General features: G+C 37.1%; 1 protein-coding gene across 2 annotated transcripts; it reads right to left on the bottom strand.

Annotated features, from left to right (window-relative positions):
* Positions 1–13,616: 13,616 nt before the first annotated feature.
* OLFM3 (olfactomedin 3) lies at positions 13,617–81,868 on the bottom strand. 2 transcript variants are annotated; one of them, XM_069862225.1, is made up of 6 exons: positions 81,605–81,868; positions 31,457–31,603; positions 28,785–28,940; positions 24,681–24,900; positions 16,405–16,511; positions 13,617–15,065 (listed from the first exon to the last, which is right to left on the bottom strand). In XM_069862225.1, exons 1-6 carry the CDS (start codon positions 81,671–81,673, stop codon positions 14,388–14,390), a joined length of 1,377 nt encoding a protein of 458 aa, XP_069718326.1. In that variant the 5' UTR covers positions 81,674–81,868; the 3' UTR covers positions 13,617–14,387. The 2 variants fall into 2 exon arrangements, with proteins under 2 accessions (XP_069718326.1, XP_069718325.1); XM_069862224.1 differs by lacking the exon at positions 81,605–81,868 and adding an exon at positions 36,279–36,422.
* Positions 81,869–144,179: the final 62,311 nt, after the last annotated feature.

Consider the following 144,179-nt stretch of genomic DNA (forward strand, 5'->3'; position numbering starts at 1 on the left):
GAAAAACACTCCAGACCAGGTAAATTAACTTCCTTTAAGAACTCTTTGGTGTTCTGATGGGCAATTTCTATGAAAGCACATAAAAATCTCAAATCTTAGTGAAACAAATGCAGTATTTCAAAATATATGTAAGTCTAGTGACACCTGAATACAGAGCCTACTCCCTCTTATTCTCAGAGACGACGAGCAAAACTCAGTCTGTTCTCTCTCTTCTACAGCCCACAAGGAATGTTTTCCTGGTTCAGGATCTATCCTGAGTGAATTTAGGTTTGGCTGGCTAAAGACAGAGAAATATGCCAGGGTTAGGCACACACTTCCCTTCAGCCTTTGAGGAAAGCTATGGAAATAGTAATAAATGTTGAAGTATCAAAGTAGGATGTGTAGGCTCAGAGACAGGACCCATGGGAAGATAATTTTTAAAGCACCCATGTGCTTTGAAGGCACTCTCAAGGACTTAACTTTCTCTTAGGATGAGCTATCATCAAGTTTGAGGAGCAAGGACAGATGGTAAACTAATCCATGTCTGGTCCCTGAAAGAGCGAGTGACATGAATGGGCTAAGACCTCCTGAAAGAAAGTGCTGGCAAATTGATTGTAAGAATGGGTATTAAGATTTTTTTACTAGAGATCCAGAAATGGACTGTTTCACTTACCTTGAGGGAAGAATCCCTGTAGAGGCTGAAGACAGTGACTTCTGCAGTTGGAAATACAGTGTCTTGCTGCTTATCAATGTGTGCCTCCCAGTTCCTCTGCAATTCCCAATATGCTTTTTGTGTTGCATCTGATTTCTGCCAAACAATGCAATTGTGGGATGAATGACATTCTTTCTAAGGTTAAGAACTCCCTTTCATTTAGAATGGCAAGACAAATCACTCTCCTTTACTTACATGAAGTGAAAGATGTTAGCTTTGCACTAGTATAATAGTTCAGAAGCAACCTGTCATTCAGGTGTATAATATTGTTCTGCAACTTATGTCTCTGTGTGCAAGAATGTTTGGGGTGAAAATGACTCTTCATGTTTGACATGTGTTTGTTTCAAAACTATTGAAATATTTCCAATATTACATCTGCTTTCCTCTCTTTTAAAAAAGTGTTTCAGAGCAAACCTCTCCCCACGTTGTGTGAGTTCATACAATCGAACAAAAAAAACCAGCAAACAATCCAAGTTCTTCTCAGACATCTTCCTACACGTTTATTGACAGCTTTAATTTTCCATCAATGTTCAGAGTATTTTGGGTCAAATCTGATATAATCCCTCATTTTGTATTCCTGACCATTATGCTACGGTTGTAGCAAGTTACAGTAAGAAAAGTTCTCGTCTCCAGGAGTTTTTCTCATGGTTTGATCTTGCTTAAGTTCTTAAAGGTACTTATGTGATTTAAAATAGTATTATTAGTAGCCTCTTAATTTAGGAAGATTAAAACCAATTTTTTTAAAGAATCATAATTATTTTGTTGCTAAAGAATGAGTCAAGAATGACAGCTGATAGTTCTTTCACAAATATAATCCCTTATACCATTCGTTCTATCTATTTATGAAGAGAGCTGATGCTAACTGAATGGAAATAGGATTTAGTGGGATTTAATAATATTCTCAGTAGAAAGGCTTAACTTAATGTGCAAGTTCTAGTGGGAATTTTCATTCCCAAGGATATTTTTATTAGCATTTACATATTTTAAAGTGTACAAAATAAAGATCCAACACTCAAGCAGAGAAAGCAAGTTGCATCAAAGTATCATTTTATTTAAACCTAGACCTTTATAGAAACTGTGTACTAAACTCTTGAAGATAAAATGTGGGCTTATTTCTTTTAAGGCTTTGAAGCGTCTGTTCTCTCTCTTATTATTGACTACATTTATTGCAGTCCTTGAATTTATGCTTGATATATTCCAGTAAAGTGGAATGAAGTTACCCACAACTGGTCAACAATAAAGAACCATGTACTTGTAACTAGTAACCATGAACTACAGGGCTCTCACTCTTACACAGCTGAAGCCTCCTCCATATGACATGAGTTTGTTAAGAGCAGTGATCTTGAGAACATCTTCCACTTCCCATAAGTGACAGATTTGATACAGCTGCTGCACCCTGGTGTGACAACTGTAGTGTTCCACGTTAAAGTGAGCTCTTCAGAATCACTAGCACAGTGTCAGTGTCACAGATCACTCAGGAGGATGGCGCAAACAATATTTTACTAAAACGTGCATGCCATAAAACACTGGGTTCAAACAATCAAATGACCTGTACACAAAAGAGCACAGACAATTTACATTCCAAAGACTCCATTCTCTTTAAGAAGGAGCTTGGCCAAGGCCAGTTGGTTTTCCAGGGACATCTTTGAGAGCTGTTGTACCTGTAAAATAAATTCTCTGAACACATACCTGGTCCAGTTATTCAAAATGTATACTTGACGTGATGTTTTCTAAAGCAAATTAGTGTTGCTTTACAACTCTGTAAGGAGCAAAGACACCTTCGAAAAACATGCTCACCAATTACCCAGTGGTATAGTAGTCTGGAAGTTGAATCTAGAGACTGCCCATTCTGGATGTTTGGTCGGTACATCTCGCTGGGTTTGCTTGTGTGGAACAGTGAAATTAAAAACTCGACTGGGGCATAGGGAAGAGATGCCCGCTGCATATTTTAGTCTGGCATGGTGTGTCAGTGTTAGATTGGCTCAAACCATGTTTTATCCAGGTTTGACTTTAAAGAAACATTTCAAGTCTCAAAGAGTAGAGGTCCCAGTACCACATTAACTTGACAATATATTGTTTGAATTTTGTCCCCCATCATCACCTCCCACTGATCACCTTAGAGGCTCCATGGCTAGCGCTGTTGTATTTGAATAGGTTGGGCCACTTCAGCATGAAGAATCTCAGGCCTGCTCAGGTAGTGGATCAGGTAACAAGTTGAGACACATAGTTCAGCATGTCTGCTTCTGTTACTTTCCCCTCAGTGGCTGGGATGCAGGGTTGTATCTCAGAATCACCTGCTTCGAGACACTTTAACCCTTGCCATGCTGGATCCATACAGACAACACTAATAGAAACTTAGCAGTAGAACTAAGTTATATTGGTTTATACTACCACAAGGTAGCTGTGAAGTTGATGCACCATCTTTTCCCCAAGAAAAGTGTCAGTGGTTTTGAACAATACAACTGACATTGCCCAGCAACTCCAGCTTCTGTAATGAATTAATAGCCTGAGGAAACCCATTTAGTACCTCTGGAAATTATAGCTGAATGCTAGGATAACATCTCAGACAGTATGGTTGCAAGTGATACTGATGGATGAGTTCTGTAAAATTGAAAGAACCGAAGAATTTTTAGAATATTAATGCAATAACAGGTATCTCTGTCAGCTGAGTCAGTGAAACAGCAACAATTGATTACTTAGTACAGGACTGGAGATTCTTGAAGACGGTTTACTGAGCCAGAAAATTGTTTAATAAAGTGACTTTTTGTATAGATATTTTGTGTAAATGCATGGTTATGTGATAAATTACATTCCATGTCATTTTGTAAAAGAGTTTGAATGGTATTTATTTCAGCCTTTTAGACTTAAATTAGATGTATGGGTTTGGATCAATTAATCAAGAAAGGAATGACAGCTATTTTAGAAAGCAGATAACTCAGCTCAGAAGTAATTAGAAAGGGAAGGCTGGTGTCTTTCTATGTTCTCTTAGACATTCTTTTGCCCGTGGTGTTTCAATATACTGACTTGGAAACTGAGTAGACAGAAATTATTCTCACAGCACTATTATGGTATTTTGAAGGATGAAAAGAAGTATAGTGACAATAACCGAACTTCTCTCTCTGATAATAAAATCATATGGAAATATAGAGATCCCCATTTCACACTCATTCACTTGTAAAAATATGTGGCGATTAGGAAAGCTGGCTGTTATTTACAAGCATCATTTATACGTACACCACAGTATTCACTGGAGTAAACAGCCAGTTCTTGACTCACAGATATGTAGAAGTAAAGGTCAGGTTATCTAGTTTTTAATATCTGTCAAAATTACCTGGCTTATTTTTTTCCAAAGTGTTTGAATTTCTTTAAGCTGTGCTGAAACAGGCTGAATCCCCTTAGTTTGCCTGAGGTTTGCCAGCCAGGAGAATCACCAGCATAGAGTACTGATGGAATTCAGACAATCCCTCTAATGCTTCTTTCCTTACCCAGAGAGGTTTACTCAGTCAAATCCATCAGCAGCTCACCATGATCATCTATGTAGCTATTGTTCATTTGTTTTAACCAAGGCAATTTTTAAACTTCATCTTAAATTTCTCCAAAACCAGGAAAGTCACTTTGCTGTATCCTGTTGTTTGTAGTTCATGCTTTTATATTTCTTGCTTTAACATTTATATTCTGTGTGCAATATTAACTGTACTGAAGTCAAGATAAAGGTCTGGAAGGCGCTGTATTTTGTTACAATTCAATATCCAGTTTTATAATAAACTAAATAGAATAAATAATTTTCTGTTTAACATGACTTCTAATTCAAATTGGTGAGCACTGGATTTTTCTACCTCATGAAACCCTTTTGGCCATTTTTCCCACTCCGTGTGGCAATATCTGCATAGTTATCTATTTCCCTTCTTTTTCTACTTCTTACCACAAAAGCAATTGTATCAGCTCAAACAGGCTGTGAGTTGCAGGAGAACAGTGGAAGCAGAGATAGGGAAAGAAACATGGGAAGCTCTTTAACTGGATTTACTGCTACTCAAAATGAAATGTAAAGCTAGTCTTTGCAGAAACTCATAATTGCAGTCTTGATTCATGCCAAGTCTGTAATAGTCATTGACAAAACAGATATCAGTCTACAGTTTTTCTAAGTAAATTCTTTATCCAGTACATCTCTAAAGTTAATGATATTTTGTGTTCTGGACAAATTACTAAAAATTGATTAAATGCTGTTGATACCTTATATGTAGTACCAAAAGGCAGACGAAAGTAACCGTTGTTTATTATTATCTGCTTTTGAAAAGCACAAAGTCATGAAAGGTTATTCATAATAGCTTTCATAAAGATGTGTGACTTTCTAGATCAGTAATTCAAAAAGTGCAGGAAAGTGATAATGGGACAGTATTTTAGTCTTGACTTTGTTTCTCAAAGCATTGCTATGTGTTTATTTAGTCTTTATAAATCTGAATAGAAGAATGCGCCTAAAAGTGCTGATAAATGCTTTAAATCTAAGTATGTTGGAGATGCGTGCAGTCAGAGTTTAAGGCTGTAATGAATAATGCATCACCTAACATGACCTTTCCCATTTCACAGACCATTACACTTGTCTAAGACTGACTCCAGTGCGGGCTTCTTGCGGAGTTTGATAGTTTGGGATTGACTGAAGCAAACCTGAGGTGTAGCTTACGACAATTCACACGTAGCCAGTGTGGCTGGGTACAGAAATCTGCTCAGTCAGTTCTTTTACAACTCTTTTCTGATTTTAAAATATTTTCTTTTTAGAAGTTGTTCCCTAATGCTCCTTTTAAAATTAATGGACAGTATTGCTTATGTGAGAATGGAAATGAAGAATAGAGTGTTCGCTAAACTGGTATCTAGTGATATCTAATTACATGAAATTCTAAAGCCACTTGTCTGTTAGCCCTTGTAATAAGTAACCCCTTGTTACAGCTGTTGGCCCTATAGGGTCAGTGAAAGATAATTCAGCTGATAATATCGGTAGGTGGATTCAGACAAGACCATATCCAAATGTGACAGTGGCCCCAGTTTGTGTGCCAATATATGTAAATATATGCTAATTTAAAGGGGTTATTTGGCAGGCCAGAGGAATCTCTATTTAGTAGCAGATGAGTAAGATATCCCAAAAGAATACAAATTAGAGGAAAGTTGTAAAAAATCCTGATTAGTTTTTCTAGGCTTGCTATAGCTGTCCTGCTCATTTTTCAAATCTTCTGTCATAAATCTTTCCCATCTCTCTCACCTAATTCCTGGGAGGCCAGGTGGCAAACAGGGAAATAAAGCCCTCTTTGTGGGTCTGTGCCACCAGGTGGACTAGCTAGGCAGGGGCACAAAACTGGCAAACAGGGCTTATTCTGTCAGATAGAAGCCATATACACTGAGATTGTTTGCTTACAAAGCTTGTTATACTGTACAATTCGCTTGGCTTTATTGACAGAGTTTCTTTGATTATTCAGGTGTACAAAGGAAAAGTGTTACGATTTCTCAGGAACACCTGCTGGGAGTTCTACAGTTTCCACAGGAGGAACATGTTGCTGTTTGCACCGCACAATGGTGTCCTTGGCTGTCCCACTGCTCTGGCAGGCTGCAGCCCTGCATGGCATGGCAAACTTTGTCTGCAAATCAAGCCTGCATCTTTTCTAAAGAAAAACAAAACTGAAATGTACGTAGCTCTTTCATCCAGATGTATATGATGCACTGTATATATTGATTTCTAACTTATATCTTTAGATTTAAATGTCACACTGTTGTGTAAAATAGATATATTTCTGTATGTTTTCTTACTCTCTTTTAATATGGCAATTAAACAGTGTTTTATGCTCATAATTATAGAACTTTCTTAATTTTTTGAGCCAATCTAGTTACGTAAATATCATTTTCATACGGAACATAAAAATACAATTCCATAATTATCTAGGCATATGTCATGTTTAATGACATTCAGTAAACACTAATAAAATCAACTGAATTGGTGTTTATTTAGTATATTTTATTGAGTAACTATAACAGTGCTATTAAGCAAGAGGATCTATTTTGAAACAGTCCCCTAGGGTAGTTTTATTTATTTTAGATGTTATATTTTGCTGTATTTATTGCCTTTCAGATTAGGAGCTCTGCCATTTCATGATACTGCTGTACTCTTAGAATAACAGCATATTAACCTTTGCCGTAAGAGTACAGTTTTGTCTTTCAGAATGAAATTCATACCTGGGCATAGGACCAAGGTGAGGCTGGTGATCTCCCAAGTCCTACTTAAGCTCTCAAATCAGTGTAAAAACATTTAAAATTGTCATGTTTTCCTCACTTATTTAGCCTGGTGAATGGAACTGCTTTTGTGGACACACTGATGAGGTTAGTGGTCTGAAGTGAAGAGAGCTAGTCCAGAGATGTAAGAGGCTAGATTATGTTTAGATAGGTATCCCCTGTTCTTCATGAACATATGTGTGCAGTGCTATGAGTCAGTGCAGAATTCTGCGAAGGGCTGTACATGAGGTTATCCCCTATCCCTTAAATTGGCCTGCTGTAGAAGCATCTTGGGTTAGATAAAATGCTCTGTATTGTGGCTTATCCTTTTTGTGTCCTAGATAAACTAATAAAGTCTAGCAGCATTGGAGTTACTGTAAATTAATCTGTAGCAAAGGTAGACCTTTGCAGATATGCAAAATACTGGCAGTGTAATTGTAGTCCTGTACAGCACCCTTTGGATCCCTTCACCATGGAAGAAAAAAAGTAACTCCTCATAGAAGTGACAGTTTTCCTCAGAAATCATTGGAGGTAGTTATCCATGAGAGTCATATGATAATTATGAATTAACCAGTCACCTCTGCAATACGTGAAGCTGAGTCTGAAGTTCTTAAATTAAAAATAGCACGTTACCAATAAGCAAAGGCTTCTGTACTTGGCTGAAAACAAAACAGGAAAAGCCATTAAAAAATCAGTGGAAGACTGTGGGAAGTTGACTTTTGGGCACAGATATTAGCACTAACAAATGATACACTGACTGGAGATACTGGAAATCGAATATCGGCTCCTGATGAGCCAAACACACCCTGCTAGGCTTAAGCTCAGCTGTTCTCTGTCCAGACTACTCAGACTGAAGAATGACATTTGTAAAAATTTCCTTTCTTTCCTGAGGGAGTGGGAAACTGTGTTAATTAATGTCTGCAAATTGCCTTGCAGTCCTGAGGTGGTGGCTTCTAAAGAAATGTCAAGTGATATGTGCTCTTTCTCCAGGGAAGAGCTACGGTTGGAGCTATAGTAATGAGTTAAAGCTCTTCTCCTGTGTGCTTTACTCAAAAAGGCACTTGTCTTTCCAAGTGCTACACTGGCAGTGATGGTCCTGAGCAACAATTAATCTATAATGTCCTTCAAGGTGACAGTAAAGCCAGTTTACCCAGATGAGAGAAGCCTAAATAAATGGCCTGTCTGCATGGTGTGACACAGACTTGGAGCTTCGCTCAAAAGGCATAAGCACCTTTGACAGGGTGTGCACTCAATTACAGTGATGCCTGATTTCCTAGAGAGGGAAGTGTTGCTGACCACCTTGAGGACGTGATCTAGAAGGCAGAAATGGATGTCTAAACCTGTTGTGGTGAAAGATGATACTAATTTAACTTCTCACCATTGCAGATGTGAAAAAAAATGTTTCCTTAAAATAAAAAAATAAAAGGGAAGGAAGCTATCTTGAAACTGTTTTAAATTATTTCTGTAGAGCAACTCATGATATACAATCAGTACTGCTTGTAGGCAGTTTTATGAGCACACTAGAGCTAAATTTTACATAACTGGGAAAATAAATTTAGGCCTTCTCCAGATGAAGTTTGGTGTGCTATAAATTTTCTGCGCAGTTCGAGTTTTGTCTGAACAGCCCTTCATTATACTTCATACTGCAAGGTGAGGGGGGTTGGGGCAGATTTAGGTGTGAAGATCAAGAAGATTAGAACAAACAAAAGAAGAGAAAATGCAAAGAAATATACTCTGGAACGGCTGATACTGTGTGAGGGAAATTAAAGGATTGACTCTAGAAGAGTCAAGAAAATCTAAGGAGTAATGCAATTTGGTAATATGGTATAGTACATCTCTTTTGTATTACTTTAAAACAATGGCTTTGCAGTATAGGTATTTTCTTCTCCAAATGTTTTTCATGCAGTTTCCTTTCAAAGCATCGTAACGTATGACTTCACATAAAGCATGCATAGCAACTGACACCTATTTGCACAAAAATCCATTTTCCTTATTTTCATAGAAAAGCACAGCAGTGAGACTCAAAGCCAACAGGTCTTTGAGGTAGAAGAGTTCTTGTCTATGTTCACATTGCCTTTCCTGGGAATGAATGGCTGCAGACTGACTGCACCTGCTTAAGCAGCACAGTTTGGACTTGGAGCTGTGTATCCTTTAGTTACCAATATGTAAGTACTCCTTTCCTTCTGGCTGTATATAGCTGCCCGGTATCCTATTCTGGATTCTTGTCTCTCTCTCTTCACCTCCTGATGCACTGGCTGGGATAGCAGCTCTCACCACAAACCTGAAATAAGCTATTCTCTCCACAGGGAGTGCCGGCTGAAGTAATAAAATGAGTATTTCTGACTCAATGGATTCTCACTGTTCATATTCACCATAAGAACTGTGAAAGTGTGAGTTTAATTTTCTGTATAAAAAGCACAATAAAATGGACAGTGTTTTGAGATGTCAATTCTGACCTGTTAGCTGTCATTTTCCTATCTTTCGTACCACAGCTATGGTTTATAAGTTGCACAGTTTTCAGGGAAAATGAACCTTCTGTACACTGGACTCAGAGGTGGGGGCAGAATGCAGCTGATCTAAATATTATCTGCATTTACAAGGGGCTGCATTTATAACTGCCATTTTTGAACTAAAATCTTGAAGAAGCTTTGTTTCGCTTGGACTACTGAAATGTTTCCGCAATGTACTTGTTTTAATTGAGCGTTCTGAAGTAACAGGCAACTCCACAGACATTGCTGCTGATGTGCAGCAGGCAAGCTGTGTATGAGTCTATCAGAAATTTATGATTTTAAAGAAAATGTGAATTTTCTTCTGTTCCTCCATTTCAGAGTTGCAGAAAATGTCCTTGATCTTTAAGAGGCTGAACACTTTAATGGGAAGCTTGTGCAACTCCTGTTGATCTAAAATCAATAAACATGATCTGTATTTTTAGAGTGAAGATTTTCCTCTGTGTGGTGGCTTCAGAGGACATACTGGGTTTTGATACCTGGGGCCAGTCATTACATTCATGAATAATCCCTGCTGTCTTGAATGAGAGCTGCAGACAGGATGTGTTTCTTGTGCTTGCGAACCTTGCGGTTTATCTGATACAACATGTGCTGGTTATGTGAGAGGCCTCTGAGGAAAAAAAGAGAGAAGTGGAAGGCTACAAGTTGCCCTGAAATGCTCACAAAATGCACTGACTGACAGCAGCTGAAAGTCTACAGGAGTTCACATATTGGTCATAATTCTGTCACATTGATGTAGTACATTTGTTTTCTAGAGCCCAGCAAAAGCCATACTGTACAAAACATTCATTTTTGTGTAGTCTCCATGGCTTGGTGCTGCCTCCTCAGTTTTTCTGGTAACTAAATGTAGGAACATCCCAGTAATAGCAATCTTTGCGTGACCTAAATGATCTATTTTCTGTGGGAGAAATAGCCTAGTTATTCTATAGTTCCATGAAAAGTTGGTAGTTAGTTTATTGGTTTGCATACTGGTGTGCATGTTTTGATATGCTTTTTGTATGGTCATGTGTGGGAGAATTACTGAGGAAAGCTCAGCTTAGAAAATGGGCTTTACTTTTTCTTTGTTTCGTTTTATGTGTTTGTTTTTCTCAGTATGATGATCTCTATTCTTGTCTGGGGAATGAGCTTCAGCACTTGGCTCTATGACCTATAGAATTTAGTCTTTGCATGCCAATCCTTTTGAGTGTGAACTTCTGGTGAGATGCAGTTATTGCGGGATGTTGTGGAGCAGGAGTCGGTCTTCTCAAAACTAGTGCAGTGGGGAGCTTGGCAGCACAGTGGGCTGAGATGCAGCTCTGCCCCAAAGCTGTGCAGCAGCAGCCCTCACAAGTCTCTTGTGGAAAAGATGCCCAAATGCTTAGCATTGCTTTCTGAGTGCCAGGGATGTAGAATAAGATTTGCAGCAGGGAATGCCTGGATGATTTGTAGGACAATACACGTTCATCCAAATGATTTCTAAACCCATTTTAAATAGCATAAAATTTAGTATGAATCAAGACTGTTCCCTGGCGATTCTTGAACTGGAAAAGGATGAAATTTACTGGATGAATGGTTTGATTTGAATGGTTTGTTAATCTCAGCTCCAGTGTTTTCTAAGCAGTTGTTTATTATGATAAATTAGCAGGTAACAGATTTATTCAGAAGTGGTTTGAAATCAAGATCCTATCTTCCTTTGCTGTGGATCCAGCCTGCTGAGCTGAGTGACAGCTAGTGCCCCTGAGCTTGTCTGGAAATGAATATTCCTAGATACAAGAAATCTGTGATTAAAACATTCTATCACACTGTCTCATTCAACTATTCTCTTTTATTTTTTTTAACCGAATACCATCTTTTGCTAGCAGTGGCGATGGTGCCAAGCAGGCTCCACAGAGTCACTTTTTCAGTGCACCCTGTGACATACAAGGCAGGCTGAGCAGCTTCTATGCATAACAACAGATTTGGTAGTTACTGTCAAGAAAAAATTGCCAGAAGGGACTATAAAAGACTATTGCTGCTCAGGAAGCTTTCTCTGGGGAGGCTTGCTCTACCTCTCATTGTGAGGAATGGTTCACCTATTCCAGGGAGAAAGCTGGGTGCTTTGCACTCTGCATTATTCATGTTCCTCAGGCTTCCCCAGGAGAGGCATGCCTGGCAGATTAGCAGATGTGTGTTCCTGTGCTGGATTTTTGGTTCTGTGCATCCCTCTCTGCCAGCAGCATAGCTTTGTGAAATTTAAGAATTCTGTTTTGGTTGTAGGAATTATGTGGTCTTTTTACTTGTTTATCCCTTGAACCAGGAGGTTGTGAACATATTAAAATAGGCTCTACAATTAATTTTCTCAAATTTAAGGAGAGATTTTTTTTTCCCTCTATAGTATAAGCACCTCCTCATAACAAAGAGCCTATGCTTCAGCTGTAAGAATAAAACTTTACTTGGCAATGTGTAGATTGCTCACATATTACAAAGTTTTTCTGCTTGCACTGCTCAGTTATGAAGCTAAAGCTTGTAACAAATTTGTTTATATTGAGGCATGATGTTTTCAGCCTTTTGGCAATATTACTTTGGAACCTGCAGTTTGGAAAAGACAGGTGATCAACACTGATTCACAGAAAAATGAATGCTCTTTACTGGGAAACAGTGCTACTTACTTGATAATTTCTCACCAGGTTTTGTTGTATTAATGCAGTGCAAGCTGTTGTTTCATGTTTAAAGATATTGGAATCCAACCTGTTACTAATTTAGAAGGGCAGGATTTATATAGGCACGGTTGCTATGCTTTAGCACAGTAGCTTCGTCACTAAGAAAAATCACCCCTCAAAGCTGCCTCTCCTACCCCTCTAATCCACACAACCCTAGCATCCTGTACTGTCTCTTTTTCCTTTGTCTAACAGAAGTTTGTTGGCTTTTAAATAGCTAACTAATTGGCATTAAAATCAGGTGTGATTATCGTTGCTCTAAGTACTGTTATCATCTTGTACTAATTATACAGTATGAAATTCTTATGAGAAGACATGGTAGTAACCACTTTTTTTCACACAAAAAGATTCTCATGCCATGATTATTAGTCTGGTTTGATAACACAGTAGGAAGAGGTTTAATTTCTCAATCTAATGACTAATGTTTTTAAGAATGCTGTATTTGTGAAGAATTTCTGTTTTGTAGAAGTTACTCTGTGCTGGGGAAAGGTCAGGGTTTGTTTTAGGGCTTTTGATAAAAATCTGAGCATCCTTCATTTTCGTAAAACATTCCTATATGACATAAAATACATTTTCTAATCAGCAGTTGTATACACTTAAATGTTCATAATCAGTGCAGGAAAACTGGTTACAGTTACTTTTCTTTGAGTCCAATTTCAAAGGCTCCAAAGAGGGGAATCTCAGATTTTGTGAAAAATGCAGCTTTCCCACAATTTTTTCAGATACCTGCCTTTTTGCATTAGATTATAGACCAGGTTAATGAGGAGTCTTATACTTGTTCTTAATGCCAGTTTTTTGCCATTTGTGCCAAAATAGATAAGTAGAATCTCATTCCTTTTTCTCAATAAAGTGTGCTCCTTCCCCCAAATTTCTAAGGAAATAGTGTGGAAAGCCACACAGATTTCAGAAATATTTGTTTCTGATAAGCATCAATTTTGATCATAAGTAATATTATTGCTACAAAACCCAGACCTCTTTGCAAGAGGTTCACCTGTGTTGTTGCTGTTTTCTAGCAAGGGCAAGGAATGTGGTGGCTACCAGGTGCTGCATGGATCATCTAGCTTTGAACCTTTTCCTTTGTGTTTTCTCCCTAATTATTGTCATCCCAGAGAACAGCTTTTTCAAAAGATGAAGGTTCTTCTATTATTAGTAAGAAGACAGGCAGATTAAGGAAAGTAATTCGACTTCTAACATTGCTTGTTGCTGCCCCAGACCAGTGCTAACATGGGATGCACTCACACACTTAAGCTGGAGGTGTTGGCAGAAGCCCATTTTCAGATTCTTTCTTGTAAAGACCAGACCAGGGAGTGGGCATAAAAATGGGAAATAAAGTAATGGAAGGAAAGAGAGTCGGTAAAATACAGATTGAGAGAGAGATAAAAATTGTACAGGGTAAATAATTGTAAAGCTCGGGCTGGTATGAGGCTTGAAAGTTGCAGATTTACCAGTAAGAACCAATGGTGAATAAGAAGGGGTCTGCAAAATAAAGAGAATAGGGATCACGCACCTGAGAAATATTAATCTTTCTCAGAAATAACAACCTTTTCTCAGATTTTTACCAATTTCAATTGACCCATAGCCAGAACTTCAATTAAGCTTCAATATATTTTATAAAAAATAGTACTTAGTTTACTTTCACATAAGTGAAGAGATACAATTGCACAATGGTGGTTACAATGGTAGAAATACATACTGTCGATAAAATGTTTGAAAGAGATTTAAAAACATACTGTACAGCACCACATCTGAAATTGGGTGATGGCAAAATGAATCATACTCCATGTTCAAGTAAATTAAATTCCTAAATCTTTCTTTTTGAATAAATAAAAAAATACAATGTGCAATATGTCTGACACTACCATAATATTTCCTGAAGTTAAGCAACAGATTAAAAACAAAAATGAGGTAAAAAAAGACATTCATGCATTTAAGCCACCATTAGTCTCTGACTCTAAAATAAGGCAGATCATAATCTTTTAAAAACTGTCTTTAGCCACTTAAATCCTCTTTAGTGCTTTTCAAAACAAGGTCTTCACTGACCTTGTAGAATCATGAGTTAAGATGCTTATATTTCCAACAGGTCATTTTTGACAGGTTCAGCCGTATTTGAAATGCATTATATGGTAGAAAATGTATCTTTTCCTTAATGAAAAAAAAGAAATGTAAATTAAAAGGAAATGAGAGAACTGGATGCGTTTTGAGTTTATCACAAATGACACTGCTTTGAGGGAGAGAGGTGAGGGAAAGGGAAGGGAAATAAAATTATGTGTCATCTTCAGTTTTAATGACGTGGAAAAGGGTGACATTAAATAGGACTTGATGTCCGTTATTCCAGGCATAGAGAGCTCTGTCTCTTGCATTGTAGTCAAGCATGGATATATGAAAATACTGATTATGGAAAGGAATGTCTGTGTACTCGTAAGTGGAGGTTTTTGTGGAATAAGAATAGTAGACCTTGGCTCCTGTTAAGTGAGAGTTAGTAACATACAAGGTGCCACAGATCATGAAGGATTCTCCAGCACTTCTCTTTGGGTAGCCTGTGCTCCAGCTCTTCAGCACCTCCAGTGTATCCTGGTTTAGCTGGCTGATGACAATATTGCCTGCATTCTGGTTGGTGGCATACACAGCCCACAGCCCAATTTCATCTGCCATCAGGTCAATATCAGAAAAGCCACCCCAGGTGTAAGGGTAGACATTGTGAAAGCCAGCATACTCAAGGCTACGCTGCGCAAGCACCCGCGCAGTGTCAAAGCTGTATTTGATGATGATGTTGCTCTGATACTTGTTGAAATAGAGGGAGCCATTGTAGACAACATGGTTGGTTCCTGCCCATTTGAATGGAAGGTTGTATGTCCTTGATTCAGCCCCACTGACAAAGTCTGCAATTGATTTATATTCACGGACAATTTTATTGTTAGTGTAACTATCCATGTACCAGACCTGGAAAGAAAACAAAGATTGGGAGTAAACACCTAGAACACAGTCTGTGGTACGTTATCATGATATGGTATAATGGATTCATTGCAGAAAAAGAAGGACAAAAGGTTTTAGGTATGCAGCAGGCTATCAGAGTACCATATTGTCCACATTCCTGTTACAAAAGCATGAAGAAGTCTCAAATTTCTGAACCCAAAACTTACCTACACAGGTGAACTCTCAAGAAGGCTGTTACTAATGATATTGTCTGTATTTTCACATAAATTGATTTTTGGATTATTCAGTGTTTGGGCCTTTATGTGGGGCTTGCTTAAAGATATTCCCAGAGACTAATAATCAAAGAGAGTTGGGGAATGACATGTGAGCTAAGCTTGAATTTATGCTTAGTAATAAATTTGGTTTAATTTTCTTCAGCTGAACCTCTCATCAGTGAAATATAGTGTATTTGTGTTGCTTTAAGAGGGTGGCAGAGGGGGAAATGTGGATGCTGTCTGGGGAGGGGGTTGCAGGGCTGCAGGGAATGGGCCACAGAGGGGAGCAGGTGCTGATGGAAGCAAGAACCCATGGAGGTGTGCCTTGAGCAGCCACTGGTGCTCTGAGGTGGCAGAAGCTTCCTCAGGACCAGGAGGGGCTGAGCAGAGTTTACCGCTCTCCGAAAGACAATTGAGATTCCTGGAGTCAGTAGTAAACCTGTATGGACACAGTGGGCAGGGAAGAGCTGTATGCAAATCTTTAGTTGTTACTATTTGTATGTTCCCTTTTTCTAATGCCTTTTTTTTCTGCATTAAAAAAGTGAACCTTCTGAATCTCGTACAAATGAAATATGGTGTTTTGACTCGAAAAGCCCTTTGATGGAAGGAACAGCTCATCAAAGCTGTGGCAAATTTGAGAACCTATTGCAGATCCAGACAATAACATAAGTTGGATCTGAGGTGGCAAATGGTCTGAATACAGCTTCTATGGGGCCTAATCCTGAGATTTTGACTGTGCTGTGTTACGGGTTATACTCTTGGGTAAAAGTATTGATTACTTAGGTTCTTAAAGATTCCAACTCAATTAAATATGGTAGGAAGAAAAAATTGTGTAATCAGTTTAGATAGGTGCATGTCACCCCTGAAACCGCTGAAGGAAATGGCACAAAGGTGCTTAGCTAACTTTTGTCTTTAGATACTTTGCACAAACACTGGTGTTTTTTCCTCTGAAGATGTTCAACAGTGAAAATGAAGTAAGTAGAAGCATGCTTGTGAGTGTAACCTCCTAGGGGGAAAATATCTTTTTAAAGATTAAAATAAAGGAAGTAAAACTCCAGAGGGACACAAAGATATTTGGTGCCTTAACGTACTCGGTTATTTTTCTCTGATGCTAATGGATCTGTCATCCAGGCTCCAAATCGGGTTCCGGATATCTTGACTGTAATGGGGCCTGTAATTTTCATCAACTTGCCACATGCTGAAATTAGAAAAACAAATGCATTAATGCAAATAATTACACGATTCTCCTTGACATCAGTCAAGACCAATTGTTCTAAACTAAATAGTGGCCCCAGGGGATTCATTCTTATGTTGAAGATGGATTGTTGTCTTCACTGTATATACTTTGAAATGCTGAGCAGTAATATAAATATGTGAAAATGTACAAATAAAAATTTATTGGTGTATATTTTTGGTTTCAGGTATTTTAAAGATCAGTTACATCTTCTCAGCATAAGGAAATGTACAACCTAGTAAAATATCTTCTAAGGGGAAGTGGGTAACATTTAATAAGAAATGAAAAGAAGGCATGTTACCCCCTCACTTTTGCCTTCAGATAGTTCAGTGGAAGAGTAGAATTGATGGATGTTTCAGTTTTCCTTTGACCCAGGGTAGCAAGGAGTTTAAGGGCAGGCATGATAAAATGAGCTTGTACACAAGTGCCTGTATCTGTCTGCCCTGTGGTTACACACATATAGCTGTTCCAGTACTGGGGGCCTGTCGATGCCAAGAAAGCGAATATGAGAATTATTGAGGAACCTCAGCTGTATTGGTTGGCTTCTAATCCATTAGGCTGTCTCATATTAGACTGTCTGGGAAGAAATAACGAGAGTCGATATGATTGTGTATGCCAACCTTCCTAACAATCCAAAAATCTATATTTCAGGGGACATTAATAACATACCTATTAGCAACAAGGCCCTGGTGGAATTTGTTTACCAAAAGGCTTAATATCACACAGTAGTGTGTAGGTGATTAGGTGAAGAAGCATGTTTTTGAAGAAAAGATGTTCTATAAGAAGTGACACATTTCCTTTTTTTTTTTTTGGCTTAAAAATAAGTGCTTCTCCATGATAAATGGTTGTGCTGTATTGTATAACCCTAACTGTCTAGGAAAGGTGGAAAACAAGCTGCATCTGCTGTTGAGATGAATTTATTCAGTTCAAAAGAAGGTCACATCGAGCCTGGATTCTCTACTTTATATGGCTGGCAAAGAATGTACTGTGCAAGGCTGTTACAGTCAATTAGAAGGGGGTTAATGCCATGGTGACAACTCGGGGGCTGCTCACGGGGATTTTGTTCACAGCCAGGGATGTGAGATATAGTGGGAATGTAGATAACGGAGTACATGGGCAAGTTAGGTTATGCCCATTTTCTGGGTCTGTTAAAAGGCATTATTATTTACATTTCTTAATCTCTGTATCTTATGATCTTGATGTTATTTTGGATTTTCCCTTTTTATAAGTCTTAGATTGTCTACAGTTGATTATGATAGTACATGATTTTTTATTTTGGGATTTTTTTTGTAGATAGGCTGCTAGTAGTACGTGATGAGTGCTGCTTTCCTACTGCAATGAACTATTAGCTTAGAAAGTAGAGGACTATATCCTGTCAAGGTGAAGGCTATTATTTTTAGGTGGTAATTTACTAAATAGTGTCATATAGCTGGGCATAAGGTAGACTCAAACCTTCAGAGGGTCTTAATTTGGAATATTTAATTTAGAATAAAATTTTCATCAAACTAATAATGAATAGAAAGAAATTTGGAAAAAAAAATAAACTCCTGAATTTGTTGCTTAATTAATTAATTAAAATGCAATGAATGTATGAATTTAAAGATATACTAATTGGTATACTTAAAACACAGTATTGGAATTAGTAGGAAAACATAAGCAAATAATTTTGAATTCCGAAACACCATTTCTTCTATTTAAATATATCCAGGAAGCTGAATTTGGAGTAAAAAATGACCTGTGAAATTTCACTTCTGAACTGTCAAAAGTTAAAGAGAGCCCATGGCTGAGATGTGAGAGTGCTCATAGAGCTGGGTAATGCTGTGTGTTGGGGTAGGCATGAGAGTGTGTACAGTGTGAGCTGAATTTGCAGAACTGCCTGCTGACACGATGACTTTTGTGGAGGCCAGGTAGAGCAGCCACCCCACCAGGTACCATGAGCAGCCTGTGCTCAGCGAGTGGGGAGTATGGGAGCAGCAAGCCAGGTCCCACAGGCAGGGCAGGTGCCTTTGGACTTACAGGCTTTCTCACGAGCATATGTTAGTGGATTGTGGGGAGCAGCGTGGGCACACATCAAGCTTGGGGCCCCACACTGCCAGCTGGAGAGGTGTAAAAGTAGGGGGTGTACTTGCAGCCTGTGCTGGCTGTTGGGGGTGGGCATGTAACTCCACGGGTTTTTGCATGCATGGTGCACCATGCATAACTAGAATTTTTCATGCTAGATAGAGGAGGTGCTCAGAGATTTGTAGGTTTATTAATGCTTCTTAAGGATCTATTACTGTGGTTCATCTGTTGTATTACTTGCATTGAGCCTGAATATATAGTTCACTGGTTGCCAGTTGATTACATGTAGTTAATAATTAATAAACCTCTTCACTCTCAATTTGGTTTAAACTGTATGAAATAAGCAGCTTTATGCTGTGGCAAGAGCCAGGTGCTTTTAAAGCATGGTCTTTCAAAGTGTACAGAGATATTATTCAGTTTGAAAAAAAGAGATGACATTGTACTTCAGCCACTAAATGATCAGTAGTCATGATTCAGGCTATATTTGTATGATCGAGTATTTATTCCCAGACAGCATATTGTGATATCAAGAAAGGAAGATACTTAGGAGAGTTGCTATATAGCTTTGGGGCAGCTGACTGAAAATTTGACAGTTTCTCTTTTCAGTGTGACAAAACAGAGCGTCTTATAAGAGCCATGAGGATTTTTTTTTCTTCCTGCCCTATAGTATGTCCCATCTTTTCTTTACCTTGTTCATTAAGCAGAAACCCATAAATCTACTTATTTGTGACACAATTTGATGAACTGGTATTTAAAACCAAGGAGTAATGCTACAAGTATTTTTTCAACACATGGTAAGCTATTCCCGTTGTAGTGATAATTCATATTCCATCAGCACATTTCTGCTGTAAACCTAGGCAGAATCTGAAGTCTATTGTCCTACTTGCTGACAACATAGGCAGTAAGAAGGAAGCAACAGAGCCTACTATTGCACACAACCTTTTTAGAAACTTTTTAAGATGATCTTTAAAAATGGGGAAATATTGTTTGCATTTGCCTACACTCACCCTTACTACAGCTGAAGAACATTTCAGAACATTACTCTTCTGTTAATTTGAAAAATATTCATGGCCAAGTACACGGGTATTAAGTCTTGTCTTTGAGCAGTCAGAACTCAAATTACTGCTTCCAGAAACATGTGAACTAGAATCCCTCTTCAGCAAGTCCTCTGAGTTCAGAAAGAACTGCTTGAAAGAACAGGACAAGGGCCCCAAACATGTTTTGGCTGAATGGTCAGCTTGATAAATCAGCTCATGCTGTTACAAACTGTTTAAGGCTGCACAAGTAATTTTGTAGAAGTTGTCCCAAGTATTCCACACATCAACTGACTTGCTAAATACTGGTCTTGTCAATACAGTGAACCTATTGCTGACTGATGGTGCCCAAGTCTGATCTTGCATTTGACACAGAAATGAGTGACAGTAAAGCTCTCTACATAACAGTTCCCTGACAAAGCAAGGTGAGTTTTCTGTGTGGTTGTAAACCCTTCCAACTTTAAATTGAGTGCAAGAAATTTTCCTCACTCCTCCTCCAGAGTTGCAAACAGCTTCTTCTTGTCTGCTTAAGTGTAAAATGTATTGAACTCATCCCAGCCAATATTTTTAGCTGCAGAATAAAGCTGCAGAGTTGTTCTTGTGTCTATGTTAAAATTGATCTTGCGTGCTGAGGTTTCTTGATAGGGCATGGTAATACTAATATACTGAAAAGCAGAATAATTTACTTAACATTTTTTGTGGCATGGCAAGCCTGAGAGTCTGAAATTTAAAAAAAAATCTGATTAGTTTCTAGGCAAGCCTTTTTTTAGCTCATTTTGTATGTAGGTAAATAGAACATAGACAAACATAATATGAAATGGGAAACATTTTTTAGCTATGAATTTTCTATAGCAGTGAGGTGGCTGAGAATTAAAACTGGCCTATGCATTTTTCAACACTGTCAAAACCTTCTCCCCCCTGCCTCCCCACCCCTTTCTTCTTTTTCTTTCTGGTAGGAGAGAACATATGAGGATGTGAAAGTTACATTTGTGATGGTGGGAAAGCTTAGTTTTTACTGGTTGAATAGTTTTGGTTTATAGCAAACCTCTGCTCTTTAATTCCCTGACAGGAGGATGACCAGATACTAGTGAGAAGGTAGGTCAAGTACATCTCCTTACCAGCAAATGTCAGGAAGTTCAGGAACATTAAGAAAAAAAGATTAAAAAAATTATATTCCTAGGCAGCTTTTCCACTTCTGAGAGTTTCTGGTGTGGTTACACAAAAAAAGGGTGGGATTTTTAGAAGGAACTCAGTGTTAGTCTAGTTTCCTTGAATTCGAAAGAAGCAGCTGCCTAAATTAGAAAATTCCAGCCGTAACTGATTGTAATAATTGGAAAATCAGGCTTCTGAGTGTTTATCCATCCTAAATTGAACATCACGTCATGCATGATTTGTGTGTTTGTGATTTGATTTATCCCTTGTAACAGTTGTGTACCTTGGACTCAAGTAAGTTTGTGTTTTCCTGTGTTTGTTCATATTAAGGAAGAAATTGAGCACAAAGTGACCATTAAAAAAGAAAGTAGGATGTACTGCCCCTTTAGGCTGGTAAAGTCTATGAGGGAAGAAAGCTGCACCAAAGGGAGCGGATACCAGGAGTAGGTTGTAATAGACGAATTGGACAGGAGCTGTTTTGAAGATAGCTAGGAATAGGTAGTTGATAGTCCCTGTCTCTGTGATGCAAATGAATAGTGGTAGCTTCTATATTTACCAAGCAAACCTATTATTTATAGAAGGGCTTGCAAGGGAAATAAAATCAAAACAATTTGTTGAAGTGTTCATAAGCATTTATTCTATTTATTGTAGGTAATAAATAGGGGAAAATGAAGTGAGTACTTTTTCAGTGGTTGCACAAATGACTTCCAAGTGTTTTACTACTTGCATTCTGCAGGTTACGATCAAATTTGTCTTAACATTACTTTGTAATGTGAGGGAATGAATAATTAGTTCTTACTTAATGGGTGTATGTCTGTTGTTCTACATAATAGAAATCCAGGAAGCATAATAGTCTAGTTACTAGATCTAGTTACTGAGAGGAAGCCTCTGGATCCTTCTGCATGTGTGCAATGTCTTGTCACATATCTTTGGGAAAATTCCTTATCCTCCTGGTCTGTTTGTTTCTTCATCTACAAAATGGGCATAACAATGTATATATCTATTGCACAGTTTTGTACTGAATGATATATGTAAAGTTCTTCAAATGCAAAAGGGAAGGATGCTTTGGAAGTACAAGTACTGCTGCAATTAATAAAGTAATCTCATGCCTGCACTAATACTTCTGCAGCTGTTGTAACAGCATTTCTTTGGACACATAAAATATTCTACTTTTGAATTTTTAACAAAAATGTTATTGTAAAATAGTGTCGGATTTTACATTATAACTAGATGTAGCTATAAATGAATCCAACATGTATCTGCTCTAATTTTTCGTATTTCATAAACAACATTTGGCAAAGTATTGGCTTCTATGAATGCCACCTATATATTTTTTTCCAATTTCATAAGCTGTTTCTTTTATGACAAGAATAGGAGGATCTCAAGCATACCGTGCAACCTGCATTCTCTTATAAATCCATATGCCTTACATGACTGCCAGCAAAGGACCCATATGTGCCTAAGCGTATGTGAATTTGTGGTGTGTGCAGTCATATGCACTCTATTCCTAAATGTTTACTTGCATGCAGCCTTTTAAAATTTTGTGGATAAATTTTGCACCAGCTTCAGCCTGATTTTCCTCTTATTCCAAAGAAAAGGAGCAAGTTTCAGTTATCACAACCGCTGTGGTAATCATTAAAATTCAGTGAAAATAAGACAACTGCTTGCTGTATGTTAATGAGTGTTGAAAATGTTGCTAGTGCAGATGGAAGAACCCTTTTAAGTGGCCAGGACAATGTAAATAATGCATTATATTGCTGAAAAACACCTGCTGGGAAGAAGAATGGAAGATAGCTATTACACACACTAGTTAGATAATTATGTTCTGAAACGCAACAGAAGAAGATTGAAGCCAGATCTTGTGGCACACGAGGAGCAGGCTACCTTCTGCTGCCATAGGCTTCTGGGCACCAGGTTGGCATGTACGGTCACAGCTGTATCATCTCCAGAGTGTGGTGAATGTGGCTGGGGGGAAGGTGTAGGCATGAAAGCTGTTTTCCCTTTATACTTGCTGATCTGAACACACAGTACCAGTTTTGAGGAGCTACTCATACTAAGCCTCGCTGAAGCTGGTTTATTTAAAAGGCACACAGGGTTAAGCCAGAAATACAGCCAGTCCATTAGCAGGCGAGCATGAAAGTCGTTTAAGCATCTAAGACCAGGTAATCATGCCAATAAGGATGAATGAGTTTGTATTACAGCTTGAGAAGGACAAACCCTTTTTAAAGGTTCATTAAAAAGACAGATGTGCTTAATAATTTATTTAATACAAAATTTTTCTCTCTATTGTTAATATATATAGTGGTAATAGGGTTTTTTTTACATTAGCACATCAAAAGAAATAATGTGTTGTAGGAATTCAGCATAGATATGCGGGGAAATGAGTAATAGCGAAATAGTAAATAACTTCTGAGAAGAGAGCCCTCTGTGAATACAGCTGGTCACACTGGGTAAGAAATGTATTTTATACTCTAGTCACTTCACTAATCACTGTTACATGAATATGCTGTAAAAGCAAAGGAAAACAAGGTACTCATTAAATATAAGCTGATGATATTTTGGTGACTAATAAAAGTACTGGAACACTCAGGAAATCAGAAAATACTGTCTATTTATATGAATTTTCTTGCTTGCTGTAGTGTTGTAATGCAGCTGTTTCTCCTGACTATCTTCTGTCAGTGCAGTAATGTGCTATTGAGTGTATGTACTGAAAGAAAATAGGATCATAAGAAATTTCTGTTTGAGGACTTTCATGTATTTTAGCCCATCATGACTGATATTTCTAGCGTACAACAAAGAAATAGAAAATGAATAATTTAAGATGCTAACCTAACCTAGATTTTTCGCATTCCATTTGCTCACAAAAATAGAGGCACTGCTTACCAAATTAATAAAATATTTCATGCCACGTGTAGCATTTAAAATAAACTTCCCATACTTGATAACTGAGATACTGATCACAGGACTCAACCTTGGAATTTCTAGTTTATTCATGTTTAGTGTTAACTCAGAAAGCATTTATTTATCTTTGGGGGGCAGGATTATAGGCTGTAAGAATCCATATTGCAATAGTGACCCATTCAGGAGTCTCACATGGACAGTTTGGGAGCCGGAAGACTTTGCACTGTGGTTGAGAAACTGGTTAGTACTAATTATTCCTCTTTGGATAATGGAAGTTAAGGCTGACCCTTGATAATGACACTTCAGGCTTTTAGTTTTGGTAGCTTATACTGATCTTGTTTTGATTTTCAGAGGTGTCAACTGACTTTTTCGAACTAGAGCCAGCATGTGAGTGTCCATCAGGCTGCCTGATGTAAATCTAGTGCAGTGCTCGCAACAGGCCGTTGCTATGCTTCCTACAGAAATCATGGTTTGTTCCCTTAAATTAAGTGTAATCTTTAATTATGCTGTATTGCAAATGATAGAATGGCACATCTCTCCTAATGCTAATGTTACAGGTCTAAAGACAGTAGAGCCAGAGAGGCCTCTGAGGTGTCAAAGAAAGATGGCAGCCTACGTTATATGACATTTTTTTCACACTGACTTCCTCAAGATGACCTAAGTAGCACTGCCTGTCTGAGCCATTTTAAAAGAGTATTTGTAGCTCTCTGTAAATCTTTGATTTTAAAGTCACTGTGTGTTATAATTTTCCATCTTAATTCCTTCTGTTTACATTAGGGGAGATCATTATATAAGATACAGCAGTGCAAACTTAGAATGTGAGTGACCTTAGGTTGAGTTACTCTTGACTTTTATTAGGGTAGCACAGATCAGAATATAAAGCAGTCTTTCATCAAACAAGAAAAAAGAAAACTTTGTATTTCTATAGAAACAACTATAAATACACAGCTAAGGGACCAAATTTGCCATGGAATTATTAACTTACTGAGCTTTTTCATGCAGTCTCGAAGCCTAGTTTCTAAACTGAGTACGCGCTGGTGTAGTTCCTCATAGTCATAAGCACCAATTTCTTCCTGAATCCCAGTGAGGACAGTAGACAGATTCCTAATTTCCTCCTTGAACTGGGTGATTAATTTGGCATCAGTTTTATATTGTTCCAGAACTGGGATCAGTGGCAGGAGCTCATCCATCTTTTCTTTCAACTCCTGTTAAGAGCAATCAAATGTGCATTAGAGCAGTTTAAAGGAGTTCAATCCCTTAATTCCCTTTAATGCAATATTTATGCCAAATTAAAATGACTTGAAAATAATTATTGATTTTTAGTTACAGATCTATTATTAGAGTATTGTGAAAGTCTTAGAAACCTCAGATTTAATGGTAGTAAGTGGCAGATAAAATTTATGAAAGAATAGTTTTTCTACTAAAAGTACACAATTACCTTCAAGTGATCTGTACCAAACCTGATGAAGGTCTGACTTTCCATCCAGAGGATATAAATCCCTGCTAAGTGTATCTTTCTTGAAAGATGGTGATTAGGCCTGAACACACAGTGATGTTTGAAGAGGTCATACCTGTTTTATAGCGCTGTCATGGCTGGTGAGCTGTTAATTTCTATTTCACTCCTTCAAAATACCAAATTCACTTTTTTCTTAACGGATGTTGAGTACTGTTTAGTTGTGTTCTGGCCACAGCAATATATACTTCTGAAGTAAAAAATTCATAGTTCTTAACTGCTCTTTATATTTGTCAACCTACTCTATCACTAAGTGTCTTTGAACTTCCTCAACTGATCTGTCTTCTGGAGTATCACTAACGTTTTTTGGTTTTGTTTGCCATGTGCAGTTGTTGCATTGCCAGTCCTATTCTTAAACATTGATTATCTATAATAAGGCTCTACTTAGGATCTTGGGTTGCTCCTTTCTCAAACTTTTGCTGTATCATGTACTTGGAGAATTTGTCTCAGTTTGTAGCCTATATTGGCTGCTCATCTTTAATTTCTTAATTATTATTTTAAATGCACTAAGCATAGAGGCTTTATTAAATTTAAACTAATTGTTGGAGGTTGTTTTTTGTTTGGTTATTATTCTGTAGAAATCCTCAAAGAATCCTTGCAGTCAAAAGTTTTTGCTCTATTGAAAAGCAGACAGGTTTGTACCAGATGTATATAGAGATTTGCACATCTTTTTATAATTTGAGGGAACAGCAGGACTTCCATAAAAAAATGCCAGAGAAACATAAGGAGATGCAAGCCTGGAGAAAATGAGGCAAAGAATGAGAAAAAAGATTTGTTACGCACTAGCATTAGGTGATAGTAGAGACTAGGAACAGATGAGGAAAGGCAGGGAGAGGCTTTTGAAGGTGTTAAAAAATCAAGTCCTGAAGAATAGTTGGAGTAGTCAACAGGTTAAAAGGGAAAGCTGAAGAGATCTAAATGGAAACCGAAGCACAAGAAAGAGGAGCAGAAGTGAATGTGGTTGGAGGTTAGTGTAGTCATTGAGGTGTGCAAAGACACATGTGGTTTGTTACATTACTTGAATTAACGGATGTAATAAACATGGTTGGACATTTCCAAAATAAATAATGATGGTGCAAAATAATGTTTTTGCTAAAGATATGTGAAAGAAGCTGATAGACAGGGTCAGGATTTAAGCTGCTTGAAGATCTGCCTCTGAATTCTTAGAAAGCCTGAGAGTTCTGCAGTGTGTCTTCATCACCTAGTTAATCATTTTAACAATTGCTTTCATACTGGACTTATTATTTACCCAAAATAAAGACTTATATATGTTGTTAGGAAGTATATTTTGCACAAAGGTCATCTTAATAGCTAGAAAATTTTATTTTAAATTATAAAAAGACATGCCATTATAAATGAATTTGAGAGTATTAGGATTTCTATTGCTTCCATTCTCAAGGAGTCTTCCAATTATATTAGAGTAGCAGAATTACTGAAATGGGCAGAAAGAAGCAGACAATCTTTGCCTACAGTTAAAGCTATTTTTATTTTACTGTTTTTATTTAAAACTGAACTTCAGAATACTTTAGGCCTGTTAAAATGTGCAATTGTTTCTTCCTTGATGACAAGGACAATAGACTTTGTGATGCAGAAAGCAAAGCTTCAGAAGACAAGGTTTTTGTTACTTCATTTTGAAATGATGAATTTAAGCTTTGGTTATGCGAGGAAGGGAACTACCGAAAGTCATGGGTAAACCATGACTGAAAAAAATCCAAAGCTTGAAAAACTCAGGATGATAAAATTTGTTTAAGAGAATCAGAGAAGGTGTCTTTTTCCTTATAGGGTTTATGACTGATCAGGTATCCTTTGAGAAAACTGCTTTAACTTTTTGTGGTGATTAGGCATCTCCTGCCTGACATAAAACAAAGTATCACAGTATGCTCAAGTGTGATCTGGATCAAATTTATATTCTTTGGTTCTTATCAATGTGGAACCAAAGCATTAGAATATCTCACTTCAGTAAATGATATAAGGATGGTTTTGATATTTTCATGATAAATAAAATAATTTTATTGGTTTCTGCTGACACTTGTAGCTTGTTGCTATGATGAGTGGTACAAGAACTAATTTGTATTGCAACATGCATAGGTGGTAGACATATTCTGGCACTTTGTGCCTTATGATGTGAGGGGTTATGCTATACCCAGAATCATTTGGGGTTTTTTTTTGGTTTTTTTTTTTTGCCCTGGGAAAGATAAAGCACTGGAATTTACTAGATCAGATTTCAGAAAGCCAGCAGCTTATTGTGTTATGTTGACCTTTTAAATTACTCTATAATTTGATTGGCTGGAAATCTGTTTTATACTCCCAGCAAACTGTCAAACTGAAGTTAAATAACTGGCCAAAACAAATATCAAATACTTAAAAGGTTAGAATACTGGAGAAATCTGCTACCTATGGCATCAAAAATCAGACATTCAAATTTTGATATTTTGTTCCCAAGAAAACTATAATGAGAATACAGAATATGTTAATGACATTGTACAAATGTAGTGTTACTTTAGCAATGAGCAATGGAGGGAAAAAAGGTGGAGACATTTCTTACTACCTGAAAACAACTGAAAGTATGTACTCAAATTCTAATCTAAACTAAGAATGGTGACATAAAAAATAAAGTTTGGTAGTCAGATCACTAGTGTACTTAATTCCTGATATTAAGACCAACTGGATATTCAGTGTCTTTGAAAAATATATTAGATGCCTTCACTATGTAATTGTACAAGTATCTAACTTTAGCACCAATTAAAATATTAAACCCATTTTATGTGAACGTTCATAAGCACTTATAAATATATATTTGATTAACATAATACAATCCTCAGAATATGTTTTCTAAATCCTATCTTGCTGTCTTGCAGTCTTGAAATATCGGTTTATCAGACTTGATATTTAAAGGACTTCAATATACTCTTGTAGCATTTTTTCCTTAAGAGTGCTTCAGAAAGCTTTCTCAGAAGGCACAATCCTGTTTTGTAATGCCTGCTACCCTCCTTTCTCACAAAGACTGGCTTGTGGTTTTTGTTGTCATTAAAATTCCTTAGAAGTCTTTTTTTTAATGAAATAAATGTGACTGGGAATGATTACCCTCCCTCCCTATACCAAATTCAAAATGCAAACCTTCAGACATGAAATTAGATCTTAATTGTACCGGATAAAAATCACAATAACCTGATTTATTATAGGCTTTCTTCCCTTCAGCTGCAGTAAATGTCAGGGAACAGTGAAAGTGCAGCAGTCTCTAGTTGTTTGCTATTAATTCCATTGGATCTCCCCATTTATCACTGGAGCTTGAATCAATATAAATTTCTCAGCATGACATGCACATTGATACAGAAAAAACAAGAATCTGTTTATAGTGACGTTTCTCTAATGACTTAATAATTAATGGTTACTCCCTATTACAATTAAATTGAACAGAGCAAAAGATTATCATTATAAAGGAAGATTTATTATGCTTTTCTTTTTAACGTTGCTCCTGTCTGAGCCTTTCAAGCTGAGATCTTAGCAGTCCATGCATTGCTGCTTAGTACATTGCTACGAGCAGGCTTACAAAGTTAGTGTTAAAATAAAACCTACTTGAAAATGCTTTGTCATTAATGTCTTCCGATCATCTTCAATTTGCCGAAACTTGGCCTTCAGCCCTTTCATTTGTGTTTCCATTTTTAAAACATACTGGAAATCCCTCTGAGTCCGTAGATTTAAAACTTCAATAGATTGGGACATATTCTGAACCTGTTAAAGAAGAACACTCTCTAAATGTACTTTTTGTTGCTTTACTTTTTTTCTAGTGTAGTTAAATGTCAGGAAATAAAATGTGCTTATGTCAATGCTTTCGTTGTGAGTCATTGAAACCACAGTATAGTTTTAAATTCCATAACTGCATGACAGTACAAAAATTGGGGAACGGGGTTAACAGATTATTATCAGTAGCATGACCTTGAAGCCATAAACAATTTTGACTAGCTGCTTTGAAGTAGAGAGATTGATCCTTTCAGCCACATTATCAATGGGCTCAAAAAAGGCTGTTAGGCACTGGAGTCTACTTTGTCACTTGTAGTAGATGCTGACTGTTCTTCAGAGCATTCTATGTAGCACACATTCCTCCTGAGCACTTCAGGAGAGGCAGGACTGAGATTTGGAGATCTTGATTAGTATGAAAAGCATGATTTTTATTGCATTTATATAATAATTCACTATAAGGAATTCATGAGACGTACTAGAGATAAGCTAGGGTGTGCCCATCACTGAATAGACATTTGCTCATGATTTTGCAAATAGATATATTATTAGAAATTTTATCCAGTTATCTCATTGGTAGAAACCCACATATTTTTACAGATGAGAAGTAGTGAATGTTCACATAACTTTGTAGAGCAAGTGACTTTGTAACTATAGTGACTGCTGTTACCACAATGAAGCAAGAATTACTGTCATCTACAGTAAAATATGTATGTTTTTAACAGCGTCTGTTATAAAAGGAATGCTTTTGCCAGTCATAAAAATGACACATTTTGCCAGTGTAGTTATTCTATGCCAATAAGTGTTTTGTTTTCCCCAAACTTAAAAAAAAGTAGAACATTGTAAATGTTTTTGGCATCATATTGAAGTTTTGGCTCAAGCAAGAAAACAAAAAAGGAATCTACCTTCCCAATAAAAGACAAACGCAGCAGTATTCCTGTTGTTTGCAAGAGTATGCAATGTTTGAACTGGTATTCATGTTTGAAACTAATACCTACAGAATGTATGGATTCAGGAAATATACTAGAAAACAATACAAATTATTTATTGCACAGTTACCGTTAGCAATTCTTAGAAAGTATATTGAGTGAAAAATTGTAATTTTTCTTTTTTTCCTTTGCTTTCTAATTGTTGAAAACAGACAAATAAAGTCCTTCAGGTCTTGGATGAACTTTTGAGTGTTTCCATTTGGCAGAACATGCATTCACATAGGGGCTCTGATTAAATGACTGTGGATGGTCTTAGTGAAGGAATAATATGACATTACATACCCATAATCACCACAGTTCTAATCACAAGAATATAATTTTTAGAGAGTGATGATTTAGTTTCTTTTCTATTTGAGCTCAAAAACTATGTTAAGATCTTAACACCCTTCCGGCTTCTATCCCAAGAGAAAGTAAGATTTTTTTTTCTTTACATTAATATTTCAGTGTTTGGGAAATATGCAAAGGCTCTGGGGATTGAATTCTTCCTCTGTGAAGGAAACAGATAGCGTGGTGGGAGGAAGGTAGCTCCTGCTCTGTGTGTGGTTCATCAGTGTCCTCTCCCTGCATCTCATGCTACAGGCTCTGTCAGAACCTGAAACTAAGTCCCTTCTGAAGTTTGTGGAGGTTTAGGGAGGGGAAAACTGCAGCTGTCTGGCAAATATAAACAGTGGAGTGACTTTTCTATAGCTAGTAAAATACTGAAAATTGCATGTTTTAGCACATATATTTTTGTAGGTATTTTTCAGTCTAAATTTTCTGTTGCTTTGTGCCACTGTTCAAAGACTGTCAGGCCTCAGGTTCTGTACCACTAGCTGTGATACAGTAATTATAACTTTGGTTACTTATACAGGCAATCCAGTATGATAGTTTGTGTATTCATGGTTGCAGCATTTTCTTCAGTTGTTAATGCAAAATAACACTTTGTGGATTTTACTGTACATGCAATAGTGAATAATGCTGGAAGTATGAATTGGGTTGTTTGGGCAAAATTTGTGCCACCAGAGAATAAATAAGTAGTATTATTTGAGGACAGAACAAATGAAAGAAAATTAGAATTGGTTTTCTTCTGTACAGTCTGCTTTGCAGCTGCTGTCATGTCTAGATCTTGTTATTTGTTGATAAGAGACAAGAAATGACCTTTGAGAGTCTCGTATGATTGAAGCAGAAGCTGTAGTTTAAATCCCACAGCAGCTAGCTACCGTGAGGTGGGATTTGTAATTTTTATTCCCCAGAAAAATCAGTCCTGTCTGTGTGTAAGGAGGAGTTTTGGGAGGACAGAACAAGAGAGAAGATGCAACTTCAGTTTGCTAAGTAAGTGTCTTGGGTTGGGAAAGGAGCGATATAAGGAAGACAGACAAATAATGATTAGTGGTGAGAACATAGGTAGTGGACATACCCTCAAGTAATATTTGTATTAGGTAACTCTTCAGTACTCCATCATGTACTAAGCTTAGAGGGAAAAGAGTGGATTTCCATGGGAAGTTTAGTGTTCAAAAGGAGGACTTTATTGGGAAGACTTACCTTCTCCAGCAGCTGTCGGAGTTGCCTGCTTTTGGCATCTCTGGAACATAGGTTTTGTTCAGGTGCAACAACAGTGCATATGCAACGGCCATCAGGATCCTGGGCTGAACTATATACTTGCCACCCTTCCTTGGGGCTAATCTGAGTCTGTAACAACAGAAAAACAAAAATAAAGGGAGCTCAACTGATTTTTTTCTTGTTAGAAAAAACACAACCTCAGAATCTTTTTGTTTATTTTTGCAGTATATGTGTGCAATAAAGTTTCTCCTAGTCCACACTTATTACTCTCTTAACTCATTAGATAGGTGGTTTTGCACAGTTTTGTCATATCCTATACCACTGTAGTGGTTCTCTAGAAGCATCCAGCACGTATTGTTTCCAGGGTGGATGGGAACTGTTTCCTGCTTGTGATTCAGCATGAGATAGTTGATTTAATTATTTGCAAAAGGATGTTACAGTTTTTCATCAGCAGGGAACAAAAACGTCCTTTCAGCCTGAATGACTTTTACTTTAGACTGATGGAAACAGCAAAGATAGAAAAGAACAAATATAAAACCAGAAAGAATGAGCACGATGTGTGTGACTCGTGCATTGGGAATTGGCTCAGAAGTGGTTTGGGATATGGGTTAGCAGGTTTGCTCTTAAAGATGCAGCACAGGGAAAACTGTTCTCCATTGACTTCTACTGCACAAACACCAAAGGGAAGAGAGGCTTGCTGCAGGGTAGTACTGAAAAGTATCTGGTTAGCTTAGGTGAATGGGGGTTATGGCAAGCGTAGCACAATGCAAATAAGACCTTGCATGGCATTCACTGGGACAGAATAATTCTGGAAATTCCTAACCTGTTCTTTTTAACAGCAACCACCACCAAGAAAGAAAAGTAAAAAATCATGTTTGCTTGCAGAGCAGGCTAACACTGCACTGCATTTAAAGTTTGTGTAATACCTTGTGAGAAAAGTAATCTGTTGGTTTATCGGCATGTATAGAAATATGCAACACAAGAATGAGAAAAAGTAATGTAATTAGATGATTAAAAAGATTCAGGTGATAGAATAAAAACTAATGAACACAAAAAGTATTTATTTTACTTTCCTTTTAATCTGTAATTTATAGTTAATAGTATGCATTATTCTTTTCTAATAATATAATATTGACTATTGAATTCCATGATACTGATGCTAGTAGATGTCATTAAAGTAATTTTAGTCTAGATGTAGTTGGAATAAATTATTAGTTATATTACAAATCTGTACTCAGTGTAAGCACGAAGAGGTGATTATTTAAGCTGGCAAGGTTTGTTATTGATGTTTTACTGACGGCTTTGTGCAGAGCTAAGTTGCAGAGTTCCTCACCTCAGAAGAGGTGCAATATCTCTGTAGAATGAGGTTAGAAAAGAGCACAGGCTTTTCATAACAGTGGCTCTTCTGAAGAAGTCATTGAAGACAGCAGTGACCTCTTCTACTGCAAAAGTAATTGAAAAATCCAGATTGTATTGCTCCCCTGTTTGCAAGGAAACCTGAAGTGTCATAATGTAGATGACTGTAGAAAGAGGATAGCTGAACCGGCCTTAGAGTTTGCTAGAAAGGCATATATGGTGCTAAATTATACTGCTTCTGTGATGTTCTCGTCACCTTAATTTTTAGGGCAAAGGGAATCTAGTGTAAGACATGGAGAACAATAAAAACTAAAATAAATTACATCTGCAAAGACTCTTTTAATTGTTTTTAGCAGCTACTAAAATTGTGAGCTTGAACAAGTGATGTCTATCAAGGCTGGTAACCCTTGCAGAGTGTAAGCTCCATCCACTCCAGCGTTTTCCATGATTCTCTGTAGAACTCATGCCTGGACAGTGTTGTCATGCAACAGCAAGGAAATGGAATTTTTCTTGAGTTTCAGGAACCTGGAGTCTGTGATTAGAATTCCTTTAGGACAGAAATACTTAAGACAAGTTTATGAAAAGTTGTGATGTTTGAGCCTTATATGTGCTACATTAGTTTGGTAGAAACTGGTTTTCAAGGAAGTTTCCTACAGTGGAGAATTTATGAGATACCAGGATCAGGCACAGTCTAGAGTAAAGCCGTTATAATCCAGTCTATGTTATCAAAGGTGCTTATAGATTCTAGTGGTGTCATAATTGTGTCTCTTGGCTTTATCTAGGAAAAGAAAACCAACTTTATGGATTAACTTAGCAGGTATTTTCTGTGTCGAACATATGACTTGATTGAAAAAACAACAGTTATTTGGGGAAATACTTCTCACGGTGGGAGACTGTCAGGCCCAGTATGAGTGCACAGCTATCAGCTGCCCATGCAGAAATAAGCACTCACATAGCACTCCTACAGTTTAGGCTACAGTTCTTCACAGCAATCTGTGGTTCCCTGTATGTATTCTGTAGGCTATTAGGGTTCCTTCATTAATTAGGATGGGTAACATATGTGATCACAGAGAAAAAGAATTGTGTGAATGTACGTGCACTTTGCCCTTTTTTTTCTCTGTTATTTTTTTAGTTTGACATTTAATCCCTACCTTAAGCAGGAACTGCTGTGCCATGCAGGGAAAGAGATATCATAAAAAGTATCAAAACCTTACAGAAGCTACTGAATCTGCTTTTCAAATGCAGGCTGACTGCTGACAGGGCTTAGCAAACAAACAAGGAAAGAAATAACGAGTGGAGAACAGTATGCTAGCTCTTGAAAACCAGGGGAAAACAGCAGAGTCTCTACAAAAGCCAGTATTAATCCTTGCCTTGGCAGGATGCTGTGATAAAGGCTTGCTTCTCTTATTTTCAAAAGATTTATTTTTTCACTTGTGCTTCTATATATTTTCTGATAAAACTGTTACAGTTACATCTATTGTTTTTAGTGACAGGGTAAATGATAGTACATCTAATTAATATGGTTGCTTAAATATAAAGAGTATTTTTCAGTTTGTCTTGCAATTTCAGTCCTGGGAGTGGAACAGAGTTGAAAAGCGGAGGCCTTTTCCTGACCCCACCTCCTTGTACAATTCTTCTAGCTGAAGGGAGGGAATTGGGAATTTTTGCTTTTTTTCCTGGTATGACATACAGAATTTATGAGCTGTGTGCGTGCTAGGAGAGAACCTCTGGAGAAGTGCCTGTGTTGCACTGTTAGCTGGACAAGCTGCCAGCAGATAACTGTTGATGGCAATTGAAAAGCAGGCAGTGATGGCCTCAGGGTTACTGCGCACTTGAGCCAGAAAGTCTCTTAGCCAACAACTAAAGTTTAGAAAAAGGTGGCAGCTTTGGCAAGCTGGGCTTCATGTAAAAAGAGCCCCACATGACTGACATTCTTAAAGTTTTTTTATTAGTCAGATGTTGCCAACACCTGATAATCAGGTTTTTATGATTGTGTCCCCAGCTCCACAAGCACTCCTGCTACGCCTCTTGAAACACAAAAAGTGTACGTAACTTCAGCTTGATGAGTGTAAAGAGCATTACTGAAATAATACTTAGGAGACATTTATATTGGCAGAGCTCTATTGTAGCCAGGGGAAGCATAGCAGTTCAAACTACTTGGAATCTGAACATGTAAATATATATAAACGTGTGTGTGTGTGTATAAATAGATATACATACGTGTGTGTTATAATAACTACTGTAAGAATCTTAGTTACTCGTTTGCAACTTTAAATATGGATATAGATGTGATAAGGAAGCTTATTACTCGTGTTATAATACTGGCACAAGAATTAGAAATATATATTGTCATTCAATGAACACAAGTTACATTTAAAGAAAATAAAATAGAGCTTTTCCTTGTTTTATCAGCTTCTTGATGCTCTAAACCACAAAGAATTTTCTTATGTAATTTAATTAATTTTAAAGTAGTAATACTTAAAGTCTAAATGCAGTGATTCTCTGCAGCAATGTTTTTCCTGTGTGCATATATTCAACTAAATAAATGTTTGTTAATGCAACATTTTTAGTTACAACTAAAGAACTAATTTCTGAGCATAGAGAACTACTATACAAATAGTTAAATTTACATTTTACATAACATTCAATTATGTAAACATCTTATTGCTGTTCCATAAAAAGATAGAGAGAAGAATATTTTACTAAATGTTTAGAGAAATGGTGTTCTAGTTTAATTTATGAATACTAGTATAGTCTTCTCTGTTATGCAGTTAAAGTATTACTTTAATTTTTAGGCTTTTCATGAGTAGTTAATCACATCTTTTTCTGTGGGTCTTCATTGACAGAGACTGCTGTATATGAGCATCAACTATACAAAATGATATTTGTGTCATTTGTATTATTCCCATATAAGCCTTTCTAAAATTCTGTTACCCAGCCTTCTATTGCCAATTTTATTTTATTTCGAACAACTATTTATTTGCTTAACTGTACTCTAATAAACAAAAATAGGAAATAATTGTACCCCTTGCATATTGTAGTGAATAGCTAGTATATAACATTATTCAGACAAAAAGAAGCCTACTGCCAGGTAGTTTCTTTTCTTAATAATGCAATACATTTTTCTGGAGCAGCAAACAGGAAAAAATGTCTAAACAAATGCAATGACATTGTTGTACTATTTTTAGCATTTCACACTCAAGATGAAGGCATATGTTCTTAAATATTTAAGGATGCTATTTTAAAATCTTTCCTTTCATAGTAAGACCACAACATGCTCACCAATGTGCAGTTTTATGATGTCCAAAGAGACGCATGCATTAAGTGATGGTAGGAAGATTAGTAGTTTAAAAAGAGGTTTACAAAGAGGCAACAAAGTAAAGCTTTTGCTGGCAGTTAAATACTACTTCAGCATTAAGATGGCTTACAATACATCACAGCTACTTACTAGAGTGTCTGAAGTGGTTATTCTGGTGGTATTTAGTCCTACCAGAGATGGGAGAGTTTGGGACATCCAGTTAGAGATCATTGCCATGGTACTAAGAACAGCACCAAGCTTCAGCAGTGGAGGACTCATTGCTGTGGAGCTAATGAGTTTTCATAGTGACTGATTATCATCCTGGTGCAGGCTGGCAGTGAGAGGCGTGACTGCAGCACACAACATCCACAGCATGAAAGGAGATCAAGCTACCCAGATTTAATCATCCATTAAAAACACTCATATCCTTATTTGCCCTCTGTCTTTCTGTGCCTGCTAACAAATACTTTTGATTATCTCATGTTGACCACTAAATAAGCAATCCTTTGTATGCTAATAATCATCACAATTTTCAGTGGGAGATGCCATGGGTGAATTACCTCTTTCTAGGTGTTAGAGAGCCAATTAGCACTTAATTAGTTCAGTTCCTGCTGAGTAGTCTGTGTTCCTGTCTGAAATGCAAAAGTCCAACCACTAACCCAAACCCAAATAACCCTCCACTCCCCACCACTGCTTTGGCAGAAATATGCTTGGATCTATTTCTAAAGATGACACTAGTCCAGGTGGATGGGGAAGGGGAGAACTCTCAGCCTGCCCATGAAAATGCCAGAAAGCTTTCTAAGCCTTCCTTGATTTGCCGATAAATTACAAACATCAGTGGCTTTACTATTTGCACAACTTTTTATTAAGGTTTTTGTTGCTCAGAAAAGGACATTGAAACAGCAAATATTCACATTTATCAGTGTTCTTGTTAATTTACAAGTTTTAATACCGAGTTATTTCATTACATCCAGGGCTTGTAGACTCAGTAGGTCTTCATTGTCTTCATTGCCATTTGGATGGGAACAAAAGACAAATTGTAGGTTGCTTATGTAGCATTTTGAGGCTTATTTTGGCTCTAATCTGCTGTTATAACTACTGTTCTCCAGTCTTGTGGAATAATCTTCAGGTTCAGTAACAATTTATCTTTTTAATAAATTTAGCAAGAGTGTGTGAAACCCAGAAAAAAAGAGTGTAGAAATCATTGTACTGTTAGGGTAGTTTTACTTACTTAGAATTATTTTGAAAAGAAGAAATGCTGAGCAAGAATTTCTAAGAGCAATTATTTTAGGGAGAACTTGCTTAAAAGTTTGCAGAAAGACAGTCTACTATATTTTTTCCAGAGGCAGTTATGGACTTGGTTTCTGAATTTCCTTTCAAATGACAATATTTTTCTTAAGGAATTTTGGCAGCTTTTATGAAGGAAACTTTTATGAAAAGCTTTTATGAAAGTGAGTGGGACCCTTGCTCGCAGAGCTCCACCAGGGGAGGTTTAGGCTGGACATTAAGAAAAAATTTTTCATGGAAAAGGTCACTGGGCACTGGCAGAGGCTGCCCAGGGCGGGGGTTGAGTCCCCTTCCCTGGAGGGGTTTAAGGGACGGGTGGATGAGGTGCTGAGGGACATGGTTTAGTGATTGATGAGAATGGTTGGACTCGATGATCCAGTGGGTCTTCTCCAACCTGGTGATTCTATGATTCTATGAAACCTCTAGTGAAGCTGAAGGAGTGCATTTTTACAGGAGTATGTGATGATGAACGCATTTGTTAAAATTGCTAAGCCCCTGCAAACAGTTGTCCAAATTCTCGAACTTGTACACTGAATTCAGACTAAGATTTTGCCTTCCAGCATTCATTCAGAACTATTTCAATAAATCTCTGCAGTTTAATGAAGACACATGGAAAATTAATTTTTTAAAAAGAAATAGAAAAAAATATTGAGAGCTATTTTATAGTCTTATAAGAAGTCTTTCAGCTATAGAATACAGGAACAAATTCTGTGTATCCAAACATTAAATGTTTTCTGGGAGTTACACAGAAAGGTGGGCTGTGAAATGTTTCAAATACTAAAAAAACCTGATTCACTGAAGAGATGCATTTGAAAACAGTTAAAGAATACGAGCTAACTTATAAACATAATCTGCACAGAAAAATAAGCTTTTTACTAGTTTCTCTGTATACACAGACTTTTCAGTAAAAGACGTAAATATGAAAATGATAAACAATTGAATACTAAACATGTTGTAGTTTTATTATTTACCTGTAGCATGTTGAAAGCACACACCATTTTGCATGTATTTTGACTTATTTCACATACTTTGTCTAGTTGATATCAAAACTCCTGGGACAAAATAACACACAAGGGCTGTTTTCTTCAGAGAACTTGGATTGCTTTCAAATATCACAGAATCACAGAATCTCTAGGTTGGAAAAGACCCACAGGATCATCGAGTCCAACCATTCCTATCAGTCACTAAACCATGTCCCTCAGCACCTCATCCACCTGTCCCTTAAACACCTCCAGGAATGGTGACTCAACCATCTCCCTGGGCAGCCTCTGCCAGTGCCCAATGACCCTTTCCATGAAAAATTTTTTCCTGATGTCAAGCCCAAACCTCCCCTGACAGAGCTTGAGGCCATTCCCTCTTGTCCTGTCCCCTGTCACTTGGGAGAAGAGGTCAGCACCCTCCTCTCTACAACCTCCTTTCAGGTAGTTATAGAGAGCAATGAGGTCTCCCCTCAGCCTCCTCTTCTCAAGGCTAACAACCCCAGCTGAACTGATATGAACAGATAGTTGATAATGCTGATGTCTGAATAAGAAAAAATAATTTTCCAAAGAAGAAAAGAAAAAAATACTGCACTGTATCTGTCTCCTTGATCCATTTGTCTTCTATCTCTAGTAAGGGCCAGCAATGGATGATTAAAAGAGGAGCCTAAGAAGCGAAAAAACATATAGTAATACTTTCCTTGCTGTAACCTTCCAGCAAAGTGCAGTACTTACTGGGCCAGAGGCTGAAACTTTGTGTTCAACAGTCTTTCATGCTGTTTTCTTTTATGAATTTCTCAAGTAACTTTTAAAATCATCTGCACTTTTAGGAGGCACAACATCCACTGGCATAGAGTTGCACAGTTTAATTTTGTCTTGTATGAAATACATTCTTACTAGAAGTCATGATTAGATTGCAAATTTTAGAAAGACTCTTCAATCCAAATTTGCAATTTTACATTGAAAATAATTATTTTGAAAATTATAATCTTCATCTACTTCCAAGAGACAGAATTGCTCTCAGCTACTTAACAGAAAAAAAACCTTCATCAAGGCATTTGGATACTGCAAATATGGTAATTGAGCCCATGAACAGCTCTGTTCTGTCAAATCTCATAGCGCTGCTGATACCTTTTCAGAGCTAGCAGTGACTGTACTTTCTGTTGTTACTATTGGCTCCAAAGGATTCAATAGCAGCATTAGGTTTCACAAATCAGCTTTTGTAGCAGTGTCTGTGCTTACCCTCTGGGGTTTGTTCTAGGGCCTTCGCCCCCTGCTTGTCTGCAATAAGCAACTGCTGCTATACACTGGCTCCAGCCAGGCACATGCGTTTCCTTACTGTGAAAACCAGAGTGCAAAGATGGCTCGTATGTGCTTGTGGTGGTATGGGGGTGTTCTGCTGTGGATCTAGAGCTTCAGAAGCTATTCTGCACTTCAGTTTTGCAATGGGAGTTGTTTTACTCAGCCTATTTTCTGTATTTTAGTAGAAAAAAACCATAATATGTGATGGTAGCAGTTACATATGTTTCTCCAAAGACAGAGACCCTGTGGTGAGACACCCTTGATATGTCTGGGGACTGAGAGGTCACATAGGCATTACCTCAGCCTGATGAAGGGCATAGTGAGTAGAGGAGGTGTTTTGGTCCTTGCAATAGAGTTCATGTTTCTGTGGATATAGGCTTAAAGCTGTCCATTGAACAGCTGTGCGTATGAAACCATCCAGAATGACTTCAAGAGTCAGGCTTTTTGCTGAACTCTTACACTTCATTGACAATTTATCAATTTCCCAAGTAAGTAAAATGTTTAATTCCACTATGGATAGGTAACATTTGGCAGAGTTGCATAATTTTTCTTTCGTCTTTTTTATTGGGTTCTCCTGATGTACCTCAGCAACCTCTCCAGTCTAAACACAAGAAAGATTATAATTAATTCACCAGTTTTATCACCTTTTTTTGTTCCTGTCTTCTTTCAGAAACTTAGTAAGTACATCAATTCCCCCAGTTCCAGCACATTTCCTTAAAGTCATGATAGTGGTTTTTTTTTGTTTACCACATTGAGCTGCAGCAGTTAATATTTTTGTTTTTCTTCTCTTAAGCATTTTCTGTCTCCTTTTGACTCTTTTAACCTTGGACAAAGTGTATTCAAAAGACAATAAAAGGCTTTTTCTGAAGTCCCGATAAATATTTACTGCTGATTATCCTTGATCCAGTATATTGATGACTCCTGCAAAGAATGCTGCTTATTTGGTTATTATTATTCCTAACAGATGACATACTGCTTGATTCTTGTGACAGAGCATTCATGAATGTAGTTTAGAACTTTATTTTTTTCCAACTAGTTTACCTGCTAAAGAGAAAACCTACTGACACGTGATTCATGACACTGCTGCTAGATACATCTTCAAAGAGCATAGCACGAAATAATCCTCCAGTACACTTGGCTGGCTATATAATTTAAAATTACCATATAGTTAGTATCTAGGTTCCCAATGGTGCTGAAATTAGATCCCCTGTAACTGCACAAGGTCTTTAAAGCGCATTTGCACTGCAGTGCAGGGATAATGGCAGGTTGTAGAGTCTGCTGATGCAGCCCTAGCCTAGGGGCTCACAGCAGAGCAGCTTACATAGGAAAGCTGCAAAACTGTAGTTTTAGGGCTGTAAGTATGTGACAGCTGTGTATTATACTCCTGCAAATTTAATGCTAAACTAGGATTAGTTTACATAGGCTGTATCGGTTCTCTAGAGAGAGGCATTACTTGTTCGGTGTTGTAGTCAATATTCTTTATATCCAATACTCCTCATTTCATGCAGTCATTTGTCATATAGTTGGTTCAGAGTAGTATTGCGAGAGAAGACATCGGTGGTAACAATGCGTCTCTGAAAAGGTTTCTTTCTTGAACAGTGGAAGTACTGACTATAGTTTGTACTCTTATCAGAATTGTAGAAAAGTCCAAAAGGTCTTTCTGTTAAGGAACTAAAACTTTAGCTGTATTTTGCCATAAATATTTGGATAAATTGAAAAATGGCAAGCAGATGGATTTTTTTTTGTGAGAAACACATCTGAAATCACATATACAAAGATGTTACCAGAAACCACACAATAACTGAAGAGTCATTCTCATCTCATTAGGGAGAAGAAACAAAACCTTATGATCTGTGTTTCACTTCAACTGTGTTTTGGTATTTTTTTCTCTAAATGTGCAATTTCACATTTCTGGTTTATAATAAACTGCTATGAAGCAGTTTTTGGAACAAATCCTAGAAAGCAGCAGTGGTTCTAAACTTCCTCACCCTTAAATTTGTACTAGTATGATAACTTCCTCTTTTCATAGCTTACTTCTCCTAGAGTCAGTAGAAGCTAAAATATTTATACAGAATGACTACAGGTGCCACATTTTGGTCTTACATAATAGTATGTGCATCTGTAACAATTTCAATGTTGTTAGCAGAGTTACTGTATACCTGTTCTGTACTATTACATTATTATATTATAAATTATCGGCGGTATTAAAAATACTATTCAGGTATGATATGAACACCCTTATTTATTGTTGTTATACAAGAAGAAGCTGGAGGATCTTCTAGTCTCTGATACTCTCACTTTGAGATCCTGTTACATTGTCATTTGGGTTAGACAAAGTCTACTGTAAATGAGAATACAGCCCAATGTTATATTATTGCAGCGGAGGAATATCAGTCACTATATGTCAGTATTAGGAATATCAACAAAGCAAATGTCCGAAGAGTCAGTAACATGTGAACACACACAGAGAGAAATGCACAAAATAAATGTCTACTTACCTCCTGACTGGAGGGAAAGTGATTGTGACAAAGCAGGAATGTTGAAGTTCGGCAATCACTTAACCTTGATGTCAGCTTATTTAATGTAAGTTAAAAAAAAAGGTTACCTTATTCCTAAATATTTCTTAAAATTCAAAATTGCTTTCATGGGTAAATGCTATAAAAGCTTTGCATAAGACCTTGCATTTTATGCAGACAGAGATCAAAGTGATTGCATACTCATTGCTCAGATGTTTTAAATAGCTTCCTTTGAAGCAAAGTCCAGAATCTTAAATCTCAGTAAGTTTGTATAATACTTTGACAGATTTGGTTTAGAAAGTAAGCTCATGCATAAGATTTAAACTTTCCCTTGTTACAGTGCTGTTCTCCTATAGTGTATAGAGTTCTTATTCATTTGATATATTCTAGTGGTGATTTGGTAGCATATTGATTTAAAAAAAGAGTATGTTGGTACATTAGTCATGTTCCTGAGCATTATTATTTATTGCATGTCTAAAGCAAAGTTATCACAATTTGAATAGCAATTAAAATTCATAGAGCTCAGGCAGACTGCGCAAGAACATCTTTGTCCTTTCAGTTCAACTTCAGTTCTCTGCATTTAGAAGCACTGAGAAAACATTAGCTTCTCCATCTAACTCTGTTTTTGTTCAACAAACCCCTCTGGCTTTGCAGTGTAACTTGTGAGTAGTAATATCCAGGTTCTTTGTAAGAGCAGATTGAGAGTTATGTGCCCTTTCTACAGACTGTCCTTTCACCAGCTCGTCTGTGCATACACAGTGACATTCTTTAGCTGGACATCTCCACTGATGGTAAAAGTATTGAGTAAGTGATTTTTAAAGCCTGTTCCCCATTAGCATGCTTCTACACCAATGTTATTGAGGTGACATGCTTTCTGAAGTGGTCTTTACTGTCTGCTTGTTCATTTTTCAGGCTCCAGGGAGCTTCTTTTAAGTGAAGGAAAATGTTGGTCTTGGAGAGCTTTTTTTCCTCACCTATTCTCGTGTTCTGCTGTTAGTAGTTCCCAAGTGTACAGGGGAACAAAATAATGTGTCTCATGAAGAGAATTGCCTGAAACTAGAAGAAGTCTGGGCAGCGTGCTTTAGGAAAGTTGGCAGTTAATTGAATCAACTGGGGCAAAACAACGGGCACAGAAGGAATAACTGAAATGAAGCAAAAAAAACTTTTCTGTTGATTTATTGCTCTTTTAATTTTCAATAATATTTATATGAGATACTCAGTAAAACCTCCTAAGCTTTTCCCCTAAATGTCTGTTATGATGATAGATCTACTAGGGGAAAGAGTTTAGTGAAATCACTCTTTTCTGTTCTGTCCTCTTTATTTCTCTGTGCGATCAAGGTTATTTATGCTTACGTAAAAATCTTTTCTAAAATATAAAGACATATCTATTTGGTAAAGAATGACTAAAGATTGTGCAGAGTCCTTTTCCCTTCAACAGAAGCTGGGAATCTGCATGCTTTTGGAGAATTCTGGGATGCCTCCTTTTGCTACAACCTCCACAGGATGGCAGGGTGCAATGTTGGGAGGTCCTGGGTCTGGAATTGGTTGAGCATTGTACAATACTGCAGTTTCAATGTTCTTTTGAAAACTGTAGGGATTGGATATAAAGATTTATGCATAATTTCTCCTGGATTAATCCTCATGCTGAAGGTTTTTAACCATGTGTTATTTTGTCTTGATTCTATCCTCAAAATAGATATTTTTCCGTTGAGGATGGGTGTGGCAGGGGAGCTAGCTTTCATTGAGGACAAAATTAAAAAGAAACTTGGTTGTTCTAATATGTCTATAAGCTGAAATTCACCATGAACTGATCATAATTAATCCTCGAGTAGAACCTGAGCCATGAAAATTGGTGAATTCTGTTGTAATTTAATAAGTGGTTTCAGCTGACTCTGAATGCAACTAGATTTCAGAAAACAGAGACGTAAGATACTTAGAACAGAGATCCATTTAGACTCTGCAAAAATGGCCAGTATAACTGAGCCTTCCTCTGGTTAATGTACGCTTACAGCATTTGGCAGTCAGTGGTTACAGACCCCTAATCTGGAGGTTGCCTGTGGACTATCACATTTCATAGCCGCAGGTAAATTTGTTCAGTCCCTTTTTATAATCTCCTTGAATCTTTTTGAGTGAGAAAAGGACAGAAAATAAGAAAATAAAAAAGGTTTGTAAAAGAAAATTCCCTCCGAAAGGTGAATTTTGGCTTTGGGAAATCAGTAGTGGTCTACGTCTATGTAAATAAATAAAACAGAGTTGAGGCATGGGGTTGGACACTAGCCCATAGCTAACAATACTGCTTGTTAACACGCTCCCTGATTACCTTTCCCTGTTATGCCTGAGCATGATTCAGAGTTAGGTGTTTTGGACATGGATGCAGGATTTCAAGAGGGAGAGAAAGTAGTTTCGGTGTGTGGAAAGGAGCTGTGTCTTGGGGTCAAGAGAGAAGTTCATCTCCTTTTTATTTAGCAGTACGCACATTTTGCTAAGTGCTGTCTTTGGAACTGAATGCAAAGGAACTCTCTACTGTTGTTTGATTCTTGCTCTATTCTGACAAACAGGTCTTTGTATGTTCTTCATAAATTAACAGCTTTGTATTTGAGAAACACTTGGATTTATCCTCCTTTTATATCTTGATGCAGATAGTTGTCAAGACTCCATAAACTGACTAACGAAAAATGAAATACAAAGGGGTATCCTATCGACTTAGCTTCCAGCCCACCATGTGTGTCACACCTTCTTTTGTCAAGTCTCTTCTCAAGCTGTCATGTCATACTGACTCCCTCTGCTAAAACACGTGTCATATCACCTATACTGATGAAATAGAGCAGGTTCTTCAGAAGTTTAAACTAGTGCTTGCTTCCAGTAGTCTGGCATCCCATAGGCTGCAGCACATTTAGATACTAGCCAAAATTTCTTATTTAACCAGCATGGCAATGATAATGGCATTTGCAGGCTGTAGCATCTTCCAGTTAGGATTTCCTAACAAAAGTGGCATTAACAACATTTTCTTCCTGAAATATGAAACTTTCTTTCAGTAGGCAGAAACACTGAGAAAGAAGATTATGTGGTTCTTCAGAAAACAATGCAAGTGAATCCATTTCTAGTGTATACTATTTCTCAATGCCATTCTGGAAGAACTAGTTTACTTTTAAACAGGGATGAAAGCACATAAGGAGTATAAGTGAATATTGAGAAAATTCAAGGTCATTTTTCCTGGAAGACAGGAAATGGCCAAATTCCAGTAGAGTTAGCCTTAATCTGTTTAGTAAAGGTTTCCTGCAGTTTCAGTTGGATACTGTAATCTATTCTAAATGCTATATAGTACTTTGAATACAATTAAACAGGTGTAATATTTCTCCTCAGAGATGGCTGCATTTCAGTAGTGAGTAAAATAGTTCATGTATATGCCACAAAACATGATCCAAGATCAAAGATTCTACAAAGTAATTTTATGTTTAAATAATCATAGAATCACCAGGTTGGAAGAGACCCACTGGATCGAGTCCAACCATAATAAAATAAGGGTATAATAAATAAATATAAAAAGTATAAAAAAATAAATATTAAAAAAAATAATAAAATAAGGGTATAGAAAGCAGACACTTGTTATTTTGTAAGGCTGTAACAATCCTGAAAGTTTCTGATTTGAGTAGTGCCGAGAAGAATTAAAGATATGTATCAAAATTCTATTACTTGCAGAAAAATAATACCAGGTATCCCATAGACCTCATTGAAATGGTGACACATTATTTTTCTAATTGCGTTTTTCTTATTTTCTATTTATATTTTGCAGAACAAAAATAAAAGTTTTAAAACATACTTCACTTCAAAGGTTTCAAGTGCTCATTTTTATGAAGCTTTCCCTTTACTCTAGTTTTTTTTTTTCTTGTTTTTCCTTACTGAGATTATCAAAACAGGCATCTGAATGCTCTGGATGGCTGAGCTAGGTCCCACCTTGTGAAAGATGCGCGCTCCCAGCTGCAGGGCTGCTGAGGACTGGAATGCTAATAGGAGCTGAAGTTTTTCATGGATAAGGAGGTTAGGTGTCATGTTTGAAGGTCCAAGGCTCTCTTCCTGGCCCTCACTGAGCAACAAGAGAAATGATTTAAATTGGTAGTTTTGTCTGAAAGTTTTCTATGTGAGAAATGCAATTCTGTAATGTACAGTAGTAAACTAAAAAAAAACCCAAACAAATGTGTCCTGGATGTTGTGAAGATCAGTGCTTTTAACTTTCATGTAGTAACACAGGCTTGTAATATAAATAAACCACTAAATAAAATGTGGCTTAGTCTTAGCTACCATTTTCCTGAAAAGACAAAATGATAATTTTGTAAACTTTATATGGATTGAGATTTCTGCATATGTTTGAGAAGCAAGAAAAGTTTGAGGTAACTTTGAGAAAGGAAAAGAAAGCTACAGGGAAGAAGACAGAGGGGGGAAATGGGAGCTTAAACTACTGAGGCATATTTAGTGTTGAGATATTAGAAATTGGTGCCCCTTTGCTCCTATACGTCACTTGCACATTATAAAAGACAGACAGCTAGATGACAAACAATCCCAAACACCCTTTTATAAATTTCAAAACTGTGCATGGGGTAGTGGCAGTCGTGCTAATGTGTCCATCCTCAGCATGGTCACTGTCATCTTGGGAATGCTGCTTGCTGTGTGAGAGTTGATATCTTTCCTTGAGAATTAACAAAATCCTGGACTGGTTGATAAGGTCAGTATTGGAAGTTGCACTTTTTTGGGACAAAGAATGCTACTGTAGTTCATAATGATTTTTGAGGATGCCAGGCTCAGAAAGGATGCTGGACAACCACAGATATTCATGTTGTTTTGGAAGAAGGAAATTGTATTCTAACTTTCCTTCTGCCATTTCTACCAGCAGTCTGCTTTAGGTGTGATTGACATGCCACTTTCCACAATTTCAGTATTCTTAATGTTAGCGTAATGCTTAGAAAAATCCATGTATATTAGCAACTCAGGAGAGGCTTTTGATTAGAAAACAGTGATATGCATTGGAAGTTCTCATAAAATTAGGCATGGAAAATTGTGAGCCAGTGTAAACACTGAGGTAAATTTAGAATATTTCTTCAACCTTGTGGAAAAGAAAAAAAGCTGGAAAGATAGTTTAAACAACTACGTTCATAATGTAACTCTGGCTTGCATGGCGGCGCTTACAGGTAAATAATTTCAGTGCTTGTGATTCTTCACCCTGTAACATGCTATCCTTACCCACTATTTCATGTGTCTCTAAAACAGGCATTAAATCCTATTCTCTTAGTTAAAAAGCTGTGGTCTCGGACTAATAATGAGTAATCTTTCAGTTGTTAAAGAACACAATTGCAGCAGTTGAGGAGTGAGTGGGAAAAGGCTGGGCTTTTTGTTGCTTTGCCGTCATACAGTGGAATGTCTGACACTACCAGATATAGCAGTGAAAGAGAACAAAGGTTTTACAGCACAGTAAGCAGTGCTGACATCGAACTGATCAATGACTTATCCCACACAAAAGGCTTACATTTGAGCTTCCAGATGCAAAGTACTTCTAAAAATACTGGGTACACATCATGTTACATTACACTCCTTCTTTTATAGTTGCATTTTATGACCAAAGTAAACAAGGTAATTCCCAGATGACTGGAATTTTGCAGTGTTGCGGAGCTCAGTGAGCTGACAACTGAGGAGTATAAATGACAAAGACTCAGGCAATGCCATGTCTGAAGCCTTCTGTTTACTGACACCCTACATATAGTCTGTGACCTACATTTTTAAAATGTCTGTTCAGCAGTTTAAGGCTATTTTTTGTCATCTCCAGCACTTAATCCTTCTGTGCAGTCATAATCCTCTGCTTACAATATCAAAATTAAAATCTGTAGAGATGGCTATTATCTCACAGGAGAAAAATAGGAAATATGTGAGGAGTGGGCATCAATGAATAGCTTAGAAGGAAAGATTTCATTTCCAGAGAAAAAGGCCTCTGCCCACAAGGGGTTGAATGCAGAAATTTTTCTTTCTAACTTGAATTAGGGGGAACTCACCAATTAAGAATCACAAACTCAGCAAGTCTTTAAAAAACTGCTTAGCAATGTGAGTGTGAAGAATAAAGTTCATAGGCAAAAGTGGTGAAGTTTTACATAAGCTTTTAGATCTAATTAATAAAAATGACCAAGATTTTGGTTTATGAAGGCATTTACGTAACTTTCAAGATTTGATATTAATTTTACAGGAAGATTTAACTACCTCATTAGCAAACTACAGAAATTTAAACAGATTTCTACTAAGTCTTGCAATTAATTTTTGCAGCTTGGCTAACAGCAGTGCACAAAGCGAAGGAACTATTGGCACAAGGGCAAAACATAACTTTGGTCACACAAATTCTGGAGCTCCTGAAAGGTATTTTCAATCCAAAAAGATTGTTTAAAAACATGCACAAACTCATCTCAAGGATCACAAAACAAGAGAAGGAAATTTCAGTCCAAACTACTATAAAGATCATGAGGGTAAGAACCCCTTAACATCAAAAAATACACAGCGTTTTGAAGGCAAGCTCACTATATTCTTCCGGTCTGCTGAAATCTTAATGTCTGCAGAAGAAAAGTTTTAACTCTGTGAGATACCATATCTGGCAGCCAAAGGGGTTCCTCTGTGTCCCCCAGGGGCATGAAATACAGCATAGCTAGCCAGCGATTGAGAGGGAGGTGATTGTCCCACTCTATACTGCCCTGGTGCAGCTCCACCACGGTTTTGGGTGCCTCAGTATAAGGATGTCAAACCATTACAGTGTCCCCAGAGAAGGATGATCAAGGTGGTGAAAGGCCTCAAGAGCAAGACTTTAGAGGAGTGGCTGAGCTGACTTGGTTTGTTCAGCTGAGAGAAGAGAAGGCTGAGGGGTGACCTCATTGCAGGCTACAATTTCCTTAAGAGGGGCAGTTGAGGGGGAGCTGCTGATCTCCTCTCTCTGGTAAGCAGGAGCATAGAATCATAGAATCACCAGGTTGGAAAAGACCCATCGGATCGTCGAGTCCAACCATTCCTATCAATCACTAAACCATGCCCCTCAGCACCTCATCCACCTGTCCGTTAAACACCTCCAGAGAATGTGACTCAACCACCTTCCTGGGCAGCCTGTTCCAGTGCCCAATGACCCTTTCCGTGAAATATTTTTTCCTGATGTCCAGCCTGAACCTCCCCTGGAGGACCTTGAGGCCATTCCTTCTTGTCTTGTCCCCTGTCACTTGGGAGAAGAGGCCAGCACCCTCCTTTCCACAAATTCCTTTTAGGTAGTTGTAGAGAGCAATGAGGTCTCTCCTCAGCCTCCTTAACAGGAACAGGATACGAGGAAATGGAATGAGGCTGGTGTCAGGGGAAGTTCAGATTGGACACTAAGAAAACAGGAAAAGGTTCCCTCCGACAGGGCAGTTGGTCAATGAAACAGGATCCCCAGGATCACAGGTTACAGCACCAAGTCTGTCAGAGTTCAAGGAGCACCTGAATGACGCTCTTGATTATATGGTTTTAGGTAGTTCTGCAAGGAGCAGGGAGCTGGGCTTGATGATCCTTGTGGGTCTCTTCCAACCTGAGATATTCATGATTCCATGATCTTATAACAGGGATGGCTATACTACAGCCAAGTCCATAGTTCACCTGAGATGCTTATTTCAGCTTCATGAAAGCTCATTCCAGGCTATCTGGTATGCACTTTTCTGTAATTAAAAAAGAAAAACAACAGAAAACCAAAAAACTTCACTAACATAATATAGTCCAGAATATATTATTCAAGTTCTGGATAAATAAATACAGTCCCCTTGCACTCAAACCATTCATATATCAGTCCTTCATACATTGAAACAACTGAGAATATTGATGTTTTGGTTGTCAACAGAGAAAGGCTGTTGATATTGTGTTGTTACTATTGCTAGAGCTACAGGCAAACTTCTCTAGTCATGGGAATGTATTTTGCTGTATGATTTCTATGAACCATCATTTAGTATCCTGAGTTATAATAATATCTTTCATAAACAAAGAAAGCATCATAATTTTCATTATTGTAGTGAGCAGAAACACTTCAATTTTCAGCTGGAAACCCAATAAGCCCTTGTTAGTAAAAATGTCAGGGATGTGATATGTGCTCTATATGACTAATTGCTTAGAGGGGTGAAACTGTCTTTTTCAGCACCTTGATAGCAAAAGAGAGGTAGGAGATGCTGTAAATAAACAGAGTTTATATTTTCAAAGGCAGCTTGGGAGTAAAAATTATTAAGTATTTAATATTTCCACGTGAAAAAAAAATCCATATGAAAAAAATCTGGCTGCTTTTCTCTCCTCTTGAAATCTTAATCCAGCTTGAGAACATCAGAGATAGTGCTTCAGAAGTGAACTATCTTTTTCAAAGCCCTGATTATACCCTATCTGGAATTTTATTTGCAACCTTTTATCTTGAGCTTTCTAAAGTGTATTTGGGTTATATTTTTTGAATTGTATTTGAATCATTCTGTACTTCCAAAATTATCCTATAGTGAAATGATTCAAGAACACAATGAAATATGTATAGTTTTCAGGCATTTCTAAGTATAAAGAAGTGGATGATTAATGGTGGGCTTAAAATATTTACTATTTGAAATCTGATAAATTTATCATAGCTTTCATTTCCTAATTTGAAGTCCAATAAAATTACCTGTAAGTTGTAGGCAAGGTGCTCTTCTTCTGAAGGGGTGTAATTTGCCATTCTTCTGTTTAAGCAGTATAATGCAGAAATAATTGTGACTAGACAGTTCTTGTGTGTACTTTACAGCCATTTGTCCTGACCAAGTGAAAATTCTGCTCTGAGATTTTGTTTAGCATTATTGTGTTCCTAGTCACAGTTCAGATCTCCTGGTACTGAAATACAGATCAAGTTTTAAAAAGCACCAAGATGTTAAACCATAAAGGTAAAAACTATTAACATGAAACTGGAAAAAAATGGATACATCTTAGCCAATCCATCAAAGTGCTGGTGATGTTAAGGCAATTAAATAACAATAAGAAAGCACTATGGTCCATCATTGTTAGCCTTGGAAATCAGTTTTAAATTTATCACTAGAATAAAATGATTTAAAATCCATATAAAAAGAGATGCTTTGACAGAAATAGGAAGATGCTGAAAGAAATATTGCCGAGCTCAGAAGTGGGAAGCTGAAGAAACTGCATTTCATATATACTTCTTATTATTGACTTTTCGCTTTTGATGGGCTAGCAAATTATTGTTTGTTTGTTTTCTTATGAATATAACACACAGTCAATCTGTCACAACTAAGGAGAAAAGTGATTCCAGATGGAACCCTCCTCAGCCAGAGCTTAGGAAAAATAATTGTCTTTTTTTTGAGCCAGATGGGATCCTACAGGATTATTTGAAAGAATTAGGTTTTTCTTTTTCTTTAATGTAACATAAAATGTGGAGGAAAAATAGGTAAAAATATGTTCTCTGGCTTGAAAATGTGGTTGCTGTAGGGGAATGCCTATTGCTTATGTTCTAATTTCTTATAAGCTTTCTCACACTCAAAGCAGAAGGAAAGGGTCAAAGGAACAAAGAAATATCTATTTAATATCTTCATCAATGATATTGACAGCGAGATTGAGTGCACCCTCAGCAGCTTTGCAGAGGACACCAAGCTGAGTGGTGTAGTTGCCACACTGGAAGGATGGGATTTATTCCAGAGGGACCTGGACAAGCTGGAGAAGTGGGCCTGTGAGAACATCATGAGGTTCAACAAAGCCAAGTGCAAGGTCCTACACCTGGGTCGGGGTAATCCCCATTTTCAGTACACAATGGTGGATGTTGTGATTGAGAGCTGCCCTGCAGAGAAGGAGCTTTTGGAACAGTCCCAGAGGAGGGCTACAAAGATGACCCGAGGGCTGGAGCACCTTCCTTACGAGGACAGGCTGAGAGTGTTGGGCTTGTTCAGCCTGGAGAAGAGAAGGCTCCGAGGAGATCTTATAGTGACCTTCCAGTACCTAGAAGGGGCCTAGAAGAAAGCTGGAGAGGGACTATTCATCAAGTCTTGTGGTGATAGGATGAGGGGGACTGAGCATAAGCTGGAGAGGGGCAGTTGTAGGCTTGATGTAAGGAAGAATTTCTTCACCATGAGAGTGGTGAGACACTGGAATAGGTTGCCAAGGGAGGTTGTGGCTGTCCCATCCCTGGAGGTGTTCAAGTCTAGGTTGGATGGGCCTTGGGCAGCCTGACCTATTGGGATGTCCCTGCCCATGGCAGAGGGGGTGGAACTAGATGATCTTTAAGGTCCCTTCCAACCCTAACTATTCTATGATTCTGTGAAAGCAGAAATATAAATGCATGACTTCAGCAGTATGCAGTCAGTCAAAACAAGAAAACTTGCCTAATGGATAGCCAATAATTTAAAAGACAGCTTAGTTAATATAAACAAAAAACAGTAACCCAATAATTAGCTCATTGCAGCTTCTCACCTATTTTAGACTGTTTGGGACACAGACTGCTTATCTTAAAATGAATGCAAAGGATGACCACTGGAGGCTGAAGACTGTTAACAATACTTTTCTAAATTATCTCCACTGGGAGCTCTTTTCCTTTTACTACCACATGCACGTTCTACACAAAATACAAGCTATTTCCTGAAGGGCATTTCAGCAAAACCCAGCTTGAATTTATGGCACGTTTTCCTGGAAGAATTTAGCTGGAGTTTTAAAATAAAATGCTAAATTTCAGCTATGGAGTAACTTAATTAAATGACAGTCACTTTGCAAATGACTTTTGCTTATTATAGTCAAATAATCAAAATCTGTTTAAAGGCAAAGTGTGACTTGCATGATTTGCACAAGAGGTATATCACAATTCTTTCATTTGGATAGATTACTTTTGCTCACATTGTGAAACTCTGTTCTGAGCTGTGAGATTTTTGATTCAGATTTTTGACTAATTGTTCAGTTATTAAGGATGCAGATGAGTTATTTCATGAGTTAAAGGAAAATAGTAGCTAAAGTTAGTGACACGCACTTTTTTTTTCATGTGTAATATTATAAATTAAAAATATTCTGATGAATTTAAAATATTAAACTTATTGCTGGAGGTCTTGTTAAATGACTTTTGTACACAAAGAAACATTTTGGAGTGCTTCCTTTTAATCAATTGCTAATATACTAAAGAGACAAGTTCCTAGGTTGCAAATGATGTTTTGATCCACGGAAAGCTTGTCAATCAAGTCACTTTACATAAATTCAATGGTTTATTAATAACATGAATGGATATTTTGGGCTGAACAACAAACTCTCATTTCATAGGTTTTAGAATAAATACCAGGTTAGATACTTTAATTCTTCTGAAAAATTCACAGAAACTTGAAAAATACTTATTTTGTTGCTGAACAGGGTAGTAGATACAGCCATTCTCTAAAACCAGTGCAGCTATGGGAATGATCTAAAGCCTGGGAAAGAAGACTACAAAAACACTTTTAACTGGGCACATTCAAACAATCTTGTTTTATCCTGAAATTTAACCAAAAATTTTGCTGCTGGCAGTCTTTCATGTTTATTTATTGTTAAAACACATGTCTGAGCTGTACAGAAGCAGCTGTTTGCAGTTCATGTGCGTGTTTGATTCTTCAGAACTCTTGGCTATGGTTTCTTAAGTGAGATAAATTACCAATTTTTTCCCTTAGTAAACGGTTTTCTCTAACTCTATCATTTGATTTAATAAACTATATGACCCTTTCCTAAAAATCTTACACAGTATATGTACATACATGAATGCAAAACACTCCCTTAATATGTATTAGTTTTGTGTGCCACAATTTGGTTTCTGGGTTTAGAACAATTGATTTTAGCGTCAGATTCCCAGATCTGGATCTCTTTTCAGAAGAACTGTGTAATCTGGCTGCAGATTGTCCATCTTTCCTTGCAGGGTCAAATACTTTTCTAGGAATTGTAGCTTGAGGGACGCCTGTATTAGGAAATTGAAGCATCAGACTGTAGACAGGTTTGCTAGAGTCCAAGCCTTCCTAGTATGGACTTTCCCGGTAGTTCATTTAGAGTATGATGAACTGCCTATAATTAAACTTTGGACTGTGCAGTATACTTAGAACAGATGGGAAATGTTATAGCTATAAATACATTGAGCTGATCAGCAGTCCCAGAGACAAACAGGATATATTGAACTTGTAAATATTTGTTTCAAAAAGCAAAAAAAATGATCATATACAAATGAGCTCATTTGTGTGATACTATCCTTTCTCAGTGCACATAATTAACTTGAAACATAATGGAAGTTCAGTGGAGGTAAAGATAAGAGCCACGCAAACTTCTTCAAGTGGTTTAAGATAACAATGGCTTGATCATGAGTACAGAAAAAAGTGCGTCTGACTCCTGCAGCCCTGAATGGAGTACTTCTCTGAAGTCTGAAATGGGGATCATAGTTCTACTGCAAACACATCAGAGGAAGGAGGCAGAGTAAAGGAGACGGGAAGAGTGGTTTACATGGAAGATGAGAAAATTCAGCTTTTGCCTCAGTTGCATTGTATTCCAGAGATGAAGCTGGAAAGTTAAAGTTGAATGTATAAAGTTATAAATACTATCTAGACATGAATGCCTTTCATTGTTTTTACTCTTCCTTTTTGGGCCTTGGAGAAATGAATGTTTAATTCAGAGGATATTGCTCCTGTGTTGCTGCAAGTTTACATTGTTCTGGACTTGGCAAGGCTGCTAAAATCTAGTGAAACCAGTATGGGAATGAAGGCTGGGAATCTGGAGGTGAAAGAGATTCACAAGAAGAATGGTAAAATCTCCTGCTTAGACTCAAAAGTGAGGTATTAGTATTCAGGTGCATTAAGGACAGAGCAAATGGTGTCTCTAGTGCAGCTTGCTTGCCTGTCAAAAGAATGTGATTATAGTAGATTTTTAGTGGTGCAGAAATATCCAATTTCCCCAAAGATCAGTCTGGCTTAGCAATACAGACTTTCTGACTTCATATTCTAACACTTACTTTGCAAGATGCCTCATTTCTCCTTATGTAATGAATTGGAAACAGCATTGTTTCAGAGCACAATGTGCAAGTACTGCTCCATTAGACAGAACAATTCTCCAGGAACTTACCAAACAGAAGAAGAGCAAAATCTGGCCCTACAGTCTATATGTGAAAAAATTCAAATTTTAAATCTTAGATACCTGTAAAGAAGACAATCAAATCTATTACCATCACTGAGACAATCTGGAGAAAACAGCAGTGCTGAGATGACCATAGAGGTCCTTTAAAAACAATACAGCATCATAGAGTGTGGCTAGCAGGTTGAAGGATATTATCTTCTCTTTCTGTTCTGCCCTAGTGAGGCCTCATCTGGAGTATTGTGTTCTGGGCTCCCTAGTTCAAGAAATACAAGGAACTACTGCAGAACATCCAGCGGAGGTCCATAAAGATTATCAGGGGACTGGAGCATCTCTCTTAGGAGGAGAGGCTGGGTGAGCTCTATATTTTTATCCTGGAGAAGAGAAGATTGAGTGTGGACCTTCTCAGTACTTGTAAATATTTAAGGAGCAGGTGTCAAGAAGGTGGGGCTAGACTCTTTTCAGTGATGTCCAGTGACAGGACAAGAGGCAACGGGTGCAAACTGGAACATGGAAGTTCCATCTGAACATAAGGAAAATCTTTACTGTTATGGATGACAAAGCACTGGAACAGGCTGCCCACAGAAGTTGTGGAGTCTCCTCTGGAGAGATTAAAAACCCACCTGGATGCATTCCTGTGCAACCTGCTGTAGGTGAACCTGCTTTTAATAGAGGGGTTGGACTACATGATCTCCAGAGGTTTCCAACCCCCGCTATTTTGTGATTCTGTGAAATGTGGCTCATTGAGTGTATTTCCCAAGCCAAGTATATAAACTGACAGTTAGAAATATCAGTATGTTGGAAAAGAAAAGCACATCTGAAGGAGCATGTAGTTTATTAGATGCTGAAGGACAGATGACAAGTTCCATATTACTTAAAGCTGTTACTTATGCCAAGGTCATCTGAACTAGAATGTAGCTATAACACAGTATACTGTTTTATGCATTATGAATGTATCCATCAGGATAAAAGCTTTCCAGCATTCTATACAGATAGTTACATTACTGCACAAAGTCAGTCTTTAGCAATTACGAAGAATCTAAGGCAATTCACAGTCTATGTTCATACTGTAATTTAAGCCTTCTCAGTTGGGAAACAGTCATCTACGATTTATTGTATAAGAGGACAAAAGCAAAAATACCACAAAGACTGATAGTTACAAGATTAAATGAAAAAGTAGGGATGAAGAAGAGAAATAGAATTATACTAATAAAATTCATATTAAAACAGAAGGAAATGCATGCAGTAAGAGAATAACCTGAGATTTTATGGATTATTCTGTCTCAGGCTAGAGGCAGCCAAAGTAAAGAAAGAAGAGAAGCAGTAGGTGTTTGGGCTTACAACAATCAGTCTGGAACATTATTATGGAAAGCTGTTTGAGGTAATATTCTTTATTCCTTATTCTATAGTGACCATTGTTATTTTCCTCAGTCTAGTACAGTGTTCCTACTGGGCAATATGCGAACAATCTTCCAAATGAAAAATATTGTAGCTGAAAACTGAGCTCTGTCACAGGGAGAATGAAAAAAAAGAGTAAAAACTAATGTTGACATAATTCAAGAAACAGACACTTTCTGGTTTCTGTTAGGGCGCTTTGGGACTCTCTAGCTGTCCTGTCCTGGCTGAGAAAGGATGTCTCAGCATGAAGAGATCTCTGGTTTATATGAATGTTTTGCTCACTGTATTCCTGGGCCTCTGAGACAGTCACTTGTTGGCATCATAGGCTTCAGTCAGCTCTGATATATGTTACAATGAGCAGGTTCTCCTGGCGACACCAAGACTACAGTACTGCAAGTGATTTATGATCATGTTAGCCCATTTCCTCTGGTCTTTTAGGGTCTTTTACTGGATATATGTCAGCAGTTCCTGAAAAGCGAACCTGTAAGCTTTAAGAAATAGCAGCAAAAATGCCAGGTTCTAGTACTGAAAGTTCTAGAAGGAACTTACCGTTCTAAAGGAAAAGGAAAAGGGCTCGATAGTTTCTTCTGAGTTCCTTATCAAGAGGAAAGAAGTGTGTATATATCACTAAAAACTCTTTTAGACAATGATGCTTTTTGATGTTTTTTTTGTTCCATACATGAATTAATCATGCTGCCCAAGTCTGATTTAGTGTTACTGAAACACAAAGGAATGTACTTATGAATAAAAATTCCTATGACTAGTACACACTGAAACATCTTTCATTCCAGTCAATAACTGGAGAGAATTTCTTGTTACAAGTTGACTGTTTCATCAATGAAATTATGAAAGGAAACCTCCTATTTCACTTTATCGCATCACTGATTGTTATTTCAGCACTTATTTTTTCCTGCTTATGAGACATGGTCATAGATATCCTATCATTAAAAGAACATATACAAAAATGTGATAATGGGTTCTGCTTGTGCTCTTGAAGAAACATGTTAAGTTACTGGTTACTCACAGGAATTGAAAAGAAAACTTAGAATTGAGGAAACTGTACTGCGACTTTTCAAAGGGTTTTGTAAAATACAATATGAATTTCTAAAAATGCGTCATAATTTCCATCAGTTGGTGCCTTGGTACTTGCAAGGTTGCATAATCAAATATCATTAACTTCAAAGATATTTAACTGTGTTTGAGTGGTTTTCTGAAACAGGAGTGCTGAGGTAAACCTTTCCAGGTGAATGTGTCCTGTACTATGCAAAAGAAAAGAGCACTTCCAGCAGACAGCAACACCTACACTTTTTGGCCAAGACCTTGCACAGTGCTAGAGGAGGGAGGACATATCACTGAGAACGGCTGAGGTTCTTTTAATGCAAGTAACATCCTATTGGTTGAAAGATAAGTACTGTAAGATTTTTTTCTGTGTAGCAGAGGGAAAGTTATTGCTTTGTACTATGTTTTTTTTAAAAAATAATCCAGTGTAAGTTATCATCTTTTGTAATTGAGGTGACACTAACAACGAAAACAATAAACTAGAAGTGACTAAAAGCCTAAAGGGAACATAAGGCATGTCAGTTATGTTTAGAATAACATTTGTGAACTTCAGGCCATACATAATTTGTGACACTTTTTACAGCACTGACTTGATCGCTTTTTTCCTTCCTTTCTCATAGCACAGTATTTTAGATCTGCTTAATTCCCTCCACACATTTCATCAAAGAACCCAATGTGCAGTTACAAGTTGTGAGAAAGAACTCTGTAATGTTTAGATGATAAATTCAATAAGTGATCTTGAAGACTTTAGAACAAAAAAGAAGAGCTGCATGACCTAAAGTCTTGTTAGTTTGAGAGAAATTTGTTAATATTCCCTTTAATCAAAAGGTCATATGACATCCTCTTTCAGCGTAAAGCACTCACAGGTAATTAATTTCAAATATATTTCTAATATGATGCAGGGTCAAGAGTTTATGATGCATGTGAAATTGTTCATTTTTGGAAGAGCAGATTGAATGTCTTTTCTGTCTATAGTTTGTTTTCTGTGATTCTCTGATAGTTCTGACGAAGGCAGGGAGTGCAAGATTTGTTTCTGAGTGAAGAGAGTGAACTGGCAAAAGAGAAGTGCTTCTGAAATACCTGAGAGTCTTTTCCTCTTTTCATAGGAAGTTAAAGTCATCCCTCCCCACCCAAAATATACCATTAAAATAAGCTATGTTCTTAGAGGACAGCGGAGTGACAGAAAGTGAGATCTTCTGATTCATCTGGCAAGAAACCAAGATGCAAAAGTTAGAAGCTATAGACCAGACTCTGGCCTACTAAAAACTGTCAAACAGAACAACTGTGCTATCTTAGCATAGTCACGCTAGATGTGCCTCTTTACTTCTTCCTAAATCACTAAATCTTTTTCATCTTTTTTAAGATACTGGTTCATCTATATCTTTTCTTTTTGTTTCTATGTGGGCTCAGACTATGAACGGCAGAGCTGGCATAATGAAGGTTAACGGAGCTCTCAGGTTTATGTAACACATATGAATTAGAAATAACTTACTAAAATAGAGGAGGCTCAACAAAATAGGACCTGAAATACTTCATGCAGAGTTCATAACAGACTACATAAAATTCCAGACAGCTGCATTGTAATTTTGCCAAACTGAGATAAAATAAATGCCAAAGAAGTGTCAGAGTGAACAAAGGAAGGGTCCCTTCTGTGTCCCTTTACAATTTTTTTCCTACTTTATTCCTTTAGTAAACAAGGATGGAATAAGAACAGGAAAAGAAAGAACCATTAAAAAACAAACTGAGCTCTGGACCACTCCCTCCTCCAGCTGATAGAAGAGTATAAGTTCCTGAAATCTCTCATAATTTGAAGTCAAACACACGAACTGCATTCTTTCCCTTATTTTGCTAAACACTAGATGCATTGTGAACTCGACATTATATTGTGATATCAGCTGTGTGACTGATGGGAAATTAAGGAAGAATGAGTCCTTTTCTTTTGTTCTTCCCACAGAGAGCTATGCAGAATTTCAGATATCGTCCACTGCAAATGATCCAGGGTGACAAGAGTAGTAAGTTATATCAATAGTAATAATTAACATCGTGGAGATGAAAGGGGAAAAGAGTTCTTTCTTTGTGCTGTTCATATAATAGTAAAACAATCTAATGCTCATTAAAAATTGTATCCCCAGAGTATAATTTGGAGGTAGACGACCAATAGAGCTTCCAAAGATTTAATCTTGCATAGAGAGGAAGAATGGTCTTAGATCATCTGAAAATTAATTGTGCTCTGCACACTAGAAGAGCTTGAAGGGTTTGGAACACAATTTTCATTAAGGACAAGGGACCAATTTGTGTCACTTGGCAAATAATTCTACTGCACTTTTGTCTCTTCAGGTTCAATCAGTAAGTGTGGACTAATTTTACAGCGAGGGTTTCCTGATAGGCATGCTGTTGAAACTCAATGGAGGTGGAAGCTGTCCCGGCAGTGTAGTTAATCAGCCATCTCCCAAGTGCCATAGGAGCTCCTCAGAGGGATTCCACAAAAGTACTTCGTATTGTTAATGGTAGGTCATCCAAGTTCAGATTCTTTGTTCAAGCAAATTTTAATTCACAATGACATTAAGTATTTAAGTCTGGAACACGTCTGACTGAACTCCTTTCCATTTCATTGCCTTTCAAATAGCTCTTCTATTTTTCTTTGGTAATAATAATTATTTTAATTTAGACAGACACTTTAATCTAAGGATGTCATAGTATTTGAGCATGGTCAATTCAGCTCTGCAAAAAAGAGAAGTTCTAAATTCCTGTTACTTCCCATACAACATGAACAGTCTGTGTTGTTGTCATGGATATGAAACTACAGCTAAATTCCTGAAACCCTGGAGTGACTGCAAAAGATGTAGAACTGAATCTGTCATCTGTTGATAAACGTATTTGAATACTCATGTGATGCAATCTAGACCCTAAGCTGTAGGTTTTGTAGAAAAAGGATATCCTATATATGATAGAAATATACCTTCTGTATGATTCTTAGTAGCATGTCTATATGTGACCTCACAGTGTATGGAGAATATATGTACGTATGTGAGACAACATCACATACGTGCTCTTTGTTTTTAGATTATGTACAATGAATACCAAATGCTAGGTGACAACATATTATCTCACCATTGAACATGGTAGAGGTAATCACATATTAATAATGTGAAACAATTCTTATGCAGAGCTAAATCCCTAAATTCTATTCATTTAGACAAGTTAAGGATTAAGAATTTTGCACCATATTTTCTATTCATCAAACATAATTGTTGCAAGTGTGCATGATAAAAGAAATTGTATTGCCTGTCACTGTGTACAGAAAAAAAGATACCATTCTTTTTTTCACACTCTGCTATTGCACTGAAAATTGAGCTGAAAAACCCCCACAAATTCAAAACTACCATAGCTATGATTTGTAGGTTTCCAATCCTGGTGTTAGCAAATAATGAAACAGTGTCTGCATGATAACTACTAGGAAAATGGTGAGCAAAATCCTTACTGAGTGTAAATGCTTAGCTCCACAGGCCTTTTTGTGTATGAAATGCAATTCTGGGCTTACCTTAAGGTGGTTGTTAGTGGTGACTCAGAATGTTAAATGTCAGCGTATTATGCAAGTTTTGCTGTCTTCATGAAGTGAATTGTGTCTTTTGATACCTAGGAGTAAACCTGAAGTCACTGTCTTCAGAATAGTACCTTGCTTATACCACTTTAAGGGATGTCAGAATTTTGTTCTCTGGACATTGCTTTTGCTCACTGCTTCACCAGATAAATAAAACAAAACCACTCAGGGTGATCTATCCTTTTCAAAGCACAATAATACTGTTTATCGTCTGGGGAGAAAAGTGTTTATATAAGCTTGGTCAACTCAGAGTAATCTGTAATAAAGTGGATGTGTTTGTCCGAGTATTTTTATTTATTTGAATATTAAGGTCTTATCAGAATAAAATATTCAGACATTTTTATTTAGCTAATAATGAACACGGAGTAAATAGCAGCATGACTTTCTTTGTTAAAGGTCTTTCAAGCAGAGAAGAAAAGACAATTGAGAATTCCACTGCACATAAAACAGTTAGACTTCTCTATAGCACTAGAAGAGTTTCAGCTCCTGACCTCTTGGAGAACCTCTGGTGACAGAAATGTCTCTAAAAAATTTCTTGTTATTTAAGCTTATGATTCCTTTAGTGAGGAGGAGGGAAGCAGGCAAACGGGGGCAAGGATGTTAAATAATGGTGGCCAGATTCTAACTCATCTCCCTAGAGCTTTAGTGCTGTGTGGGTGTCGGTTCTAAGCATAGACAGCAATTTCTGGCTTGGAGGTGGCAGGATAAAGAATTTAGTTAAAGTCTTCTACCTTAATTCTACCTGTTGACAGTGGTCGGGGGCTGCAGCTTCTCTCAGTTGGAAGTAGAAAACGGAGATGAGGTAATTTTATGCTATCTTCGTGTACCATATACAGTGTGAATGGCTAAAACAAAAGGCTTTGTTGGAAGGATTACAAGTTCTGGCATCCTCACTATAATTCTATTTTGTTCTTTTGAAATATCTAAAGCCCACAAAAGCATCCAAGCAATGTGCTGCCTGCATTGTTCTGCTGTGAATGGCCTCTCGCCTTAAGGTACAATCACTTTGTCTGGTATTAATGAAGAAATTAATTTTCATTACCATTCTCACTTTCCTGCTGCTTTTATATTGGTTTTTACAGTTCTCAGATTCAGAAGTTTCTTTTCCCCTTTCATGAATCGTTGGAAATAGCAAAGCAAAAATATCTAAGGAGTCAAAACTTGAAGAAACTTTCAAAAAGGTTTTTTTTTTGGTTTTTTGGGATTTTTTTCCCAGGCAGTTAAAGAAAAATACTGAAACTGGAAAATAGCATCATTCTTTTCCCTGAGGATTTGATTTGGAGTGCAGTGTGATTGTATTTTTCTGATAAAATGTCTTTGTAACTCTGCAGCATGAATAAATAAAAAGAGTAAACCAGTTCTGTAAGGCAGCATTTTTAGGATTGGATGCTCTCTGATTTTCTTTGGTCATCAGCCAGTCCTTAGTCTTTGCCTCCGTTTTCTTGCTGCAGTGCAGATATTTGCAACTACATTGGTCCTTCAGAAGAAGCACTGATGTTGGTGTCCTAATGCTTTTTAATTGTACCTCACAATAGCTTAATTCAAACACATTCCTTTTCTAGTTATAGAGTAAGGAAGTTTATTGCTGTGAGATTGCGCTATACAAATCCCTTGTGAACTCTATAGTACCAGTCATCCTATTTACTCTGTTAACTCTTTCTCAAATAGAAGTTATCTGTTGTTTTTTCCACCTACAATATGATTTCCTCAAAAGAAAAACATCTGAACAGAAGCAGAAGAGGGTGGCTTAGCAGTTCCCAACAACACAATCAAAGTTTTACTTAATAGTTGAGGACAAAGCAAATCCATACACTGGGTTCATTCATAATTATATATTCATAGTAGGCCTACAGAAATATATTTGTTTACTGGGTAGACAAGAAAACATGGACTTTACCTTAAGAAATTTTAATAACATTCTTTATATTATTAAAGGGCTATAAATGTCTACGGTGTTCTGGAAAGCACCTTCTAGACTCATTGTACATTGTACCTGCTACTTGTCAGAGAGACAAGTGCAGGAGCTGGGTGGATTGTTTTCAGAAAATATGTGGTTTCACTGTCTAATCAATATCAGCCTGATGTCCTCAAGTATCTTTGGCAAAACTGTGGTACTGACCCACCAGAAACCTTGCCTTGAATTTTTGTTAAAAATCTGTCTCTGAAAGAATCGAGCGTTCCATTTTATACAATTAGTTTTAATTGGTCACGTTAGTCGCATGTGCTTATTTTAGAATCCTGACAAGTATTGCTAAAGTAAATATTTGTCTAAATTTAAGAGCATAAATTTCTGAAAAAAAAGCTTGCAAGTTAAAAATTTTGTGTATATCTACACTAGTGCAAATATATAATGCCAAAAAATGGTCTTGAAAATGAACAAAGTGAAAGTATAGATAATACTAGATTTTTTTAAAATCTTAATGGAATATCCCAATGATATTTGCTTACATCTTAGTGCAAAGTGAGAGAATACTAAGAGCTAGAAATGCTATTTCCTGTCTTGGTAGCAGCATAGAAAATGCAGTCTCACCTTAGAATTGTATTGATATTCTAATTTATGATGACAACTAATAAGATAACTTCTATTCATGCACACCTGCTTATCTACCTAGATACATATTGTAAAGTTCTATATGTTTATAGTCAGGAAAATAAGCAAATAAAGCTAGAAAATTATTTTAAAATCCAAGCAAATAATTTTCTCCCTTATTGTTCAAAATGCATTTATGTAATGGTGCTCATTATTTAGATAAATGGATAAATCACTTCAAAATCTAGTAAATGATGTTGCAAGAACTGCAAAACTCGTAGGAAGGAGCTTTTTTTCTTTGTTGCAAACTACTTGAGACTGATGGCTAGCTGGAGTGATAAAACCTGGGAACAGCTGTAAATCACATTGTGTAGGATTCTGTTTCAAATATATAGTAGCTTATTCCTTCCTTTGTTTGCTTTCTGACACATTTCTCAGATGTATTGTAAAGAAAAATCAACCATCTCTTAGTCTTTTACTCTTCCCTGCCACTGAATAGTACTTAATAGTCTTCTGTAAGGCTTCAGTGACTGATCCTTTTCTCTCCCTTTTTATCTTTGGGTCTGTTTTCTCCATAGTTGTATGGAAATACTTTTTAGAAAGTACAACAGGAGTGTATATTTCTCCTTTCCAGTATTCAGTAAAACAGATATTGCTTTGTAAGCATTATTTCATGCTAGGTGATTTTGCTATAAACAACAGTAGGGACTTAATCCGAGTATGATGGACTGGGAAAAAAAATTGCAACAGTGGAATGTGTTAGGCTGTAACATACTCTTCTGAGAAGTGAAGAGAGTCCCATCACATAGTTAAAAATATAATGCACTGTATACTTAATAATAAGGCTAAGCAAGTAATTTGATCTAAACAGTTTAACAAAATTGGCTTCCTTTTCTACTAGAATCAGACTACAGAGAGAGTACTATTTTCAGCAACATTTCCACAAACAGTTCCTGCTGTGTGGCTATTTTATGAATAATTCACAAACATGGAGGCTAAAATTTGAGCTACTTTTGATTAATAAGCCATAAAAAATATTGGTATTTCTTAAACGAGTAGTCAAAATTTGTTATCCTGTACAAATTCAAGTATGAATTCTAAACTCAAAAAATATGACATTCACTTGACATTCTCCTCTGCCATCAATTTTGCTTGCTAGAAAAGGAGTACAAACAATTTTTAACCTATGTTTATTTAAAGATTGAAATGACTATTTGTGAAAGATTTTATTTCTGTTTTCTTTCCTTTCTCCTGAGGACAGTGCATTAGGAAAGAAAAATATTGACTCATTTCATCTTTTTCATCCTCATTTTCTTTGTAGGCATCTTGTACTGCTGTGTTTGTCCAGTTAGAGATAATCTTTGAAGGTCATGGGCCTGCTGACCTAGTTACAGGTATGGTAACATTCTAACTGACAATTGATCGATGTTACAATAGAGAAAAACCTAGCTTTGCTGCTGTGGACATTAGGTTTTTGGGTTTATATATTATATATATATTGGTTTTGTTCTGGATGGAAAGCAGCCAGAGGTATGGCCATAGGGCTTTCTTTAGGCGAATAGCAGTGTATTTTCAAATGAAATATATCACAATTTGGTACTAAGTCTTATTTTTAATATGCTCTTTTATTAATAGGTCAGTACCTTTATGAAAAACAAAATAGCCCTCTAGGTATTATGATGTTTTTTCAGATATTTCCGTTTTCAGTGTTTCCGGGGTGTTCCCAGTAGAATTATTTAGTTTAATCTCCCATCATATCATTTGGGTTTCTTGTTATCTTCCCTTCCTAAGCCTATTATTACTACTTTTTGGAGTACCTAATACATTTTTCACAATGTGCCAGCTATTTAGCACCTTCTGTTAAGTCCTTGTTACTGCCATCCCTCTTCCTATCACAAGCTATCACCGTATCACGGTCTGTTCATTTGAGATGGATTTTCATGCATTAGGATATATCATGCATTCAGCATTTATAATATAGGTATTATATTGTAACACAATTCAGAAGAAACAATCTTTTGGCCATGTGACAAAGGAAGTAACAAAAAAAGTTATGCATTTATCTGCTTGATTCTGATTTTATAAGTTTGGGGTCTTGAGAATGTTTGCAAGCTCTGTCAGCTCTGGGTACAGGCTTTGGCTATAAGCCCACATAAAACCAGTTATGAGCATCTAACCACTTTTCTCCCCGCCTTGATTTCAATGGGACACAATCCCAAGAAGGAGAACTGCAAAGAAGTCCCAGTGTCCACTGACCCTGCCTGGATAACGAACAAGTCAAGTCTCCAGATGTACCCTAGCATGTATCTACTGCTCAGTCTAGAGGTAGTTTTTGTCACCAAGAGATGTTTCATCCATAGAAAACAGACTTTCTATGGGAAATTTGTCAGAAACTACACCTATTGTGCTGGTTCTCACTTCAGAATCAGTGGTGCAAAAAGTTAATAAGAAGAAAGGTCCAGTGAAAATGATGATGTGCTTGCCTCTCAGCAAAAGAGTACAGGCCAACAGTACATATATAGAATACACACAGTTGTTCTTAAGCCTGTATGGCTGCCTCTGTGTTACACTTAAGCTGCCTGGTTATGAGAATGTCCATACTGCATCTAGGTACATGACTGTACAGTGGTTTGCAGGAAAGGTTTCCCTCTGGCATACCTCAAGGTAAACAGTGCAGGTTGTCTAGAACATAGCTTTGAATTGGATTTAGAGGTCTTTTTTAAAAGTGAGCAGTGGCATAGCCTGGATCCACAGTTAGACATTTAAGGACTTTTTCTGAAGTTCCCGTTACTTCCAGTGTTATATTTGGTCTTTCAGCCAGAAACTCTTCAAGGAAGCTAATTTTCAGGTAGAGCGTTGTAATGAATAGACACCACGGCACTCACTTATAGTGTGGAATCAGCCTTGTCATTTTGTCAGGAAAGAATTCCCCCAGCATTAACGACGGTAGGTCTGAGCACACTGGTCCTAATGAATGCAGAAGTGCAAAGCCTCATTGATGGGAAATGGGGGGTTGCGCTCTTTAACAGGATGTTGCCGATTTTGAAATGCTCTGAATTCAAAGAACACCTCAGCAGAAAATGCAGAAACTCTGAAGTAATAGGTTTGCTCTCCAAATGTCTTATTTAAGGTATTTCTCAAGTTTGTGTTTAAATTGATGGTGGTAACTATGCTGATTATTAGTTCCTGCTGATGCAGTCAATGCTTTGTTCAAGCAGACTTGTGTTAAAAAATGGCCTCCCTGGAACAACCAAAATATAAATAAAGGGTACCTTTAGGCAGTAGTGGGGTCTGTTCTACCCCCTAATGCCTGTCATGAAGCATTTTAGTTAAACTGGTATTAATTGGAATAACTGTTCCAGAATTTGGATATATGGTCTTGGAAGGATATCTGAAAGTCTTTCCAGTCCAATGAACAAGTTACTAGCTCGGTCTGTTAGGGACTTTTAAGTAAAATCAAACATATGGTGCATGAACCGTAACTGTGTGAATTCTTGTAATCTTGGGATGTTTTTCTTATGTTAACAGTGTATTTGGCTCAAAGTGCACTTACTTGTAGCTCAGAGGACTTGGTTTTAATTATTAAAAATACTACAAATAAGAAAATTTCAGCATATGAAGTGATATGGAGGGGACTGGAAGAATCTGTCCAAACTCAGCAGAACTCTTCAAAATCTCTCTAAACTGAAAAATATCAAAGAGTTTTTAGGAAAAAAGAAACTATCCTTTAAAGGCAACTGAATATGGCAAAAGCAAATGTATAGCAGTTGAGGGGATCTGCAAGGAACATGGCTAGTCAGAAAGCATTCCAAGATTGCAAATAAGGACTGTGCAGATGCAGAATAACAATTAGCATTTTAGAGGGAGAAGAAAGGAGAAGCCTAAGGACTTTGGTATGAAACTAGCACATTTTCTGCAGAGGAAGTAAAAATATTAGAAAAGAAAGACATCACATTTACTGGATTAATTTCTTAACTGTAAATCCTTGTAAAACTGATGGGAACACGATACAGTAAGTCTTTAGAACTGTAACTGAAATTTGTGACAATTAATAAGAAGAGAGTGATATTTTAAACATGAAAAAGTTGCCCAAGAGATTCGTTTCTGGTGGTGGAAGGATGCAGAATAATTAGGAAGTGAAATGATAACATCAGTCATTCTTAAGTATTAAAAGCTATTAAAACAGGAAAATCACAGAGAGCATATGCCCAGGAATACTAATGAGAAGGGGAAATTATGTTAGACAATATCTAGTTGCACCTGATTTGGGAAGGTTCAGAAGCAGAAAAAATTGCAAACTTGTTTCAATTTAACAGCAGAACTAGGCAGTTACAGCTTATCAGGTGGGTTTTTTTCAATAACTATTATCACTATTACCACCTGCTTAGAAAGTAATTTGTCGAACCATATGAAAAAACATGAACTGGTCATGTCTCTTATCCAGAGATGGACCGAATGACCCAGACCATCCTTATGCTTATTAAGTTTCTGTGGCATTTCTAAATGGGAAAGGGTTATAAGCAAGAGCAATTTAATCTATTCCTGACAGACACTTGTAAATGTAATCTTAGCACAGGAAAGACATGGAGCTGTTGGAAAGGGTTCAGAGGAGGTCCACAAAAGTGATCCAAGGGATGGAGCACCTCTCTTATGAGGATAGGTTGAAAGAGTTTTCAGCCTGCAGAAAACAAGGCTCCAGGGAGACCTTATTGCATCCTTCCAGTACTTAAAAGGGGCCTACAGGAAACATGGGGACAGACTTTTTAGCAAGGCCTGTTGTGACAGGACAAAGAGTAATGGTTTTAAACTAAGGGAGAATAGATTTAGACTGGATATATGGAAAAAAAATTTTTCTAGTTAGAGTGGTGAAACATTGGAACAGGTTGCCCAGAAAGGCCGTGGAGGCACCATCCCTGGAAACAATCAAGGTCAGATTGGATGGAGCTCTGGGCAACCTGATCTAATTGAAGATGTCCCTGCTCACTGCAGAGGCATTGGACTAGGTGACACGTAAAGGTCCTTTCCATCCCAAAGCATTCAGTGATTCTAAAATCAATGCCAATAGCATCTGGTTAAATTTTTTGTCTGTATGAACAAAAATGGTGAAATTGGCTGTTATTGTAGCTTTCTCACTTGATAAATACAGAACCAGGCAAAATTGAATATTACAGCTACTGTCAGTATTGCATTAAAATACCTTTTCTTTCACTTTTCCCCAAAAATTAAAATTCAAGGTTCTTAGTATCACCTGTTCTTGAATGCTAACCTTATCAGAGACATCAGGGAAGCCAAGACATTTGTCTTTGGAGAGCACTTTGAAATCTCCAGAAGAAGAGGAATGCCTTTTCAATCCTCATCCAGGCCAGAGGAAACACAAATTAAGCCAACAAATCCCTTCCACTTGTGTATCATATCCAACAAGGATAATTTCATTGCATCATCTGACAAGTAGAGGAATAAATCTGCCTTTACATCCCCTGCAACAAACAATGCTGAAGGATTTGGAAAAGCAAATGAGTAGCATTTGTGTTCTTCCTCATGTGCTGCTCCCTGGAGCTCATAGTTCAGTGGGATGAGGAATAGGGGGAAAGCTACTACTGACTGCAGTATAAATACAGGCATTTTGGAAGGAGGAATTGTACTTCTCTACCTGCTCCAAAATTCCACATTCTAGTCCCTGGTGGCACTCAAAAAAGCAAAGTTATTGTTTCATGAAATATTTATTAATGATCATTTTGTGTTTCAGGGAGTGATTAATATTTAAAAAAGATAACCACCGTGGTCTAAATAAATGGAACATTCTAAGAGCATTGATTCAGTCAATATATCCATTCAAAATTTTCTTCAAATACATTCATTTTTTAATTAAGAAAGAGGAGGAGAACAATCATATATGTATGTCCTCAGGCAAGAGTAGTATTTTGCTGCTTGAAACAAGGGACAGAATATTGTTGCTCTTGTGAGAATGATTTATAATCCAGTAGTGTGTTATACCAAAGCAAACACAGTGGATGTGATGGAGTATGCTGCAGTTCTGACATAAGTGTTTCCCAAGGTGGACTTTGCAGAGGTACAAAGGATTGATACAAATGCTCCAGGTTTAATGTAAAGAAAGATAACAAGCCCAAAATAAACTAGCCACTTCATCCATCTTTAGTCCTTAAACCTTCATGCACCCTCAATAGAAATAATTTTATTAGAAATGAATATTTAAAATAGAAGTTATGTCTTTATATCAATAAAAATAGATACAGTGAGTTAAAGTTACTTCACAAATGAATAGGAAAGAAACATTAGAAATAATAAATATAACTTATCCCTGGAAATAAGAGATTATGAAAAAGATTGATTTGGGGCATAGGGTGGATAATGTAAAATGAGATAGAGATCTCATTTTCCTTTATTAAACAGTTAGCCTTTTCCAGAGAAATGATCAGCATTTTTATCACTGCATTTTTGATAATAAAATCATAGTCTTACAAAGAAGCACAATCCACAAGCTAATGGCTTTTCTAAAGAGAATCAGTGGAAGTGTTCACAGCCAGGTTGGATGGGGCCTTAGGAAGCCTGATCTAGTGGGAAGTGTCCTTGCCCATGGCAGGGAGGTTGGAACTGTATGATCCTTACGGTCCCTTCCAATCCAAGCCACTCTATGTTATTTGAGTTTGGACTTCAGTTTTAAAACGGGATTTACAGAAATGCGAATTTCAATGCATTTAGAATAGATTGATACCTGTTGTGTCAGTAACTACTATTGATCTGAGATCTCATAAACACAAACCTGTCACACACTTCCTTATTCATAGTAAATGAGGTTGTTCAGTATACTGTTATTATTTTTCCTATTCATTTTGCATAATCTCTTACATTATTGTTGTACAAAATTTACCTTCTTATAACGAGTTTCTATTTTCAATATAGACTTTTCCAAGAACATATATATAAAGCAGTGTAGTCACAATACTGAGCTACTGTACTGAGTAACAAAAAGTACACAGAACAGATGATGTGAAAAATATAGATACAGCTGTAGATATACGCACTCTCAGTTCTCCAAGCAAGTGTATGACAGGTTTGAATTACAATGAGCTTTCAGATCAATATTATTTGCTGTCACCACAAGTACTTCTGAGCATTCGCTTAAAGAATAGAGGTGCATGTCAGGCAAAGTAGCAAATGAATATGTTACAATGCAGATGCTTTTTCTGAAGCATAAAGTAGGGAACTTTAAATATTTAGTAACTAAATCATATTCGCAGAAATCAACTCCAATAATGTCTGGTGTCTTATCACAAAAAAAAGTCAGATAAGCTCAGACATCACAGAATTCCACAACTGTATTCAATAAGAAAAAGCACAGGTAATATTCCAATTCTCATATCAATAAAATCATTGTAGAAATGAACAATAAAATACTGGTTAATGAAATCAGAATCACCAACTTCTTAAGTTTTCTTGGAGATCTGTGACTTACTAAATTATTTATAACATGCCCTGCACATATTTTACTACAATGACAATGAATTGAAAGCTTTTTGGAAATACCTTATTCAGAGAAAAGGTTTCTGCATAGCACATTTAAGCCTGAAAGTTACTTCTGTCACATCAACTTAGCCAAGGATTTATTTTAAAATATACGTTTCAAAGAATGTTCAAAATTGTGGTTGTTTAATTCAAGGTAAAGTTACATTTGCTATGGGATCAGCAAAATTCAACAGAATATTTTATTTTGATTTAGCCTTTCTAATACACTCAGTAATTTCCTTTTTAAATCAGTAGCTATTTTTCAGATACAGAAATATCTTAGTTCAATGTGTTATTTACAACGGTATGTTCACTTTATTCAGCCTGGATATAATTTCTGTTCTGACAACTGATTTATCTTCAACAGCAGTTACTTAACATACTTTCAGGAATGAATTTACTAAGAGGAGTAAAGGGCTGTGCAGCCTTTCCTCACTTTTGGTCTCACTGCATTCCCACAATCTCTTCTATGCCTTTGGTAACTGCATGTGTTTAGAATGTTGAATAATCTTTTGGAGGGTGTCCATCCTGGTAAATATTTCAAAACATTAAAGTAAGAAAAAATTAAGTACAACTAAACTGAAAAATCATAGTGAAATATAGTGTAATAAAAATTGTTTTCCTGAGGACAAACACAGAGAATGATACTATCCTTTCAGTCAGTCAACACCAAATTAAAATAATACTCAGTAGTTGCTCATTCATACAAATGCATGGTTAAGTAGATAACAAAAACCTTTTCATGAACTCCTTAAAAGTCTGAAGCTGTCTTATTCGAAACCAGGTCATCAAACTTTATCATCAGTGCAGTCAGAGACCTTTGGAGGGCTTCTAGTCCATGCCTCCAGCATTTCAGAGCCCCTCAGAACAGCAGCTATGACCTTCAGCAGTTTCCACTAATTTGGTGTCATTCTGCTCCATCATCCTGAAGCAGTTAAACAGTATCAGCCCCTCAGCAATGCCTCTCACTACCAGCTACAAGTCAGACTTTAAACCACTACCCTTTACCCATCCAAACATTTTTCTGCCACTGTAATCCACCCATCCAGTTCAGAACTCCTTAGTTTGACTGCAACAAGGACGCTGTAAGTTACCACGTCTAAAGGCGATGTGATATCCTCTGATTATAGCTCAGGTAATCTCAGGTATCTCGTGGTTTCTTTGGTTTTATTCCTGTTTTTCAATCAGGCCCTGTTGGGTGTGGCTGAAGTCCACTCATAAAAGAAAAATAGATTCATCCAGTGTATACCAAGGGTAATCGTGAGCTCATAAAATTTTGGTTTGGAGTTTACTTTCACCAGGCCCTAAAAAAATTATTCAGTGCATAATTAACTTTATAAAACTCTACGTGACAAAGAAATAGGTGTATTTTTATACAAGCATGATTTACTTTTAAGTAATCTACATTTTTCTGTCTTCTCAGTGCAATGTTACCATGAATAATACTTTTCAATTAAGAGATTATGATAACATAATCTTGTTTTTTTTTTCTTATCTTTTATTGGAAGAGGAGATACTGACTTCTCCACATCACAGTTCTTAACCTAAAGTGATTAAGACTGAATTTCTATTTCTTAATATTTTCAGCAGCAAACTAAGTACCAGAAGCATAGACTTTAGTGAAATTCTTGGGCTGGTCAATTCAGAATGATTGGAAAATTTAATTATTTTGTTAGTGAGATACTGAGATATATTCTGGGCATTATTGTTTCCTATGGGAGATGTAGAAATGTAGTGCAATATACTGTGATCCATCATCTTTACCTCTTTGTCCGTAACAACTCCGTTAACTGACAGCCATGACTCTTAGTTAAAGAGTTGCAGTGGTTTTCTAGTATTTTTTTATATTTGATAAGTGTTTATTTGTTGGTATAAAAATCTTTTTTAGACATAGGATATAATATCCTTGACTACTTGCACAACAGATAAATTCAGTAGAATAAACAATTTACTTTCTGGAAATAATTGTTTATTCTTATACTTCTCAGTTTGTCCTTTTTCTAAATAAATTTATTCTATTACTACTAATTTCCCAGTGCTCTAATACATATTCCAGGTACTCTTTAGTCCCCACTGATTATTTTGCTTACTTCTTGAAGTATTCTCAGAGAAACCCATTAGATTTTTTGAGAGATACACATTAGATCTCATAGGGAGTATTAGTCACATCTTTGTCCTGTGTGTAGTCCTGGTCCGCATGGAGGACATCTGGTTCGTGGATAGCTTGTTTGCTGTCTTGCAGCAACAGGCAGTCCTGTTTGAATATATCTTAAAAAGAGCTGAAGATACAAAGACTGCCACTGACCTGATTTCTGTCCTATCTGAATACATGCACAGCTATCAAAACATTGTAGACGTATGTGTAAACAATCTCCCATGAGGATCAGCTTTAGCCATAAGCAAAGAATATGGTCTCCTAGATTTTTCAAAGCCTCAGATTCCCCTCTGGCTCTTTAATCTAAAGGCTAATCCTACTTCTACCTTTCTGTCACGTATTTAGAGACTCCCAGACACCTTCTCAGTCTCCAACACAAATTTTGCAAGTGCTCTTGCTTTTCGTTCTCTTTGTGATTAATATGTTGATGTGAAAATGATATGGACATTACTGTTTAACAAGCTCAACGGTATGTATGTTAGTAACACATGCAATTAAACTAGATGTGCAAAAATGCAGCTGAAAGGCATATAGAATCATAGAATCGTTTGGTTGGAAAAGACTTTTGAGATCATCAAGTCCAATGGTACCTGTCCACTACTAAACCATATCCCTGGACACCTTATCTACTCATCTTTTAAATGCTTCCAGGGATGGTGACTCAACTGGAAGTTATATTCACAAAAAATTAAGTTTCCTGGCCCAGAAAACTAGACTGAAACCAGAAGCAAAGAGTGCCAAGGTTAAGAGAAGTTCCTCTAAGGTAGGAAGGTGAATAAATAGTGAGATTGGCTATTTCTGTACTGAATTTACACATAAAACTTGTGGAGTTACATATGCACTACATGTTTCTACATTCTGTGATATTACAGCTCCACTTACAACATCCAAATATTTGTCAGCTGTGCCTGCCACAAGGTTAAATAGCTGATTGGCATTCTAATCCTTTTAATAGGAAGTTTATAAAAATAATTTTTTAATGACCTTCTGCTGTACTAGTCCTGCAGATGGTGCTAAAATCAATACTTCCATATTAGCAGATGGTATAGCAATACACCTCTACCTTGTTTCTCTTCCACACTTCCTGCTGTGATCAGCAATCTATGTAGCACAACTCAGGGTATTCAGCTCTTCTCAGTTTCAGAAAAACTACTTTTAAAGCAAATTTCATTATCCAGAAAAAAATTAAACTAGACCTACAGTTTTTTATGCTCCCCATAATTATCTTCTTATATCTAACTTTTGCTGAAATTTTACAGATTTATTACTTGTGATGATCTGAGACAGAAAACTGTTGTTTTGGAGAGACAGGAGACTTATTACAGAGAAATGCTCATGAAATAATAAGACATAGACACAGAACCAACTGGGTAAGAGTTTAAAGAATCCCATATCTGTAGGCCTGGTATTTGCTGTTCAACCTGCTTTCAGCTGTAACTCAAGTTCTAATTCATGATTATTTACTGACTCATGAAAAATATGCCTTGTTCTTTCTCTTGCTTTTTTGATAAGTTGAAGACAGCATAGAATAGTATAAAAAATGTACGTGCTATGTGTGATCCTACCATGATAATTCAAGTAATCAAATTATTATATATACTCTTGTATTCATTAATAGAGTTACCACCTCAATGTTAAGTTTTTTCTACCAACATTTTGCATTCCATGTTTCCTTCCCTAAGCATGCACACTTTGTGATATATTTAGTTCATTAATATGAATCAAATATATTGTCAGAAAAGGTAGTTATCGGGAAACTATTTCTAGGAGCTGGCCAGTAAAGATGAAGACTAGAGATCATTTAGTTTTAGTCAACATAGATCTCGTCAGAGAAATGTTACTGACATCTTTTGTCTGATACATGGATTATTTGATTGAAAAAAACCTTTTAGTACTATTCCCAATGAGATGGTCTTATGAATGGGGATATGATAATCCATAGAGGGGGACGCATTATTCTGCATTCCAGTGTCCTGGTGTCTCTTTCAGACAGAAATTTGAATTCTCCAAATCCAAACAAAACCAAGTCTAGACTTTAAAACCCACTAATGACAGGAATAAAACAATGGCAATAAAAATAATAATGTTTTTGAAGGAATTTCAAGTGTTCTGATAAATAAGAGTGAAGTCCATGCAGACTTATGCTGTGTACTTTGAGAATTCTTGAGAGATCTCCCTGTGAATACATTAAGATGATTTCCTCTTAGAAAAGAAAAAGGGAGTAAAAATACTGAAAGACACTGGATTTGGAGCTGGGTTTTTTTTGGTTTTGTTTCTGTTTCTTTTGTGTGTGTGTGTGTGAAAGAACTCCTTTTTTAAACATTGTATCAGATCAGGTAAACAGCAAATTGCTCTGTTCCAAGTGCACACTTATTAGCTGGCCTGTGGGAAATAGTGCACACTGTATCCCTACTTTAAACAAGTACAATTTAAGGTCTTTGATCTTCTTCCGGAATTCTTGAAACGCATAAAAATTTTTAACTCCTGCATGTTTTTCTGTAGACCATTCAAAGTATTTTTAAGAGTAATATGTACTGCTTTTGTATTTTAGTTTTTTACTGGCTTGGAGAACTAAGAATTTTGCTGGCTAGGTTCTTAGGTGGAATGATGAATGTGTATAGAAACATGTGCTTGTGTCACACATCTTTGTTTAAAAACATGAATACTAGGTCTGGAATTCTGAGGTATGTTTAGTCTTTCTGTTTTTACACCACTTAGGCTTAAATGTAAGAATTTCTGAAATTTTCAGTTTGTTTCTGTAAGTAAGAGAAGTTTTCCATTTGTTCCTGAGTATTCCCTCATGAAAAAAATCTATATTCAAACCTGGATACACAAAGTTCCCACTTTCTCTAGATTTCATCTTAGACAAGAAAACCACCTTCTTGTGGAGTGAAGGAGCGGGATGGTTTGCTGTTCTTGCAAAAGGTATTATTTGAGAGGACTCCTCCCAGACTACTGCTAGAAAGATCAACACAAGACTTTTTAATTTTACCTGTTTTTCAATGATGATCCAGTAAGAAGGCTTATGTTATGCCCTAAAGCATTTTTGTCATACTACAGCATTAAAAAAGGAATTACAGTGCCCAAAATAAAATGTAGCCCCTCTGAGGGTTCCCTGTTCCTTTCTTAATAGGCCCCTTGTGATCTTTATGGATTTGAACATGAAATTTATCTGTTTTAAATCTGTAACAAACTAAAAACATAATTTTTAGAGCTATAGCTGGATGTTGTTTTAATAGCTGTTATACTGCATTTCCTACTCCTGACAGTCACCTTTTTTGCTTCAGCTTTTTCTTCTTCACATATTTTGTGAATTGTTCCTCGTCTTTTCGCTTATGACTTGACAAAACATAGAAAAAAGGTGGAAGCCTGGTTACCTGAAGGCAATATGCTTCTCATGGGAAAATAACTGCTTCCTGTGAGAAAACAATTACTTAATATATGTATACATATAAAACTGTGTATGTGTGTACATGTATACATTTTTTGAGATTACATGTAATGTGTATGACAGTTGTCAAAGAAGTAGTAATCATTAGCAGTGAATGACAGAGGCATCTGGCTTTGGCTAAAGGAAAAGAAAGGTCTCTTCACATAGCATCAATAGTTTTAGAAAACCCTTAAACATCATGAGATATCTGATAGCATCAAGAGAATTAATAGTCACACAGACGTCACTCACATGCATGTTTTTTTGTATTGTCTTCTAATATCTTCATATATATTACATAAAAATGATTCAGTGAGTACCTTTCTGTGATTCTATGTAGTGCATGGTAGATGTATGTCATTGAATGTGGATGAATACGAAATATATTAAGCATCTTTTTTTCTGTGACTGAAAGGTTAGAAGGCATTCTATTGACCATTTCAGGAAGAATGAGTAGCGTTAACATCAGCCTTTGGTCTTCACCCATCGACTGAAGTTACTAAAATGAGAGTAATTGAACTTAAATAACACATGGGAGAGCACCCAGGCTGTACTCGTAGCAAGAGGATATTCTTCAACAGCTATTGAATCATGTTGCTCAGAAGAGGGACACACCAAGCTAGAGTTGGCCACCTTCAACAATTAATGATTTAGAGTATTCTTGAATCATGCAGGCTAAAGAATTATATAAAATCTTAATACTGACTAATGACTAATACTGTAGAAAACAGGCTAAATCAATTTCCAAGTAGCTAATGAGATTTCCACTTAGTTTTTCACTGTATTGTAGTAATATGAGCTGTATTTCCAACAGAACTAGTGTATTGCGGTAACAAGTAGTATTGTTGTCATCTCACAATAGGGATGAATTACCCCGTATTGCAAAGCAGCATTAAAACAGCACACTCATTCAACTGACAAGTTCTTGAAATCTGGGGAAGAGAAACATTTTAGTGACTAGTTGGGTAGTCAGATTATGTGTGAAAACTGTGGATTTTTGAAATCTAGAAACACAGCCATTCCAAAGATCAAAACATCAAGTTTAATTAAGCATTCAAAAATAGATGATTGTTCCAAATATACTTTAGTTTTAATGTTCATATTTCCAAACATTCCATTGCCCCAAAAAGCCAATACAGGTAGCTGTTGCTTTCTGTAACTGTCCTTAGTGATAGTATACCTAGCTTGTGTTTGAGATTGTACTTGCCAGTCTTCCAAAATATTTTTTTTTGCATAATTGAAATAATTGAAACCCAACAGACCTAGGACATAGAACCAGGACTAAAGTTAAAGGCATAAAGTTCATTAAAAGCATTGGAAAATGACACAGTTTTCAGATCTATTTAAATTTTGAAAATTAATCTTAAAAAAATGCCATCTAGACTTTGAAACCTGGTGAGAGCGAGTTCTATGAGGAGCAGCATTACATCAACTTTAAAATGCCTTCTTGGTTATACTGCTGTGATTATCAAATGATTGCCAGCAAAAGTAACCCTTATAAAGGAAGTCCACTTACATACTATGAAGGTCATTATAGAAAACTCCAGGGTTGTAGAAAAGCAGCACAGAGATGCCATCTAGCAGTAACTCTTAGAAATTTCCTAATGTTTAATAGCTCCTTCTTTCAAGATATTGCACTTAAGTGGAGGAGAAAGGGAAGATTTTACATTGCAAGTGTTTTCCCTATGACTGGCTTCCCTGCTGTAAAAAAAACTGTACTGAAATATATTATCAGTAATTATATTTTCTTGTATTTTTCTATATAAACACAGAGAAAAAAAAGACTCAAATTAACAGATATAAATTGAATAACTCTCTTAACACTGATATTCTGTAATTAGCACTAAGACTGTTAAATATTAATCAGTAGTGAGCTGTCTTCTTCCATTTGTTAAGGAACAAGTTCCATAGCTAGTCAATATCCTATATCAAGTTTAGCAAGAAAAAAAAATACAAAAGCATGAGGAATAAATTACCATGGTTGAAATAAAATCTTAATGTTCCAGAGATTTAAGAATACACTATATATATATTTTTTGGTACATGCTTTACCATAAGATGGCGATACTTAAACACTTTACAATCCATAAATAACCTAGGAAGTTTAGCATAAAAGCCCTGTCATGATATGAGTGCCTCTGGACACCACTCTTGAGTCAGCAATGGCATGATATGATCTCCAAGCTTTTTTTGCCAGGCAATATTTTGAAGTAGTTGACCTGTAAAATAAGTTATTACTTGAACATTTACATAGGACATGTATAGGAATGTATTAGATACATTATATATATATATATTCATATACTTTGAAAGGTCTGATGTGATTTATTTCCATAAGCTGAATAGTTTGTGAGTGTCAAGGGCATGTAAGATGTTGTCTGTCTCATCATGAGCATACTGCACAATTCTTTTTGGAAAGGAAAGATTTTAATATCATCTGGTTTTCTACAATTCGTTTCACATGATATATTTACTTCCCAGCTTGCAGGGCAGAAAATTATTACTCTATCTCAGTTTAGCGTAAAGCAAGAAAAATAACTGAGCAATGCATCCACTTCTAAAGTGAAACTTCAATCAGAACTTGTACTTATTTGCTAAAACCTCCATTTCATGCGTATGTTTTTTCACAGAAATATCAGATCTGTTTTTCATAGTCAACAAAGCTTAACAATTATCTGCCATGTGGCATCATTTTTTAAGCTTAATGTGGTGTGGCATCTTAAGCGAGGTTCCTAGTAACCATTTGATTGTGTGCTTTCATTTCTGAAAACCCAGACTCTGATTGAGGGCTCTTATTTTTCATAATCTTGATGACCTTTGAGCTTTCTGGCTTGTGACCCCTTCACAAAGTTAAAAGAGCCTGCAATGAACATTTTAATATCCCTGAAAATGTCACACAGAGTGATGAATAAAGGCCATTTTTATGCCCTCCGCGCAGTATGCCACAGCAAAAAGAGCTAGAAGCAAAGTTTCAAAAGTCAATTTATGCCCTTTCATTCCAGTGGCTCATCCTGCTTTTTAGTGCTGGATGGTGACAGACACATTAAGATGGAGCGTTTCTTCCTTCTATTATTTTGGAGCATATCTCTGACACCTGAACTAAAATAAGAATTCTGCCAGTTGAAGCTCATTTGCTTCATTAGTGGTTTTACTCTTCTGTGGCTAGACAGTGATACAAATGTTTCTTTTCCTGCTTTCAGGAAGCCTCTTTAAGTCTCTTTGCTTTAATTGATCTTGCTAAGAGTAACAGAAGACAGAAAATCAAAGAAAAATGAGTGTGTAGAAACCTGTAATTATAATGTGACCATATACTGCCATTCACACAGATGTGGAACTCCTGTGCCTGTTAAGTCTCTTTACAGACATAGCACTAGCTGATCCTTTCAAATAGCTCCTATTTAATAGCATTGATAAAATTAATTATTTAGCTAGTGTTATTAATCCTGTATCACCTCCTGCTTTTTTAAGTTGTCAGTGTAACTTACTGATTAAAAAGCGGTCAGAATACTGCAACCACAAATCAGATTTCCACTGAATTGCTTCTTAAGTTCTATCTATTTTTTTTAAAAGAGGACCTTGCCCTTCATATTGTGGAAAATTCGGTACATATTTGTAGATGATTGATTTATGTGATTAATTCCTTTATTGCAAAGGAGAAAACCTACCAGAGGAGCTGAATATTACCTCATACTTGTCTGGTACCTTAACAGCAGCATTACAATGGCATTTACCAACATACAATACAAATTGTGACAACACGGTATGAACTCCCACTGGTAATGGACTGCAATGCTATAAGAATGTTTTCTCTCCCGTTACTTTGTTATAATGCTCACAGTTACAGGATTGTGTGTCACAAAAAAGACAAATGAGTGAAGTTCTCCATCCCCAAGGTGCAGTGCTACAGACACTTGCAGGCCTGGGGGATTTCACTCGTCATTCCTTCCAAGTGGTATAGTGCAATTCTGATTTTTTAAATGATTTAATCTAAAATCACCATGACAAGCAAGGCTGCATGGTGAAAGCATGCTGTTTAGTTTTATCATTTTTTCAATATCAGATGTGATCTTCCAGCGACCTGAACAGATCTGCAAATAATAAAACTCCACCACAGCCTGGAGCGTGGCTCTAGTCCTAAACCCAGTGCCTTCACGTGATGCCTTGGAATCCACTCTAAACAAATTTATTTCCAGTCGGAGGCTGTCGATCCCTGCTTCCCGCGTCCAGCCTGCTTCCCGCGTCCAGCCTGCTTCCCCAGCTCCAGAGCGGTCTCTGAGCTCTATAAATACGGTCGGCCTTGGGCTGGGAAGCGGCCGTTCGCCGGGGAGCCTGCGCCACTCTGTCCCCTTTCCCTGTGCCGCCCATGGAACTCGCGCGCGGGGCGGGGGACCGCGGGTTCTGGGCTCCGCGGGCTCCGAGCACCCTCAGCCCCGCGCGACGGTGCTTTCAGGACCACGGACAGCTGCCCCGCTGCCCCGGCGCGCCGGTACTTCCAGTACCGCGGACAGCGGCTCCCGACGCGCCGGTGCTTTCAGTACCGCGGACAGCGGCTCCCGGCCCGGGCAGCCAAGGACACCGCCCGGCTCCTACCTTGGAGGGCTCGAGGCCGGCCAGCAGGGACACCAGCAGGAGGTTGAGGAGGTTGGCGGGCGCCCGCATCCTGATCCCGGGGCTGCCTCTCCGCGCCGCTCCTCTCGGTCATTCACTCCGCTCCCGCCGCAGCGCCCTCGCCGGCTGCCGCGCTCTGCGCCCGCCCGCCGGAGCCCGAGTGGAGGCGGCAGCGGCAGCCGCCCGGGGGACGCTCATTCCGCGGGCAGCTTCGGCGCGGGGAGAGCGGGCGAGGACGGCGCTGCCCGTGCCGCCGAAGCGGCTCCGCTGCCCCGTCCCACCCCCGCCCCTCCCCTCCGCCCCCGGCCAGCCCACCGACAAAGTTTGGGGCTGGGGAGACGGCGGCGGCGAGCGGTCGGACGGGCGCGGGGAGCGGATGTGACATCACCGCGGTGTCTGGGCGGGGGGCACGCGGGGCCGGCCCGGGCTTCGCTGACGAGGGGCTGCGGGGGGCGCGGTGCCCCGAGCCGGAACGCCCCTGCAGCTCCTGCAGCCCCTGAGACCCTGCAGCCTCTGCTACCTGCAGCCCCTGCGGCCCCGGCTCCCTGCAGCCCCGGCTCCCTGCAGCCCCTGAGCCCCTGCAGACCTTGCAACCCCTGCTCCCTGCAGCCCCTGAGCCCCTGCAGCCCCTGCTCCCTGGCAGCCCTTGCAGCCCCTGCTCCCTGGCAGCCCTTGCAGCCCCTGCTCCCTGGCAGCCCTGGCAGCCCCTGCTCCCTGCAGCCCCTGCTCCCTGGTAGCCCCTTCAGCCCCTGCTGCCTTCAGCCCATGCTTCCTGCAGCCCCTGCAGCCCCTGCAGCCCCTGCTCCCCTGCTCCCCGCAGTGCTCCCCAGGGCTCTTCGCCCCGGGTCTCCCCGCAGCCGGGCACCGCTCACCCCTGGGGGGCGGCGGGAGGCGCGGATCTCCTGGAAGAAGCGCCAGGGAAAAGGGGAAAAGGAAGGGCGGGCTGCTGTGGGGAGTGTGGGGAGAGGGGCTTCGCCTGCGGGATCCTGCCCTTTCACTCCTCAGCGAGGATGTGAAGCGTGGGCTCGGCTGAGCCCCGGGGAGGAGGAAGGCAGAGTGGAGGCGGAGGGCGGGGCTTCCTAGCTTGCTCTCTACTAGACTGGGGTCTTCTTGTCTTCAACAACTAAAACCACCGCTCAGACAGTAGAGTTGAAACTGCTCTGACTACATGAAAAGATTTCATATCCTTGTTATAATATTCTGAGATTAAAAGAATGACAGTTTTCCCTACAGTCTTCTAAGATTAAAATAACCAGATTTTCTGTTGTGAGTGCATCAAAATTTATGTTTTATTGTAAGATGACTAAGAGAAACCCTATTCTGGCCAGTGGCATCTGTTGCAAAGATATAGTCTGTGGAAGGTAGATCTGCAAACTTGTGCCTCATGTGAGAATCACTCATTCACTGGTAAAATATTGAAAAGAACAAAGTCTTCAAAGCAAAAGGACTAATATTTTTATTTTACAATTCAGTGCTGAATGGAATGCCCTTTTAGAAAAGGCATCCCATCTTAGAAAAGCAGTGGGTATATAGACTAGTTTTAGACAAAGGACTGTGTAAATCCTCAAAGAATGGGTGTTTTTTTTGGTTATCCAACCATGTCTGGAGACTTCCTTCAGGTTATTTCCTGACCTAAACCAACTGTATCTTACAAGACAGCTAAGCATATCAGTAAATTCTCACAGCCCTAAAAGAGGTTATCTCTTGACCTAAAACAGCTACATCTTACAAGACAGGTTTCTGTGATTAGATAATTAAACATACAAACCAGCTGCAGCAAAACTTATCAATTAATTCTCACACTCATGACAAGAAAAGGAAATTTTGAGTTTATAAATGAACTTCCATTACCATTCCACGGTCTACAATGGAAAGAGAGTCTTCTCTGATACAGACTCTATTGAATTTCCTTCTACAAAGAAAGTACAAAAAGGTACAGAAAGGAGACTAGTTGGTCTTTTTTTTTTTCCTGTAAAAAAGATGTAAAAGCTCTATTCTCTATGAAATAACGATAAAAAAATATAAAAAGGGACAGCTGCATGTACTAATATGGATGGATTCAATAAGTAAAGTAGCGGTACCAAAGCAATGAAAATCTAAGTTTCTTCAAAGGACAAAGTGACCGGTGCTTTCAAAAGAAGCAATTTCATGTGTTCTACAGCTACAAAGATAGGTATGAAGGTACTTCAGATCTTTTCTACTTTAGTGAATAGTTCTCTTATTTTCCGTCCCTTTATTTTTCCCCACACTTTTCTCCCCTTCCTTTTTCCAGTCCTTCGTAGATAAAACTGGTGAAATGTATGAACAATTAATCATAGAATGCAAACATTTTAAACAGTTTCAGTGGTGTAGTATGTTTGTCCACTTCTTGATGCTGCATGGAGCACCTGTCTTTGAAATCAGTAAAATATTGAAGAGTACAAGTTAAAAATAAAACAAATGGATACCCTGAAGAAGCGAGGCTTAGATCTTCTGAACTCCTCATATACTTTTATGTGTTGCAAACTAATAATGTGTTTGATAAATGAAAAAGTACCAAAATGTGTTTCAAAGGGATGACATGATGTGACCCAATTCTGTTCCACCTGATTTTAACAACCCATTAAGAAGAAAATGAAAATAGGTAATAGACTTACTCTTCTGCCCTTTAGCAACCTGACAAATCTTTTTTTATTTTTTTTGTCAGAAAAGGCTCTCTGATAGTAGTAAGAATCGCTAGCAATTAGTACTTTTGGTAATAAACCAAATTATTTCAGGTATCTGAAAAATTAAGCAAAATTCAAGTCTACATGAAATGTTTTTATTTCTGCTGTATGCCCCGAAGTGGCATGAGAATACCTGATTCTGAAGAGCTCTCTCTAACAAAGCTTTTAATCATCCTTAAAACCTATGAAAATCTGCATGAATGACATTTCTTCTTGAATTCTTTGTATGGAGATGGCTGCAGTCAGGGTAAAATACTCAGTCACAAGAGAGAATAAGAGAGGTATCAAAAGCTTTCCTGCAGGCATCAGTGACAGCGTTAGCAAAATGGAGGCATGCTGAATACAGCTTCTCCAGATAGTGAAGGAGATTCTCAGTGTGTGGCTTAAGTTATAGCAACTTCTGCTTCACACCCTATTGCAAGACGGATTGCTAGCAGTTGGTATAAGACTGATAACTTGTTCACTTGGGTACACTGGAAACTGAAATTGATAAATTGGATGTAGATACTGAATTATATATGAATAAATTCCAAGTTCTGCAATCTGAGTTTGATAGCTTGAAAGTTCTGATGGGAATTATGATATAAGAAAAAATACATAGGGATCTGTAGAAAGACATTCTCTACATTTTTTATAGATGTTTGCATCCAAAAATTGTATTTTTAATTGCAGTGCTATTGAATATTTTTCTAGACAAGAAACTTTTTTTTGTGGAATCTGTCTTATACTTACATTGAATATTCCTTGGGTGTTGAATTTTCCACCAAGTTAGGAAGATGGTCCAGATTTGGAATTTTAGGCTTTCTCCATATTTATTATAAGAATTAAAAGTTTAGGAAATTGGAAAGAGGGGTTAAATACTGACCCTTGTTGACTTTAATGGAACTGAAATGTCCTTGAAGAGCAGAAATGTGTCTTTCATTATGGAAGAGATTTTGTTATTTCAGTGAGACTAAAGAGAGAAAACTATAAAACCAAAATTAAGCTACCAATGATACAGAAGCTAAACTTTTATGATAGATGTTACGGTTCATTTCATCTGTAGGGAATGTGAGAGAAACAGATTGCTTGAAGTGTTATTAAATCAGGTGGACAGGAACATCAGTAAAACACCAGTTAATTTAATTTAGGCAGTGAGGAGTATGTAGATGTTAGAGAAAATACAGAGATATTGCAGATATGGGAGAAAATTCAGGGCTACTGTCAATTATTAAATTTGCTTATATTTGGGTATGTTTTGCCATCCAATTCAAATAAACTTTATATTTATCAGTCATGTAAGGAGAGCCATCTGCTATGGAATCTGTCAATACTACAATCTCACTTTCTAATCTACATTGCTATATTAGTTAGTTACAATATTGAAAGGAGGTTTTAGAAATATATTTTATCAATGTATCTGTCCTAGTGATGATTATGTTACTAAACAGAATTGTACAAATAGGTCAACACTGTAGTTTTTGAAATCTTACTAATACCTGGAAAATATATTTTGGTTTTTTCTGTGCATTATGAAAATCGAAAGGTGACTAAATACTTATTGAAAATAAATCCAGCAGCTCTTGTTTTTCCTGTTCCTTGGGTTTATGTTACTACGTGTTTTTTAGGAAATTTTCTGTGAAAATTGCCTTCCTTTGTATATATCTCTGTAAGAGTGTACTGAAAACAGTTGTTCTGAAGAACTGCAATACTCATGTTATTTCCCCATGAGCTCACTGGCAATGCCAGTGTGAAGTGCACTGTAGATGCAAGTAGATGTGAATCAGCAGAATTGTTACTGGCTTCTATGAGGTGTACAAAGTCACACGACAGATGTACAGAAATATTTAGGTACTGGGTAGAGTGGACAGGTTTAACTGAAAATCAGTGAGTTAGGCACCTCTTTCAGGTCTCCAACTCCTCCTCTAAAACTCATCCATATGTAAAATTTACTTTTGTTGATCTTTAAGTTTGACCTTAACTTTAATGGGTGAGGAAACTACCCTCGTAAAGTATTCCCAGGTATTTTTGAGTTCATACGAAATACAGCAAAGACTTCACTCTGTCAAAATGTAAGTTGTATATAAAGCTAATATGAATAGAAATGATTGTAAATATTTTAATAAAGTTATTCAATTCAGTTTGGTTTTGTTCAGATATCATTTATGCTTTTTTATTCAGGGCTTCATTTATGGTTCAAAAAAGAATTAGTAAAATAAATCTTCTTTCTGGCCATTCAGGACTTAACATTGTCTTTATTTTAGAACACCATATGTCTACAGTCTTTTCAGTTTACAAATCGGTTATTTTTATATATAAATTACTATATAAATAGGGATGGAAACATGCCATTAAAGATTTCATCAGTTTGAAATGTAGGAATGGCACTCTTCATGAAAGTGACAGCATGTTTGAAGAATGCTTATCTACCAGAAATACTTTTCCTAGATTACAGAACTCTGCTGGCAAGCGTTCTGATATTTTCCCCTTCCGGTACGGACAACTACAATACAATATATCTGATTAGAGTGGCCTTTAAGTGTATTACTGGTGTGACTTTTAAATATCGTAAAACTTAAGGATTAAGATTCACTTTTGAAAGATCACAAGGACAGTAAATGTCTTCTTGATGAACTCTGATTTTCTTAAAATTGCACAATCACATAGAGTAAGTGAAACTTGGAGAACTAAGGTTGAAATACGTGTTTTTTCAGAATTCTAGTGCAATTAGTAAAATCTTATCAGTTGTTTAATAGAATTTTGGCTTGACTGGCAGATTTTGAAGATTAAAAAAGGTACGATTACTCAATATGAATAGGAATAATATAATTTTAAAGAATAAAATATTCAGTTGACATAATTTAAAATTGAATATTATCTCTGAAAATACATAATTTGCAGCCTGTCATGTCATAGTTAAAGTTGAACTAAGTAGCTGATAATCAGAAGATTAATCCCTCAGCTGAGTTTTAGGAATCTGTGGAATGTTTTAATATTAAATATTTATTCTAATTTACAACATAATGTATTTTGCAAGTATATACTGCAACATTAACAAAGACAGAGCAGTATGCTGTATGACAACATATTTATGAATTTATTTTGATAGTAATTTTACCTAGTTTGTGTCTCATAGCTTATATATGGATATTTATTGACTGGATCATCCTAGTGAAGTGTCTGCTTGCTGTATTCCTATGTAACAAGATGGTGTTTCTGGGAACTGAAAGGACCCGAATATCCTTAGCTATTTATCATTGGGGACTTCCTGGAGCTTAGCATCCCACAGGACTGGCTCTCAAAATAGTGAAAGTAATAACAAGGAATCACTACTAAAAGTTCTGTTGCAATACCATTCTTTGTCATAGTCACTTAAGGACACAAGTAATTTAGAAGAAAGATTAGGTTATGATGATAAATTATGATGCAAACATTCTGATGGCTTCAATGCTGTGTTCTACTTTAAGGTCGCGAATGTTACTTTCATACCTGGTATTTTTATCCAAAGGAAGAATCAGTGTATCTAGTATCTCATGTCTGTCTTCTGTGCAGAAATTTCTGCTGGAATGGAGAAAGAAAAGTTTACACAAGAACTTATCACAAAGACAAATGTGCTTAAGAGGTGGGTGTTCTCTGTAATAAAGTAGTTCACTGCTTTGATTTTTAATCAGTTTCAGTTTTTAGGGGAACCTAGTAGTATGGAGCTTTTTGTGGTACTATTACAATATCTGTGGTGTTTTCTCATTTAGCCAAGAAGGGTGCTTGTTGTAGCTGATGACATAAACTCAGGCACTGTTATGATACCTTTTGTTAGTGGACACATATTTAATATTTTCATTCCAGCTGGATGCTAGAATATAACTAATCTAGAAAAAAGTAATTTTCTAAGCTGATGGTTACTGGATTAGGTTTTAAATTCTGATATAGGATCATGGCTTTGAAAGACATGTCAATATTCTCTCTGAGATCAGAGTAATTATAGAGACAGATTTTTGAAGGTAAGTGTTAGGAAGAGAAATATTAAAAAAGTTATTTTGGATTGCTTCATGCAATATTAGTTAGACCCTAAAATAAGTCTTTCTAAAGAGTAAGTTGGTGTGTCTTTTGGCAATTATCAAATGGTTTCTACTCTTCTTAATCTATGAAGAGATTGTCCAATTTATACACCAATTATTATGGGTGAAGAGACCTCCCAAGTGTAATAATTCCACCCAAGTCTCAAAGCAGAACTGGTGTGCTGACTAAGAGTTGCACTGGGTAGACTTAACAGCTCAGCAAATTCTGCATTCCACAATGTAGTGTCACTTGTTTTCTTTTTTCTCATTACACTGTAAAATTTATGAGACTATAAAATGCCTGTGGGACATATTATGCCTTTTTTTCATATTCCATCTGCCCAGTGTTACTCCAAATGCTTGAGTTGGCTCTACATTTTTTCTGATTTAACTCCTATTCTGTTGTACAACAGCAACAGAGGGACAGACAAAACCATTTGGCTATGATGCTCTGTCAAAGTAAACACAAGATCTCTTCTTTAGAGAAGAAAATGTTTAAAATTTTTCTTCAGTTTTCTGTAGGATACCAGCCCATTTGGAAATTCTAGAGGGAATAACTTGGTTAAATCATCCATAACAAATCATCATAATAAAACTATGCTTTGAAGCAAAAGGTCTTGGTTTCCCTCATAGTGTAGTTTATATTCCAGTAGTCTTGTTAGTCTTTTGGACAGCTGTCCCTCATTTACAACTAATATATCTGAAAAGTGAATCATACCTGCAACATCTGACATTCAGGATATAAATGAAAAAAAAGCATAAAAGTGATAAATACCACCTGTTTCAAAACATAAGGAAACCTTTTTCACCATTAGGACAGTCAAGCAGGGAAACAGGTTGCCCAGGAAGGTAGTACGGCCTTTATCCTTAGAAGTTTTCTGGACCAAATTGAATAAAAATGATCAACCAGGTATGACTTCACAGCTGACCCTGCTTTGAGCAGCCTTTTGGACTGGAGACGTCCTGAGAGCTCTTTCAGCCTGAATTATTTTATGATCCTGTATCAGTGTGAACAGCAGTGATATGGACATCTGGCTTGCCTTTTCTACTGTGTGTGAGACTTGGAGCCACCTGTTATATCCCTCAACATATCTGAGAAAAAATAGGTGCTGTATTTCCCACCAGTATATATTTTTGGACCAGTATGGTGTATATTACATAGTTACATAGTTTTATGTGTATATAGATGAAAATATGTATATATGTAATTCTAGACCATTTTGATGTTTGTTTTTATTTATAAGAATATTAGTGTACAAATTACACAGTTTTCTATTTTGATGTAGTTTTATTAAAAATAAAAAAAATGTATAGTTTTGGTACACCTCTGCTTTTTTCAATAGATAGTTGAAGTCTTTGTAAGAACAGTGTCAAGATTTTTGTACTTAAAGTCCTTTGTGCTGGACCCTGATCATTGTTTTGCAGGAACTTCAGTTTATACATTATTGCCACTTTTTTATTTCAAGCCAGAGGAGAACTCTTTAACAAGTTAACAGTGAAGCTTGACAGTGTGGTGTGTAATATATGAACACCTTTGCTCACATCTGCACTGCATGAGTGTTCATATAAATCTCATGATCTTTTTGAATATACCTTAGCTTCAGCTGTTAAGCAGAGGTCTCACAAGCAGAGCTTTAATGAATTCTCTGAGATAGTATCCTTTTTTCACTTTAAAACTGTGGGTCAAAGAAACATGAGATACTACCAATTCTCTTACAGAATCTGAACAGTCTTTGACTTATGAAATAAGCTGTGAATGAGTGGTTTGTTAATATTTCTTGGAAGGCTTTATACAGCTTTTTGTTCAGAGAGAGTAGTACAAATCCCTTGCTGTCGTATTCAGCAGATGGCAGCATGCATGTTAACTGGCTGGGTATCTTATGCTAACTGGCAGGCTATCTGCTCAAACCTTTAAGCTGCCATGCCATATTGACTAGCAAAGTAATTAATTTGTCAGTGTCTTTAAGGTCAATCACAGTGGAAGCTTTCAGTGTTTTAACGTGAAAAATCGTCTTTACCCTGAGGGGGCACTGTCACAGCAGGTAGGAATTAATTGTGGAATTATATCACTTTCTTCCTTAAATACAACCATGATGGAAGAAGGAAAACATATAAACCCAGTGGAGCGTGATTCAGGATGCCAGTGTTTAAAATATTAAAGCACAGATTTAGCATTTCCATACATGCATATCTGAGTGGTATGATGCCATGACCAAGCAAGTATTTGTGTGTGACTTTTTGATTGAATCTGGGCAGTTTTTTTGTATAGTATCAGATTTTTTTGTATAGTATCAGCGTAGTGTAGATACCATATTATCAAAGTCCTGAATGTAAGCAATCAAGGTGTATGATAACTGTGTAAGGCATATTGCCATGACAGGAAGGAAAAGCCCCTTGATTTTCTGATCTATACAGGAGATTGCAAGGATGATGTTTTCCACTGTAGTGTTATCAGACTTGCAGGAGTAGGAATCATGGAGTACTGAGGACAAAATCTATAATGCTATCTGAATTTTTCAGCTATGCTGAATTTTGGCCAGGGCTCTAAAGGTGAACATCGGTGAAAAACGTGATAAACTTTTGATTGTTGTTGAATATTGGAAATTTGCACTAGAGCTAGAGCTGAACATAATGCGAGCATGGAATTTGCCATTATTTTCTATGTTCAATTTTATCTTCTCTGGTTTTTTTTATTATTCCATTTTAACTATTCAAGCAGCATTTCTTCTGCCTGTGTGGATTTGTAGAAACTAAATTTTAAAGCCTATTGAAGATATTTCTGTAAATATGAAGAGAAATTGGTATCATATTTGTGGGATAATGGAGTTGCCCAGGCTTGTCAGGACCAGCCTTGCAATAGAGCGGCTAGGACTCACGGGCATCAAGCGCTGAAGTCACCGGGAGTTTGCTAAAAGGAGCAGCTTGACTTGAACAGCTTTATCTTGTAAAGACAGATGGATTGGGTGGTGTTCTAATGCCCAAATCAGCTGAGTGACACCTGTGGGTAGGTGGAGGCCTCACAGCCTGATGTTGCTTCATTTAAGAAGAGAAACACCTCCACAAGCATGTATTGAGCTCCCCTCAATGAAAGCATGACAAACTCCTAAGTTCCTCTTCTGATGCCGCAGAAGGCCTTGCCAAAAGCCAATCAACATGTAATAATTGACTTAGTCCCACCTCACAACAAGTGCCTCAGAGTTTTAAAAATTATAAAACTGGCATCTGAAAGCTGGTTTTTTCCCAGAGGAAGACACACAGGTAGACAGGCCTGGACCATCTCTTTCTCCAAGAGGAGTTGCTTTCTTGGTAAGAATCACACCTCAAACTTTGTTGGATGTTTCCTGGGATAATAACTACTAGCTGGAGTTTCAATTGTTACATCTTTTATATATGTATGATCGTTGTTAACAAGTTTTAATCATCTAGTACTAACACTGCAAGTGAATTTATTATCCAAACATTATTTCTGTTGCTTTAAATAAATTGCCTATGGTTTCAGCATTGTAAAATTGACTCAGTGAGAGCCCTTAGAAGGGCTCTGACAGGAACTGCAAAACTGTTTAGCTGCTCTGATAACAGCCTATGAGGTGCTTTGGTGGCAGATATTAACCTATCTGGTGAAAAGCCTGTGAGGGAACTCTGATAAGTAGACCTGTGGGTTGCAGTCTGTGAGGGGACTCTCACAGGTGGCACTAACTCTGACAGGTCAGCATGATTTTGCACATTTCAGCAAACAGGTACAATTTTATTGCTACTCCTGAGAATTTTGGAAGATGTTTAATGGATAGCTTTCGTGGAATTTGTGTCATTAGGCACTTCCTTTTAATTCCTTACTTTTCCAGTGAAGTTTGACATTTTAATGCTTCTCAGATAAAATTCTGTGTGAAAAGATGAAGAATAGCTAAAATAGTTCTTCTCTGTAATGATTAAATTCCTGGCTATTATATCATGCTATACTTTTAATACTGACCTTGGAAGGAATATTTTATTAAAAATAATTTGAGTACAAATTATTAATTTTTTTTATAATGTGAGTACAAGTTATAATATACATTGCATTTAAAATTTCTTTATAAATGTTTTGAAAACTATATATGTTGAACTTTTGAGAGAAACAGCTACTATTGATTGAAATTTCTCAAAATCACTCCTTTTCTTGAGTTAGGACTACTTAAAAATATTAAAATAGTATTTTCCATCTTAAAAGATTTTAATGAAAGCTTTCAGTGGATTAATTACTTTATGTATCAGCAGAATATGTTTATGTTGTTAATTAGGCTTACTAGGTTGTGGTACATTTTGATTCTTGTGTAGATAGTTTTGTTTGCCCATTTTAGTCAAGTTGTGCTGTATTTTAAAAGATTTATTTTAAAATTCTGTTAAGTGACATTTTGAATCCCAATAAAACAAAATCAGAAAGTACCCTCCAAACTCTGAGAATACAAGTTTATAAAATGGAAATTATTGCTGTTAAAAATCCAGATGATTCATTTGAATATGCACTCAATATTTCAACCATCTCTAAAAGATAAATACACTGCATTTGGAGTTCACAGATTCAAAAAGATAAGTAGACTGTAGTATCTTATTCACTTAGAACCATTCACCATCCTAAGCACTACTGCAGTTCAAATAATAATACAACGTTGTGTTGTTTTGGAATTTTCTCTCAGTATTACAAAAAAAGAAATAGGGTTTGGAATTTTTTTTATTTTTCCATTTTGTTTTTTAGTAAAGACAACAATTTTTGTTATGAACTGTCTGCATCTTTGTATTGGCAGTCACCTCTGTCTTGCAGATTCTTTGTTAAGTATGGATGCAGAAGATATTTGCAAATATCTACTTTTCCACTTATCACTCATGGTTCCAATTTGGCGGTGCAGTGGCTCAAGTAATTTGCTCATTGATTTCCATCTCTTCTTATCTAGCAGACAATCTAATGCTTAGGTTGGCTGTAGCCAGATGTACAGGCCATTTAAATAAACAGAGGGAGAATTTCTTCAGCCATTTTTCTGTGAACACTGCTATCAACCAATACAAATATTGTGAGGTTTTATTTTATTATTATTTTATCCTGGAGCTTTGTTTCTTATCTTATTAAAATATTTGCCATTTTGGAAGTCATGTAGCATGCACTGTTTCACACCTTCCACTTTTGTAATGGATTAAAAATAGACCTTAAAAAGCATGTTCATCAATGAGGTATGTATAGCCTTCAGCCAGGTTTTGAAATCAACAATGATGCCTTGTGGGTTTATCTTATTACAGTTAAGGCTCTTGGGGTATCATACAGAACTGGTGATGTCCATCTGTGCACATATTGAATATACATGTATTAATTACTACTTTAATACTAGTTAATATCCAGAGCTAAGCCTAGTATTAGGTATTGCTGTTGGTTGGTGCTTTTAGTGGGATACATTGTTTGGCTCCAAACCTGTTGGAAATTACTTATAATCTTATTTCCTGGAGAAGACATCCAAACCAGAGTGTATGGTGTGCCTGAAACTATGTTAAACAGCTGAAGTCTGATCAAAATTTTTCAAAGTGAGTATTTAAAGGTCAATAATTAATAACATAGATAATGACAATTTTTCAGTGATGCATTTGTTTACAAGAGAAATGTGGGAGTGGAAAGGTCGTTGAAACCTGGCCCCAATTTTGCATGTGACCCTTCAGCAAGACAATTCACCTCCATCCTGCAACTAGCTGGAGGATTTATTATATAAAAGTAGATGTCCTAGAGCTTCATAGCTGATTTGTGAAGCAGATCTTTGATTTGGCCTGAACAGGTATGCAAAACAGTCAAGGCAAATGACTAGGAGGGTGCATGTGGAGGTGGAAAGCGTTTTTTACAGCAGGAGTACTGTAAGTTACAGTGGCTGAGTAGGTCAGACAGAATGGTGCAGTAAATGAGCACTTAGGCCAGTAGTCTGAAAATTTTACAAGGACTAACTCTGCATCTGGTGTTACTTTCTTTTGCAGCCCTGATGGCTTCATATGCCCCACACTGCTCAGGAAGTGTTGCTATTTATTAATTAAATGATTTGGAAATAGGTACACAGAATTCCAAACCTGTTAGTCCCAAGAGAGGCTAAACTAACCCAATCCATGTGTGATGACCCACACATCAGGAATGGGATTCACCTTTTAAGCCTAGGTGATAGACCCATTTAAAAGTTCAGTGACTAGGCTTGTGGCATCCTTGTTTTAAATACTTCGTGGGTTGTGCTAGTTACAATTGAAGTCTTCAGCCTGAATCCAAAGCGAGTCTGATGTTGCTGCCAGACTCTTATTATAGGGCCTCTACCCTTGCCATTCTCCATTAAGGCCAGCAAAGTCATAAAAGAATTGCTCTGTGTTTACATTCTGTGTTTCATGTTGTGGAAGCTTCTGGCTTCCTTTCTAGACCTATCCTTTGAGAACTTAAATCTTGTAACACAGGTTGGATTTTTTCTCAACTAATTAATTTCTGCAGCTAACGTGGGAGTGTGAGTTCAGGTAGATCTTCTGTAAAAATGAAGAATTTTTACAGGATTAAGATAATACAATGCACAAATACATTCTCCTGTCCTTCCACAAGTGTATTATTTTCTTAACTGATTAAAGAAGACTGGAGAGAAAGGAATGCTTTATTCACACAATAACTTCTATTTTTCTTTGATTTATGTTTAAAGGCAAATATTTGCTTTCTCATGTTTGAGCTTCCTACAGAATAAATGGCAATGTAGAACTCCAGCTCAGAATATTAATGTAACATTACAAAAATAATTTGAAGAAAAGAAAACAATTACCTGTAGACTAGGAAGTCCTAAAGTCTTTTCACAGAAAGACTTTCAAAATTAGTTTTGGCTAATTCATTCAGCCAAGAAAACCAATAGTTTGGACCGCTGTAAGCTTTCGATTTGATTCCATTATTGCTGTCACTCAGCTATGCTGAGATGCTTACAATCAAATTATAGGTTATTGGCACTGTCTAGGGCCATAGTACTGAATAATTTGCATATAAATCCATTGCAGTGGAAATTCTGTTTACCTTGTAGAAATGGTCAAAACTGTCCAAGTTATTATAGTCAGTTTTTTGTATGTAAGTATTTTATACTTTAATGCACTTAGGCATAGTGTGAAAATGAAGGAAAATTTCTGATTGGGCAGAACTACGAGATCTATTAGGAAGAGAATGATAAAAGCTTATAAATCTTTAATTACCTGGAAGCTCTGTATATGAATTAGTTATTTTGAAAGTTACTGAAATCCTTACTGAGTTAATAAAATATTTACTGTGGGAATTTATTGGTTTAATTTAATAGCTGGATGTTAGAAATCACAGAGAAGGCATATGATAGCTCCGGGCAAAATTCTGGCAGGGGTTAAGATGAAACTCTGAATGGTTAGTTGAGATGATGCGATTTCCATCTGCCAAGGAACATGTGTAGGACTTATGTGGCTAAGGTGTGAGGCTTAAGCTCAACAAAATGTTAAATACTTGAAAATAGTGATACTTTTTGGAGAACTACTTCAAGAGTAACAGACTAATGAGATGAATTCTGTTGGAAAGTCTTTGAGTTGACTAGCTTGTTTGTTTTGAACCTATTTCCTACAGGATGGAAACCAATAATTTTATTTGCTTCCTCCTTAATCCAATTTAAGAGAGGGATAGATGTGTCAAAGAAATTAATTTTACACTGGCTTTGGGGAAAAAAAAGTATTAATGGTTGAACAGAGGACAGAACTACATTAGCACTGCTGTTTGACTTTCTAGCTAGGTGATTAGCACATCATTTCTCCTGAACCTTACATATCTTTACTTCTTCCCTTACACATCTGATATGGGGAAGTCCTTGGACAAGGTAAGCATACTTTGAAAGTGGAAGACTCTTAATCTTTCATCATGCTGACTCTGAATAGAAAAATCTTCAGTTTTAGTTGATGGCATCAGTTTGGTGGTTTCTTGTTAAATAATGCAGTAGCTACGTACAACTACTTGGAAAAAAGAATATTTAGAAATTACCAGTTTCCAAATAGAAAGATGCCTCTGTATACTGTGTACATCTGTGACAAAAAAATCTATTAGAATATAGTTCTAAATTTTATTATTTATAGATCTGTAGCTGTCATTTGTGTTCAAATGCTTTTGAGCTATGTTTCAGATAGAAGAGTAACATTACCTTTGAAACAGCAGCCTGGCTGGGCTAGCGTGTGGACATTGTTTCCTTACTCTGTAAGATGCTATTGGGATGTGATTATCTATGTTCTAAAATGTAATTTTGCAATGAATTGTCTTCACCTAAATGAAATTAACAGCCATTCTGCAACCTTTTGATAGTGGTATACTATTCCCAAGAGTTTGCTTGTATACATACACCTATTGCTAACATTTAAGTCCCTGTCTTGTCATTGTAAATGACATTTGTAACATGCGTAAATGGCTGAGAGAGCTCTATCTGTTGTCTAACTAACACAGAACCTTAGAGATGTTTGATGACACTTAACTCTCAGGTAGAAGAAAACAACCCCTTAGGATATAGTTGGGTTTGGGTTTTTTTTCCTTTTTCTTTGCATAACCTACAAAGATCTTAAAAGTTAGTGTAATTGCTCAGATGATGAGTAAGTATCCCTTATACTGGAAAACATTCCAAGGTTGATGTTTTTGTTGTCCCTGTTATGTCTAAGCATTTGAGTCATAGTCAGAATTGAACGAAGACTGTCTCTTATTGTACAAATGTTGTTTGAGAAGATGTCTTGAAGAAGCAGTTGCTCTGCACAAAAGCACACCTACTCTATTGCTGTCATAAAGTAACGTCAGAAAATATGAGCTAAACTGTCAAAGAAGGAACTTCAGTTAAATGCAGCAAAGAATAAGTACAACTGGCTGGAATTTACCCATGTCTATTTGGGCACTGTGAAGTTTATTAAAATCTTGCTTTTTACCTCTGGTGCCAAGCTGATTATTTTATTATTCTCCATTTGAAATCATGTATGGAAGAGCTAGTGCAGTTTTTTCTTCTGATTTCTCCTAGGCTCAGACTAATAGCTATCAAGCTAATATTTTGGCAACATTGACACTGAGTCTAACTGTTTATAAAAACTTGGGGATAGTTTTTGCCATTTAAAAACAGTGGGATGTACAGATCCTGGATATCATTTTGTTCTATTAACTTCAGAGGAGTGATTGCTGGAAAAATGTTAATTTCTTATGAGCCCTGTGATGAACTGCCTATATCATAACCAGTTACAATTTATGTATGGGTGAGGTTAGGCAAAATGTAGTTGATATAGCAGGTGTGCTCTCTGCATTCCTTTTCTGATTTTATACATTATGTTGATATGATACTTCTTCAGATCACAGTGGTCTAGATCATTGCAAATTAGATAAGAGATTAAGTGAGAGCTCCTTATTTGTATTTGCTCTGCTCTCTAAGCATAGCATATGGTTGTGTGCAGACTAGGAGCAATATATTTGCCAGATTAAATAAGCTAAATGCAGACAGAATATGAAAACTAAGCAAAAAGAAGCTTATCATCACAAGCAAAATGGAAAGCTAAGCGCAGAAGGTATCCATAAGCTTAAGCATATAGTGTTGGAATCTTTGTGTTAGACGTATGAAAATTGATATAATTTTTCACTCTCTTGTAGATATTTAATAGTCCTAGGGGAGCCAGGCTTTAGCTTTTGAAGCACTTGCAGCTCTGAAGCAGTGCATATTTCTTGCCTGTTCTAACTGTGTTGCATAAGAATCACTGCAAAGCTGTGTTAGTATGGGATCTGCTGAGTAATATGAATTCCTATCAGTAAAAATGAGTCAGGAGAAGTGGTGGATCCAGTGTCACATGGTTGTATTAGACCTACATGACCTAACTGTAGATCCTGCTTATTCTTGCCCTGTGTATTCTTGTGGGAGGATGCCAGAGTCATTTGGAAGACATGTCCCTTTCTGCTTGGGAACCAGTCCCAGATGCTGTCACACTTTCAGACATATGAAAGTCTTAGCATGCACTTGTAGTAAGAATAACATCAAGGTCATTGATATAAGGGGTAGGTAAGGATCATTTTCATCCATATTTTTTCTTTGAGTTGTCAGGATTTGGTAGTGTGGGGAAACTGAATAACAGTGATGATATAGACAGTAAGTTTCTGCACATAAGCTGGATCTATCCCACACTAAGAATGTAGCTTTCACCATTCCTCCTTTTGATTTAGTATGTGTCTGGGTTTTTTTGTCAGCTGCAAGTGTGTTGGCCTCTCTGGGTAGAGCGAAGTTTTTCCCCTTTTGCCTAGTTTAGTGCAGGCTGGCAGCTTCACACCAACCAAAGCACTGTCTTGTCTGGTGAGAAGATAGTTCAGAATGCCACCATTCATCAGATAACAGATGGCTGACACAGTTCAGTCAGAAGGGATCTGGAGCCTTAATAAGCCAGAGCACAGTGGCATTAAAGAAGTAAAGTCAGTAGACTGAGGAAGAAATTGGGTGAAAAGTAATGATGGGAGAGTTGTGCAGTCTCAGCAGTGGGTGAAGGGGCCAAGAACAATTCCCTAACCAGGGGGAACAACCAAGTAATAAACCATGATCTGTGCTGTATGAAGCAGTGCTGAGTAGTTCCCCAATGAACTGAGGATGTTTCTGTTTAGTTACACTGTATCATTTGTATGTTGTCCTTCTTTGCTCATGTCTGGTTAACAATTTAACCCCAACTACCCTTTCTTTAAACTGGTGCTCATTTAAGATTAAAAGAGCTCATCTGTAGAAATAGCTATGTAATTTGATATTATTTGAAGTTTGGAAGAATTCTTCAGACACTCCATCAGACATTTCAGGCACAGAAGTACCACAGCCAGGACATATGCCAGAATTTGATAGAAATTGTCTTCAAAATTTATCATGAACACAGTTTTATTTTTATTATTATTTATATCTAGACTTGCATATCTATGAAAGCAGGAGTACAGGAATGTCCAGGAACTTACTTCACCAAAACTTAAATATGACAAGCCATTATTTAGTACTCTAAATGGACAAAGTAGTACAGTAAATCAAGGCATAGACTTTCAATTCTGAAGACATGCAATGAAATATAGGTCATTCACAAGCAGAATAAATTGAATAAGCTAGAACTTCAGGCATGTTCAATTACTGAGATGAGATCCCAGTTTTAGTGTTAGGTATGACAGCACCTAATAAACCCTCCTATCCTGCATTATGCACATTAGCTTTTACAAATTAAGCAAAAAGTGAGCATTTAAGTTGTAATTAGTGTTTCAGGTTAGACACTTCCAACATTTCTTGTATGTATATGGAATACACTAAATTTCAGCTCTGCAGCTAAGAAAACATGACAACAATGATTAGAAGACTGTGCTCATACTTCACCGAAAGCATTTATATGTGTAAATCTGGTGAGGAATGCTTTATTACAATGAAAAAAAAAATGTAATCCAGGTGCTGGAGTGTGTTCAGAGAAAAGCAACAAAGCTGATGAAGGGTCTGGAGCACAGGGGTTGAGGAGCAGTTGAAGGAACTGGGGCTGTTTATTCTGGAGAAAAGGAGGGTGGGGAGAGACCTCATTGCTCTCTACAACTGCCTGAAAAGAGTTTGTAGTGAGGTGGATTTTGGTCTCTTCTTCCAAGTAACAAGTGATAGAATAAGAGGAAATGGCCTCAAGCTGTGACAGAGGAGGTTTAGGTGGGTTATTAAGAAAAATTACTTCACAGAGAGGGTTTTCAAGCACTGGAACAGGCTGCCTAGGGAAGTGGTTGGGTCACCATTCCTGGAGGTATTTAAAAGATGTGTAGAAGTGGCAGTTAGGGACATCATTTAGTAGTGGACTTGGCAGTGTTAGGTTTACAGTTGGACTTGAGAATCTTTAAGGTCTTTTCCAACCTAAATGATTCTATGAATTAAAAAAATCAGTATCTTTGATGAGTAATTTTGTTGTTGTTGTTCTTTTGTTTCATTCACATTTGTAAAAATTCATTGAAAATCTTACAGATAAACTCAGAATCAAAATCACTGTGTTTTCATGAAGGTGCCTATCTGGTATTCTCAACAGTTTCATGGTAAACCTCCAGAAGTACAAGCGGACTAGGGATCCTGGCCAATGCCTAATTGCTCTATATTTAAAATGATGATGGGAGCTTGGAAAGAGTGAGGAAGAAAACAACTCATTATTATGTGAAAACAATAACCTAAAAATAAGATATGCCAGATTTTGTATTTATTGACTGCTTGTCTTAACAGCTACATAACCACAAAGGAAATAGCTTTAATTTAAGGCGCTATAGAGAGTACTATCTGAAGAGGGCTTATTGCTTACTATCCTTTATGAAAAGATGTGGCTTTTAATGAAATATGCATAAGAGTCATTTTAGATGTGACCTACATAATCATACCCGTCCTGAGAGGCTAGGGTAGAAAATTATTCTGTTCAGAATAATTAAACTCCCCCTTTGTATTTTTTCTCATTAATTCAATATTCTTCTTAAAAATAAAGCTCCCACAACAGTTTTACTAATCAGCCTTTCAGATTTATGAGCTATTTTTATGCTAGTATTGTTCTGTAAGACAAGCCTTCTTGATCAGTTGCCAGGTACCTGTTTCAGTCTTTTCCCAACACCCTGCTAATCCAGAACATTAACTTATTTTTAATTGAGTAACTTCATTATTCAGAAAATTCCCTTTGTCATACTTCCGTAAACATTAAACAGTATTTTATAGAAACAGTTATTTGAGTATAATCATGTGGCTCCCTTCATCCCCATCTCTTCTTCTGTATTAAAAAAGAGCTCCCAATCAAAGGAGGAACGCACTGGAAAAATTAAAGAAGCTTTTAATGATTAAAATTATTCCCCAAAGTGCAAGACCAGTTTTAAACAGAGCTCCAAATATAAGGCAGCTCTAAGATAAATTTTTGAGAAGTGATTTCAATATACTTTTATGAAAAAAATTACAGTTTTTCTGCTTGTCTTCAAGGAAATGTTGTACTTGAAGAACATTGTAAGTACACATACAATAAGAATGTAAAAGTAATGACTAAACAGAAGTCATGCAGGTAGTAACATTTTTAGGTTGAAATAAAGAGATGACAGTGACGGTTTTCTTTAAAGCAATGTTTTGTGTTACCCAGAATTATTTGACTTCATGCATTCTTAGTTACCTAGTTACCACGTACCAGCTGCCTCCTATTCAACTGATAGAATGTCTTTTGTGTTCAGGTTCTCTTCCCTCAACACTTAATTATTTCAGCAACATTCACAATAAGCATAGAATTATAGAATCACTTGGTTGGAGAAGACCTTTGAAATCATCAAGCCCAACTGTGTCTGTCCACTACTAAATCATGTGCCTAAACAGTTCATCTACCTGTCTTTTAAATACCTCCAGGGATGGTGACTCAATCCAGTGCTTGATAACCCTTCTGATGAAGAAGTTTTCCTAATGCCCACTCTGAACCTCCCGTGGTGCAACTAGAGGCCATTCCCTCTTGTCCTATCACCTCTCACTTGGGTGAAGAGACCAACACCAACCTCTCTACAACATCCTTTCAGGTAGCTGTAGACAGGGATAAGGTCTCCCCTCAGCCTCCTCTTCTCTAGGCTAAACAACCCCAGTTCCCTCAGCCATTCCTCGTAAGGCTTTTTCTCCAGACCCTTCACCAGCTTTGTTGCCCTTCTCTGAACATGTTCCAGGGCCTCAATGTCTTTCTTGTACTGAGGGACCCAAAACTGAACACAGGATTCGAGGTCCAATAATGCCTCTCATAAAAAAAACCACCATAATTGAATGGTATCTCTGAATGTCTAAAACGGCACCAAGGGAAGTGGTGTTATTAACACACTAGCTGCCTTTTCTTCAGGATATTATTGGTTCTAATAACAATTGGATGAGATGCTGAGGGGCATGGTTTAGTGACTGATGGGAATGGTTGGACTCGATGATCCAGTGGGTCCTTTCCAACCTAGTGATTCTATGATTCTATGAACTGTGGATTCGTGACAGACAGAAGAAAGAAACCAGAGAGAAGAAATCTTTGATTGCCCTCCGTAATGACAACTTCATGAGTGCTCGTATGAATCTTCCAACAATAAAAATTTTCTTGTTTTTGCCAAGGGTGAGAAAAAGGCATTCACATCATCTCAGAAGAAGGTAAATTTTGTGATGGGAGTCTGTTACAAACCACCCAGACAAGGAGAAGCAGCTGATGAACTCTTCTATAAACAGCAGCGGTCAATCTCTAGATCAATGCCTCTCGTTCTTGTGGGAGACTTCAATCTGCCTGATATCTGCTGGGAGTACAATACAGCAGAAAGGAAGCAGTCTAGGAGGTTCCTGGAGTGCATGGAAGACATCTTCCTTGCACAGTTGGTGAATGAACCAACAAGGGAAGGTGCCCTCCTGGACCTGCTGTTTGAGAACAGAGAAGGCCTTGTGGGGGATGTGGCAGTAGGTGGACGCCTAGGACTAAGCGACCATGAGATGATAGGGTTTTCTGTTCTAGGTGAAGTGAAGAGGGTTGTTAGTAGGATGGTAGCATTAAATTTCCAGAGGGCAGACTTTGATCTCTTCAGAAGGCTGGTTGGCGAAGTCTCATGGGAGACAGTACTCAAGGGCAAGGGAGCCCAGGAGGGCTGGGAGCTCTTCAAAAGGGTGGTCCTAGCAGCTCAGGAGAAAGCCATCCCCATGTTCCGGAAAAAAAGCCGGCAGGGGAGAAAGCCAGCTTGGTTGAACAGAGAGATCTTGAGAGATATCAAGAGGAAGAGAAATGGGCTCTGGAAGAGGGGACAGGCCTCTTGGGAGGACTACAGGAGGGAAGTGAGATTGTGTAGGGAAAAAATCAGAAGGGCTAAGGCTCAGCTAGAAATCAGATTGGCAAAGTCTGTGAAAAATAACAAAAAATCTTTCTACAAATATATAGATAATAAAAGGAGGACTAGGGAGACCATACAGTCCCTATTGGATGCAGAAGGAACAACAGTGACAGGGGATGAGGAAAAGGCTGAGGTACTTAATGCCTTCTTTGCCTCAGTCTTTAGTTGTAAGGAGGGTCGTTCCGTCTGTGTACAAAGCCAGGAGCTAGAGGAGCATAATGAGGCTCCCATGATCCAAGAGGAGGTGGTCAGAGCCTTGCTAGCCCAACTAGACACCCACAAGTCTATGGGGCTGGACGGGATTCACCCTAGGGTATTGAAGGAGCTGGTGGATGTGCTGGCCAAACCCCTTTCCATCATCTTCCAACAGTCCTGGAAGACTGGGGAAGTCCCGCTGGACTGGAGGCTGGCTGATGTTGTGCCCATCTACAAGAAGGGTTGCAGGGAGGACCCAGGGAACTCCAGGCTTGTCAGTCTGACCTCAGTGCCAGGGAAAGTCATGGAGCAGGTGATCTTGAGTGCTACCATGAAGCACATGCAAGAGAACCAGGTGATCAGGCCCAGTCAACAGGGTTCTCAAAAGGCAGGTCTTGCCAAACTAACCTGTTCGCCTTCTATGACAAAGTGACTCGGCTGCTGGATGAGGGGAAGGCTGTGGATGTGGTCTTCCTGGACTTCAGTAAAGCCTTTGACACAGTTTCTCACAGCATTCTGCTTGAGAAACTGTCAGCCTCTGGCCTAGACAGGCACACACTCTCCTGGGTGGAAAACTGGTTGGCTGGCCGGGCCCAGAGAGTGGTGGTAAATGGTGTGAAATCCAGCTGGAGGCCAGTGACAAGTGGGGTTCCCCAGGGCTCGGTGCTGGGTCCAGCCCTGTTCAATGTCTTTATCAATGACCTGGATGAAGGCATCGAGTGCACCCTTAGGAAGTTTGCGGACGACACTAAGCTGGGTGGAAGTGTCAATCTGCTGGAGGGTCGGGAGGCTCTGCAAAGGGATCTGAACAGGCTGGACCGCTGGGCAGAGTCCAATGGCATGAGGTTTAACAAGGCCAAATGCCAGGTCCTGCACTTGGGGCACAACAACCCTGTGCAGTGCTACAGACTAGGAGAAGTCTGTCTAGAAAGCTGCCTGGAGGAGAGGGACCTGTGTGTGTTGGTTGACAGCCGACTGAATATGAGCCAGCAGTGTGCCCAGGTGGCCAAGAAGGCCAATGGCATCTTGGCTTGGATCAGAAATGGTGTGACCAGCAGGTCCAGGGAGGTTATTCTCCCTCTGTACTCGGCATTGGTGAGACTGCTCCTTGAATCCTGTGTTCAGTTCTGGGCCCCTCACCACAAGAAGGATGTTGAGGCTCTGGAGCGAGTCCAGAGAAGAGCAACCAAGCTGGTGAGGGGACTGGAGAACAGACCTTATGAGGAGTGGCTGAGAGAGCTGGGGTTGTTTAGCCTGGAGAAGAGGAGGCTGAGGGGAGACCTCATTGCTGTCTACAACTACCTGAAAGGAGGTTGTGGAGAGGAGGGTGCTGGCCTCTTCTCCCAAGTGACGGGGGACAGAACAAGAGGGAATGGCCTCAAGCTCCACCAGGGGAGGTTTAGGCTGCACATTAGGAAAAAAATCTTCACAGAAAGGGTCATTGGGCACTGGAACAGGCTGCCCAGGGAGGTGGTTGATTCACCTTCCCTGGAGGTGTTTAAGGGACGGGTGGATGAGGTGCTAAGGGGCATGGTTTAGTGTTTGTTAGGAATGGTTGGACTCGATGATCCGGTGGGTCTCTTCCAACCTGGTTTTTCTGTGATTCTGTGATCTTACACAGATATTCACAGTGTGTTTCCTTGATTGAAACTTAGACATTAGTATCGTGCAGCACATTAAACAATCTAGCTATAAAAGATGCCCATGCTGCCACTACAGTTATATTTTAGCTATATGTGCTTCTGCTGGCCAGTTGTTATTAATTCTATTCTTTATCTACCTAACAGTAGCCCACACAGTAGACTTCATAACACTGTTTTCTGCTTTCTGTCCATGAAACATGCTTATGGTAGTGAAGGCAATATCAATTTCTAGTCAGTATTCTATACAGCAGCTGATAGATCAGAAAACCCCCTACTGCTGGAAAGAGGAAACTGCACAAAATCTAAGCAAACAATTTGGTGTAACATCACTTTAAGGAATCCAGACATCTGCGTGGGCAATTTAAAGCCTCTATTGTGTGTAATCAGAAGCTGGCCTGTATTACAGGCAAACTTGGGGAAATTAGTATAAGGAGTAACAATCAGTGTTAATCTGATCTGGGTTTTTTTTTGTTTTGGTTTGGTTTTTTTGTGTGTTCTCTGTGGGAGCCTTTTTGCACTGGGTAAATATAGACATGAACTTTGGAGCCTAGCCTGCTCAACTATGTACCTAATTTAAGTACCTAAAGCTAGGCAGTGCAATTATGCCCCCTTCCCTAAGCCTCCTGAACAATTACACCATGAAATGCTGACATCTTAAATGAATTAATGTATCCTTTCCCCCCCGCCCCAGGAATGTTAAGTACATTTTTAATTTTGATTCATTAACTTTTATTTAATTCTTATGAAAATGCATTTGGTATCCAATGCAAGTAATTCCTGGCTAAAGTCTTGATCTTCTCCAGGTAAATACTCAGTTGTCTTGAACTCATATAGCAGAAGAAATTCAGTTTGCAATATATGGTTGCTACACCAAATGCAATTAGAGAGAGGATTTAAATGACATAAGCTGTATTATTTCTGGTACGGTTTTATCATTTAGAATTAATTTTTTAAATTTAAAACTGATTCATCATTTCTGTGTTTTTTTTCCTAGAGATCTATAATGTGTGCTTGCTAGCTAAGCTCTGTGCCTAATATCTGCAAGTGCATATCAAGGTGTTGAAGGTGATTTTTCTGTTTGTTGATTTGAGTGATCAGTTATGCCTAAGAGTGACACTGAAGAGTGACGAGGAGCAAGTAGCAGTCTGCACATTGATTTAAGTAGACGTCAGGGAATGCTGAAAAGCGTTTACTCTACAAATATTACAATATATTGCAGTATTTGAGTGCAATACAGTTTTTTAGCTTTGGGTGCCTTGTGGCAGTTCAAGATGAACTCTACCCATAACGGCAATTCTACTGATCTAATTGAGATCGTCTGCTACTATATACTAATAATGTGCTACTACTACTACTGTATACTAATACTCCTGATACTGACTACAGATCATACAGTAATTTATAAAATTCTACCTGCTAACAAAAATTACCCTGCTTGCATTTACTTCTGTCATTGGTATTTGACGTTTCTGATGCACTGTGTGAGAGAGTCTTTAAGACTTTCTTAAAGCAATGCTAATGCAGTCTTCCATGGAAGAACCAATGCCCTACCATGCCATATGTATGTCTGTTGCATCTCTTTTTGCTTCTCAATTCTACTTTTTTGCAGACTTATACCACTTTCCTCATAAGGGATGTTTGTGTGGAGTTATGTGTAGGTGTAGATGGTGGTAGAAAATTTCTCCTGTGGGAAATTGCCTTAACAACTTAATGTGATAAACATGGTGGATTTTTTTTTCTGTTTGTTTTGTTTAGATTGGCTTGTAAAATGAAATACATAGTTCTTTCTGTATTTTTTCTCTGCAGACCGTTCATTGATCCAGAAGAGGTTCTGACTTTCTAACTGAATAGCTAACCCCACTGATTCATAACAATAAAAGACATGAAAAACAACAAGACATTTGATTCATTGCCTGTATGAGCCATTCAGAAATGCATTATTCATTAGATTTTTATTCCTACAGTATATTAGATTAAAAAAAGATTCCCAGTCCCTCCAGAAGTATGGTATCATGCATAGTAGTATGCCTGATCTTCTCTTCCAGGAAAGTTTAGTGTTTCTTGTTATTCAGTATTCTGAATCATTATTTCTATTGGCAGCGACTCCTTGAATAATGGGAAATGATGGAGGTTAGAAGTGCTTTGGAGAGGTATGTCTCTGTGTATGAGAGATGGATGTGAAGAGATCCTTGGAGTGACTGAGAATGTTTATCATGAGGAGGAAGCCCTGTGCAATATGAATGATTTGTGCAGACATACTCCAGAAATTACATTAAAACATGTTTTAAACTGCAACTCTTTAGTATTCAGAAGTTGGGAAATGGCAGAGTTGTTATCTGACCAACTATAAAAAAAGTAGCATAACCTGAAGTATATGATTGTGTGATATAACTGCCCATTATGCTCCTTTACTCAGCTGCAGAGCACATTCCTTTTTCAAGGTGCAAGATAGGTAGTGCTTACTAAGCATCTATGTAATATTATCTCTGATATTTCTGGCATCTCTTTTTCCCCCAAATACATACATAGACACTATTTAAATGTGGCATTTTCAATTAGTAATTTATTTATGAACTTCTAAATGATCTTCGTAACTAAAATATGAGTGCTTTAAAAATACATAAATTTCCACAATGTGCTTGCAGTGTGGGGTAGCAATGTTAAAGTCATTTTTGTTGAAATGCAAAGAGAAAATAGAGAAATTTGAAAGTAAAAAATTTGCACTTACTATATGTGCATAATTTGATAGAGTCTTACTTTTCAGGCTTCTTATTACATGATCACTTAGTATGCTTAGAGCATAACTCCCATTAATTTCAGTTGCAGCAGTGGGAATTCAGCACTTCTGCAGATCTCAAGACAGGGCGTTTAGATACCCAGAATATACAAAGTATGCAATGATTAGCCATGTGACCATCTGTTTTAAGTCACTTGCACATTCTCGTAGATGAACTCTATCCACAGGTGTAATCCATTGATTCAGAATTGCAGTCGTCCCCTAGATTTATTCTGTTTCCTTGGCTGTTGCCTAAGTTGTGTCCATTCCTGGGCTCAGTCTTCTTGATAAACACATTTCTTCCACCTGATAATGCCTGAGTTCTAGTGTTTTTTCAGCTCCCTATCCCACCATCTCCCTGGATCCTTGTTGAGTCATTTACAGTGTTGGCTTGTATAGATATAAAGCCATGCTTGAGGCCACGACTGCTTGAGGAGTGTTCTCTGTCCTGAGCCTGGAGGAATTAGGAAAAAGAAGGTCCTTTCCTAGCTTACAGAAGACTGGGGCATTACATGTTTTACACTGACCTCTACAAGATGCATACCACCATGCAGCTTATTTTCCTGTAGAAGCAGTATTATGTGGTTCAGAAATACCTGAGGTCACCTTGAACAGTTCCTGTACACACTGTAGTGTATAAAGTCTGCCAATCATCCCTTGATTTCTCAGTCTGTGCCCCTGCTGTAACTCCCTGTCTCATTTGCTTCGTCCAATTATTTCCAGGTTCCTGTCAGTTTCCAGTCACAGCAACTTGCTGTGGTGTCCATGCTTCATTGTCTTCTCATCTGACCTCTGACGTGCCAGACCTCTGAAGTACATGGCAGGACAGTTGTCTATGGGCTTGAAAAAAAATCATTGTGTAACGACTAAGATTGTTCTTTTAATTAAATGCTGTTCCATTCTTCTTGTTTTAATTTTTTTTTTACTTTTGTGCTTCTGATGATTTCATCATGAACTGAATTCTATGTTGATTGTTTAATTAGTTTGCATATGAAAAACATCTCATATAATTTAAATATTAACTACTGATCATCTCAACTGGGAAAAATTTCTAGGATGCAAATTATTTCAAATTGTAGACATAGGTATGCTTTGAGGACCAGTTTAAAATGATTTGAAGGATTCTTGTGCTGTGTGCTCTGAACCAACTCTCTGTAACCACTCCAGTACTGCAGTGAAGAGCATAGATTGCAAACGTAGTGTGTTACAAGAAGAGGATGTGGAAAGTAAACAAGCCTTGTAGGTATCTCAAAATACAGTAAATTAGTTGAAAATCACTGAGATGTACTCATGCTTCACTGTGTGTGAGATGATAAGAAAGAATTACAAATCTGATGTGGAGAGGAAAAACAAATATCTTTGACCCAAGTTGGCCAGTAGTGTGCAAATGGAGCTCCTGAAGGATGTTAATGAAAGCAGGAAGAACTGATTTTGCCTCCCTAGAAAACTAGGGCCAACATTCTGTGGCTACTTGTCATTGCTTAAGTTTCCTGCTTTTCTACCAAACTGGAGCGTTGTGGAACTCCTATTAATCCAGAGCTTTCAAATTTTGTTTTTTTACTAAAGAAGGGAAGGAATTTATAGAAACTGAAGTTCATGAAGGAGATGAACGGCTAAATTTGGATTTGACCTTGTATTTGAAAATGCAGGAGTGATTTCCATTAGCTGGTTGTTAAGCTTTTGTATCCTTCTGCTTGATGGATCAATTTTATTCCTTCCCTTGTGAGCCTTTTTTGAAGAACATATGGACAGCAAGACTATACTTTGCTTTACAATATTGATTTATTGTAAATTGCGTAGAACCAACTCTGAATACAGATCTTTTTACATACTCTCCTATTAGCATCTATAAAATAAAAGAAAATTAGAGTATGGGAAGGTGTACTTCTGAAGAAACCATTTTTAGAGACAGAAGCCATGTGATAAATTCTCATCACCACACCTCTTTTCTCTCACATACAGTTTTCTTGATATATATACATGCTCCTATTGCTTGTAGTAGAGGAATAAGACTTGCCTAGTCCTACATTAGAGTCACTTTGTGTGGATACTAGAACTATGTTAGTCCATTTGCAACAGTGCATGATTGCTTATGGAGGTGATACTTGTCACAAACCCCAGATTCTTCTGAAAATCACTGCTTTCTAGAATAAGTAGTTTCTCTCTTCACCTGGCATTTATTCTGTGGTTTCTAGATGTAGGACCTTTGGTTTGTGATGCAAGTGATTTCATATTGATTAACCTGTTTATTTGTTATTTACAGTTTTCCTAATGATTGTGTCGTCATCCAACTTCACCACTGATAATTTTTGCATTTTATTTTGAATCTGAGATATATATCTTAAAGTGTGATGCTTGAAATAGGACATAGTGTGCCAGTTCACACCCAGGGTAACTGAAGACTTGGCACATCCTTTCATTTTGACAGCTCTGCTATGGTTTTCTGAGAGCTTTTGCCCAGATTTGGTAGTTCTGTATTGTCACTGTTTTCCAGCCTTTATTTAAGGATGTCATTTTAACTACTCAGTATTTGATGACCCCATGGTATCTTGAAGATGTACTTGCTTCTACTTTTGTCCTTCAATTTTTTTTGAGAAAGAAGGAGTTGAATGAACCTGGGATGAATATTACAGTATTGAAAATTGTACTGAAATAGGTACATTTATACACTCTTACTTTCTTATACGGTTCCAAAGAAATTATTGCTAGAAGCTAATATTAACTACTCTTTGAATGGTTGTCGGTTGGAGTGCTCAAGAAGAATAAGAGATATTTCATTTGTGTTAAAGACATCTTATTGTTCTTAGAAACGACAAGCTTATGTCCTGTGGTTGTGTGAGCAGTTAAGAGCTATCTAGCATAGTCAATCTTTTCCCATTTCCATTTTTATCTCTGGTTCAGCTCCACTGACATTGCTGAACAAGCACAACAGCTGTGGTAAATTTGAGAGAAGGGAATACCTGGTAAAGACTAGGTCATTTCTCTTTTGAAGAAATAGTCTTCAGTCTTATAAGAGGCAACACTGCTTTATTAGCGTTGTTTTATCTTCCACAACCTAGTTTAAGTCTAATTAGGGGGCTGTTGAAATTGACTTTAGATGTGGTATCATCAATTGATAGGAACAGCCAATTGAAAACTCTTCTTAGCACCCTTAAACTATGGCTCACAAATCACATATTTTTGTAGCCATGAAAAGAGAAAAGGAACAGCTTGGTTACAAATTTCAAGAGTAGACTGAAATAAAGAATGATTTTTGAGATAGCTACACTTTGTGCAGTGCTGTATTCTATGTACTAAAATGTTGATTTTTGTTATCCAGCAATTTAAGAACTATAGTTTTATTCCTTCAAGGGCTTTTAAAGAAAGTTTTCTAAGTAATAGGTCTGTTCTTATAGAGGAATTGATTTTCCTTTCTTCACAGACTGTTTTTGGTATCTATTTCACCCTAGCATTTTAGCATATCATTTGGAAGCTGATCATAGGGCTCCAAACAATGTGTCTGCCTATATTTAAATTCAACAGCTATCAGCTTAAATGATTGTGTCTAAAATTTCATATATCATAATAGAACCCCAACAAAACCCCATTCTTTTCCTCTTCTCTCCACTGTCTCTCCTTATCTCCTGCCTTTTTTTCTCTTTCATTTATGAAGACTGAATATCCTTGGTACTCAAAGGTACATTTCCTCTATTTCCATTATAGATACATTCCATGTACTTATGAAATTAATTTTAAATTTTAAAAAAAAAAAATGAAAAAAAGAGAAAAATTATCTTCCAATTATACTTTTACGTTTATAGTAGTGGAGTAGTGGTTTTCTTCATCAATCACAGAAACTTTGTAAAGCTTTAATATAGTAATTCCTCATGTATTTGTGGATGTAATAACGTTAATTTCAAACTGTCTCTTCCATTTGCTAAACACAGTTTCTCGCTATAAGCATTTGTTCCTTTTTCTTATGTACACAGGCTTTAAAAAGCTTATAGAGATCATTTATAGATGAAGTTCACTCTCTTGGGTTGAAGCCATAAAACTGCTAAGTAAATAGGCCTAAATGTAGCAGGACAAAAATGGTTTCAATACTGAAGGGGACTAAAGTTATACTAAAAGAACAGCAGAGCGGTTAGTTGGCTGCTGAAGATGAGTGTTGAGTATTTTGGGGGTTTGGGTTAGGATTCTATGTCTGGTTGATATACTGTAAAAGACTGACTCTTTTTGACAACCTTAAACCAATTGTTTTCCTGCCTTAAACTACTTGGTTTTGACTGCAGCAGAGGCAGTGCCCTTCAGCCTTATCTCACTCTTGCAAGAAGCCCAACTGTGCTTGCTGCCCAGAGAGGTCATGCTGTAGTCTTGCCAGTAGGGAGAGTTTGGGAAGAACAATACCTTGGACTCTCCTCGGACCTCAGAGCGCCCCTAAGCTCCCCCAGACTCAGTCCCAGAACTTTTCTAGAAGAAAAACTGCACAGGTACACCAAAATACTATAAATAATACCCTGCAAGAAGGGTATTTGCAGTGTACCTGCCATCCTGGGAGAGAGAAGAGGACCAAAGCCCAGGTGGTGTCCTTACCCCTTCCCCCCCTTTCCCCCCCTTTCCCCCCCTAATGATCCTGAAACTATACATATATATATATATGTATATCTATGTCATTAAAAATAATTTGTACTGCTTCTACCTCCTAGTATTAGCTATAAGGAGTACTGAAAATAGCTACTTGGTAAGGAGTTTAATAAAAACCTTATGTAACTTCACATTTTGCATAACAAAAGATCACAGCAGCTGAGAATAGAAAAATGTGCTATTATCATAAGTAAATACTCCACAATGAATATTTATTATCTTCAATTTAAATTTAAGTACATTTTGTTGTTCATTTATTTTCTTCTTCCTTTGCCTACTTTTTACCTGGATAGCTCTATTTTAAACAGACACAATGAAGAAATTAGTAATGACTGAATGTTACCTTAGCTCAACTTAAAAACAGTGCCAAAAGGTAGTCAAATGTTAATGTAGGTCAACATCATCCCACTAGTGAGCTCTGACATTAAGCACTGTATATTTTTATGTGTTCAAGGTCAGCATCAAGTTCTTCCCATTAATATTGCTCATAGTATTCAGTGAGGATCTTTACTCCTTGTATTTTTAACCAGATTTTTCTTTTGATATTGCATGCCATCTAAGAGCCTTCTGAGCTGGATTATCATTTCAGTTAAGTAAGTGTTTTACCATTTGCAGCCTCAATAAAGCCACTTTATAACATGGATCACCCTGAGTTATTTTTTTTAAACATCTTGATAATTATTATTTTATCAGAGAGGATATGAGAAATAGAAGGCAGCAAAGTGTCACACAAAATAACAGAGCAGTCCAGGACTGCATGCATTTATTGAGGTGTTTGTTGTAAAATCTGTCTCATTATGTAAGCGATGATTCCTTTAGAGCATTCAGTACCCAGATTAGTTTTGACACTCCACTGTGCTAAGTACCTATCTAATTCTACATTTTGAAGGCACATCTTGAACAAATTTTGTTTATTATTAGTGATACAAAAAATGCAGACCTGTTAAATGAGTCAAAAAGCTTGCATTCCTAGCACTGAACTTCGAATTAAACTCCCAAACACTGGAAATATCTGTTACATCAAATGTAAAGTTTCACACTGAATAACTTCTGAAGAGTCAATTTCCTGTGATTTCTTTGTGAAGAAAAATATGCTATTTGGTATTTTTAATTTCTTGTGATTAAACATTCTGGTTGATCATAAATGTGCCACTAAGCAGTGTACGGCATAGTAAACAAATCCCAGAATGCTAGGGGAGATGTTAAGAAGTGGTTCAAGCATCATCATCCTGTTGTATTTATCACTGAAATATGGAATGTGGAGCACATGCACATAAAACCAGTTGAGAAGACAGGTTGTCATCCTTCTGGATGTATTTGAGAAAATAACACATTTCAATGAAATGCCATGGAAGATTAACAAATTAGTTATGTATAAGCTGGCTTCCTATGTCCTTGGACTCCCAGTGCTATCTCTAGCCCTCTCAGAGCCACTCTGATACAATTTTAATTTAAACCACAGTTCCTTATGCCGATTTGAGTTTGATTTTTTTGTTGTTATTGCTGCTGCCTTGCAAGGAGAGAACTAGGTCTAAAAGCAGGAAATATGCATCCTCTTTAGTAGTTTCTTTCTCTGCTTCAAATAGAATACCTAATTTTAAAGGAGTATCGAATGCAGAAACTTCTGAACTCTGTATTGACATTGTGGTTAAAAGAATTTCTTTGCAGATTTAAGAAAAGTAAAATAATGGCATTCTGTAAACAGTATCAATTGCATACATTCAATGTTAGATACTGTGAGAAAAGAGCAGGTTCAAGAAATAAATATCATCTGCTCCACTAGTCCAGTACACTTCCACTGTAAAGTTTTTCTGCGTTTTTTTCTTCAGTGTTTCGGGGCCCATTTAAAAATTAATCAAGTGAAGCAGCAACTCCCTGCACCTAGTAGAGGAAAACATAAGTAAGCAAAGCTCTGCTTCTCCTGCACAGAAATACCCTCTCTTGCATGTGCTTTTTTACTAATTTATTTTATTAATTTATTCTTTCTGATTCCAATGACTCTTACTATTCAAAACATTGTCATTAAAATGTCATTTGCACAGAAGGATAAACAGTAGCGTGATCAGATACAGGCTACACAGGAAATGGCATAAGCAGTAGCGCAAACTTTTTAGAGCCGTATGTCCTTGAACTCCTTCCTTCACTGTGCTGGAGGTCTCCAGAGGCCACACTTGTCAGAACACTCTGTCTCAGCCACAAATAGCCATACCATGTAGCCCAAGGCAGGAGTAATAAGTCAGCTTGCCCTTTCTCTTTTTTTGCTAACGCTGTAGTAAATTGAGTGACTGCTGTAGAAAGGATTATGCCTACTGTACCTTGAAGGACGTGCTTGTGAAATGGAGAGGTGAGAGTCATGGTGGGGAGAGGCGATGCTCGCTAATTGTTTCCAGAGTTTTACAAGTGTGTACTGGTGGCTAGCACGAGTCAAGTCTGGGGTCTAACTTCATTGTCCAAGGCAACTTAGTGAGGCCTCTAACTCACACATATGCTCCTGTTTCTCATAGTAAAACCCCTATTAGAAGTTCAGCAGCAAAGTAAGCTGGCTCAGGGCAACATGTAACCTATATCCTGCAGGTTTAACCTGACCTTTAGGGATTGAATTAACACGTTTATATCAGCAGGAATCTTTTTCCTCTTTTTAACTTCCTTGGACCTGCATGGTAAAAGAAAATATGTTCCCACAATGTTACTGATACTTTCCTGAAAGAAGACAGACTATTATATAAAATTTCCAAATTATGCCGAGCCATAAGACAATAGCTGTAGAGAATAATAGCCCAGATGCTTGAATAATGTGAGTCCTGTTCTTTGGACTCTGCATTTTGGAGGAAGGTGTGAAGCAAGATAGAGGTGCCCTGGAGTGTGATAAGGAAATGCCTGAGGGAGGAGATAAGGTGGTTTGATGAGAAAGAGGTGTTTTCCAACAAAGCCTTTCTGGAGACAAACCCCTACTGGGATGCACTGTACTGTGGCTTTGGGCTGTGGCTGTTGCTATTGTGTGGCGTCCCAAACCAGAAGAGACACTGCTGCATTCTATTATAGGTTCTCTTGGTACCAATATTACAGGTAGGAGATCAGAACTTAGGAAATGTCTCTTACTGACAGCTTAAGACTTGACAGAATTGATGGTAAAAAATGTCAGTATTTTCCTTCTAAGTTATAGGAATGAAGGCGTGTAAACTTTGGTGAGATAAAAATTTGCTTCCAAGCCTGAAACTTCAATATTTTCACAGCTGATGTTGCAACGTCTTTCTTATCTGCTCAGCTGCAGGTGAATTTAAGTACATACAAGTTAGAGAATGTGTGAATGAGTGAGAGATTGCAGAAGTGAGAGTTTTCAGAATCTGATAAATCAGGCTGGATTGAAGCTTCAAAACAGAACTAACTAGACTGACATTTAATAGAAATACGTATTGCCAGTGGTTAGTTCTTAAACATTATTAATTTTTGTTACTACTTCAAAGCAGTCAATTCTTATTAACAAGCTTATCCTAAATTAATGGTAGTCCCGCAAAGCTGTGTAGTTAGTGCTGATGGATATGGTCCTGGGCCTTAGTCACTCAGATTGAGATGATGAGGCTGTAAAACTCTTCAGGGAGGGAAGATGGAACCTTTGTGGGAAAAGCTGCTTTTCCCTATCCTTTCAAACCATTGGTGTTTCTACATTCCTTGCCCCTTTTGTTGTTACGTGTTGCACTTAGCTGTATTACAAAATGCTTGAACATTGTAACAGTGTATGTTTATGTCCATTTAGAATACCTATGCCTGGATTTAAGATAAGCAAATATTAATTGTATCCTGCTTAGTATGGTTCTACTTTATGTGTGTAACAGGTCTCTACTCTTGCTACAGCACTGTAGCATGTTTTTTGTAGTTTATTTTCATAGCTAGCAACTGTAGCCCATGAGAAAATTTTTATTTTCCCACAATCTAAGCTTTTCTAATGTAAAATTTCTATATTTTTCTTTTTTTTTAAAATGATACATACTCAGTTCATGTCAGTGCTTGAGAAGATCAGAGGTTGCCAAAGGATTCTCTGTAATAGTTACGGGAACACCTCATGGGAATCCTATATGGATTCCCTGGGTTCAAGCAGAGGAAGTGCTACACTCCTGAAGAAAATTATAGTTCTCTTCCTTTCTACTTCTTGTCAAACAGAGGCTGTTTGATATACTGATTGGAGGTAACAAAAGAATCAGGCCTTGCAAATCACTGGGCACTGCTAAATTCTCATTGTAATTTGAATTCTTGATCGTAAGGTGAAGTGATTCTCCCCTGCAACTCTGCTCTGGTAAGAACCCATCTGGAAAAATGCATCCAGCTCTGGGGTCCTCAGCACAGGGAAGACAAGGAACTGTTGAAGTGGGTCCAGAGGAAGGCCACAAAAATGATCAGAGGGATGGAACACCTCTCCTGTGAAGAGAGGCTGAGATAATTGGGGTTGTTCAGACTGGAGAAGAGAAGGCTCCAGTACCTAAAGGAGGCCTGCAAGAAAGCTGGAGAGAGACTTTCTACAAGGACTTGTAGTGACGAGACAAGAGGTGATGGCTTTAAACTGAAAGAAGGTAGATTTAGATTAGACATAAGGAAAAACTTCTTTACTATGAAGTTGATGAGGCACTGGAACAGGTCCAGAGAAGTCATGGAAGCCCATCACTCAAAGTGTTCAAGGCCAGGATGGATGGGGCTTTGAGCAACTTGATACAGCAGAAGGTGTCACTGCCCATGGCAGGGGGGTTGAAACTGGATGCTCTTTGAGGTCTCTTTCAACTCAGACCATTCCATGATTCCATTATTAGGTCACAAGAAAAGAATGGCCATTTTATCTTCTCTTCAAGCAAATTTCCTTCTGTTCATGATCTCATCCAGGGGAGATTTAGGCTGGACATTAGGAAAAAATTTTTCACAGAAAGGGTGATTGGGCACTGGCAGAGGCTGCCCAGGGAGGTGGTTGAGTCACCTTCCCTGGAGGTATTTAAGGCACGAGTGGACGATTGACAAGAATGGTTGGACTCAATGATCCAGTGGGCCTCTTCCAACCTGGTTATTCTATGATTCTATGATTTTGACTTGTAGGCAAAGGTACTTGTAGTACCTTATGCTACTGAAGGTCTGGGCTGTAGTGGGGTTTTAACTTGCTGGAGTAGTGCTTTCTAAGCCTCTACAGCACTATAGTTTCACCATGGGCTGCTGTGTTGGCATATTTCCTTAAAGAACAAACAGCTACTTTACACCCTTGATGAATATTAATAGAAATTGCTCATTTTTATGTTTTGTAGCTAGCAAAAGCCCTGCTTGTATCCATACAAAAAAGGCTTCCCATGAAACAAGTACGTACTTACGGACACAAAGATAAAATTTGGAACCTGGTAATTGTTTGACCTCTATATTTGTAATATAGACATCTAAAAACATCGCTTCTAACTGAATATTTTAATACCCAGAAACAATATTCTGTTTCTCTTACTGCTTTTTTCATTGTTTCTCCTGTGGGGTGCTCTTGTTTAATAACTACAAATCACTAACCTTATGCTCATCGTGTATTTTACTTAACTGTGTTGTATGCTGGCAAGATAGTAACTGTTTTGACAGCGCTTTGTCTGTTTTAATCACAACCTCTCATAAAGCACATTGCAAAGATGTTTACATAGAAAGCTATGGTAAAGGCGTGTGGGAGGGGCTGTAATGCAAATGAGTAGGAGTTTTTTTTACACTGCTTAGACTTGTTCATCTGAAACCTTCTTTAAACTCTGGAGTGTCCTGAACTCTGTCACATTTTAAAATGAGATCATTTTATATTCTTTTTGCTTGACGATTGCAAAATGAGATCTAGAGCAAACACAGCTTTGATATCACCTTCAGAAACAAATTTTGTGTCTAAGCACAGCAACTACATTTTTAGCCCTTTACCTCAGTTCTTCCTATGACTAATCTTTGTAGAATTACTTTTCCTCTCAGTTTTTAGTTTTCTTACCTGCCACCATAATTATTGGTAATTTTTCTGTTTCTCAGCTGGGCTATCTCAGCTGTGGTTTATATCACTGTCCTTTGAGTAGCAGCTTTCCCAAATGTCTTGGATCTTTTCTGTTGTCAGTGTGTGTTTTTGTTTTTTAAAATAATGGTTTATTTTTAGACTAAAAAAAAAAAAAAGATTGAGGACATGAATATTTCCACTAAATCAGATCAAAATATAGAGGCAGCAATATTCCTATTGCTTTTCCTAGCCGACAAATTTTTCAGTCCTACAGATACCTTGAAATCACAGAGGAAAAATTTCCTCATCTGCTCTCACTTGTCTTTTCTTTAGTAAAAAATCCAGACCACTTGGTAGCCACTTGCCAGTAAAAATCAGTTAGTTTTTAGTTGCTTCTGGCTACAGTCGTATGCAGTGAGTGCATGCAGCTGTTCAGAACTTTCTGCTTGCCCAATTAGCATGACCTTAGATAATCCTGCTGGAAGACAGTGAGGGAACACATGTCACTGTGAGGTCATGGCTTACCTGACAGTGAGCTACATTGCAAGGCAAATCTGACAATTAGGCTGAGTAGTATTCTTTCGTTCCTGGGGCTAGTATGTTAAGAAATTGAACTTACAAATTTTGTTGCAAATATAAACAGACATTATCATTACATTCTGATTGTGAATTTCCATATTTTATTCTGATTGTAAATTCCCCCAAACTTGTGTGGCCTTCAAGAGAAAGGGTATTTTAGCAAAAAGCTGTATATTTCAAAATATGAAAGATACAGACCTTATTTTTACTGCTTCCTGAGGTCTCACTTGAGTGACTGGAGTCTGGCATGCCCACTTGAAGCACTTTTTAAATCACAGCTTTTTCTTTTTTTGGAGGAATGATGGTGGCAGTATGGAATAAAAGTTATTAAATGCCTTGAAAAAACAAGTAATTTAGGGTGGTAACCAACAGTTACGAGGTCAAATGTGTCATGATACAGTATTTCTGACAAGTATATTTCCCTCTATGTTATGTTGTGTTATATTTAACCATATGTTCATATATGTGGGACTTGTTTTTTGTTTGTTCTGGAATATTGTGACATTGTTGCTGGCATCAGTGATGCACGTAAAATTATTTTTGTAAATGAACCTCATTAACTGTAAATATTCAAATTTTATGAATCAGAGAGGGCCAGTCGTAGTAGACAGTGCTGGATTTTGTTACATTTTATGAAGTATTTCAATTTTTGTAAATCAAGTGCTTCTTTAGACTTCTGGTTAGACTGAAGTTGGAATCCCAGAAAAACGAAGCTCATTTTATTATTCTAACTAGAAATTTGCTTCAGAGTTCAATGGAAATTATAGGGAATGGGGTAGTACTGCTTGGAGTCAGATAGTTTTGTGGCATAATAATGGTATCTGGTACATTGAGATCGGTGCTTACCTCAGAAATGTATGTTAGAATGGAAAGAAATGGATGTTAGAATCACTTTGTGTGTGAGAGAGCTAGTGAGCCTGCTTGCTAGGAATTTATCTTGGACCATTTTCTCCCTGTGTAACTGACAGGAAAGGTTGTTGTTGATAACTCTCAATTAAAAAATCATGAAAGAAAATTCTGTTTCCTGAATCTTAGTTCTTGATTAGTTCCATATTAAGCTAAGAACCTTTCATCTATGCTTTTGATTTTTTTTTTCTCCTTCAGTGACACACATAATACTTATCAATCAATCTTTCTCACAGTATCCATCATTCAGGAGTCTCCTGTCTGGAAAAGTAACATGCCATAGGTGAGGTTCATGATTTCATGTATATAGCATTTATTTGGTTAGTTGTGGAGATTTTTCTAAAGATACTCCCCCACGTTAATAAAATATCTATGGCACTGATTGAAGAACTAAATGTATGAATTACATTTGCAGACATCAGTTTTTTAAACCTACAGTCACTTACATTTACATCTTCTCCTTCTCCTCTTATTTCTAAAGAAATCATGGGCTTATTTCTTGAAAATAAATGCTTTAGTTCACCAAAAGACATTTATCTAATCAACCAAACTTGTCAAGAGCTGGTCTGTGTTTGGAGTAAAGAAACAAAAGAAAAACAGGGCACACCCACACATCTGCCCACCCACCCTTCTAGGCAGAAGCACACTGCAACAGTACACAAGGAATTTGAAAAATAATTTTTTTTAATTTTTTTTGTGTTCTGTATATCGTTCAGGATACAGACAACAGTGACCAATTGTCACTTTATTGCTCCAGCTTTTATTAAAGAAATTATAAGATTGACACAAATCGTATCTATAGTAGAAATGAAATGATTAAGAAAGAATATGGTCACAACATCAGTGTCCCCTGCTCTGAAAATAAACACATTCACTTATATATCAACTGGAGATGATCATGCAGTGACAGCTTAGTATTCGTTTGATGTTATCTACCAAATTGTATAAAGTAAAACATTTGTCTTTTAGTGTCACTATTCATTTTCATGAAATACATTCTGTTCTGAATTATAAAACCAGTATACGTATACTGGGGATGTTTTAAAATTTAAAGAAACATGTTATTTTCTAGAATTCAGGAGTCATTGTAGGAAACTCTTTTAAAGTAGGTGATAAAAGATATGCTAATCCATTAGGATACATATACTGATATTTTGCCTGCTGTCCTGTAGGTAGTATTTCAGTTTTACGTTTCAGTGTCTACGTATAGAACACAAGTAAAGGTAAAGCAAGCAAATACAATTAAGGGAAATAATATGGTACTTGCATTGTTTGGGCTTTTTTTCCTCCTTCTTGTTAGTTTTTTGCAGTGGATCTATTTTTTAATATCTTATGAGTAAGGTGTAAGTTTTACCGTGGATCTTTGAACATAGATGGATCTTTTGCTCTGGGAACAGAAAGTGAATATAGAGTGGGGCTGTTGAGTGTATATATGTAAATATCAATTCTAATCACACATGCACCATGAATACACACTCTATTGTTTCAAAGAAATGCACTTGTCATAAAACTAAAACGATTTAATGTATCTAAGATTGCTTTTAAAATTATTATGGTAGGGTAAGAAAGGTACAAAATATAAGTAAAGGTGGTCATTAAATTCCTTCTGGATCTCAATTTATGTAAAACTTGAATATGTCCTTATGGATTATTTGATGGTATAGTGCCTGGATAGTTAGCTCTGTGGGGCTTATTGGGAAAATATAATTTTTTATATAGAAATGAAGAATTAAACTGTGGAAACGTATAGTAGGGAAATGCACGGACATAGTTGCTACATCAAGAGAAGTTTTAGTGGAAATCATGTCTTTTGAAGTCTTTTAAGAATTAAAATCCATGCAGAATTAATTAGCAAGTCTGTAAAAACCACTAGAAAACAATCTAATGCAAAATTTGGTACTGGTGGTAGGCTTGCAATCAAAGTTCTGTTTTGTTTTAAAACTTAAAATATGCAACAAGCATATTTCCTGTGAAAAAGTGAGTTAAGAATAATAGGTCACACAGAAAACTTAAGGCTCTGAAGTCTAAAGTGTCTCAGTTCTTTAGTACTCTTCCTAGAAATTGCATAACATTAATATACCATCATTCATAAAACATTATATGTATAAAACATTAATATACCATCTCTAAATCAGTCCTGGGGGAATTAGTATAGTACAATGTTCTGTAATATTGCATTTACCAGAAGAAAAAGGCATGAGGCAGCTTAAGTGGAGGATATGGTTTATTTTTATTGCTTGTCTCTGTTGTCATGTAAACTCTTCTTTGATTTATTTTAAAGGTTTGCTTATCAGTTAAGAGATCACTTATGTGATAATCCAAGAAATCTCTGAATAAAAATAATTTCTGTTATAGTCTGCAGAATGCTTTTGTAGTAATTCTGGCTCACCTTAACCTTCTATTAAAATCTCAAATAAACTCAAATGGGTTATTATTAAATGGTGACACAAAATCTGTGCTAAACGTGGTAGTTAAGCTGGGTAGAGGTCTGTCCTTTTTATGCTTTATAGTTTTTTTTAAAAGTACTAAAAAGGGACTTTAACAAAATGTACTAATGTTAGAACTGAGGGAATGTCTTGTTCCATCCATGCTATGTAATTTGTTCCTTTATGCAGTAGCTATCTTCCTTTTGTTATTTCTCATCACAGTGAAGCTATACTAGAAAATGGTGATCATTTGTTCCTTTCATAGCAGAATTCTCACTCTGAAACTGCCAGTGAGATGTAAGGTTATCATTTCACCCCTAAGGATTTTCAATCTAAGTCAAAGTTGAGATGTGGTGGCAGGTAAAGGAAATTGTACTACTGTTAGCCATAGCAGAAATTGAGACTTGGAAGAAACTGGAAGAGGAAGATCAGAATTCTCTTGAACTTGGGAAGATAACAGAAAATGCGTTGGTGATCCCAGAGAAGACCATACATAAATCTAAAGTGATAGGAGAATAAGGAAAGAGTGCTTGAGGTTAGAATGTGCCCTACAATAACAAAGGATGTGTGAGAGGGAAATCAGATAAAAGTGAATTAAGTTCAAATAAACATATAGCGTGTAGTGAAGTTATGGCCTGATATGTAAGTGGATCTTAATTTATAACTGGGGTATAATGGGTTATTCTTGTTATTAACTGCCTGGAGCTGGTAGGGGATATTAATAGTAACCTCCATCAGTCAGAGCCACACACTAAATCCATCTATCACTTGTTAGCGAGTATCTACTCTAACAAAATGCAGAACCAGGCTTCAAAGCAACTTGAGGCTTTGAGACTGATGCAGAGAACAGCAGCTTACATTTTTGTATGGTATTATTGCCTAAATATTTGTCATCCTTTTCCATTACTGTGTGGTAGGGATATGCATGTACTGACCTTGCTGAATGACTGCAGCAAGTTGTGAATAATGTATGAAATACAAAGCTTCTGCCCAGTGCACAAAGAATATAGATAGTGTTGGGCAATCAGGGCTGTTTTTGAACTGTGTTCTCATGCTCACAGTATTCACTACTGTCCTAAAAGCAGTCCTTTTATCAGGGGAAGGCCAAAATACATTAGAAAGTAAAACTATTTTGAAATTGAACTATTTGCATTTTTTTCCATTTTTCCTGTAATTTTGCAACTTGATAGCTGTATTAGTTTCTAATGCTTCTAGGCCACTGTTAGCTATTACAATTTTGCCTTCTCCTGATATGCATAGATGCTTTTGAAATTCTGATATCCCATAGGCATAGCTAGATAGAGTGTTCATCTGGCAAGACAGTAAACAATTTTTTACCAAAGATGATTATAACCACTACTGATGGATATCATACTTAAAGAGATTGTAAACAAATTTCTTAAGCAAATCACTTAGCCATGATAAATTAATTTATTCCTGCAGATAGATAGTACTGAGTTTCAAACTCTTTTCATATTTTCATATTTTTTCATATAATATATGTGTTAAAGATGAACTTCATATTCATCTGTAAAGGGGACAGTGAATATGGCTCATTATTATCTCTTCTTGACTCTTGATGGTTGGAGTGAGTTATTCTGTATATGTTGGCTGCTCTGTCAGTTCTCAAATGCTGTGTTCATTTATGTGAATGAGAAAAAATTGTCTTGGGTGCTTGAAAAAATAGAGGTAATTTTAGTCTTTTGTGGAAAAGAGCACAAAGTAAAATTAAACAAAACATGAAAAGGTTCTCTGGGAGAAATTTGGAGATGGAGCAAGGTATAAGATGAAAATCTGGTTAGGTCATGAAATTGAGAAAGCTAGTGTTTGAAAGTGGTAGACACTGCATTAAGATTCATGATCATTTTTGGCTTCATGAATTTATTTTTCTTCTTGTACCCCAATTTCATCGCTGTCTGTACTGATTGGTGGGTTAATTAAATGAACATTTTCTGTTATAATTTCCTAATTCGAGCAACGACTTGAATCAAAACAGTGTCTGAGTAGAGTCTTTCCTCAGTCTTTCCTCTTTTTTCTCTTTTTCTCACATTCTGACTGCTTTACTTCTATAGTATTTGAGATCCAAGTCACTGATGAAGCAACAGAATTAAGATTTGCCACATACGGTTTGTTTTTTCACTACTTTTCTATAGGGGAGAAAAAAAATTACATAAAGGGTTTTTTTAACAGTTTTGTTTTTTGGCTCATATTTTGAAAGCAAGGGATTTCTTTTTTTGTAGGTATGCATGCTGTTTTGTGCTAGATAAAAGAATTGGTGGGAGGCAGCCTTTGATCATCAGTTTCATACTCAGCTTTGTAGCAACTGGTACCACAGCTTTAATGTGACTCCTGAGAAAGTTTGATCTCCTGTTTTGTTTATGGTGGCTGAAGGTTAGATAGGTCTACTGCGGCTTTCAACCACAAGGAGCTTATTCGTTGTTGCATTTGGTCCAGAGGTTTGAATAATCAGAAGTAAAGAACCTGAATCTATGTTCTATGAAAATCTTACGCAGAGTATGTAGAGATTCAAGATATGTCTGACATGGTTGTTCAGCCTACCTAACAGAGGAGGAGGATGACAGTTTTCATGAACAGAATTTCCTAAGGATTATTTGTGCTTTATTTTGATTTGTTGGACTTCAGTAATCCAGATGGAAAATGACAGAGGTGCAAATAAACAAGGATCATTGATCACTAGGATAGGACTGTCTCCAAACTAATGGGAATCTTAGAAAGGATAACTTAGTAATTAATTGTAACTATGCAAAACATTAATAGAAGCATAGAATCCAGCAGCATTCCTACATTGTAGATGGAATTAACAAGATCTACTAGAGCATATTACAAGGGCTGTGGATGCATATGCATACATTTAAAACTCCTACCAACATTATCTTCTGGGTTCTTAGTTTCAACTTCAGTTCCCTGCTTGTGTTCCAAAGTTAAGCTCTATTGAGCTCCAAGGTATTTTGGGGTTCAATATTCAGGAATAAATTAAATGGTGACTTTGTATCTACACTTAAAATTTCTCAGTATCATAATGTATTTTTGTGCTGTGTTTCAATACTAAGAATTTCTTTATGTCTGTGGATAGTTAGCTAACTGATTAAATCACTTTTGAATGAAGAAAAGGTGTCTTGCAATGTCTTTCATGTCCTGCAATAAGTGTGTTTCTTTTTGCAATAGTCTGCTATTTCTGGTAAAGTTTAAGAGCAACTGCTGATCAAAGAATTAATGGATGTTTAGCCAAAGAATTTAGGCAATTAAAACCATTTCTTAATCTGATAGCAGGAATGAATGACAGAAAAAAGTCCATGAGTGACTTTGACAGCAAGATGTATAAAATTTTATGTAGTGAAGATGCAAAACAGACAAATCTAGTAATGAGATGGTACAAAGTGCACTTCTAGAGTTCTACAAAATCATGTTCCTCTTTTTATTCTTGATACAAATAGGTGTGTTCCTATTCATCTATTAAAGCTCATAAATGAAGTACAATTTCTGTGGAGGCCTTGTATATATTTAAGCATCATATGCATAATTACTAATAGATATGTGTATTAAAAATATACAGTTATAAAATACATAAATGTTCCACTTTTCTGTAAAATTGTCATATGCCTATTTTCAATAGATTTGGTACCTCTGAATTACAAGTTGTAAACTTCCCAAAGCAAAAAGGAGTGTCAGAAGCTGAATGAATTAGAAAAACGTAGGGTATTATTATTGATTAGATTATTCTAACACATTGTTTGAATACTAGAAACAAAGAGAATTGTTGGCTAATTTTTTTTTCTCTTTTTTCCTGCTGGAACAAATTAAAAACAAAGCTCAGTAGTTTATGGACATAATAGGTTGAGGTGTGTTCATAGACAAAAAAAAAAGAAAAAAAATAGGTGAATAACTTCTTAACTTTATTTTTATACTATTTTTGCTTTCATTTCTGGTTGTTTTTTTTTCCTGAGAGACCAGGTGTGGTTTAAACTTTTAGCTTTTTCAAGCCCATGGAAGTCAGAGGTTTCACCTAAAGCAAATCAATAGGGAAAAAGTGCCATCTCTGCACAGATCCTCTCTTGTATTTATTTGTTTCTGGTTTTATTCCACTGTGGAGTCAGGTTTAAGAAGGCTGTTTACTACATGCCCTACAGATATGGTTTGACTTCTTTGAATTGTTACTCAAGAAGCTGAAGAGAGGGATGGAAACCTCATCCTGATTTAGTTTCCCAATTCAATGTATAAATCATTGCAACTGCCTGCAGATTGTGCTGGTTATGATGGAAGAGAAACAGTTCTTTTCTGGACTTCTTTATCAAGCACATTAGATAAAGGCCATGTTTCGTCTCCAGGATGGACAATTCATCAAAACTTTTGCATGTGCATGCCATCTTTAGAACTCCTGTTACTATGATTGTGCTGTAACTTGTGTCTCTAGGTCCGCAGTGAACAATCATCACCATTTATCAGGCAGACAGTGACAGACAATGTGCTGGATATAACTTCAGTGGCAGAAAATACTCAAAATGACAAAATACAAGAGGTCTTATAGCATACTAAATTTTTGAGGCTTTAATATACTTTGTCACATTGATAACCTGATTTGGCATTCCTGAATATGAGAAAACATCTTTACTTGGACTGTGTTTAATTTTCTAGCCTAATGTGTCATGCCCTAGTCTAGGTTGGACCTGCTATTGCTGTGATGTTTTTAATCAAGCGATAATGGCCCTGAATGCTACTGCTGTAGGTAACAGCAGAGAAAGTAGTGGCTGTGGTTTTTATAGCAGTGCTAGGAGTTAATTTCTAATTTCTTACACAAAATAAGTATAAATCCTTCTGTGTTTATGCAAGATCAGCACCCTTGAATGCTACAGTAGGATTAAAGTTGTAATTATGATTGTAAGAAGAAATCCTAACCACTGACATAGGACATTATCAGGATTCCAAAGGGCAAGAGAAATAATGATGTATTTACTCAATTTTCCAATGGATGGTGCTGAATATGCTCATAAAATCAAAAAATTGCTTTTCAGATGCATTCATAACTTCTATTGACTTTGAAGTAAGTGCTTAGCACTCTGAAAAGGAGAGTATACCATTAAAATTCCATTATAAAATGTGAATTTTCATGCTAAAACTAACTGTAAAATGATATTAATCTGTATGGTGCATTTGCTCTAGAGTATCAGAATAAAAGCAGAAATTGTGCATCTGTAGCACATCACTCTCCACAAAGCTTAGAGGTGTGATTTTTCTGACTATTCTAATTATGTAATTGTGAAATAGAACATGATACATAAATGTTATTTACTTAGTGGATGATTAATATTTAAGCATATTTTCTTTACAGAACCTGATGAAAAAATGCTTTGATGATTTTGACAACAGGGGCTTCAACTAATAGACTGACACTTGGTTCATTCTAATTTGAAACCACTATGATTTAAAATAAGGAGTTTGTCAGTCATTCAGTCATTCAGCTGGAGTAGTGGTGATTTGAAATAATTTATATTATTAGCATTTTGAAAGAGTCTGTTGCTTCTGCAATTTGAATTCCACTTGAACTCTTGAGAAAAAATTAACTCCATTGATGCATATTAGCTACGGTCATTCACATCTATTACATCAAATGCATATGAAGATTTATTCTCATGTAATAACTTAAAATACATATTTTGTAGGAACCAAACAGCTCTGTCTCATGGTAATTCCACAGTGAAGCTTGGGTGTTCGGTGGTGATGTTTGTTTTTTTTTTAAATTTTTTATCTACTTTGGCTAAAATTTGCCATGAGACCTAACAGTATTCAGCTACCTTTACATTTCAATATAATTTGAACACAAACATTTTATAGGTCTTTCATAATAAAGCTGTTATTCCAGAAATAGTCCTTCCTGGGCTTAAAACTAGAATTAAGTCTTATCAGACTACCATCTAGTTCACAATGGAAAAGTTGCAAGTTATGAATACAGACATCCTGAGATCCTCAAACCAACTGCCATTGGTAGTTCATGCCTTATTGCCTAAAGAAGCTTATCATTCTCTAACTGATCTTTCTTTGAATATCTCAAAGATGAAGCACCCTGTTCAAGCATGCCTCTTTGTGCACAGGTTGGGATATATAGACATTGGAGGCCTCTTTCCTGACAAAGTATGGTCTGAAATATTAATTAAAAATCTCTTCAAAATACAGCCTCTGGTCTTTTAAACTAAACATCTCACACCTTGCAAACTCATTAGATGCTATGGGCCTTGGAAAAAATAAATCATAATAGAAGAGAGTTTTTGTAAATTTGTGGGCATCCTTGCATGTGCTGTGCCTCATCACAAAAGCAGTAATAACTCTTTTCACAAGACAGGGAATGTTATACTTCTAAAAACCTAGCAGAATCCCCAGAGAAGGCCTTGTGGAAGTTTACGATGATAGAGTGTATTAATGCTATTATGATTTAAGTAGTGAATAATATTTAGATTGATTAAATAGCCTCTGAAAAATTCATGAGTATGCCAGATTTTTTCCTGCATAGTCCTGCTTTCTGTTCCTTTATCTCCTAATTTGGTCAGAGAATTGAGAGTGCCTTACAATGAAATCTTTGTTAGATCATTGAAATCCTTGTCTGTGCACAGAAAATGAAAAATCTTGTAATAATCAGAATTACAAAAAAATACGTAATATATGTGTGGATATTGTGAACCTCTGTTGTGCTCCCAGCAGCAGTATTCACAAGGAAGGTGAAAATAGAAGCATTTTAATAGCTTTTACTTCTGGCCATACGTTTCTTATGTGTGGCAGAAAGCTATGACAAATTTAATGTTCTCAAATTTCAGAAGTCTATGGCACGTGTTTATCTTCATGCAATAGAAATAGATTGTTCCCTGGAGAACTGGCAGTGACAGCCTATAAATCATTTGTGCTTGTTCAAACAATGTGTTAGGAAGAAAGGATTGTGGGAGATCATATGAATAATATTTCATGTCCTCACCATAAAAAGAATTGCAATTATATTGGGAAAATATTGTGTCAAGTATGTGTTGTGAGAAGTGTTCTGTTTTTACACTCTGCGGCCAGAACCATTGGATGCAGCAAATCACTGACCAGTTTAAAGATCTACAAATCAATGTCACAGCCTACAATTAATCTCAGTGTCCTCAAAGTGAGCTAACAATTTATTCTGAGAGGAGTTTTATCCTCCAAGATGGCCTGGTAGTAATACTGACACAGGGAATTACTGAGCCAGGCTGGCAGTCACACCTGGAAGGGTCCCTCAGGTTTCTAATGACTAAACGCCTTATTCATAAATAGTGTTTGTCTTACTTTCATGCATTTAGGAAACAGGTCAGAAGCCTGATTCCTGGTGTAACTCCATGGAATTTGACTGGATTTATGGTGAGGATGAGTTTGGTTCCCATGACATTATCGTAATTGCTATTTTTTTATCTACATGAATCACGCTTTATATCTGTTCAGTAGTAGAAGTGGGTTCCAACTTATTTGTTAATTTTCAGAAAAATTGTCTAATATTTAATCTTCACATTTTCTGTGTATGTGGTACTAAGCAAGAGGCTGTTTTAACTGGAATACTTCAGACAAAACTTTCCTAACACAAATGTGGCAAATTAAAAAGAAAATTATGGATTTTTGTCAGTGAAGTTGGTTAGTGGCACGACTCTGGAGGAAAGGGGTACATATGTGGCTAAACCAGAAGGATAATTTGAAATCACATTAATGGTCTGTATGATATAATGCAAATCGCAGAGGTCTAATGGTGCTGCTTTTAGCTCAAGTAGGTGCTACAATTTTAACAGTGGTATCATAAATAAGGAGCTTAAGAAAGGGTTAGGTAACTGAGAGTTAGCTTGTCATAGTATTCTGAGTTATCATTAAAATATGTTTTAATATTTATAAATGAGCTTTAGATACAAAATATTAAAAATAATGTGTTCTTTAATAACTTTATTGGGTATTTCTTGTTAAGGTGTAAGTTTATAAATAACATGCTTAGTTTTTATATTTCACTTGTTATTAGATGTGAAGTGAGATAAGTATTGTCATTTTGTCAGTTTGATATGAGAAAAACTGTGGGTTTTTTTTACGTGACTCACCAGCAGATCAGAGACAAGAACCCAATCTATTAAAACATCTCTAGTACAAAATTCAATCGTCCACTTGTTCAGTTAAGTTCTTTAGTTTATTAACATGATTTAATGAAGTCATTAATTTTTCTTTAATATTCTGAAAGAACCTGGAGTCTATCACTTATGCAACAGCTGTTAGAACATGTAAGCACCTTTTATGTTGCTTGGTGTAGAAGCTCAGCACTCTTCATATCTCCTTTTATATTCCATGCTGTGGGGCTGCTCTATGATTTGCAGATGATTCATTTAACTAATTCAACACTACCTTAAGTATTTCTCTCTTGTTTCATACAGTCTTGATTTATTTTGTGTTGGTGGTTATAGTGTAAAACCCTCTGAAAGGTCCAGCCATATAAATACAACTGGTCTAAACATAGTGGAGTCTGCTTTAAGCCGGGCAAAAATTAAATGAGAAAAACTGTCTGTTCAGAATTTTATTAATTCATTTTTAGGTTAAATTCACTGAGGCAGTTTCATATCTCATTTGTGGTTATTTTAGGCTACTCTAGCCTTTACTATGTAGCTCGGGCTCCTTATCAGTGTGAGGAGGGAAATTGTGTTGCTCATGCAGTGACATGGTTCATATTTATTTTCATACTGTTACTTGTATTTCTATGTCCAATATCCAATTTGTATGTACAATGAATACATGTTTTGATGATAACAATTCAGCACTCTCATTAAAAACCAGTCAAACAGAAAGCCTTCTTATAACCTTAGGAAGTTAATAAATGAAACCAAGAGTAAGCCTTTTGAGTTGTTCTTTTGTGCAAGTGTGCAAGAGGTCAAGGACTGATGGTTTGCCATCTAATCATCAACCACATGTGTGGAGGTTATACTAGTGACATATTTTGTGTGTTTGAAAGAAATGTTTCACTGACGTTTTCAATTATACAAATAAGGAATAAAAATCAAATGTACAGACCAGGGATGTCAGAGTCCCTTTCTATATAGCCCAACAAATCTGTAGCTGGAATAACCTTCTGTTTTGGGCAGCAGTGAAGAAGGTATATGAAGATAAATTGGAAGTGATTCATGGGGAACCAGAAATACATTAAGTTGCACTTATATGTATATACTTGAAAAGTGTATAAAAGCTATGCGCATAGCCAAGGTATGACTCACTGAGAGCCAATAAAGACATTCCAAACAACATTTTAGGAGACAGAAAAATTGTTGAGAATGGTACTGGCAGTAGGAGCTGTTGGTGCAAGTCAGCAGCAGCACTGGTGTTATAATAAGCAACATATGACTGAATCATTGGAGAACGGAGTGGAAGTCGCTTGCGTCAATTGAGCTTCAAAAGAACTGAAGAGGCATTTAGCTCTCCGCTAGCTAGCTGGTCCCAATTACAGCTCCAAGGACAGTCAGTTGCTTGAGAGCATGGCTACAGTGTTTTCAAGTTTATGTGTTTTTGCTGTGACTTGTGCAGTAGGGCTGTGTAGTATTTAAACAATTTTTCTTGACTGTAGCACTGCCTTTGTTTCTCTGTTACTTTTCTGTCCATCTTCTTTATTATTCTGTCAGTTGGGTTTTTGTTTGCTTGTGATACTTTCTTGTTATGAGTACTGGGTCTTGTACCTCACCCAAGATTTTGCTGAACAGGTAGGGTGTAAGAGAAATTTTGTCAAGTTTATGAGTGTCAAGGTTATTAGCATTATGAGTGACTTTTTTTTTTTTTTGCATTCCTTAGAGCATACTAGAGGTTCAGTAAGGGAGAAATTTGAACTGAGATGCTAGTAACAGGAATCTAGGAGTCCAGAGGGGATACTTTGACCAAACTCATAAATCCTAAAAGCAACATTTCAAGTTGTTGTCTTAAGCTAATAGAACGTACCTTTTGTAGAGAGGGTGCTAAAGAATTAGTACTTTTTCCCCAACTTAACCTCTAAAGAAGAAGACTTTTCTACCTTCAGTTTCTCAGATTTTGTTAATAGTAAGAAGTCCTATGATGCAAGTTAGTCTCATTGTGCAATTTAGGATTATTAAATAAAATATTTCTCTCTATGAACAATAACAAATGGACACAGATTCGAGCATATTAATGAGACTGTCTTGTGTTTTTTGCAGTTAAATAGATATTCTTTCCAGAGCTGCCAAATCACTTTATGTGTGCAAGAAAAATAATATCTTTGTAACATTAGCTTTTTGACTGTAACCACACCTTTCATCACCACGGTTACCACTGAAAGTATTTCTAGGATAGATCTAGGCTGTATAGAAGAGTAAATCCTAATGCTAAGTAGATTCTTCCAAATGTCTCTTCCCAGAAATGCTCAGTCTTTACAGGTCTCCAGAACAGATGATTGTCATGATATTGCATCTCCAATATATGCTGTGTATTAAATACTAGTGTTTTCCTAGCTGCATGTATTCAGCTGTGTTCTATGTGTTCTTTATAACTAGTGAGTCTTTTCATGTCTCTCTAGATGCATTTCTCTTTGCCTAAGAATGCAATAGGATTGGAGGAGGAAACAGAAAAGGCAAGAAGGGAAGGTGACCACACAATTTTCTATCTCATTTGTATATTTAAATTAAAAATTTGTAACCTAGCCCAAACTGGCACTGAAATTGAATCTATATCTGGTGTTCTGGTGTTCAGATTCTAAATAGACCAAACCATTCTGATTTCAAAAATCAGTTTTAAAAATTCAGACAGAGTTGTGTGAGGTGTTTTAATTTTTGTATTAAACATTTGAGGGTAAACTGTTTTTATGATAGATTAAGGAATTATGTCCTTGTGTACTGTTACATGAAAACTAATGTTTGCCATCTTATTAAGGGCAATTCACTTCTTCTATTATTGTATCTGCTAGGTACTCACCATTTTCCCTGCATATATTAAATATGGCATGTTTAGAATTTGAAAAATACCACATTTCAAGGTTTAAATGATGACATTCTTCTACAGGAATTTAAGGACAAACATAAGGGTTGTGATCTTTATCCTGTAAGATATATACAAGATATAATTTCTGGTAATGATATTGTATTGCCAATCATTTCCAGAGTTCTCTTATTCACTTAAACAATAAAATATATCAAGGTATTTTTGATGATGGGGTACAAGTCATTCTGAATTTCAGAAGTTATTATTTCTCTGCTTGCTGTATTTCTTTGTGTTGTGGAACTGGTGTTGCAAAGTTTTCTTTTCCTGGACTTCTCAGCTCCTGTGAGATATCAGTGTTACAACTTAATGAAAGTTCTAGCACTTCCTAACTCTTGCTTCAACAACTCTGATATGATGAATTCTCACTTCAGGATATCGCTCAAGTTTTATCAAAGTGGAAAAAGAGACACTGTGTTATTCAGTTAAAAGTCTGAAAAATGTTCTGTTCCTTAAGACTACCTTTTAAGATCAGAAATTCATCATAGTCAAACAATTGTTTTATATCAAAAAAACATGATGAATACTTATCTTTGCTGGGAAGCACCTGCTGTGAGGTGTACCCAGTAATGCAAAAAAACCCCACAGTAGATTGGAAGAAGCAATTATGAGGCTAAGAGGACTGCTTAAGTTGAAATACTGCTTGCACTTACTCTTAACTATTTGAGGATTTGACTATACATACTCAATATTCAATAAATGCTTGAATGCAAATAACTTCTTAGGACCAGCTGTGTAATGATCATAAGGAAACTGATCATTTATACTTGGGGTTTGGTAGACTCCAGTGTAATCGCACCAGAGAATGAGTTGCAATTAATTGTAGATTGAAAGACTATAGTGACAAGGACACATTTGCACATGTGTTTTTTCAAGACTGCAATATAAAATCTTCTGGAGTGGGGCAGGGGGCAGGGGAAGAAAACAGCACTGTTTGCAGCATCTGTTTCACTTTGCTAGGATTCATGGTCATTGCTTCCTACAGACAGATGTACCTCACATAGTATAGTTCTGATTTTTTGATTAGTGTAGTTTACAGACTTTAGGGAAAATAATCAGATGCATTTTTATAATCTCATCTTGTGCCATGGCAAAGCAATGTGAAGATAGCTATTTCTTTTGGTTTACAGCTGAAACTATGAAGTATTCTAGTTTCTTTGAAAACAGTCTGTGTATCACTCAGGAGTGGCCTGCTGGTCACTGAAGGATTTACAGTAATTTAAGGTGAAACTTATCTGAGTTTATACATAGTAAACTTTGAGATTAGTTATCAATGTTTATCAGACCTTTAGGTCTAAACATACTTAGCTACAGATCCAAAACTTCTTGTATTTTAGTTGTACGTCAAGAGATTTGCTTCTGTGGTTATAAAGTGTCCTGGCTTTGGCTGGGAAAAGGTTAATTGCCTGGTTTTGGTGGGGAAAGAGTTAATTTTCACAAGAAGCTTGGAAAGAACACAGCCAGGGAAGCCATACCATCAACATCCCCTTCAATATCTGGGTGAGGGGGAGGTGGGGTGTGTCATTGGTAGGGTGATATCATTCAGTGTGGCTGGGATGCGAAGGTAGATTCGGGTTTTTCAGGCTTGTGACACAATTTCCATGATGTGGGTGTGCAAGTTGGAATTATGAATTGGGAGTGATCTAGTGTCATCCCCTGCTCAATGAGTGACTTTGCATTGCGTATTATCCATTTTGAAGGGGTAAGTGAGCAGCCTATGTTTATCTGTTTCTGGCTGTGTTCCATGTGGTTCTTTGTTGCCAGCTATTGGGTTAAACCATGACATGAGATCAGCTTCTCAGCCACTATAAAACCACATAACTTCATGATGTCAATGGAGCTATGCTTCTTTATGCCATTTGAAAATCTAGCCATAAGTCTGTGGCTAAAGCATTAAAAAATCACTTAAAAGCTTAACTCCCCCTGACTTTCAGTTAAAGATGGGCTTGCCCACTTTGAAAGAAGTGACTTGGACTACTAAATCACTTGGAAAATTCTTAAAATTCAAACTTTCCTGCTCTGGAAAACACTGGACAATTGTAGAAAATTGTGGGGTTTGGGACTCGTTACATTCCAGTTGTTTTAGTGATTGTATCCAACCATTCATTCAATAACATAACACCTTTAAAGCTTTTAGCATTGTTTAATGTATGCAGCACTTTTACAAATGGCATTCAATAAGGGCAGAATCTCCCTTTTCCTTTTAAATTAAGGGAGAATAGAATAAATCCTGCAGTCTCTGGCTGTATAACTGAAGTTTCACAATTTGGCACCGGCTATTCCGAAAGCATATAATGCAGAACAAAGTTCAGACACTGTCTGTAGAAGCTTTGTTAGCCGTATGTCATATGTATTAAAATTTGCCATGATACGATGCTAGAATTCATGCCATCTGTAGAGAAGGCATACTTATGCCACTCTGCAGAGACAGAACTGAAGTTAAGGAGGGTCCCTGTATATGCCTGAATTTCACTGCCAGGCCGTAGTGAGGGTGAATAAACCACGAGGTAGTATGGGCAACTGGGGAATTTGGGTTTGTGTGTGAGCTAATGTGGCAGAAGAGATGTACCCATAGGTTCCATACGCAGGAATCAGTTATTTCTTTCTATCTGCTTCACTGAAAGATAGTAGAGTAGAAAACAGGAGACAAAGGCACGACTGAGAGGAAGAAAGCAGACAGAAAAATATTGTAGGGAAAAAAAGAAGACAACATGTTCAGGTGAGTATGTGCTGTACTTAGGTGGCAGAGCAAGTGTTAGGGGATCAGAGAATGTATTTGAAAAATGTCTTGAGATCTAATAGCATGAAGCCACACTGAAGATGTTGGAACCTCTGCATGCGTTTCTAGTGTACAAGGGAATATTTTTGGGGCTTAAACTTGTTACCTAAACTACATACTTCTATAAGTTATGGAGCAATTGATAAAAAGGAGAATATAAACCAAAACCATATTTATGTAAAAGAGGGGAGGAAGTATAGGCCATGTGTGCATGTGTAACCCTTGGATTGCAATGCACGTATGAAAGCTAAATGTAACTTTTGAACGTTGATTATTTTAGCCTTTTGGGCTGTATTGGCAATTTATTACCTTACTAGTAATCCTTACTTGAGAGATTTTTACTCCTACTTATTTTGAGTAATGCTTGAAAGTTAGACTAGAAGTTGAATATGAGAACTGAAAAATTAAAATGATATTTTAATAAACAGAATAGTTTAGAAACATCAACACTGGTACAAAGCATAGATCCTAATTGAAAAAAAATATTTGAATCTTCATTGCTATTTTCCATGCTTCATCATCTTAAAAGAAAAAATCTTGTTTTGTGAGCCTGGTCCCATGAATGTAAAATGCCCTGGAGTTCCAGTTTCCTGAGATCTTCATAAGATTAATTTGTTTAAGATGAAGACTGTAGACACTTCTGACTACCTGAACTATGAGAGAGGCAATGTGAAGACAGCATCATTACAAATGTACTGTAAAGCTTGGTGGGTGAAGAGTTGCGCAAAGGAAAAGAAAGTCACCTTCTGAGAAGTAATTTTAACAGAATGAGTAACCTTTATTAGGTGCATACAAAAATAAATAACTGAATTTAATAAATGTCCATTGAAAATATTTTCCAGTCTCTGTGGCCTTAAGAATTGTCTGGAAGAATCAAACTGACCAATAACATCAAAACGAATGTAAATTCATCCCTTTCTTTGTTTTCAGAATTGACCATTGTTTGATTTAAATCAAAACCACGAATTGTTCAGTTTACTGTTTTGTTTTTTTTTTTTTGTATTTTACACTTTGCAAACCTGTGACTTGAATTTCACTTCAGATTACTTGACCTGGCATCTTCATTGAAGATGTATTTGTTATTTATTTCTGGAAAAGTCTGGAGGCATTTTATAGCATCAGTAATCTAAAATTGCTTTATTAAGCCTAATTCTGTCCTTTAAACTTTTAAAAACATCAGAATTGATGGTAGTTGAAAGTAGCATGTAGAACTGAACTTATTAGGAGCTACAAATAAAGTTAAAAGTTTTGATACTTATTTTTTTTTTCTCAAAGTATTAAACGCAATATATTCTGTACACTGATTGAAAACATCTGACATTGTCAGTGGATGGATAAGTACTTGTATGTCAGCTTTTTACAAAAAGATAATGGACAGATGTCTTCAGGCAAGAATTTAAAAATCCCAATCCCTTCTTGCTGTTCTACATGAACACAGATCATAGGAGGGAAAAAAAAAAGTGATTGCTGGTAGAAGTAGATCTGTATATTTCTGCACCATCAGCTGAACTTCTCTTTCTAAACCATTCGTAGCAGAAACATTTTACAATTTTTTATTTGAAAGGATATTGGCCATGGCTCTGTTTGTGTCTGCAGTCTGCATTACTTTTGTTTGCTTGTAAATGAATGCTGACAGAACTTAGCCATAATGATAAATGTTTGCCAATACTTACTAGACTAAATAGTGAGGTCCAAGGAGTTTAAGAGCTTTCAACATCCACAAAACATCTAATTAACCCCTCAGAAGCCTCCTAGTACTGCTTAGCAATACATAACAGTAGGGAAAAAATTAATTGTCATGGGTCTTATATTAAAACGTGCACAAGAAACATTCTGTTATGTGTAGTTGCCCAGTATGTTACAATTATTAGTAGTCAGGTAGTGCCTAATGACCAACAGACAGAAGGCAATGCCGCACCATGCAGGGGACACATACAACGTGTGCAGTGTTTGTCTTGGCTCACATGCTAAACTGGTGTGACAGATGTGATGTGGATGAGGAGTGTTATTGACAAGTAAAGTGACTGCTGGGATGAAGCAAATACGTTAATGACAGAGTGAAAGGAGCAGAATGGAATCAAGTGGTAGAATAGCAATGAAGAGAATACACTGTGAAGAAAGGGACAGATAAAGAAGCTCAGAAGAGTCAGTTACAAAACATGGTAGAAGACAGCAGAGGGATAATCCTAGAAGCTCTCGTAATACCTGTTGCTTTTGCTAGGCTGTTTCTGAACCTGTTGTTTTCACTGTATTTCTTTACAGGTCTTACCACTAATTCCCCAGACCCACATAGAATAAGAGTTCTATTGTCCCTAAAGCAGATGAAGGATTTTTCTAGCAGTACCCAGACCAAATTTTTCAAACAAAGTTTAGCCCCGTCTGTTCCTAAGGATACTGCTTTGTGTTGCTGCTTGGAGATACACAAGTAATTCCTGTCTATGTGCTACCAGGTACAGTATGGATACAATTACTGCAGGATGGGCCTTCAAATGAAATGTCAGAAAGTGACATGGTGCTCAGGATTTTGATGGGGGAAAATGCCAGAAAGTGGAAAAAAACCCAAACAAACCATCTTTTATCAATTTAGCACTCAACTGCCAGAGTCTGGAATTCAGTAAAACAGCACTGAATAATTTCATGGGCACCAGACACAATGGTTATTTTATTTTTACTTTCTAAGACACAGTGAACCCATTGAGTGCAGCACAGAGTAATGGAAAATTTTTCCTGAGAATAATAGTTATAATATCCAGGTAGCAAGCAGGATGCATATCATTATCTGAACTGTTCATACTTTGTATAAATTTTCAGGATAAGCTTCAGAGAAAAAATACCAGTTCACAAGAGGCAACTGTGAAACCGTTCATTAGACAGATGAGGGAAGTACACGGAACCTTCCCATTGTAAGAGCTTGGTAAAAGATGTGTATGTACTTTGACAGGAAAGAGAAGAGACATGGACAGGACACAGTGAGCATTCAGTCAGCGTAGTCTGACACAAAAGCAGAACTACTGCCAGACAGGCATCAGACTAGACCAGGAGGATGGGCATTTTATCATCTTTATGTAATTATCTACCCAACCTCTTTCCTGCTTCTGAAAGACAGAGAAATAGCAAAGGTGACGATATACTGAGCCCTGTGCATGAATTAAAGGTGGCACAAGTGCAACGTATTGTGAACCACTGTCTAGACTGTCTGGTAAGTCAAGGGAAGTTATTTCATTTTTGTCCTACATAAACCCATTATTTACCCTTTTCACACTAGCCACTGGGTATTTCAAAAGGTAACAGGGATATTGGATGAGTCAACCTTCACTGCTCAAATGATATATGCAATTTTGGAAGCAAAGCATCAGCCTTTTTTCTCCTCCATTAGTTTCACTTGTAGCACAAGGACAGTGTAATTATACACCTTGATGTGAGAGATTAGTTGTACTCAGTTTTGCACTGTCTCTTTTTCATATGTATAAGGAAGAACTTTTCTTTAGGAAACACTTGAACATTACAGATGTACTACACATGCATGAAACTACCCAGAGACTAACAGTCTGGTATGTGGTAATTTTTCATGGAGTCAAATTTTTATTTTATCTCCAAACTGAGATTGATTCCTTGGTAAGCACATGCTATTGTAGGTTGCAGAGCATTTCATTGCAATGAAATGGTCTGTAAACATTTTCTTAATTCCTGCTATATTATGTAGTTAGTGCTATAATATGCAGAGCTTCAAGTAATAATTGTTGAAGTTAATCTTCAAGATTAATCAAGATAGAGATGGTAAAACTTGTTTTCAAACCCCTTTCTCCACTCAGCTATACAACACTCTCAGTCTGTCAGTCACATAAAGGACTTTTGGGATCTTCCTAATAGGCTTCATATGATGCTTACATGGCATGGAAGGTGATCTAAAATATTTGTACATATATGTGAGAGAGATATTGTTTGATACATGATAAACAATTTGATGGGAGAGAGGAAGCACTGTTGGTGGAGTTTTTTTCATTTTTTTAAGAAAAATGTGATAATTGAAACTTGAAATAAAAGAAAGGAATATATTGTAAAAGATATTTAGTAACTTCAAACAGCTTTGCAAAATCATAGAAGATCACAATATAATAAAATACCAATCTCTTATACCATAGAACCTACAACTAATGACCATACAGTTGACAGATTCCAAGAAATTCTTAATTAGTTCTGTATTCCATTAAAGCATCTTGAACTGAAAAAATAGTGTATGTTTTCACGTTTTCAATTAAATAACCAGTTCTACTTATGTGTGATCTAGATCCTCCATCAGCTGATGTGGGAAGAATCTACAGTGCTCAGTCATTCATTGTTTAAAATAAAAGAGTAAGATGATCTTCAGGTCATAAAGAAAGAAATTCAAAGGCAAGCAGCGCTAACTGAAATGTTGGAACAAGGCTTCTGTCATTCAGTTTCAGTAGATTACTCCCTGTCATATGAGAAGAACTTGAACTAATTGGAGAGATCTGTTAATACCAGGGAAGGGTTTTCAAGTGTCAATCATCCATGATCAGTCAGATAAGGAAAATAAAATGTTGTCTAATATTTTATACTTGGATTGTACACTGTTCACTTTGAATCTGTTCTGAGTTGAAACAGAAAGCATCTTGTAGTGCTGGGATCTGTCCCTGTTATATCATTATATGGAAAAGTGATAGATTGGCCAGAAATACAAAGCATCATTTTTCAGTGGCAGGATTTTTTTATTAACCACCTCTTTGCAAATAATATAACTCAGCTTGTTATTTCATTCCAGCAGAATATAGTCTATGTGATGATATGACTTGATTATGTCACTTGATGCTCCGTGTAGATTGCTTTATTGGAGAGTACTTGTTTCCCCTTAAGCATGGTGCCTGTGTTGGTCATTTAGCCAGAGGTTTTCAGTTACAGTTCTGAAGTCTTAAGATCAACAACAGCTTTAACATCAAAACTTCTCCTGCTATAGAGATAAAACTTCCATGCGTGTGAGCTGCTGTTTACTCGTTATAAGTAAAACCCATATTTTTTTTCTGATAGCTGCCTACTTCTATACAGTTTAACCTACTTCTTTGACCTCATCCTTTAACTTTCTGTAGGATGCCAGACACCTGTCTTCCTTTGTACAAAATAGGAATGCTAGGGCCTTTGCCCGAGTTTTGTCACCACAATACATTCCTTACAAGTTTTCCTGAGTATTGACAATCCTTCACATAGTAGCCTGGCAAGTTTGAAATACTGTCTCATTCTGCACGGTATCTGGTGGTCTATTGTGGTACTATTCTATGTATACTGGATTTTTTATCTGCTGTATTCCTGGTAAGGAACATTTCAATCCAGCATTTGCAACTGTATTTAGAGTAAGCTCATTCGCTTTAAACATTTTCAGTACTTTCCCAGTAACTTGAATAAAATGTCTCAAACCCAGGATTTTAATCAAAAGCGAAACCCCTTTTAATTACTAAATAGAATAGATCTTGTACAAACAAAGAATTGCATACTAAATCCCTTCTTTTTCTTACTGATGTATAATCTTTTTACCTCTGTCTTATACGTTTGACACCTCTCTATCTGTCCAGCTGTTTCTTTCACATGATTTTAAGCTCCTGATAGTTATTCACCTTTCCTTAGTGTCCTTGACCAACATTTTAAGGCTTGAGATTTCCTTCCACTAGTAACGGACAGCCAGAAAAATATAAACCTAGCCAGCAGCCTGGGTGGTGCCAGACCACTAGCTCTCACCTGGCTAATATCTCAAACCAATGTTATTTTTACTACTATGAAGCTGTCCATTATAAATAACTAACTTATTTTTATTGTGCTCTTTGCTGTTGATTTTCACCTTGGTGACCTTGCTTTATTTAACACATGAACTGATATCAAACGTAAAACCTGCACACCATGTGTCATTTATGAAAGCAATGCATAACTTCCTAATTCTCCACAGAAGTCTTCCGTGATACTCTTGTGTAAGAGGAATTTTAGAAAGATGAGATGTAAACCTATTGTTTATATATGAATGGTGTTTGGCAATATAAATGGAACATAATTCCGTAATTGTACTTGTTTTGCATTAAATGAGTTCTTATGACATGCTATTATTAAACTAAGCACATTCTTGACAGTATTTTAATACTGTAGCCTAATTAATACTTCTAGAAGGTGCTTTTTATAAGGAAGAAGTATTTAAATGCAAATGCCGTTCTTCAGACAAATGTCCTTTCTGGTGTTTGGACAATGAAATAAAGCAGTGCTTATTACTGATTCAGTGCAAGGGGGTAATTTTGCACAGTTCAGTCTGCATGACATAAATCTAAAGAAAAAAAAAGCAAATAAGCGATTTAATAATTATGGAAGGGAACCAAGCTTAGCAGTATAACCTACAGTGCCTGCAATGCATAATGGGGTGTAGCTATGTCACATGCAGTATTAAACTTGCTAAGAAAACAAGCACTAGAAGGCCATATGATAATGATACACATCAATCTTTGATTTGAATGCATCTATCCATTTCCACATCTGTTGCTGTTCACTGGATATCTCTTTTTCTTAACTGATCCTTATTTTATTGCTGCATCTTGGTGTATATTCATACATAGCCTTCATTGCTGAGATATGGGTTTGATTAAAAATATAAATTCCTGTGTATTTCAGTAAATTGTACAACAAATTTTGTGGATGTTGGATTTCTATGTCTTCCAGTGCTGGTCTTCTGCTTTTTGAGAGTCACTTTGATAATTTAGGTTTCATATTTAGTCCTCTGTTAAATATAAACTATTAATGGATTATTTTAGTGTTTATAAAATTTATCTGGAGCTTAATCATGTATTACTTCTTCAGTGGGGAGCACTTGCTTCAGTCGGACCTGCAAACTGGGCCATTCATAGCACTTCCACTCTTCATTGTTTTTAGCAGTCCTTCTTCATTTGTTCTCTGCTCAAAATTCTATTCAAGGTAACATGGAAATTTCAGTGCCATCCACTGAGCAGGCCTTGCAGTTTTATTTTCCTGTCCCTGGCTGTTGTAGAACTAGAACTACTAAAGACACACATATATGTGTGTATACTCTAGAGAGTCATGTGTACCCCAGAAGAGTAAAGAAAGTACAGAAGACAGATTTTGGGTTTCTTCATGATAGTCAGTAGTTAGGACCAAATTCAAAGCCTGTTGAAAGCAGCAGTGCTTGGTTGGCTTCAGTGAACATTGACAGGGTCTCTCCAATACTGAGCTGGTGGACCATTAAAACATGTTAGGCAGAATATAACTGCAAAGTAAAAATAACACATAACTTCTTTTTTTTTTTTTTTCTTTTTCCTTCTTCTGCTTTAAGTATTTATGATATGAGAGTGGAAGGTCTTGACAGGCAGGAGACTGAACACGAACCAGCAGTATGACCTAGCAGCAAAGAAAACCAATAGTATCCTGGGCTGTATTAACAGGACTGTATCTAGTTAACCTAGTGAGGAAATTATACCCTTCTATGCAGTATTTGTTACTAGATCAAAGCTAGAGTACCAGTTCTGGCTCTTCCAATACAGAAAGACGTCAGTAAACAGGAGTGAGTTCAGCACAGGACCAGGAAGATGGTTGGAAACTTCGGAATGTGCCTGTGAGGAGGGGCTGAGAGAATTAGAGTCTGTTTAGCCTAGAGAAGAGACGAGACAAGAAGAAAAAGCTTCAAGGGAACAAAATAGCTGCATTTCACCATATATATGATGAAGTGATTGAGAAGGTAGAGCCAAGCTTTTCACAGGGGATTATGGTGGGATGACAAGAGGCAATGGGGACAAGTTGAAGCAACAGAGGTTTGGAGTGGATTTAGGGAAGTCTTCCTCACCATGAGGACAGTCAAGCAATGGAGCAGTTTACCCAGAACTGTACAGTCTTTGTCCCTGGAGGTTTTCAAGACCAGGAAGGGTAAAGCCCAGAGCAACCTCATTCAGTCTAGTATCTGGACATACTTTTGATACTCTATGTGGTTTCTAGTGTTAGTCTATGCAAATTAGCTAAGCATTAATTAATTAACATT

Source organism: Phaenicophaeus curvirostris, chromosome 8, assembly GCF_032191515.1.
Source record: "Phaenicophaeus curvirostris isolate KB17595 chromosome 8, BPBGC_Pcur_1.0, whole genome shotgun sequence".
Classification (NCBI taxonomy): domain Eukaryota; kingdom Metazoa; phylum Chordata; class Aves; order Cuculiformes; family Cuculidae; genus Phaenicophaeus; species Phaenicophaeus curvirostris.

Bases quoted from the DNA above. Each gene is read 5' to 3' on its own strand.
- OLFM3 (XM_069862224.1), bottom strand. From the start codon at position 36,407: ATGAGTCCTCCACTGCTGAAGCTTGGTGCTGTTCTTAGTACCATGGCA. The intron at 24,901-28,784 runs GTAGGTTTTATT...TGCTCTTAACAG, and splicing joins TAATGACAAAGCATTTTCAA to GAGTTGAAAGAAAAGATGGA. The intron at 15,066-16,404 runs GTACGTTAAGGC...TTTTCTTTCCAG, and splicing joins CATCAGAGAAAAATAACCGA to GTCTGGTACATGGATAGTTA.